The sequence below is a fragment of the Balaenoptera musculus genome, chromosome 20 (assembly GCF_009873245.2).
Source record: "Balaenoptera musculus isolate JJ_BM4_2016_0621 chromosome 20, mBalMus1.pri.v3, whole genome shotgun sequence".
Classification (NCBI taxonomy): Eukaryota; Metazoa; Chordata; class Mammalia; order Artiodactyla; family Balaenopteridae; genus Balaenoptera; species Balaenoptera musculus.
In genome coordinates this window covers 18,982,303-19,104,198 of record NC_045804.1, presented here as the reverse complement: position 1 = coordinate 19,104,198, position 121,896 = coordinate 18,982,303, and the positions used below count along the sequence as shown (strand labels likewise).

At 56.4% G+C, this 121,896-nt stretch overlaps 9 protein-coding genes and 1 long non-coding RNA gene across 26 annotated transcripts in view; 4 read left to right on the top strand and 6 right to left on the bottom strand.

Annotated features, from left to right (window-relative positions):
* Positions 1-691: 691 nt before the first annotated feature.
* GRB7 (growth factor receptor bound protein 7) lies at positions 692-10,694 on the bottom strand. Of its 2 annotated transcripts, XM_036835697.1 has the most exons (15): positions 10,281-10,694; positions 6,002-6,158; positions 5,734-5,887; positions 5,394-5,550; positions 5,146-5,267; positions 4,973-5,050; positions 4,546-4,683; positions 4,097-4,207; positions 3,795-3,893; positions 3,417-3,497; positions 3,188-3,304; positions 2,963-3,023; positions 2,744-2,831; positions 2,546-2,639; positions 1,804-2,324 (listed from the first exon to the last, which is right to left on the bottom strand). In XM_036835697.1, exons 1-15 carry the CDS (start codon positions 10,333-10,335, stop codon positions 2,178-2,180), a joined length of 1,659 nt encoding a protein of 552 aa, XP_036691592.1. In that variant the 5' UTR covers positions 10,336-10,694; the 3' UTR covers positions 1,804-2,177. The 2 variants fall into 2 exon arrangements, with proteins under 2 accessions (XP_036691591.1, XP_036691592.1); XM_036835696.1 differs by lacking the exons at positions 1,804-2,324; positions 10,281-10,694 and adding an exon at positions 692-1,512.
* LOC118886256 lies at positions 6,592-20,844 on the top strand. Its single transcript, XR_005017694.1, has 3 exons — positions 6,592-6,733; positions 8,009-8,013; positions 20,834-20,844. It is a non-coding gene; the product is annotated as an uncharacterized LOC118886256 (long non-coding RNA).
* On the top strand, positions 15,526-16,892 carry MIEN1 (migration and invasion enhancer 1). The gene is made up of 4 exons (XM_036835699.1): positions 15,526-15,661; positions 15,765-15,862; positions 16,277-16,353; positions 16,441-16,892. The coding sequence occupies exons 1-4, from the start codon at positions 15,573-15,575 to the stop codon at positions 16,522-16,524; spliced, it is 348 nt and encodes a 115-aa protein (XP_036691594.1). The 5' UTR covers positions 15,526-15,572; the 3' UTR covers positions 16,525-16,892.
* On the bottom strand, positions 16,998-40,028 carry ERBB2 (erb-b2 receptor tyrosine kinase 2). Of its 2 annotated transcripts, XM_036835694.1 has the most exons (27): positions 39,729-40,028; positions 33,510-33,661; positions 32,386-32,599; positions 31,487-31,621; positions 31,134-31,202; positions 30,836-30,951; positions 30,570-30,711; positions 29,569-29,688; positions 29,177-29,303; positions 27,116-27,189; positions 26,936-27,026; positions 26,497-26,696; positions 26,006-26,138; positions 25,829-25,919; positions 24,968-25,128; positions 23,407-23,454; positions 21,923-22,061; positions 21,718-21,840; positions 21,326-21,424; positions 20,858-21,043; positions 20,568-20,723; positions 20,376-20,451; positions 19,929-20,075; positions 19,450-19,547; positions 19,063-19,251; positions 18,525-18,777; positions 16,998-18,399 (listed from the first exon to the last, which is right to left on the bottom strand). In XM_036835694.1, exons 1-27 carry the CDS (start codon positions 39,799-39,801, stop codon positions 18,044-18,046), a joined length of 3,768 nt encoding a protein of 1,255 aa, XP_036691589.1. In that variant the 5' UTR covers positions 39,802-40,028; the 3' UTR covers positions 16,998-18,043. The 2 variants fall into 2 exon arrangements, with proteins under 2 accessions (XP_036691589.1, XP_036691590.1); XM_036835695.1 differs by lacking the exon at positions 31,487-31,621.
* An 8,810-nt stretch (positions 40,029-48,838) lies between these two features.
* PGAP3 (post-GPI attachment to proteins phospholipase 3) lies at positions 48,839-62,963 on the top strand. 4 transcript variants are annotated; one of them, XM_036838283.1, is made up of 8 exons: positions 48,839-49,092; positions 50,321-50,418; positions 51,218-51,370; positions 59,274-59,336; positions 60,005-60,066; positions 60,411-60,547; positions 60,821-61,025; positions 61,197-62,963. In XM_036838283.1, exons 1-8 carry the CDS (start codon positions 48,912-48,914, stop codon positions 61,258-61,260), a joined length of 963 nt encoding a protein of 320 aa, XP_036694178.1. In that variant the 5' UTR covers positions 48,839-48,911; the 3' UTR covers positions 61,261-62,963. The 4 variants fall into 4 exon arrangements, 3 of the variants coding, with proteins under 3 accessions (XP_036694178.1, XP_036694179.1, XP_036694180.1); XR_005018006.1 differs by lacking the exons at positions 59,274-59,336; positions 60,005-60,066; positions 60,411-60,547; positions 60,821-61,025; positions 61,197-62,963 and adding exons at positions 56,888-57,106; positions 57,514-57,592 and having other exon boundaries at positions 48,849-49,092; XM_036838284.1 differs by lacking the exons at positions 59,274-59,336; positions 60,005-60,066; positions 60,411-60,547; positions 60,821-61,025; positions 61,197-62,963 and adding an exon at positions 57,681-57,975 and having other exon boundaries at positions 48,849-49,092.
* A 595-nt stretch (positions 62,964-63,558) lies between these two features.
* Positions 63,559-66,762, bottom strand: PNMT (phenylethanolamine N-methyltransferase). Of its 2 annotated transcripts, none has more exons than XM_036837110.1 (3): positions 64,960-65,698; positions 64,210-64,417; positions 63,559-64,084 (listed from the first exon to the last, which is right to left on the bottom strand). In XM_036837110.1, exons 1-3 carry the CDS (start codon positions 65,159-65,161, stop codon positions 63,643-63,645), a joined length of 852 nt encoding a protein of 283 aa, XP_036693005.1. In that variant the 5' UTR covers positions 65,162-65,698; the 3' UTR covers positions 63,559-63,642. The 2 variants fall into 2 exon arrangements, with proteins under 2 accessions (XP_036693005.1, XP_036693006.1); XM_036837111.1 differs by lacking the exon at positions 64,960-65,698 and adding an exon at positions 66,495-66,762 and having other exon boundaries at positions 63,575-64,084.
* A 191-nt stretch (positions 66,763-66,953) lies between these two features.
* On the bottom strand, positions 66,954-68,206 carry LOC118886846 (titin-cap). The gene is made up of 2 exons (XM_036837153.1): positions 68,065-68,206; positions 66,954-67,807 (listed from the first exon to the last, which is right to left on the bottom strand). The coding sequence occupies exons 1-2, from the start codon at positions 68,172-68,174 to the stop codon at positions 67,414-67,416; spliced, it is 504 nt and encodes a 167-aa protein (XP_036693048.1). The 5' UTR covers positions 68,175-68,206; the 3' UTR covers positions 66,954-67,413.
* A 1,214-nt stretch (positions 68,207-69,420) lies between these two features.
* On the bottom strand, positions 69,421-92,238 carry STARD3 (StAR related lipid transfer domain containing 3). Of its 10 annotated transcripts, XM_036837145.1 has the most exons (16): positions 84,310-84,326; positions 82,625-82,733; positions 80,320-80,591; positions 77,336-77,413; positions 76,882-76,946; positions 76,692-76,745; positions 76,177-76,294; positions 75,875-75,973; positions 75,579-75,634; positions 75,120-75,212; positions 73,335-73,443; positions 73,073-73,168; positions 72,612-72,691; positions 72,418-72,522; positions 71,204-71,297; positions 69,421-70,679 (listed from the first exon to the last, which is right to left on the bottom strand). In XM_036837145.1, the coding sequence occupies exons 2-16, from the start codon at positions 82,722-82,724 to the stop codon at positions 70,650-70,652; spliced, it is 1,449 nt and encodes a 482-aa protein (XP_036693040.1). In that variant the 5' UTR covers positions 82,725-82,733; positions 84,310-84,326; the 3' UTR covers positions 69,421-70,649. The 10 variants fall into 10 exon arrangements, with proteins under 10 accessions (XP_036693040.1, XP_036693041.1, XP_036693043.1 ...); XM_036837146.1 differs by lacking the exon at positions 75,875-75,973 and having other exon boundaries at positions 69,421-70,754; positions 84,310-84,325; XM_036837148.1 differs by lacking the exon at positions 84,310-84,326 and having other exon boundaries at positions 76,869-76,946.
* Positions 92,239-92,708: 470 nt separating this feature from the next.
* Positions 92,709-101,554, bottom strand: PPP1R1B (protein phosphatase 1 regulatory inhibitor subunit 1B). Of its 2 annotated transcripts, XM_036838378.1 has the most exons (8): positions 101,283-101,554; positions 100,991-101,175; positions 99,268-99,328; positions 98,954-98,976; positions 98,420-98,498; positions 95,049-95,252; positions 93,599-93,718; positions 92,709-93,506 (listed from the first exon to the last, which is right to left on the bottom strand). In XM_036838378.1, exons 2-8 carry the CDS (start codon positions 101,069-101,071, stop codon positions 93,457-93,459), a joined length of 618 nt encoding a protein of 205 aa, XP_036694273.1. In that variant the 5' UTR covers positions 101,072-101,175; positions 101,283-101,554; the 3' UTR covers positions 92,709-93,456. The 2 variants fall into 2 exon arrangements, with proteins under 2 accessions (XP_036694273.1, XP_036694274.1); XM_036838379.1 differs by having other exon boundaries at positions 98,420-98,495; positions 100,991-101,551.
* Positions 101,555-119,657: 18,103 nt separating this feature from the next.
* Positions 119,658-121,896, top strand: part of NEUROD2 (neuronal differentiation 2) — a 4,155-nt gene continuing 1,916 nt past the window's right edge. Inside the window, exons 1-2 of the mRNA XM_036835456.1 lie at positions 119,658-119,886; positions 121,010-121,896. The exon at positions 121,010-121,896 is cut by the window's right edge and continues 1,916 nt beyond it. Coding sequence (XP_036691351.1) covers positions 121,015-121,896 — 882 coding nt within the window. The 5' untranslated portion in view covers positions 119,658-119,886; positions 121,010-121,014. The remainder of the gene's footprint in view (positions 119,887-121,009) is intronic.

The window sequence follows — 121,896 nt, the reverse complement described above, 5'->3', positions numbered from 1 at the left end:
CACGAGTGGCTGCTGGAGCTGCCAAGCCTGGCCCAAGGGCTAGCTGTAGTGGTTGGTCCTTCTCAAGGTCACCTCAGGACAACACCTCCCATCAGCCAGAGGGCTGCAGAGAAGGGAGGGGGCTCTCCAGGGGAGGACCCCCTACAGGCCACTTGGGAATTCCACCTGGAAGTCAGCCAGGCAGGGGGCAGGGGAACGGCCCAGGCCTGGCTCTCCCACTAACCGATTTGGGGCAGTTCTCAAGGAGGAGTCAGTTTCCTCACCTACAAAATGGGATCCCACCACCTCGTGCCCAACCAATCTCAAAGATTTGGGGAGAGATCCTACATTAAAATTTTTTAAATTATTCTAGATTTCCAAGCTTATACAAAATTAAAGAATAATGAATCGCATGTACCCATTACCCAGCTTCAATGTCAACTCATGGTCAACCTATAACTATACTCACACTCTCTCCCCTAACCTCTGGGTTATTTTAAAAACAAAGCTGAGACATCATTTCACCCATAAATACTTCAGAATGAATCTCTTAAACGTATAGACTTAAAAAAAAAAAAAAAACCCACAATACCACTATCACCCCTTAAAAAGTTAACCATAATTCCTTAATATTATCAAATATCTCATCAAATTTCCCCCAATTGCTCATAAATGCTTCTTACAGTTCTCTAGTTTGGATTTGAATCAAATAGGTCAACACATTACATCTGCTTGATAGATGTCTAAATTTCTTGAAACCTAGAGAGTTCCCATCTTTTCTCTTCTTGTAATTTTTTGTTGTTGAAGAAGAAACTGGGTTATCTGTTCTGTAGTTTCCCAATCTGGATTTTGGTAATTGTATCCCCATGTGTCATTTCACGTGTTCCTCTGTTCCTTTTATTTCCGATAAACTAGTCATTGGATTCAGGGAGCTTGATTTCTTGGCAAAAATAATACCCCATTGAGGTTCACATGTGTGGAGGGAGGGTCTATCTCTTTGTGATCTGAAGATTGAGCAGCAGTTCAGGTGTTACCAGTCTGATACTTTTCTTATAAAGCTCCCCCATCATGTAAGAGCTGAAACTATAAAACTCTTAGACAAAAACATAGACTGGTATGGGCAGTGGGCAGAAGCCAGACCCTGCAGGGTCTATCTGGGCTGAAGTGGAGGCATGGGGGAACAGGCAGAGTGATATTTTGGAAAGATCACTCTGGATGTTGAAGGACAGACTGGAGAGGGAAGCCGGACTCAGAGGGCTGAGTGCTGTGGGATTCCATTTATAGGACTTTCTGGAGGGCGTGGAACCAACTGTAAGGACAGGCAGCAGACCTGGGGTTGGGGAGGAGGGAGAGGGTTGACGGGGTGGGGGGTGGGGGGTGCGTCACAGGGACCTGTTGGAGGTAAGGTAACAGAGCCATTGTGTGCCTTGGTGGTGGCAGATCGTGCGTTTCTCAGGACTCCTTATCTCGCCAGGTAGCCCAGGACTTGCCAAGGACACGGATGCTGTCTGACTCATCTCCAGCTCCCAGGCCCTGTTAGAGTGACCTCCATAGCTTTAGATCCTGTCAGGAAACCTCACCTGGATGACAGTTCCCTGTCCATTCATTCATTTAACAAGCAATCCTTGGGCACCCACTATGGGCCAGGCTCCATGCTGGGCACCGGAAGCTCTCAGATGACCAAGAGGACCTCAAGAAACATCCAGGCTTGGCCAGCATGTGGCCTCGATCCATCCGACACATTCTCAAGGCCTTGACTGGTGCCCACCTCTCCTCTCTACTCCACCTAACCGTGCCTTGCCAGACAGAACTCACCCCTGTGAGTACCAAAAAATAATCTTTATTGTCACTAGTATAAAACAGAGATCAACTGGCCTCTCAGTCTGTACAAAGTGTGGAGTGTAAAGACCACCTGGGCTGCCCCCATTTCTCCCATAATGCCCTGCCCCAGAGCAGCGCCATGAAGGGGAGGTGCCCACCCAAGTGCCTTCCCTTAAGGAGAAGTTAAGGGTGGACCGGGCGGGGAGCACTTTCGGCCTGAGGGAGGCCAGGAGCAGAGTAGGAAACCGGAGTGGGGGAGCCCCCAGCCATTCATGATGACCCTGGCCCCACTTTCTGCCCCCTGTGAGTCCACCCTAGGAGCGGAGGTGGGTGGGCAGCCCAGAGTGCGCTGAGACGCAGGCCTGCCTGTGTGGTGGTCAGAGGGCCACGCGGGTGCAGCAGTGGCGCAGCAAGCAGGGCAGGATGCCGCGGTTCAGCTGGTGGAACTCCACAAGCTGCAGCAGGTCGGTGAAGCGAGTCTGGCCCTCGTCCATGCTGAAGTACAGGCGCCCCTCCTCCTCGCTCTGGGGTGTGGCCATAGGGGGTGGGAGGTCAGGGAGGGGCCCGGGGCCGAATGAGCTCCCTCCTGGGCCAGGGCTGAGGTCCTTACAGCTTGAGCAGGAGGAAGGAAAGAGCGGGAGACCCGAGGCACACTGGGGGCCAGGGTGGGGAGGGGGCCTGGTGAGGAGGACGGGTTGCTGGGAGTCCTGCATCTCCACTGCAGCAGGAACCTGGGACTACTCACCGGCAGGATGAGGTAATGTTTGACTTTCTGCACATGGCACAGCGAGAGGACAAAGCCCTGCGGGTTCCGCTGACTCTCTCGGACGAGGAACACGCTGCCAGCAGACAGGGCAATATTACCCGAGGACACACGGCTGCCACCTTGACCCAGGTCTCTCTTGTCCCCGGCGCTGCTGCCCTGCCCAGCCCTGCCCCTTACCCGTCTACCAGGCCCTGCTGCCCGATGAGCCGCTGGCTCTCCTCGCGGGAAATGCGTCCGTGGAACCAGGGCTGGGTGCGGTGGATGGCTGGGGTGAGGGAAGGCGGAGGGGCGGTCACTCCAGGGCGGGGACCCTCATTCTAACCCCCCCCCACCGTGAGGAATGCGCAGAGAAGCCATGGCAGTCCCCACCCCTGGGGACGGCGGGCCCTCACCCACCTGCACTGAGGCTCGTGCCCGAGCTCGGGGTGGGCAGGCTGAGACGGTGGTTCGTCTTCTTCTGCAGAGCAGTGGGGGACACGGGGGGTCAGGGCGTGGCTGGGGTATTACCAGCCCCTGAAGAATACAGAGACTCCTTCTGCAGCTGGGGGCCTCCCCTCTCCCCTCGCTTTCCTCTTCCCGCTCCATGGAAACCCACGTGGAGAGCAGGTCCCCAGTACAAACCCTCCAGGCCTGGGCCTCCTCCAGGGCGGCACTCAGAGCTTCCCGGGGGTTCTCGATGACACGCCCGGCGTGGCCAGAGAAGTCCATGGCCACCAGGGTGTTGTCTGAGACACTCCTCTGCAGATTGGACAGGATGGGGGGACGGGTCAAAACAGGACCCAAGTACCCTCGGCAAGGGGCCTGGGTGCCTCCCCCATCTCCCCACACTAACACCCCTGGGCACACTCACCAAGGGCGGGGAACCCACACAGGGTGGGCGCAGGTGGCGGCACAGGGCCTGCTGATAATTCTTATACAGCTGCACCCCATACTGGGGGGTGAAGAGAGAAAGAAGGCCGGAGGTCAAGCAGGTGCTGGGAGCTGGGCTGTGGGCCCCCCCCGACCCAGACCAGAGCTCCCCAAGAGCAGGGCTACATCTCTGCCCCTGGATAAGGGGCTTTCCTGAAGCCAGAGCTGAGACTCCAGCCTTGCACCAAGGATTCTGAGAGAGCAAGGTTGTGATGCCCCCTCATTCTGGAGACTTCCTGAGGGCAGAGCTATAACCCCTCCCTCACGCCAGGGATCCTCAGGGCTGGGCCAGCCCCCCAAGCCAGTGCCAGGACCTCACCTTGAAGAGGCGGAAGGCGGCTAACCAGCAGGTGCGGCTCTGTTCATCCTCACTGCAGAAGATGCGAAGCCCCTTGTGGCCATTTCGAAGCTTGTTTGGCTGCGGGGAGAGGAAACTGGCTGGTCCTATATCTGCCTTTAGGACCAGAGATCGTCTCCCATCTCCCGTCTCCCATCTCCGTGGGGCAGGGCAGGGTGCAGGGAGAGGAGTCTGGGGGTCCCAGAGGGAGCTTAGAAGCCCCAGGTAGGATCCTGGTGCCTGAGCAGCTCCTGCTCTCTCCCAGACCAGGCCAGGCTCTTCACCTTGATACAGAAGCCAAAGTCCGTGGGCATCCCGTAGAGCTTGCGGCCCTGGGTCACCACGTACACGTTGGACTCATTCACATCTGCTACATACTGCAGGTGCCTCGGATCCTGCACAGCACAAGTGAGCAAGACTTGGTAAAGGCAGACCCTATCCCCCATCACTGCCCTCCTAAGCCAGCTGGGGAGAATTCAGGCCCAGAGAGGAGCAGAGAAGTGCCCCAAGTCACACAGCACATAGAAGTAGAGTCAGGACTTGAACTCAGTTCACCTGCCTCTCCCACTGCTAACTCCTGAGGCAGGTAAGCTGGGAGGGAAAGAGGAGCAGCTGTGGGTTTCAGGGCCTAGAGGGTGAAAGGTCCAGGAGTTCCAACAGAGAAAGGGCAGCTCCTAGAAGGACCAGGGATGGGGTATCTGAGGGGCTGGGGCTGTCACCCTCAAGACCTCACCTTGGAGGTGCCCTTGGTGGAGTAATAGAGGCCAGACCGGCGTAGGAAGCAGAAGAAGCGTTTCCAAAGCTTGCGTCCTGACCCCCGTAGCTGCAGGAAGCCTTGGATCTCTGGGAAGCTGCCTGCATTCAAGAAGTTCTGAGGCCAGAGGAGAGCAGGGTGAGAGGCCTAGAGGTGGCCACACACACACACACACAGAGGCCTTCCCAGGACCTGCCTTTATGGCAGGAGGTGCTCCACATACATTTATTGTCTTCATTTAACAAAGAAACTGATGCTCAGGCAGAGAAAGTGACTTGTCCACAGTCACTTAGGGCTGCGCTGGGCTTTCCACCCCAAACAGGGAAGGCACAGGCTTAAGGGCCAAGAAGCACTGAGCATTCCTGCAGAGTCATGGATGTGCCGTGAAATGGGGGTGTCCCCTCACCTGGATGAGGTCTTCGTGGGATATGCCCGTGTGTGCGTCCAGACAGCTGGAGACCATCTTTTCTGGGAACAGGGAGTGCTGGGGGAGAAAGGAGCCAGGAGTCAGGGACTGAGGGTCCAGGGTGGGGATCAAGGTGTCCCGGTGCCCAGACCCCCCCCCTCACACACACTCACTGGGGTGCTCTTGAACAGCTCGTACTTGGCAAAGTTTTTCCGGAAGAGAAAGCGGCTGTCTCCGCCGATGGGCCAGGCAGCCTGCACTTCCGCCACCGACTCGTGGTCCTCCAAGACCCGCTCTAGGGTCAAGGGCAAAGAGCAGGGGTCAGTGGAGACCAACGAGGCCTCCCGGCTGGGCCACCGGCCTAGCCCAAGGTGTGAAGCATTGACTCCCGGGCCAGGCAGCCCCCTGCACCCCAACTCACCCAGTGCTAGGTGGGGGTGGCACTCCACCAGCCCCCAGTTCTCATCACTCAGGGCATGAGATCGCTGCACCAGCATCTCACACACGTAGCGAGCCGTGGCGCCCGCTGCCACCTCCACTGACCGGCAGGCCCCATCTTCGCTGTACACCTTTATGACCTGTGCCCCAGGAACGGCAGAAGACTCGGGGAAGGGCAAAGGATGGTTCTTTCCCATCCCCCGTCTGCTCTACCCTCAGGGATCCCTGACCAAATCCCCCCACCTCCTCCGAGGCGGCACTATATCCACCCCTGCCCCATAGCACCCCACGTTCCCTGCCTTCTCTTTCCCAGGACAACTCACATGGGGGCAGCTGGTGTCTCGAGGGAGCAGCCCCCTTGCACTGGAGGGCCCCCCAAGAATGGGGGTCTGTGAAGGAGGACTGCAGAGCTCGGGGAAGGGGTTGGGGATGGAGGGTAGAGAGGTTGACCGCAGCTCCTCCTGTCGAAGAAGTTTCCTGGGCGGTGTGGGGGGAAGGAGGGGGGAGTGAGGAGTTGACTTCAAGCTTCTGTGCGTTACCCCGGTGCTGACCACTGCCCCCCGGCCTCCCTCAGCCGTCACCCCATTTTACCTGCTGGTCGGAATGGGCAGAGGCTGGGACCTCTTCACCTCCCCAGACAGAAGAACATCGGGAGGCGGGGGAGTCCCAGGAGGGGTCCCAGGGGCCAGGTACAGGTCTTCTGAGGAGCTGCTGAGATGAGGTGGAGACAGACCCAGCTCCATGACATCTGAGGGAGAAGAGGGGGCTGACACAGCTGCTCTTGTGCCCCTGTCCTGGGGAGAGGGGCCAAGAGGACCCAGACCTCCCGACTTCACCCTGCTGTCAAGGTGACCCCGGAGTGTACACAGCACCTCCTTGCTCCCCCCTAACTGGCATTCCCTGGAGCCTTTGAGGAAGGGTAGATTGTGCCCATTTTACTCAAGGGGACACTGAGTTCCCGAGAAGGAAGCATGGTTGCCCCATCACAGGTGAGCCAGGGAGTGGAGCCCGGCGTCTGGGCTCCAAGTCCAGCGCTCTTCCTTAGGCCCAGGGTGCCCGGGGCAGAGCTGTGAGGCCCCCACCACAAGCCAGGCAGCAGCAACAGACTCCACAACCAAAGACGGTCTGGGGCTCAGGGTCTCGGTGTCACCCTTTCTGAACGTGGGGCACTCACTCCTCTGGGCTCTGCCCCAGGTTTTTCCAGTGCTTTGTTGTCAGAGCCTGTTGTGGCAACGCCTGCCCAAGTGCTGAGTGATGCACAGAAGGGGAGAAGGAGGTGCGGAAGGACAGGAACCAGGAGGGCAGGAGGCGGGCTCAGCTGCTGTGAGAGGGAGAAAGCCAGCCTGGGGACCCTGGCCCTAGCAGCCCCCAGACCTTGTGTGCCTTCCCCCGGCCCCTCCTCCTGCCTAACTTTCTTAAGGCCTCAATGCCGAGCTACTTCCTCTGAGAAGCCTTCCTGGATTTTCCACATTCCGACTGAAGGGCTCCCTCTCCGCACTGTGCTGGGGCCTCTGCGCCAATTACTGTGCACCTGTCTTATCCACCCACTGGTCTGAAGATGCCCGGCCACCCCAGGCAAGGCCAGGATCTTACCCATGTCTTATCACCCACAGGCACTACACAGGCATCCTGGACGAGTAAGGAGAGAAGAGATGGGGCAAAGAAGCCCACTAGCAGGTAGAGGCATTGCAGGCCCCTCCTCCACAGGAACCAAGACCCTTCTGGCTGGGCTGAGACCTGGGAGGACCTGGGAGGACCTGGGAGGACCTGGGAGGACTCACAGTTCAGCCCCCTGCTTGCTCTCCAGACACTGGGCCAGTGTTGTTAGGTGCCTAAGAAACCTGGGATTGACCTCCCCAGGATGAGGCAGGTCCCCAACCCTTAAGTGAGGGCATGAGGAGATTTTGGGGACAGGTGAGTCAGGGTGGGGTGGGACAGCACTGCCTGGGGCTCTCCATTCAACCTTGACTCATCTGCACAACTTCCTGGCTTAGGAGAAACACAAACAACCCTGCCTCTACCCACCCCCTCCACTCCCGCCCCCAACCTACTGGCCTGGGAGGAATGGGGGAGGGGCCAGGAACAGGATGGGGGAGGAGGAGTATGTGGGGGGGGGGCGCTGAGGCTCCTCTGACATCATCTCCTCCTCCCCACCCTTGGCCTAACTCCAACTCCTCCAGCACAGGTGGCACCTGCAATGGGCCCCAGTAGCCACCACCCAGCCCAGGAGCCCCCTCACCCAGGAGGGAGAGAAGAAAGGCCTGGCCTGGATTCAGAAGCCCATCTGGAGTTGAGCTGACCTCTCAGGGGTGCCCCTAGTGCACCCAAAGTAACCCAAAGAAACATGCAGCGCTCCTTCTCCTGTCTGGGGCCCAGCAGACTTTCATTCTGCTGCTGCTGCCCACACTTAGCACCCAGGACTCAGCTGGCCCATGGGGCTCATCCTCATCACCCCTGGGGGATGAGGGTCCTTCTAATTAATACACTCTCCTGGGTGTCCTGGCCAGAAGTGTACTCAGGAGCAGGAGTAGAAAGTCAAGACACACAAGAGGACAGACACAGACAGGCAGACAGGGAAAGGTCAGGAGAGAGAGCCAGGGAGGGTCCTGCCAGGAAGGGGAAGACACCCCCACCATCGAACATCAAGAGACACCAGCGCATCAACACTCCACTCGCACCCCTGTCTAACCTCTGGCAGACAGCCCTGGTGACTTCGTTCCGAGGAGGACTAGGGGAGGGGTTGCAGGAGCGACCTCCTCCAGGAAGCCAGAGACCAACAGTGGGGTGGTCTGGGACCCAGAGGGAAGAGGAATCTGGGCAGCATTTGGAAGGGAAGAGGGTAGATTTAAGTCAGACTAGAGTCTGGCCTCTGTGGGCAGGAAGGCTGACTCAAGATGGGTTTAGCCTTCAGATCCCTCCACCCTGCTCTCCAGACCCTTCTAAGGCAAGACAGGAATGGGGCAGTCGGGACCAAAGAGAAGAGGGAGCCGGAACGGGGTCCTAGCTGTCCCGCTTGGGCAGCCTCCACCCCCATCGCCAAGAGATCTAAAGCTTTCAAACTGGGGCCCTGGGAAGGTTATATTGAAGAAATCGACCCCCCAAATCAATCTGTCCCCTCATTACTGCGAATCCCAGCTGCGGCTTCCCCAGTAGCCTCTCGTGCCCTGGCGGCTCCGGCCCCACCCTCCTCCCCGTCCTCCAGGCCTTCAGCCTCCTTGTTTACTTCCTGAATCTTGCCCCACCTGGCTGGCCCCGAGGGCGGGTGGCAGGGCCCAGTGTATGAGGCTCGTAGAAAACAAGGCCACCTTCGGTACCTCCCAGGGTGGGGGGAGGGGCTGGAAGCGCCGGGAGGTGGCGGGAAGGCCCCGGCCTGGCCCAGGACCCCACGCCCCGCCCCCATCGGGTTTCAGTGTTGGGGGGAAAAGGCTTTACCCGTGGGGGAGCCCTTAGGGTGAGGGCCCAGGTGAGGAGGCGGGAAACCCCTAGATGACCCGGAGCTGCGGGGAGGGCCCCGGACCCTGAGGCCCCGCCCACTCCCTAACTAGGGAAAAAACGCCCAATGGGAGTCAGGGGGGCAGCTCTTTTAAAGTTTAATTTGGGAAGAATGCTAGAGTGTCTGCGGAGTTAATCATTAAAGGCTGCTAGCCTTCACGGGGGGCCTCCCCAGCAGGATATCAGGGGGAGAGGGGCGAGCAGAGTCCAGGACAGGCAGACCAAGAGGGGGCATTCTTGAGGGGCAGTGGGTTGCAAGGCCTGACAATGGCGGGCAGGTGCATTCTCCATCCCCAACGCGCCAGGGAGACCCAGACTCGGACCGGGTCTTTCCTCAGCCTACTCAGACAGACGAGGCAGCCCTCCCCGCCCCGCACGCACACACACACTCTCCCCAGGCCCCACCGAGCTGCAGATCCCCCAGCATCTAGCCCTCCAGCCTGCCGAGACCACTTCTTTCTGAAGCCAGAAGAGACCACCCCCCGCCCCCCGGGCCTGCCCCACACCCACCTTCCCACCCGAGGGCAGGGCCCTGTGTTCCTGAGTCAGGATACAATCCAGAGAGACGGAGCTCTAGCAATTAAGAGAATCCCTCTCCTTTACTGCCCTCCAAATTGGAGGGTGCCCCGCTGCCCCCGCGGAGACGTCTGTCTTTAATAAAGACTTGGGGGGAACTCAAACTGGGGTCAAGTCAGACAGAGCAAGGGAGAGACCTGGGGCAGCTCCCTCGGTACTCGGACTCCTCTCCTAGCTCTCTTTCTGGGAGTGTGGGGAGGAGCTAGTTTCAGCGGGAAAGCCGCGTCTCCAGGGGGAGAGAATCTGGTATCTTGCTTCCCCGGCCCCATCAGCTGGTTCGTGAGTGTGTTTGGGGTAGGGGAGGTTAGGGAGGGGGAGATGCGGAGAAGGACGAAGGAATAGGCAGAACAGGAAATGAGAATAGGGAAACACCGGGGGTAGATGGTGAGGAGGGGGCGGGATGGGAGACTGGAGAAAAAGAGAAAGCGAGGCCGCTAGAGCAACACAGCAGGAGGCCGAATCTTTTTCCATATTGATCCTGCATCTGCCGGTGCTTCCCGCCCCCAAGATGAAGTGTCCGCTCTGGTCCTTACCTGGACCCTGGGTGTTGGTACACCTGGCTGGGGCCACCGGTTTAGGGAGGGAGACTCCAAGCCCTTAATTACCTGTCCCCCTCCTGTCCCCGCCCTTGGCCTGACATCACTGAGGGGGGAAGGGGAGGGGGAGCCAGGCGGCCGCCCGTCCTGTCCACCTGGGCATCCGGCCAGCCAGCTCCTGGCCCTGAGACTGGCACAGCCTGGGGCCCTGGTGCGGCTGGCGGTGGGAGCAGGTTGTCGTCTGGGACCGATCTCGGTCCCCTTACCTGGAGGAGCCCCAGCAGGACACAGGGTTCGAAGTCCGGCTCTGTCTAGGAACATCAGATACCTGGACTTGATTTCAAATCCGCTCCCTCTTCTCTACAGGTGGTAGGAGGGTGTCCTGACTTTGGACGCAGAAGTGGGGCCAGGCTGAGCTTCTGTTGTCCAGGCTCCTGGCCCAAGGAAACAAATTATCCTGGGCAGGTGGGGGCGGGGCCTGAAGGAGGGGCAGGGGAGGAGGAAGCACAGGAGGAGGGGCGGGGACTCCCTGACACTCTATGCTGGCTGGGATTGTTTTTGTCCTTCTTAGCAGGTGCCAGGGGAGAGACAGTCGAACTGAACAGCCTCGAGAGCGAAGATCTAGGATCCTCAGGACCTGGGAGGGAGGGACTGGGGCCTGGAAAGTCAGGGGAAATGTCCCTGCCCTCTCTTCCCCATTCCCCTCCCCAAACCTGGTCTGTTCATTGGCCAATTTAGGGGGCCTGTCTGCTGCTCAGGGTCCTACCCCCTGGAGCAAAGGGCACTCTGTGAAAGAGAGAAGCCAGCCAGAGGGAGTCCAGCAACATAGCCTGCCCCTTGACCTCCAGCCACAGTCTGGCCACCCAGGCTGCACCCTGGCCCCTCAGAGGCACCCAGCATGTATCTTCCCTTCTAAGCAAGGTCCAGGGTCTCAGCGTCCCCTTCTAAAATCGAAGGGGTTAGGCAAGGTCTCATAGCGGGAGGAGTGATTTGGGGAAAGCTCTGGCCAGGTGCCAGGGGACTCCCTTAGCGCTCTCCTTCAGCACTAGGCAAACACAGGGGTGGAGAGAGGGCCTGGAAGGCTGAGATCAAAGGCAGCAGCCGCCTCCCAGCCCAAGTGGGTGACAGTGGGTTAACCAACAATTCATAGGGGTGATAAGAGGTCTGCCCTGGGGGACCAAGAAGGAGTGGCTCCAGGCTCAACTTTCTCCAAACTGGGTTTTCCTTGGAAAAACCAGTACAAGTGGACTAAGCAAAGATGTGGGGGAGGGGGCATGGTCACCCGGGCCACTGGACAGCTTGTGCAAAACACAGTAGACAACCCACTCAATCATTCCTTCATCCACTCAACTAATATTTGTTAAGTACCTAGTATATGCCAACCCCATGCTTGGCACTGGGGATACAGTGAGCAACAAAACAGACCCCACCCTTATCTTCATGCAGCCCAATCAGGGAGACTGGTGTTAATCAAAGAATCACACAAATAATAAGAAATGACAGGAGAGGGCTTCCCTGGTGGCGCAGTCGTTAAGAATCCGCCTTCCAATGCAGGAGACACGGGTTCGAGCCCTGGTCCGGGAAGATCCCACATGCCGTGGAGCAACTAAGCCCGTGTGCCACAACTACTGAGCCTGCACTCTAGAGCCCGGGAGCCACAACTACTGAGTCTGCGCTCTAGAGCCCACAAGCCACAACTACTGAGCCTGCGTGCCACAACTACTGAGCCTGCGTGCCACAACTACTGAGCCTGTGCTCTAGAGCCCACGAGCCACAACTACTGAAGCCCGTGCGCATAGAGCCCGTGCTCCGCAACAAGAGAAACCACCGCAATGAGAAGCCCACGCATAGCAACAAAGAGTAGCCCCCGCTCGCTGCAACTAGAGAAAGCCGGTGTGCACCAACGAAGACCCAACGCAGCCAAAAATAAATTAATTAATTAACTTAAAAAAAAGAAAGAAAGAAATGACAGGAGACAACTATGCTGGGAGAATGGCTTACCCAGGGAGTTAGGGAAGACTTCTCTGTAGAAGTGACAATTGAGCAGAGGGGAAGTTGTCTGGGGCAGAGTGGAGATTTGGATTGGTGGATGGGAAGTGGCGGGGGTGGGGGGGTGCACCTTTCATGATGATGGAACAAGTGCCAAAGACCTTGACTAAACGGGACAGAGCATGCGGAGGCAGAGTGGAGTGGAGAAGGAAGGAGAGGAGGCCACACAGGTGCAGCTGAGCAGGTGTGGAAAGTGTGGGGAAAGACTTTGTACTCAGCTCTGTTTCTCAAAGCGTGGCCTGTGACCACGGCCTCCAAATCTCCCTAGGCTTGTATAAAAAAAACAGATCCCTGGGCCCCTCCCCAACTACTGAATCTCGGTCTCTGGGGCCAAGACCCAGGAATGTGTGGTACTGACAAGCCCTCGGGTGGTTGTTCTGTAAACCGGGTTTAAGAGCCATCCATCCTGTCTGTCCAGACCAGCAGGAACTATGGGCAGAGGCCAGACCCTGCAGGGTCCATCTGGGCTGAAGTAGAGGCACAGAGGAGCAGGCAGATCTATATCTTGGAAAAATCACTCTGGATGTTGAAGGATAGGTTGGAGAGGGAAGCCAGACTCGGAGGGCTGAGGGCTATAGGATTCCATTTATATGACTTTCTGGAGGGGGCAGAATGCTAAGGACAGAAAGCAGATCTGGAGTTGGGGAGGAGGGAGAGGGGTTGACAGCAGAGGAGCTTATGAGGAGGTAATGGAGATGTGTGTATCTCGGTCATGGTGGCGGATGTACAACAGGACTCACAGCACTGTACACTCAAGAGGATGTGTATTACTGTGTATAAATGATACCTGAATTTCTTAAATAAAAAAAGAAACAACAACAAAAAAGAATAGATTTATAGATCAGTAGAACAGAATCAAGAGTCCAAGTAAAACCCCTTACATTTCTGGTCAATTGATTTTTTTTCCCTTAATATCAACTCTTTCTTTCTTTCTTTCTTTCTTTCTTTTTGGCTGTGTTGGGTCTTAGTTGCGGCACGCATGCTCTTCCTTGCGGAGCACGGGCTTCTCTCTAGTTGTGGCGTGCAGGCTCAGTTGCCCTGCAGCATGTGGGATCTTAGTTCCCCGACCAGGGATCGAACCCAAGTCCCCTGGTTTGGAAGGCGGATTCTTAACCATGGGACCACCAGGGAAGTCCCTGGTCAACTGATTTTTGACAAAGGTGCCAAGACAATTCAATGGGGAAAAGGATAGTCTTTTTGATAAATGGTTCTGGGACAACTGAATATCCACATGCCAAAAGATGTATTTAGATCCTTCCTTTATATGATGTACAAATGTTAACTCAAAATAGGCCATAGACCTAAATGTAAGAGCTAAAACTATAAAACTTCTAGAAGAAATTATGCGGGAAAATCTTCCTACCTAGGGTTAGGCAGAGATCTCACATGCAACAGCAAAAGCACAAATGACAAAAGAAAAAATTGATAAATTATACTTTACCAAAATTTTAAAATTGTGCACTTCAAAAGACACCATTAAGAAAATTAAAAAAAACAACAACAACAACAACTTGTGGAAGACTGGAGGAAAATAATTGCAAGTCGTATGTTTGATTAGGGACTTTGTATCCAGAATAGAGTTGACCCCTGAACAATACAGGGGTTAGGGGCACCGATGACCCCTGAGCAGTTGAAAATCTGAGTATAACTTTAGAGCCAGCCCTCCCTATCCAGTTTCCATCTACAGATTCAATCAACCTTGGATCAAATCCACATATAAGTGGACCCATGCAGTTCAAACCTGTGTTGTTCAAGGGCCAACTGTATATAAAGAACTCTTAAAAATCAACACTAAAGAGACAAACAATCCTATTAAAAATGAACAAAAAGGGACTTCCCTGGTGGCGCAGTGGTTAAGAATCCGCCTGCCAATGCAGGGGACACGGGTTCAAGCCCTGGTCCGGGAAGATCCCACATGCCGCAGAGCAACTAAGCCAGCGCACCACAACTACTGAGCCTGCGCTCTAGAGCCCGCGAGCCACAACTACTGAAGCCTGCGCGCCTAGAGCTCATGCTCCGCAAAAAGAGAAGCCAACGCACTGAGAAGTCCGCGCACGGCAATGAAGAGTTAAAAGAATGAAATTAGAACACTTCCTAACACCGTACACAAAAATAAACTCAAAATGGATTAAAAACCTAAATGTAAGGCCAGACACTATCAAACTCTTAGAGGAAAACATAGGCAGAACACTCTATGACATAAATCACAGCAAGATCCTTTTTGACCCACCTCCTAGAGAAACGGAAATAAAAACAAAAATAAACAAATGGGACCTAATGAAACTTAAAAGCTTTTGCACAGCAAAGGAAACCATAAACAAGACAAAAAGACAACCCTCAGAATGGGAGGAAATATTTGCAAACGAAGCAACTGACAAAGGATTAATCTCCAAAATATACAAGGAGCTCATGCAGCTCAATATCAAAAAAACAAACAACCCAATTAAAAAATGGGCAGAAGACCTAAATAGACATTTCTCCAAAGAAGATATACAGATTGCCAACAAACACATGAAAGGATGCTCAACATCACTAATCATTAGAGAAATGCAAATCAAAACCACAATGAGGTATCCCCTCACACCTGTCAGAATGGCCATCATCAAAAAATCTACAAACAATAAATGCTGGAGAGGGTGTGGAGAAAAGGGAACCCTCTTGCACTGTTGGTGGGAATGTAAATTAATACAGCCACTATGGAGAACAGTATGGAGGTTCCTTAAAAAACTAAAAATAGAACTACCATATGACCCAGCAATGCCACTACTGGGCATATACCCTGAGAAAACCATAATTCAAAAAGAGACATGTGGACTTCCCTGGTGGTTAAGAATCCGCCTGCCAATGCAGGAGACACGGGTTCGAGCCCTGGTCAGGGAAGATCCCACGTGCCGCGGAGCAACTAAGCCCGTGTGCCACAGCTACTGAGCCTGCACACCACAACTACTGAAGCCCATGCACCTAGAGCCCGTGCTCCACAACAGGAGAAGCCACCGCAATGAGAAGCCCACGTACCCCAACAAAGAGTAGCCCCCGCTCACCACAACTAGAGAAAGTCCACGCGCAGCAACGAAGACGCAACGCAGCCAAAATAATTAATTAATTAATTAATTAAAAATAAAATAAAATAAAATGCTATCAGCTAGTGAGAAATGGCAACTACTCCATACCATCACCCAACCCCAGGCCCTGGGTCCGCTTGCCCCACTTTCTCTTCCTTTTTTAAACTGGAAAGCGCTTTGCAGTCTAAGACATGTCATTAGATTAAATAAGACCGTGCAGTCCAGCGGACACTAGGTGCGGGGCAAGTCGGGCGCTGGGAACGCAGGCCAGGAGAGTTGGTCTGGACCCATCCTCCCAGCCCAGCTCTCCAGCTGGTGACAGTGTCAAAACAAAGCAGCAGCAGCCGCCTGAAGGGGGCGCCCGGATGTAACGCGCGGCCCCGCCCCGTCACGTGCCTGCGGCGTCGCGTCACACCCGGAAGCAGCTGCAGTGGGGAGCCGGCAGTAATGAGCGGGGAGACAGGGCCGGCGTCCGTAGCGCCCCCTCCCGGGGAGGTCGAACCGGGCAGTGGGGTCCGCATCGTGGTTGAGTACTGGTGAGGGGCTCCGGCCAGTGGGGGAATCCGGGCCGGAGGAGGGTGGGTCCACCGGAGGTACCGTCCCCGAAACCCAAGCGGACCTCAGGTATCTTCTCCCTAGTGAACCCTGCGGCTTCGAGGCGACCTACCTGGAGCTGGCGAGTGCCGTGAAGGAGCAGTATCCTGGCATCGAGATCGAGTCGCGCCTGGGGGGCACAGGTGAGGCCTCAGAACACCTGCTGAGTCAGTGTTCTAAATCCCAGCTCTACCACTTTCTAGCTCTGGCATTGGCTGTTTTATATAGTGTCCAGCAGTGTCTGGCACATAGTAAAATGTCCATGTAACTTGAGTGAGGGGGGGTTACAGATGAAGCCTGTTGGGAAAAACGGGTGAGACTGAAGTGTAGGGTTGGAGGGGAGGGAACCCTCTATTGAGTTACATAGCCAAGTTCAAAGGAAGGACACACAGGTGATGCCTCCCTATGTTCCTTTGGCTTGACCCAGGGTTAGGAAGCGGATGGGGCCCGTGAAGGACATGAAGGAGGAGCCTATGTTAAGTCTGAGTGTGGAGGGCCTCCCCTGACTTTTGCCTGTTCTCAGCATACAATTCATTCATCCGTTTATTTAATACCAGGGGCCTTTGAGATCGAAATCAATGGACAGCTGGTGTTCTCCAAGCTGGAGAATGGAGGCTTTCCTTATGAGAAAGATGTGAGTACTTGCAATGCTGGGAAGACCCCTGGTTCACCCTGCCCCTACAATGAACGCATCATCCCATTCCACATCTCTGCCCTCTAGCTCATTGAGGCCATCCGAAGAGCCAGTAACGGAGAACCCCTAGAAAAGATCACCAATAGCCGCCCTCCCTGCGTCATCCTGTGACTACACGTGATTCTGGGTTCCTGCTCTCTTCTGGGATCCAAGCCTTGGTCGCCCCTTTGGTTCTGCTGAGGGCTCCCTACTGCCTCTTTCACCGCACTTAGCTCCCTGTAGCTAAGAGACCCTGGCCTCCACTTTGCCCCTTTGGGTACCAGGAGGGTTCTGCGGTCTTAGGGGTGAAAGAGAAGACCCTCTCCATGGACATTTCTACAGCCACCTTATACCCCTTTCCCAGGATCAGTGCCCACAAAAACCTGCTCCCCTCTCCAGCTTAGCCATACCCGTCAGATGCTACCATAGTTCTAATTTATTTTCCACTAACCCCAGGCAATGTCAGCTATTGGCAATAAAGTGGCACTGCAAACACCAGTGCCCACTAGTGTGTGTTTTTATGTCCAGTTTGGGACTGTGGGAAGGGAGGAGAGGGAGACAGAGGCCAGCCCAACCTTTATACCACCAACGTGATCGTGCTGTCTGGGTGGGTTTTTTCTGGATAGCTACTTCTAATTCAACGATTTCCTTGCCAAGGCAAGGAAAATGAGTCACACAGTAGACACTGCCTCTTCTTTCCTCCATCCTTCCCCGACTACCCCTACCTACAGGGAGGAAATTACCCCATTCTGGTGGGTGGCCTTAGGAGTTTCTTTTTTTCTAAGCAAGAATGATCTGGTCATCAAAGGGCTCTCAGGTCAGAATCCCAACCAGTTTCCCCCCAACCCAAGAGCCAGGAAACTGGCAGTAGGCTCCCCATTCAAGCTTTCCGAAGATTCCTAGCCAGTCCCTCCAGGAAAGATGAACTGAATGTAGGTTAGGAGGTGAGCAGTAAAGGAATGGCTCAGAGCCACCCCAGACATAGGCTGGTGTCCAGCTGTTTTCCAAAATATATTTGCAAATGGAGAAAGTGGGTATGGAGAAGGGACATTCCTCCCGCAACCCCAGGGACTGCCCCCCCACCCCGCTTCCACAATACCCACTCTCCACCGAGTCCTTATTTCATCTTAAAAAAAATAATAAAATAAAACAACCAAAAAAACATAAGTAAAAACAAAACCAAAAAAGCACTCTGTACAGGGACCGGATCTGGGCGCTGCTGCTGTCCCCTTCTTCTTAGGGGCAGAGCTGGGTCTCAGGGAGTCTCTGCTCTGGTTCCTAGACACCCTCTTGGGGCCTCTTCCCCTCCTAGGCTCAGCTTCCCTGTCCTTCAGTGTCAGGTTCTGGAAGAAGTCAGGCTGGGCTGCTCCCTCAGGTAAGGAGACTGGCTGTGGCATCCAGTGGACCCTAGTGGCTGCGGCAGGGCTCCAGCATCAGTCCAGACTCCCCGGTGCCGCCCCCTCTTCCAGCCAGGCTGGGCGGCTCTCAGCCACCTGCGAGTTGGAAGAGGAAGGAAGACTGCTGGCATCGCAGGCTGCCCTGGCTGTGATCCAAGGGTCCTCTCCCTGCCTCGTCCCGACGCGGGCCAGAAGTCAGGCCTTCCACACTCCCTGAGGGGCCAGCAGGGCCTCAGCGGCCCGGGCCTTTTGGCTCATACTGGCATGTCCAGACCCAGGTACTCGGGGTTCTCTGCTGTAGGGGTCCCTTCAAAGGTGCTGGGTGGAGAGCCCCGCTCTGATGGGTCCTGGTCCCAGTAATAGAGGTTGTCAAAGGCTGGGCTGAAGGCCGGAGAAGGGTGGGACTGAGGGGCAGCCCTGCCCTGGGGTGCCAAGTACTCGGGGTTCTCCACGGCAGCCCCAAAGGCAAAAATGTCTTTGACAACCCCATTCTTCCCAGGGGAGAGAGTCTTGGGCCTTTCCAGAGTGGAACCGGCAGGTCGAGGAGGAGGCCGAGGACCTTCGAGGGGTGAAGGGGGCTGTGGCCGAACCTCTGGCTGGTTCACGTACTCTGAAAGGACAAGAGAAGGAGGCTTGTTAGGGGGAGGAGCCCGTGTGTTCTGGCTGCTGCCCCTGTGGGCTGAGCAGCCCCGATCCCCACCTCCCAGCCTCTCAGCTCGGGCCTGGACTCCATACCGGGCTGGGGGCTGCAGGTCAGGGGGGCAACGTAGCCATCGGTCTCGGGAGGAAGCGGTACTGTGGGGTCCTCGCTGTACCGCTGTAGAGGGCTGGAGTCATGTTGGGGGAGGTTCTGCAGCCCCTTGGCTGCCCCCATTCCCAAGTCGCCGTCAAACACGTCAGAGCCAGCGCCTTCGGAAGGTGCCAGTGGAGACCTGGGGGGCTCCTCCTCCGAGGGCGCCAGACCCAGCGTCAGCTCACCACCGCCACTCTGAGGACGAGAGAGAAGGCCATAATGGGGGTCATTCATGATGGAGACTCCACGGGAGGTGACAGGGTCACAGGAGATAAAAGAAAGTCGCCTTCGGGGTTTGACACAGTCACTGTGGCAAGAATGGGGTCACAGTTGGAAAGCAGTAGGAATCCTTCTTGGGGATAATGGGGTCTCCTCCCTGAGAGGTGATGGTTGGGGGACATTGGAGAAAGGGACTCTAGTCCACTGGGGTCGGGAGAAGTAACCAGACACACCCGCCACACTGTGACCGGGGGCACTGACCCTGGTGGATGTGCTGCGGTGCCTGCGGTGGGCTGTGCCCCCGGAACCCGGGGCAGGGTCTGGGCAGAAGAAGCCTTGCTGGGGTACCAGGTACTCCTCAGCATCCACCAGGTCCCCCATGTCGTCATCCTCCAGCAGTGAGCGGTAGAAGGTGCTGTCCAAGGGGCTGGTAGGGCCCAAGTCTTCATTCTGGGGAGGCGGGAGACAGAGCGTGGCAGCCTCTCCCCAGCCCAGCCTCCCGAGGGAGGCTCAGGGAGTGCCAGAGGTCTGACGAGTCAGGCAAGGGCTGGGCTTGGAAGCCTGGGACCCAGGAATCATCTCCCTTTCCTCCCTCTAAGGGAGAGTGATCTTAGCCATAGGCAGGGATGGCGTGGAAAGGCCCAGTACCTGGATGACCACAAAGCGCTGGGGGTCCCTGGCCATGCGGGAGAATTCGGCCACCAACTCCCTGAACCTCGGCCGACATTCAGAGTCAATCATCCAACCTGGGGGCGGGCAGGAGTCCAGCATCTCAGTTCTGGCTGCAGCCTGTGTGCAGAGCCCCTCACCCCCACCCCCGGCCTAGACAACCCCAGTTACTAGAGTCCAACGCCCTCAGGTGGTAGAGAAGAGGTACCAGACTCGGATCCTGAGAGAGAACCTTTGAGAATCTCTACTAGTTTCCCCTTTTTATTTTGCACATAAGTCTCTTTCTAGCTGGTCCTTGATAGCTCCTCTGGACTGGTACTGTAAAGGGAAGTGAGACCCTTTTGAGGCTGCATTAAACATATCATCCTGCTCTTGGCCCCTCCCATGCCCCTTGTAGGCCCCTCCACCCAGGACCTCCCACTCCTCCTCCAAGCAGCCGGCTCAGCTCAACCACGCACATTTGACCATGATCATGTAGACATCAATGGTGCAGATGGGAGGCTGGGGCAGCCGTTCCCCCTTCTCCAGCAGGTCAGGGATCTCCCGGGCTGGGATCCCATCGTAAGGTTTGGCCCCAAAAGTCATCAGCTCCCACACAGTCACACCTGGGGCAGAGATGGGGTTAAGAGGTGGGGGGACCAGAGGGAGCTTTAGTGTACTGAGCCCCAGAGGCTCTATCCAAGAGCCTGGCACCATGGGGGAAGGAGGGGAGGGATGCAGTGTCAAGGGCAGGAGATACCCAGTCTTTCCGCAGTCCCTGGCAGACTGAGGCACTGGCAGCCCCTTCCTTCCTTCATGCTAAAGTGTTCATTAATTCGCTCCATCCCAGCTCTCATCCTTCCACCCGCATCCCCCCCCAGGACCACGGCTCCGTGTCCACCCTTCCAACCCACCCCATCACGCACCATAGCTCCACACATCACTCTGGTGGGTGAACCGCCGGCGGAGAATGGACTCCAACGCCATCCACTTGATGGGCACCTGGGAGAGCAGAGAAGGAAGTGCTCCAACCAGGTGTGGTGGGGAGGTGGCCGTTCTGAGTTCTCCCAGGGGCCAGACCCCACTCCCCCTTGCTTCACTCTGCTCCCTCCTCTGACCTTGCCCCCATCTGCATGGTACTCTGTCTCGTCAATGTCCAGCAGCCGAGCCAGCCCAAAGTCTGTAATCTTGACGTGGTTGGGACTCTTGACCAGCACATTCCGGGCAGCCAGGTCCCTGTGCACGAGCCGCACGTCCTCCAAGTAGCTCATCCCCTGGGGTCAGAGGCATCTGTGTGGACCTCGCTCTGCCAGAACTCTCCCAGGAAACCTCCTCACCCTAGCTCTGAGTGGAGACAGAGGCTTGCTCCCAAGGGCGCCCGCAGAGCCCCGGCCCCCAAAGTGCATACCTTGGCAATCTGCACACACCAGTTCAGCAGGTCCTGGGAGCCCAGGCGCCCGCGGTGCTCCCGGACGTGGTCTAGGAGGCAGCCATAGGGCATAAGCTGTGTCACCAGCTGCACCGTGGATGTCAGGCAGATGCCCAGAAGGCGGGACACGTATGGGGACCCTACACCAGCCATCACATATGCTTCCTGGGAGCAAGGGTACACACTGAGAGGGTATGGGAAACCACTAGCCCCCAAACCACCACACACCCCTCCCGAGGGCTGAGCCGTGACTGGGGACCCTCACTCAATCCAACCCCATTCGTCACAAACCAGAACCATGGCCCACAGACTCAGGAGGTTAAGAGTAGAGATCTGGGGGATCACAAAGTGTCTCCTAAAACCCCAGTGAAGACAGAGCCCACAGCCCAGACCTGCAGCCAGGGGGTCCCCACTGTACTCCCAGCTGGAGAGGGTGGAAGGGCTTACGTCCAAGATTTCTTTGTTGGCTTTGGGGGATGTGTTTTCCCTCAACACTTTGATGGCCACTGGGATTTTCACATTTTCCCCATCGGGGATCCAGATGCCCTGGGCAGAGAGAGGAGCATGTGAGCAGGAAGAGGGTGGGCCAGATCCAACCTGCAGTCGTCCAAGGGGTCCCTGCTTGTGCTCTCAATCCCCTTCCCCACCCTTGGGCCAACCCCATTATTTAGCAACGACCTCACCATTTCAGCCCACTCCCTATCCCCTGATACAACTGCCCTACCCAACAGAACCGCCCCCAGCCCCTGGCTGTCTTCCTGACAGAACCCTCGTCCACGCCCACGCCCTGACCGCATCCTCTGGGACCGCCCACCCAGGACTTCGGCCCCACCCCTGACCTTGTAGACGGTGCCAAAAGCTCCGGATCCAAGCACCTTCACCTTCCTCAGCTCTGTCTCTTTCAGGATCCGCATCTGAGCCTGATTTGGCATCGCTCCGCTCGGTGTCAGGGGCTCCACCAGCTGGGGTGAGGGGGTGGTGCGTCAGTGCCGCGGGCTGGGCCGCAGACCCCAGGCCGCCCGAGAGGCCCTCAGACCGCCTCACCTCTGTCTCCTGCAGCAGCCTCCGCATCGTGTACTTCCGGATCTTCTGCCGCCTTCGCTTGATGAGGATGCCGAAGACCAGCCCCACGACAACGACCAGCAGAATGCCCACCACAGCGGCAATGATGGACGTCACAGGGCTGGGGGCAGGAGCCAGGGTCAGGGATTGGGGACCAGTCGGGGGCAGGAGGGATGAAGGGGTCCCATGGAGGGGCATGAAGGTCACTGGCGTTTGGGAAGGGAAGTTGGAAGGGTGACGTGCAGGTTCCCATCCTGTTTCACCTACTCAGAAACCTCCCTTGGCTCCTTACTGCCTCCAGAATGAAGTCCAGACTCCTTGCTGGGCATTCAAAGCCCTCTCCACCCACATCTCCAAATTGTCTATGCTCTTGCCCAGGGCTCTAGCCCAGGATTCTCAAACTTCCTGACAAAAATCACCAGGGAGCTTGTCAATGTGCAAGAGTCTGGAGCCCTACCCCGCAGAGATTCTGATTGTGGTATGAGGTGGGGAATGTGCACCCAGTGATTCTGATACTCTAGCCAAATTTTCCACCCATAGGTCATGATTTCCACACCTCCCAGCCTTTGTTAATTCTACATGGACCATCATTTCTGCATGAGGTCATCTTTCAAGACTCAGCTCATCCTGGGGTAGAAGGATCTCCTGGGTGCTGACCCTACATCATTGTCATCCTTGCCCCCTTCCCTTGCTTAGCCAAGGGCTGGCACATCACAGACCTCTAATGAACACTTGTGTCATGGACAGATGCTTACCTAGGACATACTCCAATCTGTTTTTCTCCCCAAAGCCCTTCCCCAGACACCCCACTGCCTAGAAATCAAGTCCGGTGATGGCAGTGATGGACATCACAGGGCTTGTGGCCTCATGGTGAGGGAGAGCCTATGCCCTCCAAGATCCTGCCCTAACCTGATTCAGACGTCACCCCTTACTCCTCTGAGCTTACTCAGTGGCCCACCACAGCAGAACCTTCAGCAAACACGTCCTAGATTGTCCTGACCCCTCTCACCATGCTGCCTGGTTGCTTTCCTCCTAATGCAAGTGACATACCTGCCCCTCTTTCAAGACCTGGCTCCCATGCCACCTCCTCCTTGAAGCCTCCCACTGCCCCCAGTTAAGAATTCATTGTCCCGTCCTCAGTGCTGCAGCTGTGCTCTCTTCTCAACGTGCCTTGAGTCCCAGGGAGTTGCAGGCTGCCTGTGTCCCTTAGGAGACCCCTGCCTACTCGAGGGTGGGGAGGTGCTGGGTGTCTTCGCCATCTTTTCCTGTTCCCTGCCCCCCAAGCATCCCGAGCAGGTCCTCCGTCCACTGGTTGAAGCTAACTGAAAGGAGGATCCTTAGGGGAAGAGTGGGCTGGGGAGGGACATGTGTCATGTCAGGAGACCCCCTCCCTGCAGCAGTGACCACTCAGGGGCCGGAGGGGGACTGAGGGGCAACATGGGATGCGTCCTGGGGACCAGGCTGACCTGGCTCTCTGCTCGGCGGGGCAGCCCTTGTCATCCAGGTCCACACAGCTGCAGAAGAGAGAGAGTCCTGTCAACAAGGCTGGGAACCACCTCTTGCACCCACTCAGCCTCACAATATCCCCAGAGGTGGGTGTAGCTGGGTTATGATCCCTATTTGACAAAGGCAGAAACTGGGCTCAAGGTCACCAGGGCTCTTTCTACCACCCCACAGGGGAGGCCTTCTCCAGTCTGCAAACCTGCATCCCCTGCACCTCCCTGTCTTGGGTGGGAAGTGGGGGGCACGCAGAGGAGCATCAAGTCCAAAAGCTTGGCTATCCCCTCTGTAGAGGATGCCAGGGTAGTAGTTGGCCACAAGCTCCACCAAGGACAGTTTGACAATACTGTGACCCAGCAGTTCCATCTCTCAGGATAGACCCTAAAAAGGCCAACACCTGTACACTAGGGGGCATGTACAAGATGCTCACTTGTACATGGAGCTCAAGTGCAATAAACTGCACCCCCCCCGCAAAAAAAAAAAGGAGACAAGTTCAATGAATATCCCTCGAACAGGGACATGGTTAAATAATACTACATCCATACTGCAGATTGAGCAGTTAAAAAAAAAAAAAGGAGGTAGGTTCACGTGCACTCACAAGACAGAACCTCCAAGATACATAAAGTGCCAGGACGGAGGGGAAGCAAAGTGCAGAACTATATGTAGAGTACAATCCTATTTACATTAAAAAACGCACACACATTAAAAACCAAAACTGATTATACGTGAGTCAGCTGAAATGGCTGAGAAATAGATGAGCTAGATGAAATTGCTGTTTCTTGATCATTTTTGACTTCCCAAAACAGCAATCTTCAACCTAACATAAATGTAAAATGCATTTATGTAAATGTGTAGAGCACACCAGAGTGATCTGGTGGTTCTCCCCAGGAAGGGGAGGGTGGGGGACTGGGTGGGTGGGGGAGTGGACGAAAGGGTGCTTCTGCTTTACAGTGTTTATACTTTGGTACTGCTGAAAATGTGTATCACAAGAATGTATGCCTGTATTCCATGTGTAATTAAAAAACAACTAAGTGAAAAACATAAAAAGAACAGGGCAGATCACTGTGTTAGGACATGGAAAAACATTGCAAGAAAAATTGCAATGCTGAGTGAGAAAAAGCAATTTCCAAAAAATATGTATGGTCTATGATCCCATTTTGGTAAAAAGAAGTATATACTAGACTGTGCACCAATAAAAACTGGAGAATAATAATAATAATAGATAAACATATACTTTATATGTTATAATAATAATACATATGTTAGTGTGTGCATAGATTAAAAAAACTGGAGGAAAAATATTGCAAGTTATTAACAGTGGGGTAGAATTGCTAATACTATTCACTTTCATGCTTTAATTAAAAAATTTTTAACAACGTGCTACTTTTGTGATCAGAAAAAAAAGATATGAAAGATTAAGGGTCTCAGGGTAAGCAAAGGCAGAGTTGTCCCACTTTTAGAATAAGAGCCCCAGAGAAGGTCCTGGAACGAAGCCTTTCTTTCCGTGGAAAAGGCCCTCAGACTCACGAGTGGGTGCAGTTGATGGGGCATGGCTGGCACATGCCTTCCTCATCTGGGAACTTCCAGATGGGCATGAAGGAGAGGTCAGGCTTCACACCACTGGGGCAGCGAGCCACGCAGAAGGGAGGATCCTTGTAGTGGGCGCAGGCCACACACTGGTCAGCCTCCTGGGAGGGGAGGAAGGGTTTGTGGGGGGCTGGCACCGACACCCCCAGGGCAGCAGGATCAGGCCCTTGGGCCCCCTTTGTGCTTCCCTCAGCCACTCAGCAGCACTGTTCACCTTGCTCCTGGGACAGCCCCAGACCTGCTGTGTCTGCTGCCCCTGTTCTGCACCCAGCTCCCCACCTTCAAAGCTTGATCCCCAGGCCTGGTGGGGTGGGGGGAGTGTATGACCTAAGGTATAACAGCAAGTAATAATAGTAACTAACTTGTGAAGACTTTTTCCTGTGCTCGGGCACTGTGCCAAACCCTATTTTGAGTTAATTCTCACTGCATCCCAATGGGGTAGGTAGTAGTATAACGTTCATTTTACGAATGAGCCAGTGCAAGTGGGGCCTGGATTTGAATCCAGGTCACCTGATGTCTAAGCCCCCAGGTCTAACCACCTTAGCACAGCCACGGCCAAGGGCACAGGCTTCCCTGAGCCCTTTGCGTGGTCTGAAGGGCCTCAGTGTCCGCAACTCTTGCCATCCCCAGCATCCCAGCCCCCTTCCACCCTCCTACCACCCCCTACCACCCTCCTACTGCTCAGGTCTGGGCTTGGAGCTCTCCCCAGGGGTATTTTACTGGACTTGGCCAGGTCCCTGGCAGCACCCCCAACCCTGCGCTGCTTCCCTCCACCCGGCTCTGAGCGCACCAGCACCTCACCGAGCCAAAGCAGGTCACTGAGCCATTCTGGGGCTGACACTCGGGGTGGCACGGCAGACAGTACCTGTCCTTCACGTACTCCCGGGGGAGCCTGAGGAGAGGACGGCCAGTGAAGGGGTCTGGAAGGAGCCTCTGTGCACCCCCCAGCCCGGCCACCCCCTCCTCTGCCCCGCATACCCCTGCAGTACTCGGCATTCTTCCACGCACTGCTGGCCCCGAAGGAACTGGCTGCAGTTGACGCACTGGGTGGGCCCTGGACCCCAGCAGTGCCCGTGGGCACACAGCGGGTAGCAGGCCAGGCCCTCGCCCACTGCAGTGAGGAGGAAGGGGTCAGAGGGGACTCTCAAGGGAGACTCCAGGTCCAAGGGAGCTGGGGGAAGAGTCTGTGGGCATGGCTCTGAGCTGGAGAGGTGGGGATAGGTGCCGCGCAAAGCAGGGAGAGAAAGAGTTCTGAGGTTCCAGGAACAGAGAGGAAAGGGAAGGGAGGGATGCCAAGGCAGCGTGGCAGGACCCTGCTAGAAGCCATGCCAAGAGGCCAGGCCAACCAGAGCTGTGTCAAGGATGGTGCACCAGGGACGGGCAGTGCACACGCACAAGTAAGTCCCAGACTGCTGCTGCCAGAGGCCCGTGGGCACGCCCGCGCAGCAGCGCTGGGCTCCCTGTCTTACCGCACTCGACCTCTGGCCGGTTGGCACTGTGGAGCAGGGCCTGGTGGGGGTTCCGGAAGAGCTGGTCCCAGGGCACCGTGTGTACAAAGCAGAGGCGGGCGTTGCGGTGGATGAGGGCCAGCCCACTGCCCAGTTCCCGCAGCGAACGCAGCCCCAGCCAGCGGATGCCCAGCCCTTGCAGGGTCAGCGAGTAGGCACCACTGTGGGAGGGGGAGTGCTCAAATGCAGGGGGGCAACGCACCACTGACCCTCCCCCCTCAGCGAGGGCTGCCCTCGCCTTCCTCCTGTCCCCAGCACACTCTGCAAACTCCCATGGGAATGCTGCTGCTGGAGTCCCTGGGGAATAAGAACCCCCATTCCCCCCCTACACACTCAGAGCTTCTCCCGGGCCTCCCGGGGCAGCTCCTCCCCCATCAGGCCTCCCTCCCCTGGTGCTCACTCATGCAGAACTCGTCCCCGGATTACTCGCAGATTCTGGAAGACGTGGAGGTCCGGCAGGCTGTCTGGCCACGCTGAGATGTACAGGTAACCTGCAGGCACAGGGTGAGGCTAGGCGTGTGGGGACAGGACGAAGACACCCCAGCCCCATCGAAGCAGGATTCAGAGAGACAGAGCTCACCTGTGATCTCCTCCAGAGACTCAAATACTCCGAGCTGCTCAGGCTGTAGCGGGGCAGTGTTGGAGGCTCGGTCCCTGGAAGCAGGATTAGGAGAGGGCCAAGAAGGGGGTGGGTACGACCTCCCTCCACAAGCTGGCCCTGCCATCCTCCCCCACCTCCCCTCCACTTAAACCCGTTGCTCATCGAGCCCGGCTGTTCCCATCCTGAACTTCAAAGCCCAGGCCCTGGTTTGGCAAATATCAAAACAATATTTATATCCTTTGATCTAGAAATTCTACTTCTAGGAGTGTGGCCTAGAGAGACACTGGCCCCTGTTCCCAAAGGCATGTGCAAGGGAGAACTGTTTGTTAGAGGGAAAATAAAAAACCTAAGGAAATTAAAAATTTTTAATTTTTTAAAATTTAAACTTAAAAATTTTAAAATTAATTACCTAAACACCCATCAGTAAATGGGGAGCTATTAAATATAATCCTGGTCTATCCAGACTACAGACGAAAAACTAACATTCAGGAGCATGTAGTATCTGCTGGGCACGGTTATAGGAGCTTTACAAATATTAACTCATTTAAACTTTATAACACCTTATGAGGGCGGGACTATTTTTGCCCCCATTTAACAGATGAGGAAACTGAGACCCAGCAAGAAGGTCACATGATTAGTAAGCGGTAGAAGCCAGGTCTCAAACCCAGGCAGCCTGGGCTCTTAGCTGCTGTTTGCTGCCACCTGTTCCACAGCTGTGGAAAGAACAAGGCAGCTGGACATGAACTAACTGTCATAACCAGCTCTCCAAAGCCAGGGGCAGACAATCTTCACAACAGGCTCCCATCTTAAATCAACCTTTCCCCCCAAATTACTAAAACTACATTTCTCTGTGCGTGTGTATCCATGTATGTATGAATGGTCTAGAAGAACACACACAAACTGTTAACAGCGGTCTCCTCTAGAAAGGGGAGTAAAGGTGGAGGAAGTGTTGAAGGGAATTTTCTCCTTTTTTAATACATATTTTTATTGAAGTATAATTCACATACAATAAATTGCAGATTTTTAGTGTGCAGTTTGATGAGTTTTGTCAAATGCATTCACTCACCTATCCACCACCCCAACTGATATACAGAACATTTCCATCACCCCAGAAATTTCCTTTGTGTCCCTTTCCAGGCCCTCACCCTGGTGCAATCACTGTTCTGATTCTCTCACCATGCAGTGGTTTTGCCTATTCTAGAGCAAAGGAAATCATACAGTGTGGACTCTCTCTTGTCTGACTTATTTCGCTTAATGTTTTTGAGACACATTCATGTTGTTTTATGTATCAGTAGGCCGTTTCTTTACTGCTGAGAATTTCACTGTATGGATATACCACCTTCTACAGTTGACCCTTGAACAACGCCTGGGTTACGGCACCAACCCCCCACAAAGTCGAAAATCCAAGTATAACTTTACAGTCAGCCCTCTGCATCCACGGTTCCAGATTCAAGCAACCCCGGATTGTGTAGTACTGCAGTACGGATTTACTGAAACAAGTTCACATTTAAGTGGACCTACGCAGTTCAAACCCGTGATGTCCAAGGGTCAGCTTTATTTATTCCTTCAGCTATTGATATATATTTGCATTATTTCCAGTTTGGGGCCATTATGAATAAAGCTACTATGAACTCAAAGAGAATTTTACTTTATCTGGATGGTATGACCTCCATACAAGTGCATGTTCATAGATAACATGTCATTTATGAGAAAAATCCCAGGAATTCCCTGGCAGTCCAGTGGTTAGGACTCCTCGCTTTCATTGTCAAGGGCCTGGGTTCAATCCCTGGTCAGTGAACTAAGATCCAGCAAGTCGAACGGCGCAGCCAAAGACAAACAAACAAACAAAAAACAAAAAGAAAAACTCCCCCCTCCAAAGTCCCTGCTGGTCTTTCACCTGCTTCCTTTGCATCCCTGGCCTCCCACCTCTGTCTCCCGCCATCCCCGAGAAATGCTTCCACTTCTGGGGCCTCAGGATTCAGTGACTGCCCTGATGCTGCCTCAGGCCATGTGCCCACCCTTAACTCTGAGTATCCTTACCCCTCAAAGCTCTCCGGCAGAAACGCCAGGCTCCCAAAGATCTTCTTGCAGCCAGCAAACTCCTGGATGTTGGCACTGGTGACCGCCCTCACCTCCCGCAGGTGTTCCATGCCCAGACCATAGCACACTGTGGGGAGGGGGACAGGGGGGCAACTCAGCCTCCACATGGAGCACCAGGAATTCAACCTCCTGGGTCCTCTCCACAGTCCCCTCCTGGGGCCGCATGTCCCCTCCCCACATTGGCAGAGACATGGGGGAGCTTGTGGGACTGCTCAGGGGAGGGCCAGGGGCAGAGTCAGTGGGAGAATAGGACTGGGTCCCAGGAGGGTCTGAGGGAGGGTGGCACAGCGGGCTAGGCCAGGCTGGGTGTGCAGGGGGCGGCCACTGGGTACCTCGGGCACAGGGCTTGCTGCATTTCTCACACCGCTGGGTTCCATCCTCAGCTGTCACCTCTTGGTTGTTCAGGGGACAAACCAGGGTGCAGGATCCCACGTCCGTAGACAGGTAGTTGTCTGAGGAGATCAAGATCGTCTGTCCACGTGCCCTGGCCTTTCAGCACCGCCCCCCGTCACCATGAGCTGTGTGACCACGCCCAGGTAGTACAATAAGAATGATATCAACCGATACCGAAATGCCCTTACACCATATCTGAGCCCTGGACACTCGTCCACTCCTCACGACAACCCTGTGCAACAGGCACTGTTAGATTCCCATTTTGCCAAAAAGGAAACCAAAGCACAGAGTTTTCTGTAAATTACTCAAGGTCCCTGTGCTAGTAAGTGGAGGAGCCAGGATGTGAACCCAAGTCATCTAGCTCTACACTTCGTACTCTCACCCACCATGAGGAGGGTACGACCAAGACCCAAGAGCCCACTGCTGTCTCCTGTGACAGGAGGAAAGAGGTCCCCAGGTCTGAGACCAGTCCCTAAATGCCCATCAGTAAACAGGGGAGCTAGTAAATAAAACTCTGATCTATCTAGACCATAGAGTAAACATCAACATTTAGGGGTGCTTAGGATTGGCTGGGCACAGTTATAAGAGCTTTGCAAATATTAACGCATTCAAACTTTATAACCACCTGGTGAGGAGGGGACTATATTGGCCCCCACTTAACAGATAAGGAAACCGAGACACAGCCAGAAGGTCACATGACTAGTAAGGGGCAGAGCCAGGTCTCAAACCCAGGCAGTCTGGCTTCTGTGCGTGGACTCTTAGCTGCTATTCTTTGCTGCCACCTGCTCCACTGTTGTTGAAAGAGCAAGGCAGCTCAATACGAACTGCCATGACCAGCTCTCCAAAGCCAGGGGCGGACAGTACTCACAACATGCGTCCATTTACATAAACCAAAGTCCCCAGCAAAACTACTAAAAGTACGTTTCTCCCCGGCACTCACAAGGACAGGCGGTCACGCAGCTGGCACCGAAGGTGTAACGGCCCTCGGGGTTGGGCATGGACTCGAAGGTGTCCGTGTTGTAGGTGACCAGAGCTGGGCAGTGCAGCTCACAGATGCCACTGTGGTTGAAGTGGAGGCAGGCCTGGGGGACAGGCAGCTGGTGGGCACTGGGCTGTTTTGCCCTGGTGTGCCGGAGGGTTAGGGCAGCACCAGGCGGGATGTCCCTCCCCTTGCACCCCGAGGGCTGGGGCGCCGGGGGCACGTACCAGACAGTCAGAGTGCTTGGGGCCCGTGCAGCCGGCAGCACACTGCTCGTGGCAGCAGTCGGTGGGCTGCGGGCCCTTACAGCGGGCACAGCCGCTGGCACAGACGGTTCCCGTCACTGTTGGGCAAAGGACAGGATGAGGGCTGGGCGGCAGCCTAGGCACCGGCCCTTCACCAGCATCACCTTCTGGGGAGACTTCCCGCCTCAGGGAAGATGCCGAGGCCCGGCACCCACCCACCATGTCACCTTTATTCCCACCCAGCCCCTGCCCCCAGATTCTGGGCCTCCCTATAACTCACAGCTCTGACAGTCCTTGGAACTTTCTCCCCAGCAGTGGGGAGCTTTACAAGCTGGAGAACAGGGTGGGCCTGGGGAGAGAAACAGAACGGCAGTGAGAGAGACAGAGACCAGGAGACAGAATGCACAATGAGGGAGAGACACAGGCAGGAGAAGAGGACTCCAAAACCGGAGGCACGATCTGGAAGCAGAGGGAGACAGGGCAGAGAACCACAGAGATGAAGAGACACAGAGAAAGAGGAAATGGGTGGTGTTAGTGCAGCAGCAGCGGGGGGGCGTGGAGTAAGCCAGGAGTTTGGGGTCGGTGGGCTGCGTGAGAAAGAGGCGGCTGCAGGCGGGGAGGAGCGTGGCTTACAGGCCCGTGAGCGGTTGGTGTCTATCAGCATGAGGGCCAGCTGGTTGTTCTTGTGGAAGATGTCCTTCCACAAAATCGTGTCCTGGTGGCAGAGCCGGGGGTTCCGCTGGATCAAGACCCCTCCCTTCAGGATCTCTGTGGGGCGGGCAATAATCAGGGGCTTCTTCCCCCATCTGTCATCTTCTGACCTCCCTTGGGGCCCGCCTGCCTTCTAAAAGGGGAGTGGGGCTCTTAAACACGCCCCAGGTTCCTCAGGGAGCAGAGAAGACTCCTTCAGCATCTTTTAGCCCTACCAACACCACCCCACACGTGAACAAACGGAGATCCGGGGCAGAGTGAGTTGTCCACGTCACTGTCTCCTCTCCTCCACCTCTACTCTGTGCACATTGCTTAGCAGTTAAAAGAGAGTGTGAAATCCAGCCTCACCACCACTAACTAGCTGTGTAACCTCAAGCAGGTCACTTAGCCTCTGTAAACCTCAGTTTTCTCATCTGTAAAACGAGAATAACACTGATGCTTCCCTTGCAAGATTATAGCATGACTGAAATGGGGTTATGCAGGTAAAGCACCTGGCACTCAGAGTCTGGGACAGTGTCGGCTCCAAGGCTGCCGCGTACAGTTACATAGGTTGTTCACTGTACATGTGCATTCAGCCAAGAAGTGGGCAAAAACCCAGCCTGCATCCTAACTATCAAGCTATGTGGGCTGGCACAAGCTGTGACTTCCTGGGAAGAAGGGAAATCTTTTTCGAATCCTCACAAGGGCGCCTCCCCTAGCTCCACTTGCATCCATCCGGAAGGGACCCCGGTTCTGATTCACACGAAGCATCCCCATGGCTAACAGGGGCCCCGGTCAGCTCTCAATAACCAGCAGAAAGTTTCAATGATAAGGATGACCACCTGTGAGGCTTCGCAGCTGCAGCTCCTGCAGCCCTCCCGGAGCAGCGCGTGCAGCAGGGGTGGCACTTTCCAGAAGGTCTCCATTGTCCAGCACGGCCAGGGCATAGTTGTCCTTAAACAGCTGGGTGCCTCGCACGATCCGCAGCCTCTGCAGGGGGACCTGGCTCACTTGGTTTTGAGCGATGAGCACGTAGCCCTGCACCTCCTGGATCTCCTGGGAGGGGACAGGGTAGGGTAGGGCTGAGGCAGGTCCAGGCCCTGGACCACTACCACCCACCCCCCCAAGGCCTCCTCAAGGTTACCCTGTGCTTGGGGATCTTGGGCAAGGCCCCCAGCCACTGAGCAGTCCTGCTCCCTCAGGCATAAAATGGAGATCAAGGCCACTCCCCACCTCCCCGAACCAGATTCTAGTACGATCAAGAAAGAAAATGGCGGGGGAACACTCTGTAAACTGTAAGCAAGCGCCCCACCCTCTCTGCATCTCAGTTTCTTCATCTGTAAAGGAAAGGCCTGGACGAGATGATGTTTGTGATTTGACAGACTAAGCATCACACCTGAGGCCCCGCTCCAGGGCACCATGGACACAACCCAGAGGCTGGTTTCCATTCTCTCTCCTGCTCCTGACCCTTTCCCATACATTTTCCATGTGATCTTCAAAATGGGCCCCCAGGGAGTTCAAGCATGTCTGTTGCTCCCAATATACAGATAGGGAAACTGAGATCCAGTGAAGCCAAGGGCCTAGACCACATTCACATGGCTTGTCAGTGGCAGAACTGGACGGGGAACCCGCCAGCCCTTTCATTACTCTGGGTAGGAGCGGGACAGTGGCTGGGGCAGTTGGACAACAAAAGGTGATCATGCTGGCAAGAGAGCAAAAAATTTAGCAGAGGAACGGGTGCATTCCACCCAGAGATGTCCGCGGCCAGCCACGTTGTAGAGAAGGAGTCAACTGGTCTTGCAGTAGGATGGATGGGGGTTAGACATCAGAAAGGACTTCCCAGTTGAGAAGCCACAACAAAAGAGGAAATACAGGGTGGGGAACACTCTTCTGCCACCCATCTGCAAGCAGAGGGCTCAGCCCAGCAGGAAGCAGGGCCTGGCTGGGTTTTGCCCATGGACCTCACCTGCAGGAAGGAGAGGCTGGCATTAGAGGGCAGGTAGGTGAGCTCCAGGTTACCCTGCACCACCTGACAGCCCTGGTAGAGGTGGCGGAGCATGTCCAGGTGGGTCTCGGGACTGGCCGGCAGCCGCAGCTTCATGTCTGTGCCGGTGCACACTGGCAGGAGAGAGAAGATGGGTCAGAGGGCACTGCCCAGTGAGCTTCGCCAACCTGGCCACCTCTGCCAACCTACTCCCCAGAGTCATGCCACCGCAGACAGCGAGAAAACACAACAGAAGGATCCCTCCTCCCGTGTCCCTTGTACCCACAGAACGTGCAACAGCAGAAGAAAGTTTGCAAATTTGGGAAGAGGAGGTCCATCAGGGGAGAAGCTCCCCTGACTTGGCCCATCCTGAGCATCCAGAGGGGGTCTCGCTGTGCCAGCCTTAGGGAGCTTGCCCGTTCGATCCAGGGTGTTGGCTGGCAAAGAATGCCTCCCTTTGTCCCAAAGGCACAACTCAGGGCCAACGGGTAAAAATCCCCCAAGAGAGGCGATGATGAATCATGAATCCTCTGGATACCCCCGACCCTCTCCCGAGCAAACAACGCCACCCACATGCCAACCTCCTGGCAAGGGATACCCACCCCCGCAATGCCACCCAGAAAGTGGGGAAGGAGGGTCAGCTGGAGTCGTAGCTGGGGCATGGGGACCACCAGGGGCCTGGTCACTGCAGGGACTTCTGGAATTCCCCCAGGCAGAGAAAGGGGGCATCAGATCCCAACTATGGGCATCCGGACCCGAGCTGCAGATGCTGAGCCAGAGTGCTGCCTACTCCAAAGGCTCCTACGTTGGTACCTCACCCTTGCCACCTCCTCAGGGCAAGACACCAGAACCAGCTGGCAGAATCTATGCCACGAAACTCCTGCCACAAGGGCATTACGTCAGCCCTGTGTACCTGCCTGGTGCCAACCGCCAGCCAAGGGGCATCAAGATGAACTGCCGCTCAGTCCACCTGGACCCCAGCCCAGTGTCCCTGAGACCAGAAGTACTCACTAAGCCCAGGGATACTAGAAGGGGTAAACTACCCCGGGTAAGGGGGCGCTCTGGGCAACAGCTGGCACCATGCCTGCCAGCAGTGGGGGAGATTAAAGTGCCCAGTTAAACCCGTTTTTCTGCTCTGGTGAGAAGATGAATCACCTGGCACATCTTGCCCAGGAGGGTGTGCCAGGGGGAGGTGGGTGGGGTGCACCCCCAGATCCACAGGTGCCTGAGCAGCCCTGAATTCCTGTTGGTCCCCACTCCACCTCCCACGGACTACGTGCAGATTCAGGGGGACAGCACAGTGGCTGACTTTGAGGTCTGACCCCAGGGCTCCCGCTCTCCCAGCAGCTTGGAGCCTAAGGTCAAATCCTGGAGGGTAATAAGAGATACCCCCTGCCTCCAGAAATCGGGCGAAAGGCTGGTGGGACAAGCCCCCAGGGTTCTGGCCTGGGCCAATGGCCACTAGCTGGCAGCCTCCCAGGAGCACCTAGAGTGGTCTCTGTTCCCACCCCTCTGGCCAGATAGGGAAGGAAGCAAAGAGGGAGGAAGGGGAGGACCCAGAAATAGAACTCAAGGGTCCCTCCCCCCAGACTCCCAAGAGAAACAGGAGCCGGGGATGGCAGGCCAGGCCCAAAATAACGCCCGCTGCCAGGACCTCCCCCAGCCTCAGCAGCTTCAGCTGCTTTGTAGGCACAGCTGTCTCCAGGCCTAGACCCCAAGGCCCTGGCCCAAGCCCGGGACAGGGCGGGCAGAGCTGGGGCAGGGGCCCGTCTCCACCCCCTGTGCCCTCTGCCGCCTCGAAGGGACACCAGCTGCAGTAGCCAGGCAATAGGAAAACAACAAGGGAACACTCGGCAGCCACTCTGGGTGGAGCCTCTCCCTCCAGAGGCTGGAACTACGACCTCGATTTTGCAAAGAAGGAAACTGAGGTTGCCAGGGGTCATTCTCCCAAGATCAGAAAGCTTGTGAGCAAGAGAGGGAGGATTTGAACTCGAGTCTGCCCCGACTTCAAATCCCACATGACTTCCACTAGGCCTAACTGCACACACACCCCTCTCCACACCCTGTTCAAAGGTAAATACACACCAGCTCTGTGGATGCCACTGATCCCATTATAGGCTTCGGGCAGGGCCGAGCGGCTGAGCTGGGCGGGAGGACCAGAAAGAGCAGTAGCCCTGCCCCACGAGTTTGTTTGTGTCCGTTTTTGAGTCTGATTCGGACTAAGTGTTTGCAACAGGTGGTAAAGTTGGGACCCTGAGACCTACTCCCAGGGAGCTGGAGGCTTGGGGGCTAATACCCTCCAACCTGACACCTCCTCTACCTCCACACCTCCCTCCCCCTCCCATCTCCTCACTCATCTCCCCCTCCCCAGTCCTCGCCATGTTCCCCATATCCACTCTGCCCCCCACTGATTTTCTGGGGCGGGGGTAGGAGGTCCTGTTCCACACAGGGGAGCGCTTTGTCTCCAGAGCACCTGTCCCTCAGGAGCCTCGACCTCCAGATCTCTGGGGCAGTCAGTGTGAGGCAGGACCAACCCGGAGCCAGGGACACAGTGAGCCCTGGATAAGTGTTTGCGGGATGAATGAATGAATGAATGAATAAATGAACTCAATCAAGAGTCTCCAAACCAAAAGGTACCAGTTGAGGTCACCATGACCAGCCTCTCTTCAGAGGCTGGTCACGGCCCCCATGTCCCTCTAGCTGGATGTCAGTGGTCAGGTCCCAGCTCTGGGGGGCTCTCAAGTGGGTTCTTTCTCCCCACCAGCCTTCAGCCCCAGCTGCCTCTCTTGCTCACCAGCATGAAAGCCAACACTTCCTTTGGTTTCCATGACACTACCTGCATCCCAAAGCTCACCTCCCCCAGACCCGTGGGGCCACAGCCCATTCCAGTGACACCAGGACTCACACCGCCACACATGCCTGGTGTATCAGACCAGGGCCGGGGCTCAGGTCATTAGGCCACAGCCTAGCTGGGCCGCTTACGGTGTGACCTTGATCAAGTCCCTGGATCTCGAGGCAGAGGCCAAATCAGATTCACCCTCTATGTTCCAGCAGTGCCTGTGACTTAGTAGGCAACTCAGTGAATATTTACTGACCTGACCTTGACTGTGAGGAAGGGATAATCCACAACTCTTCTCTCTGCATAGAAATTACACGAGAGTTAAATGAGGTAATGAATCAAGAAACAGTCTGTAAACGTGACGAGGCTTGGTAAACAAGCTGGGGGAACACAACATTGGCTATAATAATTCCTCCCACTCCTTAGAGAGCACGCACCCCTCACACCTATCTCCGGCTCTCTTCCCAGGGGGGTGGGGAGGAAGGTGGCCTACTAAGAGATGGGGGTGTCACCCCAGAGGGGCTTCCCACAGGGCAGGGAGGGGGATCTCTTTCCAGATCATCCCAGCACCCAGGGCCAGGCACAACCAGCCTGGCCCTACACCAGCTCCCCAGCCCCACACTGGTCCCTCCCTCACCCGTAGCCCTGTAGGTCCCACTGGCCTCTGGCCTGCTCCTGCCCTCAGTCCCCTGCCATGCCAGGAGGGCCCAAGAGGAAGGCAGACAGGGGCTGGTACAGGGAAGGAGAGGACTCCAAAGCCGAGAGGGAACCTGGTGGGGGTCGAGGAGCAGCTCACGCTCATTTTCTAAAGCCCAGATAAGGGAGGTCATTCACCTGAATAACAAAATAGCACCTCCACCCGAGTCTGGCCACCTGACTGCCGCTGAGGCTTTGCTTAACCCATTCCTGTCGAAGGGAGTAAGACTTTGATCAACTCTTAATGCCTCCTCATCAGAGTCTAAAAATGCCCTGGACATTATTGTGTCGCTGGGAAGCCTTGGCTAAATCACTTCGTTTCTCTGAACTTCAGTTTTCTCATCTGTGCACCTACTTCACAGGATTGTTGCAGAGATGAAATGAAACTGTAATGGATGAGAACCAGGCAAATAGGAAGCACGCTGTACTTTTCTAAAAGTTAAGGCAAGAGAAGTTCATATAGCCGGAGTCTGGGTAATTCCAAACCAAGAGAAAATTAACAGTGCTCTGTATTCGACTTTGTAATACAATGTATTTTCTCTTTCCGCATTTGATCCTGTCTTTCAATTATTTTTTTTTCTTGAATACTAAAATGAGGTTACTTTCCCTGACTATAGCAAAAAGAAGGAGGCTGTTGGGAGAATCATTCAGGAATTAAACTATGAGCTCTGCAAGATCTGTCTGCTGCACTTTACAAAACCCTGACCTCTAAGAAAAGAAAATCCCAACCCTCTGGGCCTTCCCCATCTCCCTTTCCCCCACATGCCTGCGCCAGCCCTCAGTCCTGGCATATACCGGGCGTGCTAGAGGCAGCTGAGTGGGGCTCTGCCATTTTAGCCATTCCCCTGCACAGCACACCCAACACCTCTCTCTGCACCCAGCACTGCAGGCCGAGGGGTGAGGAAGACCTGAGGAGCCCCCCGTCAACGGCGGGAGAACCGACCCCTCAGATCCCAGCACTGCAACAAGCCAGCCGCCCTCCACCTGCTCAACTCCCAGGCCCAGGTGAAGAGGGCAACGGCTCAGCCTGACAGCCCAGCCTCGCCTCGCCTCGCCTCGCCTCGCCTCGCCTCATGCTTCTCAGAAGGTCAGGGGTGAAGACGCCTGCCTGGGAAACAGGGAGGGGAAGGGGAGGCTCCTGGGAAGCCGCGCGGGGGCACCTCCCGCTATTTACAGCAGCTCTTGAGGGAGTTCCTTGAGAGGGCAGAGTTCAGCAGGGAGACTGCCGTTTGGCCACACAAAGCCCAGACACACAAACACACAGACCACACAACTCAAGAACACCCTAGTATAGACGTCCCTCAGATAACACAGCAGAGCTCTGACAGAGGGGGCCCTCGGGCAACACACAGACAGCCCGACACCCACCCCTTCTCCAGACTCCCTGATCCGTGAAGACCACCCACTACTCCTAGGACATTCTCATTCTGTCTTCTCCACAACCAGGCGATGTAGGGAGCAGTGTCCCCCCCAATGTTCAGGGTAGATGAATATAGTGATTTTGAAGCTGTGGTTGGGGGTTGCACTGCCTGGGGTCCAATCTGGGACCCACCAATTACTTGCTGCTACTTCACCTCTTGAAGCCCGGGTCTTCAAGCCTGGAAAATGGGCACACTAGTTAGGACTTCTCTTACAGGGTTGTTCCGAGGATGAAAGCAGGGAACCCAGACAAAACACGCACAGCACCTGGCACACAGTGTATTTCCAGTACGCGTTAGCTTTCACCGTTATCGCACCCAGACGGACAGATGGGGCAAGACACACACACTGCACCCACCCCAGCACCCTTCCCCATACACAGCACAAAGGAAAAGGCAGGACAACCCGGCCCTCGGCATACCCGCATCTGGCCCCGTTCCTTACCCTCCCCCTCTCTCCAAGTGCCCAGGAATCCCTCCCTCAGAACCCTCCCACTTTATGCCCCAGACCAGGAAGCCCACCGCCACCCCTCCGTGACCCACGCTCTCCAAGTCACAAAGCACAGAGTCCCCAAGTCGGCCCTAAAGAGACTTGTTCAAAACAAACGTCTCCCCCTTCCCCCACGCCAGTCTCCGGCGCGAGGCGACTCTGCCGTCGGACTGGCCATCCTCTGCTCCCCGGCTCTGGCTGGACAGGTTGCTTTCCCCACCTCCCCCCTCCACACCCCGATCCTGCCAGAAGCTGGAGTAACTCAACCCAGTCGGCCGAAAGGGGGCGGGGAGGGGGCCGGGCAGAAGGGACCCCCAGGAATCCAGCCCAGTCCAGTCTGGAGGCGGAGGCTGCCAACTGGAAAGGCTTTGAGAGAAGAGCTTGAGGGGGCTCAAGAAAGGGGAAAACACACACACACACACACACACACACACCCTGCAATACACCCTTTGAGGGAAACTTTCTGAACAATTTCAGAGACCTTTTTTGACAAGTTCCGGAACCGTCGCGGGGTCTGCAAAGCGCCAGTCCCTCGAATGGGACGTCTAGAGCCGCTCCGGTGTAATCGCCCCCCCTGTCCCACCTTCTCTGGCCCCTCCGAGCCCGAGGGCCGGCGGCTCTGAGCCCCCGGACTGTCCGAAACTTCGGGTCAGGAAGCTCCGATGGCCCCTCTGTTCCCGCCTGACCAGGGATTTAGACGGGGGTCCCAGGCTGCACCGGCCCGTCGCCGCTCCCTGCCCTCCCCACCCCAGACCCACCTTGGGTGCCCGCGGCTCCGGGGGGCAGGAGGGCGAGGAGGAGCCCCCAGCGGCACCAGGCCGCCAGCTCCATGGTGCTCACTGCGGCTCCGGCCCCATGGCTCCGGCTAGACCAGGCGGCGAGGGCGCCGGGCGGGCGAGGGGAGGGGGCCGGGCGCTCGCGCCGGAAAGAGCACCCAGCGCAGGGGCGGCCGGCGGCCTCGGGGGGTCTTCTCGGCTCTGTGGGCACGATGGAGGGGAATCTCAGCTCCACAACTTCATTCCTGTACTTCCTCAAGGCAGCCCTCCTCCTCCACCTCCTCCTCCTCCCGTGATTGGGAGCCAGCGCGCTCGCAGCTCGCCCCCCCCCCCCACCCCCTCCAACCGCATTCCAGCAAGTCCCTGGGAGTGGCAACTCCCAGCTTCACTTTCTCCCTCTCTCCGCGCAGGCCTGGGTGGCGTTGCTGCCAGCGCCCGGACTCCAGGGTTGCCCGCAGCAGTTCTCACCCGTTTCCATGGAGAACCCCCCCAAAGCAGAGGAGGGTGATGGCGCCCCTCCCCCGGCAGTCTGGGGCAAACGCTTTAGCCTGCCATTCTTAACTTTCTTTTAAGTCGCAGGTTTTATCTTAAACATTCCTGGCCGTTTGCATCCTACGCCATCCCATGCCTGTTTGTTTTAATATCCAATAATGGTTTTCCTACCACATCCTCAGGTAAAAATGTTAGTCAAGGAGGGAGATGTGTTGCGTTTAACCTGTGGCTTCCAGGACTCCCTGGCATACCTTCTCGAATCTTCTAGATATCTTTTCCAGTCTGAAAAGCATGCTTTTAAGGGGGTCTACAAGTTTGGGGAGAGAGTCAAATTGGAGAAACCTACATCTCAATCCTTCAAAGAACATCCTTGTTTCTTTACGGGGCACTCAGCACCCAATTCATCCAAGGTTCCTTCTCTGTCCCTTGCCTTTTATTATTCTGCTTAATTCCACCTCCCCACCCTGCATTCCACCTGGAGCCCCTGACCCAGTTACTAAGACCCGGTCAGGGGTCTCGTGGGGGTGGGGATGGAAGGAAGGCGTGTTTTTGTTGGAAATGCCAACAAAATATTGCACGAGATACACTTATCCTAACAAATTATTTGTTGCTTATCTGAAATTCAAATTTAACTGGGCATCCTTATTTTTATTTGCTAAATCTGGCAACTCTAGTTGGAATGCTCAGCCTTGAGCACGCCTGTGCTGGTCAAGAGGGGATCAGAGGCACCTACTGGGGGCTGCAGAATGAAGGACATTAGCATCTCTTAAACTGCTTCCTTATTCCTAGCGTGGTTCTAGGCAGGCACTTTCACAGTAGGGAACTTGAGAACACGGCACTCTGGGATCAGAATGACTTCGGTTCAAATCTCAACTCCGCCACGGGTTAGCTGTGTGACCTTACGCAAGCGACTGAGCCCTTCTGGGTCTCAGTTGGCTCACTTGTAAAATAGCATCTGGCACACTGTGCTAGGGGTTAAAGGAGATAATACTCCTGAAGCTCTAAGCACAGTACTTAGCACATACATAGTAATTGCTCGAAAAGTGGTCTCATGTTTAGTTATACGGGACAGATCCAGGTTTTGTGGGACCTGAAGCTTATGAAATTTGGGGGACTCTCTTTAAGAAAAAGAAAACAAAGTTATAAATACAAAATTAGACACATAAATGCAAATGAGGGGCCTGAAGCTTACCCCTCTTTAACACCATGGTAAGTCCACCTCTGGCTCTAATCAGTGATGATCAAACTGCAGGTCAGTATCCATTAGAAGGTTGGTTGTGAAACCAATTTCAATGATCAGGACAAGTCTTTCTTTCTTTTTTATTTTATTTATTTAGTTAGTTAGTTTTTGAGAAATAGAATGGAATAGAAGATTGACTACAGGTAAGTGGGGTAAGGGCATGTGTGTCCTGGGTGATGAGGTGCAATGGATTTATTCTTTGGATTACAGTCATGAATGTTCAAGAAATACTGCTGTGTATGGGGACACGGCGGCCCTTCAGGATGGGCATCAATATTCCTACCTTCTCTAGGGTTAGAGTTAGAGTTAGGATGAGGGTGAGGAGCAAGGAAACGGAGGCTCAAACACGTTAAGTAATTTGCCCAAGACATTCTCAGAGCTAATGAGGGAAAAGGTGAAGAGCCAGCAAAGCCAGCCCCTCACCCTCACCCCATCACCCAGCCCAGGACCTAGTCAAGGTGCTTCTCAGACGCGCAGCCTCTCAGCCCTTCAGGGAGAGGAGACGGGGCTCTGGCTCCAAGAGTCACTTGCTGGTCTCACACTGAAGGACTTGCACTGGGCACCCAAGCTTGAGGCTTCAAGAGACCATCAGGGTCTTAAGAGTCAGGATTAAAGATGTCCTGTCTCCCCCCGGGCCCCATGCTCCCTGCCATTGTGTTGGGAGGGCTTGTCCTGTCAGGAAAGCTGCTGTGATGGCATCCTTTCCTGAGTCCCCTACTCGGTGCCACCGTCTGTCCTAGAGCCACACCCCTCATCTCACTGAGTCCTCTGGCGGGGTGTTATCTTTCTCCATTTTGCAGAAGAGGAACCCTTGGATCCCGAGGTAACTGAGCCATGAGACTTTGGCTTTATTCATTTGGCTCCAGAGCCCGGAATCAAGGGTGCATGAACCCACCCTCCCTGCGGGTCCCTGCACAGGAGTCAGAAGGGGGTCCTCCAAGAAATCCGGGCAACTACTGGCCCCCCCCTCCACAAAGATCTCGCCTCCCCACCCCCTACTCCTGCCTTGGCCAGACAAGCCCACCCTCTCCCGCATCCCAGATCCCAGCAGGCAACTTGGTCTGGAGACAATGCTCAGTCCTAGATGGCTGCTTAGGGAGGGCGGAGCCAGTGGGAGTGGGGGCTGGAGTGGGGATGGGGGAGGAGCGGGGGTCAGAACTCACGCCCCTGGAGGAGGCTCCAGCGGGGCTGAGTTTCCTAAAGAGAATGAACCCATTCAGAGCCAGGAAGGAAGGGGAAAAAACCTTGTCTGGCATTTGACAAGCGGAGAGGAAGGGGGGCAGGGGTGGGAGCTGCTGATTCGCTTCTCCCCTCAACTGCCCCTCCAGCAGGGCCTGCCAGGACAGCCAAGGAAAGGGGATGTCTGAGGGACAAAGGCGGGGGTGGGGGGGGGTGCCCTCAGGAGGAGAAGGGAGGGGGCCAGGGGGACTGCCAGGGTTGCTGGAGGAGCCTAAAAGTTTGCCAGAAGGGTCCAGTGAGGGACCCTGAGAGACAGAGACAACTGCAGAGGAAAGGGGTGACTGCAGAACAGGGCAGCACACCAGAACTGCCTGAGATGGTCTTTGGGTGGCAGGTACTGGGTCTGCGGGCAGTGGAAGTGACTACCGGCACTGAAGAGGAAGGAAGGGGCTCTGGCTTAGGGAGGTGACCTCGAGGGGTCAGCAGGCTGGGGTCTGGAACCAGCGGCCTGTGAAATGCCAGTCAATCATTGACCAGCCCCTGAGACTGGGGGCACAGGAGGCCGTGTGTGTGTGTGTGTGTGTGTGTGTGTGTGTGTGTGTGTGTGTGTGCGTGTTGGCACCAGAGTCTCCTCCTCTCTACCTACCTCACCAGCCAGCCTGCGGTCAGAGGATTGAAAACAAACAGAAAAAGGGAGGAGATGCGGTCCACAGTCCGAGGTCCAGGCCACAAACTGCGGCCTACCCCACAAGGCCTCTAGTCTGGGGCATGGTTTGCTGGGGAAGTGTCTGTATTAATTAGTTAGTTGGAAGGAGTACCCTGAAAGTAGGCACAAGGCCTCTCTGGGGCCACAGGAGAGTAATCTAGAAGTTTCTGATAAGAAAATCTGTCCTTCCTAAAGGTGGCTTTTTCAGAACACTTGCAACCTAACCTCTGGGAGGCCCCTCTGTGGGCCCAGGATTAGCCCCAGTCCCCATGTTAGCAAAGGAGCAGAGCCCAAAGGGCACACCAGACACGTTAGACCCTGAGCATGCTGATTGCCTCCCTCAGCCCCTCACCCTCATCTCAGGAATGCAGGCCCAAGGCCTGCGTAGTTTGCCTTCCTCCCTCCCTAGGCCACTTGTGCTCTCGGCCTCACCTGGCTTTAATGCATGTGCATGAAGCACCCGTGCCGTCCATCTTGGCCTGTGCACACACAGCTGTCACAGTTTGTGATCCCGTGTCCTGTGCTGTCGGTGTGTTTGTGCTGCCTGCTCACCATGTGCCCTTACTTTATCTGGGGTCTGTCCTCAGACAGTAGCTGGGCCGTGTGGCCTTGAATAAGGCTTCACCTCGCCATCTGAAATATGAGAGAGTTGGACTGAATGGTCCCTGGTCACAGTGTTTTAGGATTTGGTGTGGGGGTCGTGACCCTTTCAACCCCTACACTTGTCCCTTGAAAGCCCCACTGAGTCATCTGTTTGGCAGATTCCAGATTCCTTGTTTCACAAGCACTGGGTCTTCCTGCTCCATTCAAGCCTTCAGGACCCCAAGCTCACCCCACTTGCTGCTGTAGATAGAGACCACTGGGGTGTGAATGAGGACACTCTTGCCTCTGGCTTTTGGTTTGGGTAAGAGGAGGCTAAGAAGCTTCCAGAAGCATAAAGCGAGGGCAATCATGAAATCCTGATGTGGGGGGACAATTCCAGTTTCAGATGAATTCATTCATGGAACCCACATTGTTGATGCCTCCCTTTCCTTGCCCTTTCCATCCAATCGTCTTTAAGATCTATCAATTCCCCTTCCAATACATCTAAGCTTTTCCCACCACCAGTCTAAGCCTCTGTCAGTTCTCTAGGCAAACGCGCTGGCCTTTGATCTTCACTCTACAGCTCTTGCCTGCTTTCAATCGCCTCCTTTTCCCCCACAATACCAAAGTAAATGTTTTACTATAATTCAAAAAGATACATGCACCCCATGTTCATAGCAGCACTGTTCACAATAACCAAGACATGGAAACAACCTAAATGTCCATCGACAGATGAATGGATAAAGAAGATGTGGTACATATATACAATGGAATACTACTCGGCCATAAAAAAGAACGAAATAATGCCATTTGCAGCGACATGGATGCAACTACAGATGATCATGCTAAGGGAAGTAAGTCAGAAAGAGAAAGACAAATACCATATGATATCACTTATATGTGGAATCTAAAATATGGCACAGATGAACCCATCTACAAAACAGAAACAGACTCACAGACATAGAGATCAGACTTGTGGTTGCCAAGGGGGAGGGGGAGGGAGAGGGATGGACGGGGAGTTTGGGGTTGGTAGATGCAAACTATTACATTTAGAATGGATAAACACCAAGGTCCTACTGTATAGCACAGGGAGCTATATTCAATACCCTGAGATAAACCATAATGGAAAAGAGTATTAAAAAAAGAATGTGTCTATGTGTATAACTGAGTCACTTTGCTGTACAGCAGAGATTGCCACAACACTGTAAATCAACTACACTTCAATTTAAAAATAAATAAATAAATAAATAAATATAATTTTTTAAAAAAGTAAATGTTTTAAACATAAATCAGATCATTTCATTCGCTTTGGTGCTAAAACACCTCCTAATGGTTTCCCATTGCCTAAACTCTTACCTGTGACCTGAGACCTTCTAGAATCTGGTCTCTGGCCTTTGCTTCAGTCTCACAGCCTTCCAGCCATGCAGCCTGCTTTTCTGTTTTTCAAAGATGCCAAACTTGTTCCTGCCTCAGGGCCTTTGCACTGGCTGTTCCCTCAGCTTAGAACAGTCTGCCCCCAGGTGTTAGCAGGGCTGGTTCCTTCTGGTCATGAGAGTTTCAGTTCAAATGTCACTTTCTCAAAAAGTCTCTGACCACCCAATCCAACGTAGCCTCCACCTACCTCCCCACTCCCTTGCCCTCCCTCCCTCACTTACATTATCAATTATATAACGCAATGCTTGTGACTACATGAAATTTTTTTTTTACATTTTCTCTTTCTTTTTAACTGATGACATACACAGACGGCACAAATTTTTCAAAGTACAAGAATAAAAAATGTCCCTCACTTCCCTGTCACCCAGACACACAATTCCCCTTCTCCCCAGAGGCAACAATTATTTCCACTTTCTTATATATCTTTCTAGATACAGTCTCTAAAATAACAAACATAATATATACTCTTATTTTTCCTCACATGAGGTGATGTGTAAACACACACACACACACACAAACACACATACCGTTCTTATACTTACCAAAAATATCATGAAGGCTTTGCTATGTCAGGACATTATAAATCTGTCCCATTCTTTTTTTTTTTTTTTTTTTGGCTATTGAAAATAATGAACAATGCTACCACGGACAGCTTTGTACTTACCCCATTTTGCACTTGTGTAGATATACCTAGAGATTGTGTAGATATACCTAGGAGAGAAATTGCTGGTTAGAGAGTCTATGTAAATTACCGGATTACAGGGTATGTATATTTTACACAGTGCTAAATGATCCTACATAGTGATCATACCAATGTGCTCTTACATTAGCAGTGAAATTATCTTAGTCTTTTATTTGGTACTCATTTATTGTCTGTCTCCCTCCTCTGACCATGAGAAGGATGGCACCTTGTTCATCACTCTTTCCCCAGAGACTTGCCCGTGGTAAACTGCAATACATATTTGATGAATTAGGAACCCTCATTGTAGACTATCCTCCAATTTTTATTCTAAGAATATGGTCAGTTTGCCTATGAGCCCTCAGCACACTATAATGTTTGCTTTGTCTTTCTCCTCCCTGGACTGGGAAGGATTTCTGATTCACCTATTTTTTTCCTAGTGCAATGGCTGACACCCAGTAGGGCTCAGTAAGCCTGAGTTGAAGGAATGAATCAATGACTTTGCAGGCTGTGACTCACATAAGAAACCAAATGCAAGTTAGGAAGCAGATTAAGCTGAGGGGGCTCTGTGGGGAAGGAAAGGAGGGTCTCTGTGCTGAAAAGTGGGGAGATGGAGAAGCCTGGTAATTGTGTAGGGCTCTTCTGGCAGGAAAAACTCTCAAGAGATGTCCCAGAGAAACAACACCTCATCTCCCACCAGGACAACATGACAGATGTCTCCACTGCCCTCTCCACCTTTAACATAGGATTGTTTTCTCCATCAGGTAGCCATGAGTTTTCAAGGACCTATGAAATGTTTGAGACATGAACAAATTTTCAATGTTAGCTCCAAAATACGATAAGAAAACTACAAAAAAATAATATTTATTAAATATGTACAAAATGTAACAATATGTCAACTATTTACAGCAACTCAATTCAACTATATATAGTTACTTATAAATTTTTTTAATGTGGGTGTTGCCACATTTTAGTATGTTTGATATAATATAGGATGAGTCTTCCAAAATTGGAACCTTAAAAGTTTTAAACGAGCTCTATTTCTACCTTGGTGTTCTCTCAAAGGGAGAATTCCTGCTTTGTCCGTATTTCATCCTCTTTAATCCTAAATTTCCTCATCTTTAAATGGGGATCCTCATAAAAAGGTTCATCCAAGCGTTACAGTAAGGACAAAATAAAATAATGTATTATAAAAGAACTGATCTATCACACAACATTGTAAATAAACTATACTTCAATTAAAAACTAAAAAATAAATTTTTAAGATTAAAAAAAAAAATGAACCGATCCATCAGATGCAAAGTAGTATTAGCACTCTATTGTTTTCCATCAGCTCCTGGAGGGCTGAGTGGTTGTTTTGTTCATTTCAGCTTCCCAATCAGTATCAACTGGGTGCCCAACTCCAGGGGACACTATTCATGTTATATTTAACTGGAAGAGACACCATTCACAGAAAATATAATGTGAATGAAGCACCCCTGAGCGCCATTCACAGAACATACAATGTGAATGGTGCCTCCTGGAGTTGTGCCTTGCCACCTTGGTGCTAGGGCTAAGTGCTCAGGAAATGTTTGCCAAACGAGTGAATGAATAGAATCCAATTTTACTTCAAGCTCATTCCACCTCCCAGGATAAAAAGTTGACCAGGGGTGAAGAGAGTGGAGAGGAGGAAAGGCAGTCATTAATCTACCCACACACTAATTATGCATCTAGCTACAAGGCGTCAATGCTCCAATGAGACAGGTGTGTGTGTTTGTGCTGGTGGTAGTGTGGGGAGGATGGGTGATACTAAAGCGAGTGTTCTCCTGTTCCCAAAGATCCTCCTGTTAATTTTTCTTGAAATAGGACACCTCTCCTATCTCAGCTTGGTCTGAATCACACTGGTGATTTGACAGCCCTGGTTTGGCACCCAAATTCTTACGGTGAATTACGTTGTTCATTTACTTAAAAAAACAACAAACACAAAAGCAAAAACAAAAACAAAACAAAAAAAACACAACGCGTTCTTAGCGAGCGCCTACCCTGAGGCAAATTCTGTACTAGTGCTGGTAGTAGAGTGGTAAACAAGACAAAGAGACCACTGTATGTTATAGCACCCTCCAGGTGTTATCACCCCCAGAAGTAGTGTTTTAAGTTGAGACTAAAAGAATCAGCAGGAGTGATAGCAAGAGTGATACAGACGAGGTAGAGCCACGGGGCTTGAGAGACATGACCCCTTGAGGGGAGTCTGGGGCAGACGAGTGAGGGAGACCAGTAGGCAGGGGCCAGATCGTGCAGGGCTTGTGGAGTTATGATTTTATCTTGAGGCAAGTGGGAGCCAGTAAAGAATTTTATGAAGGAGGATGACATGGTCAAATTTGAATTTTTGGAAATAGAGCATGGGCTGGAGGCGTATTAAGTAGAAGTAGGGGGATGTGTTAAGAGGCTACTGCGGCTGCCTCGGCGACAGATGATGATGTCTTTAACTAGGGTGGCGGTGCCAGTGGAGATGGAGATAAATGGACAGTTCTGGGTACATTAGGGAGTGGAAACTCGACAGGGCTGGGGACAGAAAACTAGCCCTACCTCAAATAAAGAGGCCCTGGAAAAGAAAGAAGACGGGTGTTGATAAAATACCACTTCATTTTGCTTCTTAACCCACCTGGTGTCTCCCCTCCCCTAACCCTGACGTCTGTTATATGCAGATAACACTACGGCGAGGGGCGGGGCAGGCGCCCAAAAAAATCCGGGAACTTTAATTTAAACTGGGGTGGACTTCAGCGGAGATTAGATGAAAGAACACAAGGCACTTCCGGTTACTCCGGATGTGAAGATTCCTAAGCTCCTCCGCCGGAGGAGGGCCAGGGTGAAGGGATGGCCGGGCGGACGGTGCGGCTGGTGCTGCTGGTTGGGGTAGCCGCGCTAGCAAGCGGCTCCCAGGGCGATCGCGAGCCGGTGTACCGCGACTGCGTGCTGCGGTGCGAGGAGCGGAACTGTTCTGGGGGCGCACTGAAGCACTTCCGCTCCCGCCAGCCAATCTACATGAGTCTAGCAGGTAAGCCCCACCCCGCGGTAGGCCCCGCCCATTGGACTTGCCCTGCCCCTTTCGCCCCCGAAGACCACTCTGCAATCTGTACCTTAGTTCCTCCCCCGGGTGCATTGTGAGTGTGAGTGAGTGGAGCCCCAGAGTGATTAGATAGTCCGTCAACCAGGAGCTTCATTTACTTTTTATTTAGTCAGTCAAATGGGCATTTACTACCTCCTGGGTACAAAGACCTGGAAGGACACTGAAATCAGACCAGGGTCCTGACTTCGGGGCTTACAGTCCCCAAGGGGACTTCAGCCTTCTCAAGTGCAAGGGAGAGGATGATTTGAGCCCCAGAGGACTCTTAGATTAAGTAATAGGGAGGAAGGAATCGTTTCTGGCTTTGAGGAGGTGGGGGCAGTGATTATCTTGGAACATTCTCGAGAGGAAGGACTTCTGGATGGATGCATTAAATTTAGGCCTGTGGCCATAGTGGGCACTTACTTTGTGGCAGGTGTCAAAATAGTTATTTTTCACAACAACCCTTTGAGGTCAATTCTCTTAACCTGATTTTTACAGATGGGGAGACTCAGAGAGGTTAAGTGTCCTGCCCAAAATCACACAGCCAGTAAGTGGTAAAGTGGAGTTTTTAGTTCTGGCCTGTTTGACTACACGTTTCTTCTCTTTACTATCCCTTTTCATACCAGACAGAAAGAACAGAGAGTGGAGGCCCTGGACAGATATGGACACATCCAGCAGCTTGGTTTACTCAGGGAGCAGGGTGCATGAAAAGGAGTAGTGGGAAATAAAGTTAGAAAGGCAATATGGGGCCTTAAAAGTCAGACTGAAGAATCTGGGCTTCATTTTCATAGACGGGGTGTAAAACGGCAAGGGTTTCTCCCTGGTGAGTGAGAGAAAATCCTGTGTTCAGGAAAGGCAAACATAAACCCAGGTATCCACAGATGAGTCCATCGGATGCCAAAGTCTCCATCTTGTGTGAAAGGAAAAGAGAAGAAACATCTCTACTTGCTCACTGTACACTCCTACCCCCTAAAACACACACACACATGCCTTTCCCTTATGTATATTTTACACCATCTCTCATCCATCCAAGCAGGAATCTAGAATTTTCCGATTTCTTCTGGTTCTCTCCAACCTGCAGGACCTCTTGGCCTGTGTTTGAGCTTGGGCCCCATTCAAGCTCTCTCTGTGCCTCCCCATGCTGGGGAGTTCACCAGGCCATATTTATCTGTTTCAGGATGGACCTGTCAGGATGACTGTAAGTATGAGTGTATGTGGGTCACCGTTGGCCTCTACCTCCAGGAAGGTCACAAAGTGCCTCAGTTCCATGGCAAGGTGAGTTGGAGGGTCAGGGTAGGTAGATGATGGGAGTAAGATGCCTCTAGTTGGACCACACTGTCCAAGCAGGCCAGGGTGTGGGGTGATGAGTGTGTGTTTGGGGCAGGTACCTGTTTTTCTCAAAATATGCTGGTTATCGTCAGATGGGGACAATGTGTCCTGCCTCTGGATTTGAGGTAACAGGATCTGGGAGGCTTTGGAGTCTCCTCAGGGAGTGGTCCTGGGCTGCTTAGGGTGGTTGAGATGCCCACCTTGCTACAAAGACAAATTCCCTGAGCATCCCCCTGGCACACTTTCTGTTGCTTCTTCAGTAGGAGTCTGGATTAAAATAATAATACCCCCTCAGATTGCCCAGCGAGTCACAGCTTGCTGATGCCTTTTGATCCAATATGATCTTGTTCTGGACTGTTGAGCTTGGCAAGAATTATTCTCCCCAGTTTGTCACAGAGTAAGCTGAGGCTCAGAGGGCTGTGGTTAGTGGTAGAGGAGGGATTAGGACCTGTGTCTTCTAGATGGCAGGTCTATGCTATTTCCACCAGGCCATACTGAGCCATCCACACTGCCCCGCCTGGTCTCCCCAGTGCTGTGAGTGCTGGCCAGGATAGAGGGATAACCCTCAGCCAGGGACTGCAGGGGAGCTCGTTGATCTGAAGAGGGACTGCCCCTGAGGCTTTGGCCAAGGTCCAGAGCTGAGGAGCGGCTGGGGGCCTGGTGATGCAGCAGGTCAAGCAGAGATAGGTTGGACCAACTGGGCGTTGCTTGCTCCTCAGGCCCCCTCCATGTGCTCCTTTTTCAGTGGCCCTTCTTCCGGTTCCTGTGCTTCCAAGAACCAGCTTCTGCTGTGGCCTCTTTCCTCAATGGCCTGGCCAGCCTGGTGATGCTCTGTCGTTACCGCACCTCCGTGCCAGCCTCATCCCCTATGTACCCCACCTGCGTGGCCTTCGCTTGGGTAGGTAACCTGGCAGGATTCCTGCTCGACACCCTCACCCAGCAACGAGGAACTCTTAGATCCCCATTATCACCCACCTAGCTTCCCCTCTGTTTTCCAGGGTTAGAGTTGCAGCTATGGGATGGTCGAGCCTGGGGAGAACAGGGAAGGTGCTGAATCAGGCCTTCCCTTTCTAGCAAAGTCCTAGGTCAGGCTGTTTGAGAGCGAGGGAGAGAGGAAAGAAACATTGTTCTTGCCGTGAAGCAGGAAGCTGCTAAAACACCCAGCAGGGCAGTTTACAAACACAGAAGGGAGGTGGGTGGTAGGGAGCATGCGGGGACCACAGGTCTTTCCAAGGACCCCTCTGCAAGGTTCAAAGCACTGTCAACCCCAGCTAAGGCCTGGAGGCAGTAGCAGCCACAGCACTCCATCTAGAGCTCAGTGTGGTCTTAGACCATCCCTGGAGAAGCGGAAATATGTTCCATCTGAGTATCCAGAGAGGGCTCTGAGCTTCACAGAACGGCTGGTCAGAAGAGCCAGCATCAAGAGCCTGGAGTTGTGTGAGAAGCAGGGACTGTGGTACAGAAAGGAACCACAGCAACCTTGGGGAGGGTGTGAGAGTAGGAGGTGGCAGTGGATGTCAAAGACCAGAGCCACCACTTTGAGCCTTGGGGAAACAGCCCACACTCACTCACCCTCCTGCCATCAAAGCAGCCACTTGTTCATGTACTGAGCACCTGCTATGTGCCAGGCACTTTGTTGGGTGCAGGAGATCCACAAGTGTATAAAAACAGACGGGTCCCTGCCCTCTGGTACTAATCACATAAGCACACAATGGAATATAAAAGGACAGCTATGAACAAGTGCAGTGGAGGATAGATGTGTGCTGTCGGGGTGTGTGGTGGGGTCTAGACCAGTACAGGGCAATCCAGGGGAGCCTTCCCTGAGGAAGGGGCGTGTGAGGTCAAATCAGAATGATGAGGGAATGTGCACTGACAGGACAGAGTGCAGGTTATATGAGGACCTGAAAGGCCAGGAGGCCGACCAGGCAGGAAGCTGGGAGGGGGGTGTGAGGCGGGTGGGCAGCAGGTGGAGCCTGGAGATGGATGGGGATGGAGAGCCTGGAAGGCTCAGTAACACTTTGGATCTCGACTGTCAAAGCCTCATGAAGCAATGAGGGTTGGAGAGAAGGGGCTTCGTGAATAGATTTGCTATTCTGGCTACTGTGTAGAGACCAGGTTGGAGCGGGCAGGAGTGGATGCGGGGCCTAGTTGGTAATTTTAGCATAGGGCACAGTAGCGAGACTAGAGAGGTGGCCCGGGTCTTGGGAAGGAAGGTATTAAAGAGAAGTATGTTTGAGCTATGTTTTGGAGGTGACATTAAAATTTTTTAAATGTATTTATTTTACAAACAACTACATAGCTGTTACTGTGTGCCAGGCACCATTCTAAGCATTTTATAAATATTAACCTTGTTAATACCATAACAAGCTTATGAGGTAGGTAGTATTATTGTCCCCAGTTTACAGATGAGGAAACCAAGGACTGGAAAGGTTAGGTAACCTGCCCCGGAGCCAGGGTTTGAATCTAGGCATCTGGCTCCAGAGTGTACAGTCTTAACCATCTTGGCTGTGTGGATAACCTAAGATGGGAAGAGAGGAATCAAGGATGACCCCTGCGCTTCTGCTTAGGAGACGGTGATAGAAACTGTGGATGCGATCACCGGGGGGAACTTGGTGAGAAGAGAAGGGGTCTAGGATGGAGCCTCGAGGAACCCCAAAACTTAATGGCTGAATAGAGGAGGACGAGCCAGCAACAGAGACAGAAGGGGTGGCCAGAGGGGTGGGTGGAAAATGAGGCCATCGTGTGGTTGGGGGAGCCCTGGGACAAGGACAGGCAGGAGAGAGTAGGCCGTTCTCCTGAACTCTGCTTCAGTCAAATAAGATGAGACTGAAGGCCGCCCCTAGATCTGGCGACCCTGAGATCTCTGAGGACCCTGGGGAGACTGATAGTGTTGGGGTGCCGGAAGTCCAGGCCAAACCTCACACTTGAGAGATGGGGACCGGAAGGAGGGCAGCAAGGAGGCTGTCGAGCCTCTGGGTAACGTTGCTCCTCCCTAACACTTTCCATTCAATAGATATTAATGATTTTTATCCGTTATGGAACACAGATTACGTGACGGGCATGGTTCTCAGTTCTGTACATACATTTTCTCACTTAATCCTCGTAATACCACTGTGAGCTTTGTGGAAGGCTCAGAGGGGGGAAAACCTGCCCCAAGTTAACAGCTAACAAGGTAGTGAATAGTGGAGACAGGCTGGCACCCAGGGCTGTCTGGCTGCAGGGCCTGAGCACCTAGTGCCTCTCTGGGCTGTCTCCACGTGCTGTGCGAAATGCTTATGGAGCATCTGCCGTGGGTGGAGAAAGGGGTTAGCACTTGTGGTGGCTGAAGCCCCTGCCCCAAGGAGCTAAGCCAAGTGGGAGGTCCAGGTCCTGCCAATCTGGGCGGCAGGATGGAGGCAGAGGTGAGGAGGGCTCAGGGAGAGAGCTTTGGGAGCTGTGAGGTGGGGAGATCGTATCGTCTGGGGGAGAAGTCTTTCAGGGAAGCCCAGAGAGGAGGAGAGGCTTCATCCGGGATTCGTAGGCCTGGTCAGGCTTAGACGTGTGCACGTGGCAGGAGAGGAGGTTAGATTCCAGCATTCCAGGCTGGGGGCACAGCAGGAGCAAAGGTGCAGAAGCTGGTCAGTGTGGGGCCTGGACAGGCAACCTTGGGAAGGTCAGCCTGACCACAGCGTGGCTGGGTGAAGGGGAGGTGAGGGGGGTAAGATGAAGCAGAGAGGGCCCCAAGTGCCAGGCTGAGGGGCAAGGACTCTTGTGTAAGCAAGGGCCTGGCATCAGCCCAGCCTGTCACAGGCAATGGGTGGGATAGAGCCACTACTTCCTGTTTTAGGCCTCACACAGAGAAGGGAATTTGGTCCTGGCAAAGAAAGCAGGAAGGGTGGGGAAACTGAGGACAGTACACCCGTCCCCTTTCCCTTGGGGTTCTTCCAGGGACACTGCTGCCTGGCCCACCGCTTTACTGCCCCCTCGCCCGTGCCCCTGTTAGCACAGGACAGCCCTGCCTGATCTCTCTGAACTAAACTCAGAGCCTCCTTGGGTAGACGTGCTGGTCTGAGGGTCCCAGCCTTTGTCTTCACGACATGTGCCAGAGGCCAGTGGTCACTTCAGAGCTCTTGCCTTGATCTCCCTGTTTCTTGGGTCTTTCATCTCACTGGCATCTGCCACTCAGCTTCCTTCTTGGTGAGGATCATACCTCACAGGTGTACCCTGCAGTCCAGCGTGACCAAGGACCCTTAGGGACTGATCAGGAGATGTTAGGTTGAGAGAGGACAGATACCTGGGGCCTGTGTCACAGGGCACCCTACGGGATGTGGTGTCCTGGGACATGGGACCCCCCTTCATGCCACCAGTAAGCCCTTTAGGGACAGAGTCTCAGTGCCCACACTTCCTTTGATGATGCAGTTTGGATCTTACACTTGATCTTTAGTCCTGTGTATGTTTGCAAGCACGAAGGATCCCAAGCTCTGTGGAGGGTGTGGCGTGGACTTTGTCCTGGGCTGGGTTTTCTGGAACAACTGGGGCTCCTGATTTCTGGTGGGGTGGGGTGGGAAGGCCCCCTCACCTGCTCCAGGTTAGATCTTGGGGAGGGGAGTGGGTCTCAGTCTTTTTCTCTGGGAATTCGCAGAGTTAATGAAGCTTTGGCACAAGAAGTCAACCCCCGCCTTGACATTTAGACCTGGACTTAGGCTGGGCAGCAGCCAGGCTTTGGAGGAGCCCACCAAAACTCTGCCCTCCACAGACCTTTGGCTTCGTGGAATCAGGGGCCTCTGCTCTCTGCCAAAGCTGCCAGGCCAGACCAGTGCTCTGCCCCTTCATCCAACAAGGAAAGGTCCTCAGGGGTGGAGGTGAGGCTGAGGGTGCCGGGAAATCCCAGACTGTCTCTGCAGGATGATTCAGGGAGGTGGGGACTAACTGTACCCTACCTCTGCTGAGGAAACTGAGAAGAGACAGGTTAAGGCTACAGCAGAATGGTGGCTAGACTTCAGGAAGGACTTCCCTACAGTCAGACAAGAGCCAGTGGAACAGGCAATGGCAAGAAATCAAGGGATCCTTTTTGATGGTGGAAAAGCCCCCCTTCTCTAGTCTCCATCCACTTCTTGCCCACTTCTTTCTCAGGAGTGAACTGGAGCCGGCTTGCCCTGCCTGAGGCCTCTGGGGGGGGCCAGGATGGCAGCAGGCGTCATATTTAACATTCTGCCTCCCCCACTTCTGAGACACCGAGCTATTTAAAGACCCACTTGTCCCCACCTCGGTGGTGTCAATGACAGCCCCGAGCACTGGGGCTTAGTACTGGGGTCGAATTCCTGACAGATCTGGCTCACTTGGCATCCAACCAGTTTCACGGCTGTGATATTTTTGTCTCAATTTTCCTATTTTCCAACAGACTGAAACAGCCTCCTGCTCTCCCTCCGCCCAGCCTTCCTCGTCCCCCACCAGTTCCACCCTCGTTGGCAACCTGCCCCGCCTCCCCCTTTCCTCAGTGTTTACGCAAAGTTCTTGGCGTCCATCACCCTCCTGGCCTGTCTGATTGACCAGTTATCCCCCCGGCCCCCCCATTCTACTCAGGCTTGGCCGAGGAGTCTGGGAGCAGCCGTACACTTGGGCTGTCCCTTCCTTCCACGGCCCTCTGTCCCTTCGCTTGAGTCTTGATGACAAACTCGAGTGAAGAGAAGTAGCATCTCTTCGGTGCATCCTGGTGGGGTAGTGGCTCAGGAGCAGGGAGGAGGGGCCTATTCCTACAGCTGAGGCGTCTGCGTTCTGGGATCAAGAGACCCTGGGGCCCCGTGGTTTGCCCTGGAACACTGTGACCTTTGCAGGGGGTGGGGGGTGTCAGGTGAAGGGAAGTGGTAGGGGGTCAGTCCCTGGACATGATGAAGGAAACTGACATTTCTGGGTTACCTAGCGTGTGCCAGGCCACAGCAACAGCCACCACTTACTGAATGGCTTCTTTGTGCCCCGTATTTTGCAGACATCGTCCTCACAACCCTCTTATGCAGTGGATGCTATTATTACCCCGTTTTGTAGGTGAGGCAGCTGAGGCTCAGAGAAGCTGTTATTTGCTCAAGATCACACAGCTGTTTAGGGGCCGAGGCAGAACTTGAACCCAGAGTCCATCTCCGTATGGAGGCTCCAGACATCCTGCCCCCAGCCTGGAACTATGGGATGAGCCTAGGCAGTTGTGGGGAGACCACCCCTTCTCGGCCTAGACCTCCCTGGCCGGCAGGGAGTATGGGAGGCAGACTTGGGCTCTTTGGCCTCAAGTCTGTGAAATGGTGTGAGGATCCCACACTGGTCAACTGGTCAAGGTGGGGAGAAGTAACTCCTAATGTTTAACCCTGTTCCTGGGCACTGCTCTGTACACTGTACTTGTATTGCTCATTAAATCCTTATCAATACTATGATTATTCCCATTTTACAGATGAGAAAACTGAGACACAGCAAGGCTAAATAACTTGCCCAAGGACACACAGGAAATGCAGAGGCAGGATTTGAACCCTGGCAGTCTGGCCCTAGGGCCTGCATTCTTAATGACACTATCTCCCAAATCTGTGGAGAGGGTCAGAAGAGGAGCCCCCCCATAATGGGACACTCCCCAGGGGAGAGGGGACTTTTCAGGGGTGCAGAGTCCAGGCTTCAGGTGGGTCTCTGTAAGTGGAAGGCCCCCTGGGGAGGCGGTTGGACAGGGGACCAAGCCACCCCCACCCCCATCCCATCCCTAGCCCTGTGCATGCCCCCCAACCTCCAGCCACCACTTAGCTCAGTCCTCCTGTCACCTCCCCCTTCCTGCCATGGGTGACAAGGAGGCCTGGCTGGCTGCCATTCCCTGCTGCCTTCCCCACCACCTCCCCCTCACGTTGGCTCCAGGGCCACTCTCTTCCCCAAGGATGTCCCTGTTCCTCGCCTGCCCAGGAGATCTGGCCCATGTGATCGCCTGGGCCCCGTCTCCAGCCCCGGGCCTGCTTCTCTCCCCACGCTGACCCTGAGTATCACAGACTCTGCAGAAGCAGAGTCTGAGAAACGACTCTGTCCTGTCGCGTTTTCCAGCCTCCGGACCATGCCTCCATTGCTGTCTCTGGGGAAAGGGTAGCACCAGGGATAGGACAGGATGGCTGTCCTCAGAGGAGGAAGCAGCCTGACCTGGACTGATCACCTGACATCAGGGCTGGAAAGGGGACAAAGGATCACTTTGACCAGCCCCTGATTTGTCCCAGGGGGAAGCTCGGTCCCAGAAGGACAAAGCCTGTGCCCAGGTCATGAGAAGCATAAGCAGCAAGAGTCAACCCTGGACCCGGGCCAGACAGGCTTACACCGGACTCCCTGAGCCTCCAGAGACTTCCAGCTTTGCAGTAGAGCCCAGGCCTCCACCCCATTGCCCTTCCCATTTCCTCATAAGCCCCCTCAAGCCTGCATTAGGGAACTCATCCTACCCTCTGACCTTCCTGCTGCATACCGGATGGAGAGTGGCTTTTTTTTTTTTTTAATACATTTATTTATTTTATTTATCTTTGGCTGTGTTGGGTCTTTGTTGCTGTGCGCAGCTTTCTCTAGCTGCGGCAAGCAGGGGCTATTCTTTGGTGCGGTGCGCGGGCTTCTCATTGCAGTGGCTTCTATTGTTGGGGAGCACAGGCTCTAGGCACCTGGGCTTCAGTAGTTGTGGCACACGGGCTCAGTAGTTGTGGCTCGCGGGCTCTAGAGCGCAGGCTCAGTAGTTGTGGCGCATGGGCTTAGTTGCTTGGTAGCATGTGGGATCTTCCTGGGCCAGGGCTCGAACCCGTGTCCCCTGCATTGGTAGGCAGATTCTTAACCACTGTGCCACCAGGGAAGCCCCTGGAGAGTGGCTTTTTACCCTGCTTCCTCTGTCCGCTGCCTGGCCAATTTTCCTGGTATACTGGACCCCACTGAGCAGCTCCTGGCCTTTACCCATCTCTGGCAGGCCTGTACCACCCTAGTGCATCCATCTCCACCTCCAGGGCATTCCAGGCCAGACCTTGGCCGTTTCTCCCTTTGACTGGTTTCCCAGCCCTCCAGTGTGTGTATCTCCACCCCAGCCCACCCTTCTTTCAGTACGTTGGGCTTCTGCTGTGGACACAGCAGTCCCTGAAAGAAATGCCAGCACCAACTCCCACGAGAGGTAGGCCTCATTTGCAAGATGATGTGTGCTCTCTCCTTGCAGTTAATTTCCAGGAGGAAGGCCTCCAGCGTTCCCTTGGGCCCTTGCCCACCACTGCCCCTCCAGCCCTGCTCCGGCGGCCCAGCTGGGAGGAGGCTGGGCTCCGTTGGCCAGGCTCCTCCTCAGAGACTTGGCCCCAGTGGGATCTACTTGATCTCCCTCCCTTGCTTGCTTGCTCTGGACACACCCCAAGCTGGCTCGAGCCCCTCCACCCCACCCACTTCATTCCCGCCCCCAGAGGCTGAGGTCACTGGCTCGCCTGGCCCGGGTGGGGCTGTCATGATCACCTGCCAGTTGGGGGAGGAGGTGAGGTTCCCCGGGGGCTGTTGTGTTAGCCACTGAGTAACCGGGGAACTTGACTGCTGGAACTGGTTCCCAGGCCAGGCCGGAACCTGTGGAGGCTGCAGCCCCCGTGGCCTTGGGGGTTCAGGGTGGTGGGAAGCTGAGCCTGAGGGACCCGGGCTGGGTGGGGGTGGAGGGGCCCGGGCTTGTCCAGTCCATGGGCTCCAGGGCCCAGGGGAAGCATGCTTCTCAGCTCTGTAGATCCCTTTCCCCAAAGTGAGATGGATGTGAGCCCTCTGGGGGGTCTTCCCCACCTTGGGGCACCACACTCACCAGCCACTTCCCTCCTCAGGTCTCCCTCAATGCTTGGTTCTGGTCCACAGTCTTCCACACCAGGGACACCGACCTCACAGAGGTGAGCGCCCTCCCACCCCCGTTTCTGCTGGAGACAGTCCCCGGAGGAGCCAGGAGAGGTGGGGCAGAGCTGGCTCTTCGTTCTCTCCTAGTCCTTGTACTGACTCGGTTTACGGAGCACTTGCTGTGCGCGGGGCGTTTTAAACCTATTAGTGCACTTGAGCCTCACTTGACCCTCGTGAGGCAGGTGTGATTATTGGCTCTTCTTAACCGATGCGGCAGCTGAGCCTTGGGCGGGGTGAAATCACTTGCCCGGCATCCTGCAGCCAGTGAAGGGGTGCAGTCCAGACTTGAGCCCACAGCTGCTGAACTCCAGACCACACTCTGAATTCTGCGCATGCGCGCACGTTCTGGAGTCTTGGCGGGCACCCTCTACCAATACCTCTAAAGCCTTGCTGCTGAGCACACTTTTTTTTTTAAATTGTATAATGTGAATACAAGAGTCAGTCTATTGAATTCAGGCATGAAACAGCGATAGGCAAAAGGAGCACGAGACATGTCTCCACCAGCCATAGGCCTAGGACTCCCACGTTAGACGCTGGCTGGGCCTCTGCCACCCCTCCTGCCCCCATCCCTAGTGGGTCCTCTCTGGAGCCTGCCCTCCATGAAGCCTGGTCTACCGCCTGTTGCCCACACACTGGTCCCTCATCCAGCTCTCCTTGTCCTCAGAAAATGGACTACTTCTGTGCCTCCACTGTCATCCTACACTCAGTCTATCTGTGCTGTGTCAGGTGAGCCCGCCTTGGCTGCTGTGCGAGCAAAATCAGGCCCTGGGGGCAGAGAGGGGTCGCCGGTCTCTCCCCTGGGGGTGCTGTCCCAGGGCTGTCATCTTGCACGGGCATACGCTCCAGACAGCTCTGGATAGGGACTCTGTGGTGGGATCAGGGGCCCTGGCTCTTTCCAAGGACCTTGGCAAAGGCCCCCAGGAATTGGAGGCCTGCCCTGCTAGCCTGTTTTGATGGGGGAGAGGGGCAGCGGCTCCCCCACACTGCTGCTGGCGTGAGGGGACGCTTCAGGGAATGCTGCTGCGGGGGTGGGTCACCCTACATCTGAGCAGCTCTGGGTGGCGGGGCAGGACCGTGGGGCTGCACCGCCCGGCCGTGGCCAGTGCCTTCCGGGCCCTCCTGCTGCTAATGCTGACGGCGCACGTCTCCTACCTGAGCCTCGTCCGCTTCGACTATGGCTACAACCTGGCGGCCAACGTGGCTATCGGTGAGGTGGGACAGGGTCTCTGGGGGGGCTGGACCATCTGCAGAGCTGCTGGTTTGGGGTGGAGGTGGGCATTGGTGCTGTTCCCAGAGAAGGAGCTTCTAGAGAGACCCTTAGGGGGAGGGAAGGGAAAAGAATTGGGGGTGGGAGAGGGGGGAGGTTGGGAGGAGCCCCTGAGGGGGGCCCTGGGGTCACAGAGCATGGGGGCTAGGAGAGACTTTGGGAGGAGAGAAGGAGGTCCGGGAATGAGCTCTCCCCGCCCCCACCCGCACCCAGGCCTGGTGAACGCGGCGTGGTGGCTGACCTGGTGCCTGCGGAATCGGCAGCGGCTGCCCCACGTGCGCAAGTGCATCGTGGTGGTCCTGCTGCTGCAGGGGCTGTCCCTGCTCGAGCTGCTAGACTTCCCGCCTCTCTTCTGGGTCCTGGATGCCCACGCCATCTGGCACATCAGCACCATCCCTGTTCACGTCCTCTTCTTCCGGTGGGTACTCCTCCCTGCCTAGTGCTCACCTCCTCCGTGCCCATCCTTGCCTGCTTCTTAGAGGCCTCTGTGCACTGGTCACCCACTGCCCGCTCGCCTGCACCACCCCACCCTGCCCCCAGGGGACGATCTCAGAGCTGTACCTCAGTGGGCTCCTCCCTTGGCCCACAGCTTTCTGGAAGATGACAGCCTCTACCTGCTGAAGGAATCAGAGGCCAAGTTCAAACTGGACTGAAGGCCCTGGAAGCGGATCTGCCCTCTTGGGGACCCTGTCCCTCCCTGCTGGCTCCCCTTCTTCCCCCCCCCACCCCCACCGCCACCCCAATCCTTGAGATGACTTTTTTTCCTTTTAGCGTCTTGAACCTGGACATGGAGGGTGTGGGACCAGAATCATGTAACCTGCCCACCCCCTTGCTCACCCCCACATGGCCCTCACAGGTCTTGGCGTCAGTTCAGACCTGGCCTCATAACATCTGGGGCTGGAAAATGGGCAACCCCTCTGGTCCCTGGAGCTGAACTGGGCTAGAACTGCGTTCTTAGCTCCACCGAGAGGAGGGCTGCTTCTCCCTCCCCATCAGCCTCCTCCTCCCATCCCCTCACTGCCTGGGTGGTTCCCAGAACCCTCCGTCTAGCTGGGAGACTAGGTACCACAGGCCTGTGGGGATATAGTGGGGTCCCCTTCTGTTACCCCCGTGCCCTCCTCCGGGGCACCACTAGGTGGCACTAGATGCTTGCTCTTTGGCTACCCAAGTTTCAAGGCAGGTCTCATTCTCCCCATGGGATCTAGAGGGACCAAGCTGTTGGGATTGGGATCTAGAGGGACCAAGCTGTTGGGATTGGGGAGCAGTGTCACCCAGACTATTGCCCCAGTCAGACCCCCAGGAGGCCTCACCACACTCCCTGTTCGGGGCCAGGACCCCAGAGAACCCAGGACAGGAATCCCTCTGGCCCCTGTGCTGCTGTTCTGGTTGGGAGCCCGCACGTGAGTGTGTAAGGGAGACCAAGTGTGTAGGTGATGGGATGGTGGACACGGGCCTGGGGTGTGTGGGATGCTGGGTGGGGCAGTGTGTGTGAGCATTGGCCTTGTGCAGTGTGGAAAGTGGGGGTGTATGTGAGTGGTTTTGAAGTGTGGTGTTGGGGGGCAGGCGGGTTAGTGTGGGTTAGGGGAACGTGCAGAGACTGAGTGGAAGTGCAGGGGAGTGTGAATGCCACGCAGTGGGGGGGAGAATCAAATCATGTCGACAGCCATTTACTGAGCACCAACCCTATACACAGCCCCAGGCCAGGCAGAAAGCCAGGGTGCCCCCAAGATCTGGCGGGGGTAAGGGTGTCCAGGCTGCATGTGTGTATATGTGTTCCTTTCTTTTGCCCTCCTCTTTACGAACCTCATGGGGCTTCTGCACAACCCAAGATCTCCCCCAGAATCAGCCCCTTGGGAGGCAGAGGGAGGAAGAAAAGTGGGGATCCTCCTTGCCTAGACATGGTTGGCCAGCCCCTACCCCAGTGCCCTGCCTGCTAAGCCCCTTTGCCACTGCCTGACCCAGGGGAGGGAGGGGGCAATCTGAGTGAGGAGGGGAGAAGGCTTTGGCTGGGTCTGGTTTCTGGTCTTCCCAGAGGCAGGCAGGGGCCGTGCTCTACCTACACCCTGGTAAAAGTGACCCCTGCCAGTTGCCAGCGGCCATAGCACATTCCTGCGCCACAAAGACAGAATGTGGAGCTCCAGAAACTCTCCATCCAAAGGTAGTCTCTGTGACTGGAGCAAGGAGTCTGGATTCTTGCTTTTTCTCTGCCCTCTTGCCTCTCCCTGTGGGTAAGGGCGCTGAGCTGGGACTCCAACCTCAGGGACTTGGGTGACCTGTAACTTCTTTTGATACTAAGAACTATTTTAAGGTAGGAGGGTGGCAAGGGACATTCTTAATAAACCAATTCTCAGACTCACCTACCCTTTTCCAGCTCATTTGTGTAAGTAGGGTGGGCTGGAGGCAACGGGCAGATGGCGTCTCTACCTAGGCCCATGGGAGTGGGGATGGCAAGGACCAGATTCAGGGCAACAGCAGATCTGGATGGAGCTCCGGTCCCGCTCGTAGTGGGGGCTGGGAGAGGGAGCTGGTGCCTCTTCTTCCCCTCTGACTTCCCTTGGCCTTTGTGCCTGGATTGTAGCACCAGCCCCTGCAAGCTCTCCTAATTATCCCCCTTCTCCTCCCCTTCTGGGCTCCACTAAGCTCCACTATTATTTATTTGTTCCTAACCTTTCTGAGCTTCACCTGCAAACAGGATAACAGGACCTGCTGCCGAGTGTGAGGACTGAGTGGGCCTAGCAGGTGCCTGGCACACAGCAGATGCTGAGTGAGTTTCCTCTGACCCTGGCTTTCCTTAGTTTGGGAAGAACGAGTGTACGGAAACCTACCTTCATGGAAGCTTGTGGGAAAAAGGCCAGGGTTGATGCCTCCCATACGCCCACAACACAAGAGAGAGCTCTGGGCCCTTGTTGCTTCCCAGGAGAGCCACAGACTGCACTTACACCAACCAGCATGGACTTATTTCTTTATTAGGTGCCACCTCAGATAACAGGGCATCTAGGCGGGGGAGGGCCGCCGGCACTGTGCGCACTGGGGCCTCACACCCCCACCTTCTTCCGGGCCCAGGCGAAGAAGATGCCCTTGACGTCATCTACGCCTGTCCGAAGGTGGGAAGGCATGATGTAGGTGCGCAGATCCCTCACCTCATAGCTGCTACGCACCAGGGCCTCCCTCACCTCCTCCTCACGCACTGGCACCACTGCCAGCCTGGCCTCCCCAGCCAGGTACCATGACTCCTCCAGGGCCCCGATGAGGAGGAGGTGCCCCCCAGGCCTCAGCAGTGTGGTGATGTGGTCCAGGGCCCGCTGGAAGCTGGCAAGGTCCGGACTCACAGCCTCTAGGCAGAAGGCGGAGACCAGGGCATCGGCAGGCAGGGGCGCCAGGCTCCCAGCGCCCAGGGGCTGGGGCTGGTGCACGTCGATGGGCAGGATCCGCTTCACCCTGGCTCGCAGCTGGCACTCCTTCTCTTGGCAGGATTCACTGTTTGACTCAGAAGGCAGAGTCAGGACCAGGGCTCTGGACTGCCCACACCCAGTTCTCTGTTGCCTCCCACCAGCCACTCCGTGGGAAACCCCCTGCCCAACCCTCATCCCCCCCGCCCTTACCCCTTGCCCTCGATGAGACAGACATGCCGGCTGTACACGCTCCAGTCGAAGGCCCCAGGCTCGTCTCGCAGCCAGAGCCCCAGCTCCTGGCGGTTCACCTCCAAGAAATCTGTCATGGTGATGTCGTCAAAGTGGGCGCAGGCGCTGAGCAGCTGGTATATAGTGGGGCCTGAACCAATGTCAATGAGGGTGCGTCCAGACACCTCACCTGGGTGGGGCAGAGGAAGCAGGTCCTGGTGCTAGGCCTGTGCCTGCAGCCCCCAGCCTCAGTCACAGCCTCCCTTACCTGCGGCTTCTTCCCCCTCTGTTCCTTCTCCCCCCTGGAAGTGTGTCTCTATCCGGGAAAAGCACTAGCTCTGGAGTTAGACTAACCAGGGTCTGAGTCCGGCTCCAACATCCGCTGACTTTTACCTGGGGAGATGAACTTAACCTCTCTGTGACTCAGGTTCCACGACTCTAAACTCTAGTCACCTACCAGTGAGGATGAAGTGGGGGAAGTCTCAGGTGCCTGGCAGCTTCTCTCCTCCGCCTTTGCCCCTCATTCTGCATTCCCCACCTCACGTCTCAGTTCTGAGTGTTCTCCCCTCCCGACCCTCTCTCCCCACGACTCTCTCCTCTCACTCTCACGTGAGGGACACTGCTCCTCTTCCTCTTCTGTTTTCACCTCTTAACTACCTATCCCCGTCTGGCTCTCGCGTGCGCGCCCCTTTGGCTCCCTGATGCCTTCTTGTCCTGTTTCCCCGCGCTCACCGGTGGCGAAGGTCTGCGCCAAGCAGCGCAGCTTCCAAGGCCCGACGCCGTCGGGGCTGCTCAGGTCCCCCCGAGGGGGCGCGTAGTTGTTGCGGAGGTAGGCGCGGGGCTCGAAGCGCTGGTAGGCCGAGGCGACTGCCGCCCGGCCCGGGTCTGGGTCGGGGCCCGCGCCCGCAGCGTGACTCATGTCCGTCCCGCTCATGCTGCTGCCGCGGCCGCCCTTGTCCCCCGCTCGCCTTTATCTGCGGCCGGACCCCCGCCCCGACCTCTCTGATGCGGGGGCGGCGGCTGAGCGATGAGCCGCCCGGGGCCACGCGCGCTGCGTTTCCCCTACCCCATCCATCTCCGTTACTGTCGGAGCAGCAGACACACGGGGGGAGCATCCGTCCCCGCCCCTGCTCCACAGTTGCTCCCGGCTGCCCTCCACCCTTTGCCTCACCTGCCCTGGTCCAAGGCCAGCTCCCGCGCCCTGCCCCTCAGCTTCGTACCCCCAGACTCCGTAGACCCCTGCGTCAGCCAGTCCCAGCTCCTCCCTGTAGCTCTTCTCCAGCTCCGGCAGCCATTCACCCCTTTTGCCTGGCACCCTTCCCTTCTTTTTGGCCAGGGTTCAAGCTAGCCCTTTCCCCCGTTCACAGCTCCCAGCGCCAGGGACATCTCTGGGACACCCTGTCCAACATCCACTCCCCTTTCTTAGTGAGGTCACCCCAACTCCCCTTCTCTGCCTCTCCTCTAGGCCTCTCTTTCGTCCCCGTCCTCCAGCGTTCCCCCCGCCCCCCGCCCCGACTCCAGAAAGGACAGTCCGTTCTGGCCTCCGCCACGGTCGCCCCGGGGCCCCAGAGCAGAGCTCCGGCCCCGCCCGTCAGATGGCAGCGACGATAGGGCAGGCGAGCCGGGATAAAGCACTTAGCAGACGGAACAGCCCGGGCCTCCCCTGCGGGCCCTGCAGGCTCCCAGCCGCGTATCTGGGGGCCGCCGAGGGCGGAAGGCTCGGGACGTTCCCGTCATGTCCGGGGCGAGGGACCCAGGTGAGGACGGAAGGGCGTGGGGCGCCTTCTCCAGGCTGCCAGGGGTACCAAGGGACGCGATCCGAGCCTTCGGGCGCCAAGGGATTAGGTGTGTCGCCTGGTCTGGAGTCTGACCCTTCTCATCTCCCAGCCCACACTCCAGCCCCCTCTGGGGGAGCAGGGCCAGGGCAGGCCTGCAGATTGCTTGGCACTCCAGGTACCAGGCTGTCAAGATGCCAGGGTCTCCCTTCCTATCCTCCCAAATGGGAAGTGGATTCTGCGGGGCCATCTCCATGGTCTTCCTGGAGTGGGACCCTCCTCTGGCTAAGTCTAGTGCCTCTCGGCCCTGGGTAGGCTACCAGCCCCTGGCCTCCTCTGTGCCACACCCTTACCCCCACCTTGTCCCAAAGGGGAAGTGTCTTCTTGTTGGGCCAGGCAGCCAGGTTGGGACATGAGTCACCACAACAGCTGCAGGGGTCACAGACAGGAACCTGACCCCCCCACACACACACCCTACCCCCAAGAACCCACCTTGGGCTCCCAGGGCAGGGAGGGTGGAACACCTGACCCCAGCCAAGGATTGATTCTGTCTGGATTCAGAACCAAGAGAGAGGTCAGCCTTGGGGTCACTGACCCCATCCACACCCTGAGGCACAGCTAAGGACAGTCCCGGTGCCAGCCCCTTCCGTATTCTTCGTGAGGTCATTTAAACAAACCCTGGATGCCAACTGGCCTCCTGGGCACTGCCCAGTGCCAGGGGACTGGACACAGAGGCCAGGACTTCAGAGCAGAGTCAGGGGGACTGGACGGACAGCCACCCTGTTTATAGCTCTGTCCCTGCAACCCTCCCCCCCACCCCCGGGAGCATGGGGTGACCCACTAGCTCTGCCATATTTAGCTCAGATGCAGGGCCTGTTCCCAGAAGTGAGCATGGGGGGGACACCAACGGGTGGGCCCCTCAACCACCAGGAAAGAGACGAAACTCTGGCATGTGATTGAGCATTTATTGCAGCGCTAACAGAGGGTGCCGGGGTCTCCACCTTGCTTCTGCCCTCTTCACGTGCCCCTCCCTCCGGTCTTCTCCAGGCCTCCTTCCCTGAGCATTCCAGATCCCCTTATGCTTTTTCTTCATCCTTCTCTGAAGCTGAAATCTGGACTGGGGTCACTCCTCTCAGGGACCTCTTACCCTCACCAGCATTTTCTGCCTTTCCTCCTGGGGGTACTCGGCTGTGCTGGCCCCCAGCTCTCCACCCTTAGTGCCCACCGTCTTTGCTCCCTCCCTGTGGGAACTCAGGAGACCCAGGCATCCTGGCCTCTGGCTCCCACCTCCCCTAGCCCCCAACTCTGGGCAAACTACAAAGCTTCCATGGCCAACAGCTCCCCTCCGTGGTCCTAGCCAGGAAGGGCCCAGCCCAGGGCAGGCACTGTGGAGCCCAAGTCACTGGCCCTCTCAGCCTCTCTGTGCTTCCTGGGACATGGAGCGAGACAGAGTGCGACACTGGGCGCCGAGCTTGCTGACAGGCACCACAGGGGGCAGCTGCTTGGTGATCTCGGCCACGTCCTGGCGGTCCACACACTGGCCACCCAGGGCTGCTTCCAGTGCCAGCAGCTCCCGCAGCTGGACGGGGGTGTCCTTGCGCTCCTCCTTGGTGGCGCCCACCTTGGCAGGGGTGAAGATGGGCAGCGGCAGCATCCGCTGGTAGGGCAGCTGGTACTCCTGCAGCCCGCGGCCCAGGATGCCCATCCGCATCACCAGCCAGGGGGAACGCTGCACCAGCGCCTGGCACTGCCCCTGCTGGTGGTAGGTCTCCCGCCACTGGGCATCCTCCTCATGCAGGGAGCAACTGGGAAGGAGAGGGGAAGGGGACACTGAACTCCTGAGAGCTGTTGCCCTCCAGTCACACGCTGAGTGGCAGGGCCCCCCTAGGACTGCCAGGATCTGGGGTGCTGGAGGGGTGACTCCACTTTGCTCCCCCCAGCGGGAACTCTCCTGGCCCCCACCCCCCGAAACTTCTCCTGGGCTTTGTGCTCCAGCCTCATAAGGCTCAGGAAGGGTGCTCTAGGGGAGGGGAGGAGGGACGCCCAGCTGGCCAGCACTCACCCCTCCTCAGGCCGCGTGGACAGTGTCAGATCCTTCCACTCAGCCCAGAAGGCCTCTCGGCACTCACAGTTCTCCTCGGACACCTGGCAGCTCAGCTCTGAAGTGGCCATGATGACCGCTCACTCGCTCTGGGCTCTGTTCCTCCCAGGCCCTTTAAATAGCCCCCTCCTCCCCCTCCTCCCCCTCCTCCAGGGGCTATTTTCAGGCCCTCTGGCGTCAGATGCTATAAGCAGAGCCAAGACTCACTGCTGGGGGACTCTGGGCCCAGGGCGGGGCTTGGGGTACCTGGACTCTGGCTGCCCCCAGGTCAGAGGTCAGCTTCTGAAGAGCTCAAGATGCTCCCGTGGGGGCGGGGGTCCTCAGCGCGACAACTCCCGGTGTCTGACACTCCTCAGACACCGTCTGGGACCAGGCACGTGCCCAGCCTCGTGCCACCTTGGCACTTGCCCTCTGCCCCACCCCTTCCCCTAACCAGGGAGGACAGCGGCTTGTCTGTAAACAGAGCAGGAACAGCAGGAACCAGGCCCCCTCTGGGCTCTGTACCAGGCCATCGTGTCCTTCCCCACTGCCTGGGCTCAAGGGCATATCCCCTGACCATCCCCTCAACAAGAAGGGACAGTGCCGCCACGTCCTCGGGCATCCGCACCTGAAGGCCTGGCCCCCGACCACCACCTCACCAGCAGGGGCGACGGAAGTTAATTCCACACGTGGGATCCTGGACGCCAACCTTTGCCAGGTGTTTTCCTTTCCCGTCGGGCCAGTAGGGTGGGGGGAGCAGATGTGGGAGGTGGCCCCAGCTCTACCCCAACGCCTCAGGTGGGGTGAGACGGGAATCCAGGGGCTCCAGGGAGTGGCAGCCAGATCTGGCTCTAGCCCCAAAGCAGCCATAAATAGGCTATGTGACTATGGGTCAGCTTCTAGCCCTCTCTGGGCCTCATTTTGCCCCCTTTCTGTTCACAATGGCCTTACCAGAAGAGTTCTGGGTCCTGCCAGCTCCAGGGTGCCACTGGGCAGGACCTGGCTCTCATCCCCAGGGAGCAGGCCAGTAGGAGGGCTGCCAGGACAGTCCAGCACCGAGAGCAGCGGCACGTGCTGCTGGAAGCTGGCACACAGGGTGGAGGGCATGGGGGAGGAGGAATGAGGGCGTCACTGAGCGGACAAAGCAAAGGGCACCAAGAGAGGCAGGGACAGGAGCTGAGATGAGAACCTAGCGGTAAGGCCCTGGGCACCCACCTGGGGCAGAACTGCATCCTCTTGATTACTGAGCACTACACCTGATTCTTGGTATCTGTTAACCTTACAAAAGCTTTTATAAAGTAGGAAATGGAGGCTCAGAGAGGTAGATTTGCCCAGGGTCGCACACCTAGCCAGGACCAAGAGGAGACCCCGCCCCCACCCCTGGCTCTAAGCAAGTCAGCTCCTCGGGAAGCCTGAAGGCAGGGAGGGAGGAGGGCAGGTTTTCCAGTGGCCCCAGTGTGATGGGGCAGAGACGGGAGGTTAAGTGGAGCCCAGAGGCCGGGATCCCGGAGGTGCATCAGTGACCTGGAAGGCCAGTCTCCACGTCCAGGCTCCCCCCAGACCCCAGCCTTGGGACCCCAGGGGCAACCAAGGCCTGCTGTGGGTACTGCCAGGTCTCTCCCTACCTCCCTCCTCCCAATCCTGGGCTGGAGACCTTAACCTGACCTTCCCTCACAGGAGACCCGACAGGGAGGCGGGGAATTTTTCTCTGACCAGTCATCTGCCCAGCTGAACCATTCAAGAAAGTTGGGGGGGGGGGTTCCAGGAACTGGGTCTCCACTGGCTCCATCCTGGCTCTGAGAGGCTCTGAGAGGCTGTGTGATGCGGTTGGTGGCTGCAGCAGTGGTTCCTTCCCCGCCTCCACGGTGCTGCCCTTCTCTTCCCTCAAGAGGCCAGGCTGGAAGGACTGCTTTTTTTTTTTTTTTTTTTTTTTTGAGTTCATGTTTTTAATTGGCTCAAATTACAAAGGTCCCCAAGGAGGCCCTGGGCGGGGGGAGGCAACCTGGAGAGAACCTGGGAGAGGCAGGCTCCCTGCCAGCACCCACCACTCCCACCTGCCACCTACATCCCAAGTGCAAGTGGACAAAGGTCCCAGACCCTTTAAATAGTCCTAAAACACCATGATGAGAGAGCAGGTGGATGAAGGGGCTCCTGCGCCTTCACACTGGTGACAAGGCTGCCCTGACTTCTGTCCTGCCCAGGGTCCTCCCCCACCAAGTCCGAGGTTCCCATTCCAGACCCCGGCCTGGCCAGGTGGGGACAGCGGATCTCCTCTTCCGGGAGGCAGGGACACCATGTAAACGTCGGCAGGACGGACCCCACTGGCCTCAGCAGCAGAGTCAGATGCTTGAGCTCTCGACCTGCCCACGGCCAGGGCTCCCAGGCACAGTGAAGCACGTGGAGGGTGGCAGCTTGGGGCTGAGGGCCTGCTGTGGGAGGAAGCTCCTTCCTCCCCACTGTTTGAGGCCAGGTCCTCTGTGGGCAGCGGGAAGCCCAAACGGCCCGTCCTCTGGCTCTGGAGGCCATGGCGACAGGACCCCGGCCCGCAGGGTGGTGAGGGGGCATGCTCATGCCCGTGCACCCAGCTCTCCGATGCGCTGCCGCAGATGAAAGGCAAATTCAAACATGGTGGCTGCGAGGCTCTGGTGGATGAGGTACCGGGGCAGGCGGCCCTGGGGGAGGCGAGAAGTTCCAGGAAGGCTTGCCCTGGGCAGGGGCTCCCCGTCAACAACTGGCACCAGCAGGGGCTGCTCTGGGCCAGAACACAGGTGCAGCTCTGGAATGCAGCCTAGGCCGCCCTCCCCCCTCCCCCCTGGCAGGAAGAACATGCCGTGCCCGGGGCTTGGCGTGAGTCACACAGACAGACCCGGGAGGGGCTGGGCTGGCAGCCAGCCACCCTTCCTGGGGGCCTCGGGAGTCAGAGGTAAAAAGGGGAGGCACAGGCCCTCCGGCAACTCAGGGTGAGAAGACCATCTGGACCTTGCCCCCAGTTTTAGAGTAAGAAAGGAGGCGGAGAGTCGGGGAGGCTCTGAGTAGCGCAGGGAGCGCCCAAGGTCACACAGCAGAGTCCCCTCCACTCCACAGAGCCTGCCCCGCAGCCCCGCAGCCCCGGCATGCCCACCTTGAGATCTGCATTAAGGATCCAGATGAAGGTGCAGACTCCAGGGTTACTGGCTGACTTGAGCACGATGAAGCCCCCAGGACCATTCTCTCCCCTGAGGAGAGAGGCACCAGTGGGGGACCTTGGAGCCAGGCAGAACCCCTGACTCCCCCCCCGCCGCCCCATTCTTGGCCCACCCTGGACTGGGGTGGGAGCTGCTGGTCCAGCAACCCCCTCGCTGCCTGAGCAGGGACCAGGACGGGTGTCCCAGAGGCCACAGCGTACAGCCCTCCACCCCCACCTGCCATGTGACGCTCGAATCCTCCTACAACCGCCTGCCGATGTTTGCACACCCCCAGCGGCAGGGAAGCCCCAGCTCACCACCTTCCCAGCCCTCATCTAGTCGGTCCAGGGATTCTAGGTCCGCTCTAGTCGTGAGGGGGTGGGCTGGGCGGGCACTTCTCACCAGGGCCCAGCTCTGGGAGCAGCGCAGTGCCACTGGGCTCCAGGAGGGGGCGCCTTCTCAGGAGGCGTCGGGCCTGAGCTGTATGGTGCACACCCCATCTCCATTTAATTCGCCTACAGCTCCCCTGACTCCATATAAGGAAGCTGGCACCCAGAGGGGAAATGAGCTTGCCCATCACCCAGCAAGTCTGCGGTGGTGGCGAGACCAGAGCCCCAAGCTGACACTCAAAGAACAGTGCTCTCTGAGGAACCCCAGGACAGAAGGGGAAGAGTGGGGTATCTGGGAGGAGGTCACTTGTAGGGCTAGGATTAGACAGCAGGGGAACTGGAGGAGGCCGTGGAACAGGCAGCAGGAAGACTAAGGCCTCTTCCTCTGGAGGTACTTCCAAGCACTGCGGGAGAAAGGCAAGGCCGTGGGACAGGCAGAAGGGGATGAAAGGGACCCGAGTCTCCTCAGGCAGGAAGTTGATGCTTCAGAACACAGAGCCTCCTGCTCAGGTCCCCCAGACCAGTGCAACCTCATGGCTCCCAGCCCCCTTCCCGGGCTGGTCCCTATTTATCCCCATTCACGGTCTATCCTGGAGCTGCCCTCCAGCCTGGTGGTGGGTCCAGCCTCCAGCAGATAAGCAGGATTAGGGGCAGCGGGACTGGGGGCAGGAAAGCAGCCTTGGCAGGAGAAAGTGCCCAGCTGTACACACCGACCCTGCCCTGTCCCCACAGCTACCAGGGGAGGGGCCGGCGCGGATGACCCCAGGCAAGGCTCAGCTCACCTGACATATTTGTGTGTCGGGGGCTTGGCGCAGTGGGTGGTGGCAATGCCCGATGACAGGTATCGGTCTCTGCGCCGCTCGATGCGTCGGACGTTCACGAAGTCCCTGGAGGGGGTAGGGTTAGGTCAGGGGGTGCCGAGAAGGTCCAAGGACAGGCGGCCTGGCTGAGAGGAGGGAGCTCGGGGGGCACTCACCTGGGGGAGACCACACCACCCGCGGCCCCCGAAGACACATCGTAGGAGATGAGGGTGTTGTCTTCTACTCGCTGCAGGATCTGTGGGCGTCAGGGCAGACGTGAGGTGTAGCCACCCCAGGAAAACCCCAGGGAAGGGTCCCAGCATCTCAGGAAAGCCCCAGGCCAGCCTGCTCTCCGCTCAGGTCCCTTAATTAAGAGCCATTCCCATTCATGGGCACTGGCTGGGCCAGGCGCTCTGAGCATTTCCTCTTTCCATCTTCCCCACCCTTTCCAGGAGGCACTAGTACCACCATCCCCATTTTACAGATGGGGAAGCTGAGGCACAGAGCAGTCCAATGACGTGAACTGGGTCCCCTGGGGGTCACTGGTCATGCTGGGGTACAACTGCGCCCTCATCTGCCATGTTGCTCTGCCTCTGCCCTGAGGGGTGGCCAGGCCTGGCCCCCTGGCTCGGCTCACCTGGCAGGCTGTCACCGTCTTGTTCCACAGCACCATCCTCTCGGGCTGCAGGATCACCTCCTGGTACACCAGCTCCGCGGGGCAGGGCAGGAAGGTCTGGAGCAGGGCGGGCAGAGGGCTGGGTGGTGCCAGATGTACTCGGGCACACCAGCCCTTCCCTCCTGGTTGGGAGAAACCTGCCAGAGGGTCCCCCTACCCCCGGGCTCTTTCCTGGAGTCCCAGGCAGAGCAGGAGGCTCCAGAACACCTCTTCCCTCACTCACCTTCAGGATGAAGGTCTTGCCATGAAAGGGAACCTCGATGGTGTACACAGTGTCCCCATATTCCTGTGGCAGGGACAGAAGGGTGGCAGGGAGGTGGGCAGAGGGGAGCCTGGGGGGCAGGAATGGGTGACAGGCAGGGCAGGTTTTTAACAGCTCAGGGTAGAAAACTCCAGGAGTTTCGGGATATCTGAGCAGCCATTAAAAAACAGTGGTTCTGGGACCTCCCTGGTGGCGCAGTGGTTAAGAATCCGCCTGCCAATGCAGGGGACACGGGTTTGATCCCTAGTCCGGGAAGATCCCACATGCTGCAGAGCCACTAAGCCTGCGAGCCACAACTGAGCCCACATGTCACAACTACTGAAGCCCACACGCCCACACGCCTAGGGCCCATGCTCCACAACAACAGAAGCCACCGCAATGAGAAGCCCATGCACTGCGATGAAGAGTAGCCCCCGCTCGCCGCAACTAGAGAGGCTGCGCAAAGCTATCTACAAAGACCCAACGCAGCCAAAAAATAAAAAAGTGTTTCTGCCTCCTTGCCTCCTTCACTGTTGGTGGGAATGTAAGTTGGTGCAGCCACTATGGAAAACAGTATGGAGATTCGTCAGAAAACTAAAATTAGAATTACCATATGATCCAGCAATCCCACTCCTGGGAATATACCTGCACAAAACTATAATTCAAAAAGATACATGCACCCCTATGTTCATAGCAGCACTGTTCACAATAGCCAAGACATGGAAACAACCTAAATGCCCATCAACAGATGAATGGATAAAGAAGATGTGGTACATATATACAATGGAATACTACTCGGCCATAAAAAAGAACGAAATAATGCCATTTGCAGCGACATGGATGCAACTAGAGATTATCATATAAGTGAAGTAAGTCAGAAAGAGAAAGACAACTACCATATGATATCACTTGTGTGTGGAATCTAAAATATGGCACGGATGAACCTATCTACGAAACAGAAACAGACTCACAGACATAGAGAACAGACTTATGGTTGCCAAGGGGGGTAGGGGGAGGGAGAGGGATGGACGGGGAGTTTGGGGTTGGTAGATGCAAACTATTACATTTAGAATGGATAAACACCAAGGTCCTACTGTATAGCACAGGGAGCTATAGTCAATATCCTGAGATAAACCATAATGGAAAAGAATATAAAAAAAAAAATGTGCATATGTGTATAACTGAGTCACCTTGTTGTACAGCAGAAATTAACACAACATTGTAAATCAACTACACTTCAATAAAAAAAACCAAAACAGTGGTTCCAACAAATGTTCTGCAATGAGGAGAGAAAGGCTTTTGATATCAAGTTTAAAGGCAGGAGCACAGCTGTGGCTGCAGCCACGAAGGACCGTGTCTCCAGGCCAACAAGGGCTGCCAGAGGAACTGGCCAGAGAAAGGGATGAGGATGTTTTCCCTCTGTTTTCCAAGTTCTCTGCCATCTTTTTAGATAATACTGTTTTGACCATGAAACAAAACACCAGACACAGGGCCAAAGCCTGGCTTCCCCTTCAAAGCTGGAGCCGAGGGAGCAGAGCAGCAGGGGGTGGGGGTGGGGTGGGGTGCGGGGAAGCAGGGGGAGGGGCGGTGGAAATGTCCAATGCAGCCCAACCAAGTGGCTGACCCCAGGGCTCAGCCCCCTCTCCTGGGGCAGGAATATGGTTCCAACCCATGCAATCTTTGGGCTTATTTCTCAGGCCTCAGAAAAGGGAGGGAAAACTCCCCACAGGAAAACTTTCAGGATCAGGTGGGAGACAGGTTTCTTACATTATTCTTCTCAAACTTCCAGTTCTCCTCCTGGGCCAAGATCTGGTCCACCACCGCCATAGCCTCCTTCCCCTGGAGGATGTACTCCCGTTCCTGGCCAGGGATGGGAGGCAGGAGGGGTCAGCCTGGGGTCTGTACCCCACCTGCTCTTTCTGCACCGGGCTGGGTGGGAAGCCTGACTCAGCCAGATGTCCAGACGCCGGGTCTGGGCTGGTCTCCCGGGCCCTGCGGGCTTCCTGGGACCAGGTGCCGTGGCTGCGGCTGCTACCCCCGGGCCCCAGGCAGGAAGCAGACCAGTGGGCCTGACCGACAGTGGGGCAGACACCCGGATGGACACGGACTGGCATTCAGGCTGCCTAAGGTCTACCCTCCACTGCGAAGCCCCTGCCCACCCGGCTGAGCGCAGCACGGGCCCCTCCTCCAGGGTGCCCACCCGGGGCGGGGTAGGCAGCCAGATACCTGGGCAGAGAAGCCTTTCTTCCCAACAACTTCTTCATCTGATTCATTGTCAGACCCTGCAGAAAACAAGCAGAGGACAATGGGAAGAGGTGGAGAGAGCGGGGGGAGGTCGGGGTACAAGTGCAACGGTGTGGCAGTATGAAAGCGGGTGTGGCAGTATGAAAGCGGGTGTGGCAGTATGAAAGCGGGTGTGGCAGAGGGCTGTTCGCTTTCCCCGGGGAGCTGACACGAACAGAAAGAGCAGACCCAGCCAATGCCCCTCCCCGAAGGCAGTTCCCCCACCCACCAGCCCGCACCTGCAAAGGATTCTGGGGGTGAATAGAACTGGCCCTCGGACAGGGCGCCGGAGAAGAGCAAGGGTCCTCGGGCGACAGCAGCCTGGGCAGCAAGATACCCTGGGGGAGCAGACGTGGGCAGCCATCGCCCCAGACCAAGGACAATCATGCCCCAGCAGCCTGGGGTCCCCCGGCCCAGGCTCACCCTAAGGCTCCTAGAGGCAGAGCTGACAAGAGAGCTCAGAACCGGCTCTCATGCCCGAAACTCTCCTCTCCCGGGTGGGGGTGACCCTCACTGCACCCCCTCACCCCCCAGCACTCACATCGCTCCTCCTCAGCCTCCTGGGGTAGGACTTTGAAGTCAAGGAACCAGGTCTCCAACCAGGCGAGGACGAAGGAGACGATAGGGAGCAAGTAGCCGAAGGCCCCTTTGCTGAGCAGCTGTGGAGGGAGGGGGCTGAGCTCCATGGCAGGGAGTCGCCTCAAACCCAGAGCCCCACCCTGGGGCTACCAACTCTGGCCTACACCCCACTCCTGGTACCAGCTGTGGGGACCCTCTGTGGCACATGCCTTTGAGATGGATGGATTAATGAGTTCTGCAGCAGGATAAACTAAGGTTAGGCTGGAGGAGGAACTTTCATCCTTGGGGTTGCAGCAGGGCAAGTGGGGAAAGCCAGTGAAGATGATCCCTTAGAAACCTCAAAGGACAGGATTCCCCCTCACCCCAACCCTGACAACAGGGTCAGACACCCAAAATCAGAGGAGTGGTCCCTTCTTGGGAGAAGCCCATCCCTCAGGCCAGATGCCCACCAGACCAGCCAGACCCTGAGCCACTGACCTCAGAGAGGATGACCTTGACAATGAGGAATGCACTGGACACCAGCGTGGTGACCTGCCCAGGGGAGGGAAGGAGGAAGAGAGCGAACACAGAGGTTGGGAAGTGAGTCCTCCTCCATCCCATCTCTTGCACCAGCCCCACCAGGGCCCGAGAGCTGCCAGGAAAGTGGCATCTTACCGCAATCACCCACCAGTGCCGGAGCCGCAGCACAGCATAGCCCAGGAGCAGTCCGGAGAAGCGGAAGAAGGCCAGGACCTGGTGTGGGGGGCCGGGGAACCATCACGGGCAAGCCAACGGCCCTACCCCTGCTGAAGGCGGGCCTCCGCCTCCAGTCCTGCTCCCTGAGGCTCCCTCCACATGGTGTACACACCCCAGGAGAGAATGGCCGAGGCCAAGTCAGCGTTTCTTTGGGGATGATCTGGATGTGACCTTCTTGGACAGGGGTCTCTTGTCTTCCCCTCCCACTTGGGGCTCTCTGAAGGTGGGGCCTCATTTAGGAACCCGTTTGAACACTGAGGGTTCCCTGAAGATAGGAGCAAGTCTCCCTGACCAGATTAGGATGTGTGTTGCGAGAAGAAGAGAATCCAGCGAAAGAGACACGCTCTTATGCCCTCTCTGTCCCCAGGATCTCCAAGGCCACTCACAAAGATGTCAAAGAAGGAAGTTTTAAAGCTGTAGTGGATGATCTCCTGCTCCAGGTTCCTCTGGATGCCTGTGTTGGTCTGGAAGAGAGAGATGTGGATAGCCCTGCAAGCAGAGCCAAGTCCCCAGGGCTGCCCCTTGTTCTCCCAGAGGGGGAGGGGGCGGGAGGGGGAGAAGGTAGAACCGGGAGGGAAGAGAGGCTGTAAATGCTCAGCTACCACCCAAGAAGCCCCTGAGGCACCAGGGGAGCTCAGCCAGGGACCTGAGACCCCAGCACTATCACTGTTTCTCTAAGGATCCAGGCAGCCCAGACAGGCGGGGCTAAGCTGTGCCTCAGACACTCGCGGGCACACTGCCCAGGAAGAGGCAGGCCTGGAGGGCCTTGGGGCTGTGCAGGAGAGGCGATGAGCCCTATGCAGGTAAGTAGGGCTGGCACACAGGGTGCTGGGAGCATGCCTCTCACATAATTTCATCTCCCTCCCACCACTGCGGTGCTCTATCTTCCCAGCCAAGCATCCATCTGGGGTGATGGGGGCCAGGGGTGGACAGTGGTGTCAGACAGAGCCCCAGGTGGCAAATCAATTGATTAGGTTTGTGCTTAATGGGCAAAATCCATCATGCTGCTAGAGAGGATGGCATTCAGAGTGAGCAGACTGGTCCTTGCCCCTGCCCCTGCCACCCACACATTTTCAATGGGACCCCTGAGACCCTGGCTGGGGAGTGAGGGGTCCGGATGGACACTGAGAGCTAGAGCAGCCTGATGCTTCAGGAGGAATGGGGTGGCAGGCTTACGCCTCTACAGGTGGGGCGCCAGCCCCCGGAGAAGAGGGGCACAAGGGGACTCTCAGGAATGGGGCCTGGGAGCCCTGAAGGGGAAGACCCTTCACACCTAGACCGGGGCTTCTGATCTCCGGCAGATGATATGAATTGGGGCAGTGGGGGTTGGGGGGCTGGTTAAAGATACAGATGTTCAGACACTGGGTCTGAATCTCAGCCTGAGCTGAGCACCTAGAATGGTTATAAAACTCCCAGGTGATTCTGATGCTCGGGGCAGGAGCCAGCAATCTGGACAGCCCCTCACTAAACTTCGAGCCCCTGGCACATCCCCACTGAATGCCTCAACCTCAAGACCGCTCTGAGCCCTGTGGAGTCTGACACCTTGCTGCCCCTGGCCTGACACCCCACTCTGCCCCAGCTCGGTGCGCCTCTTACTCCTGACTGCTCCCTCTTGGGCTCCACGGCCCCTCCCACCCCTAACAGCCCCTGTCCCTCAAGCTCTGTCTTCCACCATTTTTCTCTTTACAGAGAACTCTCCCTCTGCCTGGGTACCCGCCTGCCCACTGCGTGAGGACTCAGGACAGTGGAGTTCCAGGCCCTGCTTTGCCAGGGGCTACGAGACCTTGGCACAGGTCTTATAACCCGGCCAGGGTCATTGCATCCAGTGGGCAACACACAGTCTGTTAGATAATTAAAAATATATATGCTCCAAAATATGAAAATAAGATGACAGAACTGAAAATTAATAAAATTTCAATTAAGCGTCTACCGAGTGAAACATTATGTTGATTCTATGAACTATTAAATCCAGCACTCTGAAACTTTTCATCACATTTGAAAACAATTTGGTTAGATTTTCGCACTTTGCAAGAATTCCCAAGTCTGCATGATGACTACTAAGCTATTACAGCCAATACAGCCAGAGAGTTTCAAAAGTAAAATTATCAAAAATTTTTTTCAGCTCTTTTCTAGCAAGAAAATACATATACTGAATGAAGGATGTGGGTGAATGTTAGTGCCTGCTTTGATGCTGCACGGGACCTTCAAAAGCAAGAATGTCTAAGACCTCGGAAGCTCTTCGAGCGGCCCTGAACCTTGCTGGGCCTCAGCTCTCTCATCGCTAAGATGGTCCCGAAGGCCCCGTGGCTGTGGCTCCTTCTCGCTGAAGGTGCCAGCTCATCCCTGTGCACAAAGGACAGCCACCCTCAGAGCCCTGCCTTGCTTTCCAGCTCAACATGCCTGGAATCAAACTTACCCTCTTCACCCCTAAACCAGCCCCTTCTCCAAATTCATTTCTAGCACCAGTCATTCTCCTGACACCTGAGCTGGCGATCTGGAGGAAGGGCACCTGCCATCCAGAACTCTGACCCACTTTGTACAAGGAGAACAGGGGGTCTCAAAGAGGCTGAGTCCCTTGCTGAGGTCACACAGTTACTACAGAGGAGAAGCTGGCACGGGACCAAGCCTGGGATGCCCTGTTCCACGGCTCCTGTCTCTGTGTCAGGTCTCTGCCCTGTTAGCACCCGGGGATTAGGCCCCACCACCAGCTGGCCAAGCACTGCACAGGGGGAGAAGGGGGCAGACTCTGCCCCAACAGGCAGCTCCGCCTCCAGACTGCTAGGTGGCATCTCACCAAACCCAAGAGGCCAAACTGGGGGGCACTGGAAGAATGCCCCAAGTGGGGAAGGAGAGCTGGGCGCCACTGGGAACGGGGAGTTTTTACTGGTTGCTCCCCACTGTACCCTCTGCTTTTAGCACAGTATCTGGGACACAGCAGGGGCTCAAAAATGTTTGTTGAATGAATGAATTGAGTCAGAGAGTAATGTAGAGCAGAAAGAAGACAAAGGTTTCAATAGCTCAACCAGAGTCCTCTGGGCTCCCTCCTCCTTTCTCAAGAGTGTCCACTGGGAGGCAGTATGGCGCAGAGGTCAAGAGTGTGAGCTCTGGAGCCAGAGAGTCTGGGTTCAAACCCTGCCGCCTTCACATACTTGCTGAGAGACTTCAGATAAACGACTCAGCCTCTCTGAGTTTCTTTCTCTGGAAGATGAGAACAGCTATTCTTATCATCTCACTCTTCCTTTTACCTGGAAATCAACAGCCCCCCCACCAACCCCGGCCAGAGGCAACCCTCCCATTCGGCAGATGGAGTAACTGAGGCCCAGGCAACCCCCACAGTGCGGCGTGTGCCTCCAGCCTTGGCCCCACTCACGTTCAGCTCAATGATCCAGAGCAGGGAGATGAAAAGCAGGTCGAAGGTGACAAAGAGGCAGAAGGTGCGGCGGACGTCGGAGATGGCCCGGCGCTTCTCGCGAGGCGGCGGGAGGAAACGCGAGGAGAGGCTCTGGCTGTGGGACAGCGACGAGCCGAGGGAGGCCACGGCTGGCAGGCTGCGCTCCAGGTCACAGACCGGCTCCCTGGACAGCTTGCTCATCCTGGCGGCCCCCACCTCCAGGCAGAGAGGGCCGGGCCTCAGCGGCACGGCTGCGGGAAGACGGGGCGGCTGGCTCAGGTCCTGCGTGTCAGGGTCCTGGAGGTCCCGGTCACCTCCCTCGTCCCTTCCCACGCAGCCCCCGGGGACCCTGTTTGCTCCCAAACACATCTGCCCCTCAGCCCCAGCCTAACCGGGTGGCCCAGGGCCCTCTCTGCCTAATCTCCCACTGTGGCCTGACTTTCAGGCTGGAGGCGTCTGGGCATCCCTCTCTGCTCCTGTCCTGCTTCTACACCCGCCATCCCCGGTAAAGTCCTGCAGCCCCACGGTCACCCCTGGAGGCCTCTGGGATCCTCCCCGATGTCTGGGGGTACAGCCTGCTCCTGCCAAGCGCTGCCCTGTGGTTCAGCCTCTGGGCCTGTCAACAGCCTCTGGGCCTGCCCCCACCCCCAGGAGAAGTCAGTCCCAAGCTCTGTTCTTTGTTTTCCAAGCACAAAGCCACATTCCCTCCCAGCAGCCAGCCCTACCCTCCCACCCGCTAATCCATGGCGACTGGGAGGGACTTCCTAGAGCAGAGTGCTCTGTGCTGGGGGCGGGATGGCGGGATGACATCTTCATCTCCAGCTACGTCCCCACCACTGCCACCTCGGGCCCACCCAGCACGGCTCTCTCCCAGCGCGCCAACTTGCTCCTAATGGACGCGTCTCCAGCCTTCCTCTCCCCCGGCAGCAACCACTTCTCCACACGACAGCCAGAGAAAGCTTTTCAGAACATGAATCAGATCCTGCCATTTCCCGCTTACAACCCTTCAAGGGCGCCCCACTGGTCTGAGGATAACAGCACCCTCCTCGTGATGCCCTCACAGGACGTGGCTTTGCCTGGCTCCTCTTACCACTCCTCTCACAAGGCACGGGCCCCGTCTCACTACGACGGCCACCCGGGGCCTTCTAGGTCCCTACACGTGGCAGCCCGGTCCTGCCTCGGGGGCCTTAGACCCAGCTCTCCGGGCTGGGTGGAATGTTCTCCCCAGTCCTTTCAACGGGCAGCACCAAAGCCCTCTCCTCAGAGCCTCCCGCCCTCCTGTCCCCAGTCCCAGTTAACTTACGGGGCTTTACCTTCTTCAGTGAACTCTCACCATCTGAAACCATCTTACTGATTGTTCTGCAAACTCCACGGTGCAGGCCTTTATCTGACTTGGTCCCTGTTGTCTCCTAGGACCTAGCACAATACTGGCACTTAACAGGTGCTGAATAATTGACTGTTGAATAAATGGCTGACCCAGAGGGTCTCCTGGCCCTCAGCTCCACGCTACATGGTAGAGAGGACCAGGGCAAACCCAGCCGCTACCCAAGGTTCGCCCAGAGCTCCAGTGCCCACAGAACGCTGTGCCCACGGGCGTGTTTCATGCCCACACAGGGCAGGATGGTTCCTCCTATTCTTCAGATAAGACAGCCAAGGCTCCGAGAGGGTGAATGGACTTACCCATCCCTTACCTGCCTGTGCAATCATGAGGCTGAAATCCTCATGAACCCTAGAGACAAAAGGGGCCCTGGAGCACTCCCTCCCTGCCATGCAGGCCCCAGGCCTAAGGTCTCTGCTCTGCCAATTTGCTGGCGGGGGCCCTCAGAGACCCTGTCCCCTGCGCGGGGGAAGGAAAGGTTTAGTCTAGAGCCAGAGAAGAGCTGATGCAGTGTAGTGGGGCCTGAGTCTCTGGTACCCCATCAAGAGTCTCCCTGAGTATTCTCACACGCCAGCACCAGGGGGCAGGTTTGGGGGCCAGTGGAAGGGGAGCCCTAGATCTTTGTGCTTGATCCTGGGAAGGCAAGATCTAACTAGTCTCCCCTCCAGATTCGCCGTCCCCTCCATACCTTTGCTATGTCTGCTACCTTCCACGCCCCACTCCATCTACTAAGTCCAAAACAAGCCCCCCCCCCATATGTGGCCAGCAGGGGGCTCTGAGCAAGCCGGCTCACCCACCCCTCTGCCTCTGTGCCAGTGGACCCAGAGCTGACTGTTCTCAGCACAGGCACCAGCCCAAGGCCATCCCCCCACTACCACACTCTTGGGAGCCCCGTGACAAGCTCACCTGGAGGGTACTGAAGGAAGGCTGGGCCCAGCTCTGGAAGGTGGCAGTCAGAGGAGGGGATGTGACAGGCCGCAGGCAATGGGACCCCCCCAACGTCCATCAGCTGGACCTGGTGCCAGACTACGCACTCAGCGCATCCCTCACCGAGACAGGGCCGCAGCCCCAGGGCGGGTGACATGTGCTTGTCTCTAATAGCCCTCTTGTCTCCTGCCAGACCTGTCTCCATCTCTCCTCCCCCTTTCTGTCTCTCTCACAAGCTACCTCTCTACCTTTCTTTAGAAGTGTCTCTGTACCCTCTCCCACGTCCATCTTTATTTCGCCCCCTCTCTGGGTCTTCCTCTCCATCTCTCTCCCATCTGTGAGTCTCTCTCCACCCCCATCAGATCAGTCTCTCTCATGTTTCTCTCTCTCTCTCCTCTTTTCTACCTGCCTTCCCCCTCTCCCTCTTCCCTATCTCATGGCAGGGCGCTGTGACTTCCGCACTCCCAGTCTGCTCCCGGGTCTGTCTGGCTTTCCCCCTCCCTCTCTGGGGACAGGACTTGGATGGCAACAGCTTGGGTGTGAGACACACTCAGAGTGGCAATAGCACTGACACTGACACACCCAGATATCCCTGTGGAAGCGAGAGACAGACGGGGGCTGAGAGCAGAGGTGCTGGGGGAGCCCGGGCGAGCTGCGGACGCAGGGGTGCGAGGGAGCCGACCCCGGGAGCTCTGAAGCAGGGGTGGGGGCGGCTGGCCAAGAGGCAGAGAGAGAAGGGTTCTACGTTACCCTCCCCCAGGAAAGAAACTCCGGGTCCAAATAAGCAAGAGCTGGTAGAGTAGAATGGGCACTGGTCAGGAGTTAAGACCTGAGCCCCAGTTTGAGGGCAGCCACTAACCCTGAATAACTTTGGGCAAGTCCTTCTTAGCAAACCTCCGTTTCTCTACGTGGGAAAAAGGTCCATGGTTTAACTTAAAACGAAACAGCAACAAGAAAACCTTACTTAGAATCTCAATATACGGGAATTCCCTGGTGGTCCAGTGGTTAGGACTCTGTGCTTTCACTGCCGAGGGCCTGGGCTCAATCCCTGGGCGCAGCCAAAAAAAAGAACCTCAATATGGAAAACAGATGAAAGCAGGACTGTATGGGACCCGCCACAAGACGCGGCCACAGAGAGCCCCACCGGTCAGCCTTTCCTCAGACTCCATCCACGGCCACCCCTGGCCTCCGCCCGCCGCCCCCGCCCTCCTGACGGGGTGGGGGGAGCAGGAAGGAGTGTCAGGAGGCTGGAGGCGGCAGGGCTGCCACCCAGCCCCCTGGGAGCAGCGCCCCCTGCCAAGCCCACCACCTGCTGTCACCGGCCCTTCCCAAGCGCCTTCAGAGGCGTCAGGAGTGGAGCAGCCCAGGTGGCGTGAAGGAGTCCGCCCGGGCTGGCTGCAGACTTGACACTTGATGTGTTTGCAGAAGCTGAGCCGCTGAGGCTTGGGGAGAGTGGCGGGGAGGGAGGGGAAACTGGAGGATTTATCATCCTCGGTCTGAAGGGAAAGGGGTGGGGAGGAGTGGGCAAGGCAGGTCTCTGGGCCCAGGGAAAGCTCAGGGGGCAAAGGGGAGGGGTGGGCCCTCACACCCCCTCCCAGGCCTTCTCTTACTCGCCCCAGGAAACACTAGCCCGAGCGCAGCAGGAGCTTTGGGTGGGTCCCGACCTGGCAGACAGCAGCAGGCAGCTGGTACCGTGCAAAGAGAACCGGACCCTGCGGCCAGGGCTCAAGTCTCAGTCTGCCCTCACCAGCCGTGCGACCCGGGGCAAAGAGAACCGTTCTGAGACTCGGTTTCTTCAGCTGCATTAAATAAAGGGAACGATAATATACTTAATGCCATAGAACTGTCCACTTGAAAATGGCTGAAACGGTAAATGTTACGCTGTGTATGCTTTACCACAATAAAAAAGGCAGCAATAATTGCCACCGCCTCAGGCTGGCATTTATGTACGTGTCGGGAGAAGGATGGCAGGTGCTTGGTCGGTAGGGGTGGAAATGGAACCAGCAGCTGGCAAGGCCGTCCAGGTGAGAGGGAGATTAAGTGGGGTGCGGGAGGGGGCGGGGCTTACACACTACAGTAGTAAAATCACCCCCAAAGGCCTGAGTTCAAATCTGAGCTCCACAGTTCACCCGCCTGGTGACCCAGAGCAAGCTGTCCAAGCCTTCAGCCCAGGTTCCCTCATCTTGCGCACTAAGGGCCCAGCTACTGCAGCTCCAGGCAAATGTGTCTCCCCAGGGAGGGGCTGGGGCGGGAGGTGGGGGCTGCCCTGGCTCCCGGCTCAGGCTCTGGAGCGGGGGGCCTGGGACTGATCTCTGATACTACCCCTTCCCACTGGTGCCTGCTCCCCCCACCGCCGCCTCCCCCAGGGTCCAATTTCCACGGTTCTTAGGTGGCAGGGGCACAGACAGGGTCCTTCCCAGGCCTCAGTCACACCCCAGGCCAGAAGCTCCAGCCATATCTCGGCAGCTCCCGGCCGGCGTTTCCTGGCCAAGGCAAGTCTGCAATGTGAGCGATGTTCCTCCGTCCCTCACTCAGCAAGCCTCCAAGGCTGCACCTGGAGACCGGGGATACCTGTATTGAGCCTGGGCCACCTGGCGGATCTGAGGAGACAGCGGTGCGTGGGGAGCGCGTAGGACAGCAGCTGGCACCACAGAGTAAGCGCGCCATAGACGGTAACCACGGCTGCCAGGCCACCACGGCTCCCTCTGAGGTCCTCTCACCCTCTCCTCTGCCCAGTTTCCCACAGAGCGCTGGGCCAAGCCGCACAAGTTCCAGCTAGTGTTCCCTCCACCAGCTGTGCTCTGTGACCCCGAGGGGACGGAACAAGTCTCACCTATATCCAGAAATGATTCTCACTTTGGAGCGGTGCGGCTCCTCCAAACCCTCTCCCCAGGCTGAGGGGACAGGAGACACGGGCTCAAAACACATCCCCCACGCTGCACTGCTCAGGAAATGCTGGCACTAGCCACGGGGGCTTCCCTGAGGGGTCCCTAACTCAGCACAAGTCAGGAGGAATCGGTGAAGCCAAGAAAGGACTGGATGTCAAGCCAGGAGAAGATTCAAACCCTGGATTCCCACCTTACTAGTCACTGAACCTCTCTGTGCCTCAGTTTTCTCCCTGTAAAATGGGGGTAACAGTAGTACCTACTTATTGGAGGTATTATAAGGATTAAGTGATTTATTACACATAATGGCCCCAAACAGTCCCTGATGCAGAGTGATCGCTGCGGAAGGGTGAGCTAACATGACACCCCTGCCTCTTCTTTGGCGGAAACACAGCCTCGAGCTCTGACTGCCTCTGGAAGACGGCTTCAGGCCAGGGCTGGGGTTGCTCTGGATCAAGCCCCTGTTAATGCCCAGGTTAATGGAGAATCCACAGTGGGGCAGGAGGCAGAGGCTCTGCATGCAGAAGAGGTTGGCCTTGGCCTGTGTCCTGCTGCTGGCCGGCCTGGGCGGAAGCTGGCTCGGGGACGGAGGACAGCAGACCGAACAGGCCTGCACACCATCCACAAGAAACAAATCTGGGCTGGCAGTGGCCCACGCTGGCCCCCTGCAGACATCCTCTCCTTTACTCACTGCGCCCGCTACCAGGAGTTGTGGAGATGAGGAGACTGAAGCTCGGAGAGGCCTGCCCACAGCCCCCCAGCCTGGATGGGGCAGAGCTGACCCCATGGGCACGTGGGCTTCCCTCAGTGCTGGGCTGGGACCCGGTGAACCCAAATGTGGCTGCCTCCTGTGCTGGCTGGGGAGCGAGGTGTCAAAAGACCCCAAAGAGCTTAACAGCCACCCAGGCAGGGCCTGTGGAGAGCCCAGTGCCCTCCGCTCCACATCCGAACGATCAACAAATCCTTCAAAATCCAGCCAGTAGCTGCCACTGCTCACCACTACCATCGCCCTGCCCGAGCCACATCTCTCACCTGCTACCGCTTCCTGACCGCCTCCTCGTCCTCGTCCCAAGTCTATTCTCAACGCAGCAGTCAGAGGGATCCCAGTAAAAGTCAGACCACACCTCCCAATGCCCCAAACCTCCAACAGCTTCCAGCTGCCCCAGAGTAAAGGCCCAAGTCCCCACCCTGGCCTGTAAGCCTCCTCTCCCCCCGGCCTCCTCCCCTGGAACCCTCTGCTGCTCCAGCCACACCAGCTCCTCACTGTTCCCTGGACACATCAAGCATGTTCCCACCCCTGGACCCTTGTGCCTGCTGTCCTGTCTGTTCCTCCCCTAGGTCTCTGCAATGTCCCCTCCCTCCATTCTGGTCACTCTGGTCCCTTTGGAGAGGCCTTCCCTGAACACCCTATTTAGCTCCACCCTCCACCCCCTCACCCTGCTTTATTCTTCTTCACAGCACACATCCCCCCAGACATATTATATGTTTGCTGGGCTGTTTGCTGCCTGCCTTCTTCCACTGGAGCAGGGACTCCCATGCTCTGTCACTGCTGCGAGCCCAGTTCCCAGAACGGTACCAGGCTCACAGTAAATACTCACGAAATGTGCTGAACGACTATTTCCACCCTCTCCTGCAGCATCACATGCACAGGTGCACGTTCCCGCCCAGCCCTGGAGGAGCGGCCCCACCTGTCCAGCCTCTCCTGGAGCTGGACTCCACCCTCTCTTGGTGTTTCGTGCTGCCCAGAGCCCCAGCACCTCCTCTACCAACGGGCAAGGGGGACTAGTTTCCTGGGCACCCTCAGGCAGGGTGGCAGCTCCCTCCTCTTCCCTGAGCCCCAACTCACAGAGAGAAGACTGGGTGAGGAGTTAAATCCCTCAGATAGCAAGGGTCCCCAGCACTCTTCTCTTGCTGGGGGGTTGATACCCCTCCCCCAATACTCTCCAGATCACTGGCTGCTCCCAGGACACACCATGGCCAGCTGGTCTCCCTTCTGTGCCTTCAGTCCCTCTGCTTCCCCATTCTGGAATGACCTCCTCCCCCTGGGGGGAACTCCAACTCTTCAGAGACCAGTTCACAAGTCACCTCCTGGGCAAACCTCACCCTCAGCCTCAGGCTTCCCCAAGCCCAGGTCTCGGGACTCTGCCTCAGCAATTCCCTCCCAACACGCTAGACTTGAGCCTCAAAGTCATCTCTCCTTAAGCCCTTGAGGCCCAGTCACGGTGTCTGGCCATACATGGTATGTATCTAGTAGGTTCACTGGCCTGTGGATCTGTAATGCCTACCCTGGAACAAGGGAAAGGGTGTGAGTTTGGGGGTTGGTCAGCAGACCTGGAGTTGAAAGCCCAAGGCCATTCTTTATTAGGCTTTGTGCCCTTGACCAAATCACTGAGTCTCTCACCTGTAAAATGGGAATGGTAGAGTGCCCACTTCACAGAACTACTGAAAGGATTAGAAATAACACCTGCAATGTGCCTGTGTTTAAATAACAGTAGCTATTACTACTATTAGGGGCCACAGTGTCAGAGGCAGGGCCCTGGGCCGGGCATGTGTAGCATGGCACTCTGCCCAAACTGAGGGTCCATCAGTACTGCTAGGTGGTAGGATGGGCCCTGACCTCAGGGAGCTGCTCACCCAGGATGGTACACATTAGGCTCTCCTGTAGTTCAGGGCTCAGTGGCCCATGCCATCAGCCTCGACACAGTTGGCTTACTGGCACCTACTCTGCCCCATCCAGAGGGCTTGGGAAGTTCCCTGGAGAAGTAGGAATTTAAGGAGAGGAGGACACGGCAGCAGTGACAAATAAGATATCAAAGCCCAAGCCAGGCTCTGTTTCTCCCTTCCTGCTGGGGAAGTAGAAAGGGTACAGTCAAGCCAAGAAACCATATTCATCACTGTACACTCCATACGCCTCCCCAGCCCAGAAGGCTCTGACGGTACAGTTTACTGGAAAATCCTAACAAACTGAGATCTACTCAGCCCTCCAGTTCCCTCTACATGCCAGGCCCTGTTAATGTCGGAGATGCCCCCTGCTCTGTGATTCTCTGACCCCTGGCCTACTCAACGGCTGGTGAGTCAGGCCCCACCCGACCCCTTGGTGCTGTTGGATAAAAATGGAGGCTAATGAGGTCAAGTTCTCAAGGTCAGTCTGGAAAGAGCCAGTGATCTTCCAGGGCGATCTCAGTCCTGTCAGCCTACTTGAGGGAAGGGCTCTGCAGGGGTGGGGGTGATTCAGCATAGACTCCTCCCAGAACCAGCTCTGACCAGACAAAAGCCAGGATCAGCCTCTTCCCAGGCAGGAAAAGTTCAGAGGGACACACAACGGGCCAGATGGGATGCCTTCCTTGTCCCTTATCCCACTGATGTGGCAGCTGCCCCTTTGAGGGCTGGGAGCCTGAGGCAGTTTCTGGGAGACAGCTGTGGACCTGGAGTCAGAAGATGGTTCCTTAAGTTCCTGCTGAGACACCTCCCAAGTCTCAGCTTCCTTGTCTGTAAAATGGGGCCAACCATCTCTACCGTTCAATGCAATAAGTGTGAGCTGTCAAACGTACAGGACTTTTGGTCTCACCCATGACCCCCTCCTCCAAACAAGTCTAGGTGTGGGAGAGCTCAGTTTACCGCAGCACGAGAACTGAGAGCGTACGGCGTGCCAGACACTGTGCTGGTCCCTGGGGATATTCAGGGGCTCCGGGTCTGGTGAGGGAGGCTGACAGATAAATGTACAGTGCCATGCTGTGATCAGCACTTTCAGGGAGGAACGAACAAAGGACCGTGGGCTCCCAGAGAAGGGAGCATCTGACCCAGGCTAGAGTGGGTGAGGTCAGGAAAGCCACAGGGAGGAGAAGCCATTTGACTCAGGCCTCCACATCTACCAGCTGGAGGCAAGGAAGATGGGCATTCCAGGCACTAACAAAAGCCCAGATTCAGGTTTAAAGCACAGGCCCAGCCCACAGGCATGCATGCTGACCCTACCCCAGGGACCTGTCCCCAAACACGGGTACCAGGCCTCCAGACCTCCCCAGGGCATGGTCCCTGCAGGGGACACTTCTTCATGGGGACACTTCTTCATGGCCAGGTGAGGAAAGGAATCCCCAGCCTTGGCAGCAGAGACTGCCTCTGCCCTCCTGCCCACTTCAGCCCCCTCCCCTGCAAGAGCTCTCTATTCAGAGGAGCCAGCTCTCCATTCTCTGAGCCCACCTTGGTCTCTACCTCCCTCTGGTAAACTCATTCTCTCGCTCTAAGGCCCCTAACTAATTGTCAGTTCCTCTGGAAAGCCATCCTTGGCCTTTTTCTTGCTTGGGTTCCCAGAGCTCTGTGCACATTCCTCTAGAATTAATGCTTGCCATGTAACATTTATCCATTTCCAGATTCATTTCTTGAGCAGAAATGACAAAGAGTCATTGAGAAATGACAAAGAGTCATATTCATTGACAAAGACTCAGGCTCTGGGGCTCTGGGACAGAATGAGAAGTAAGCCACGTCAACTGTCCTCAAGCACTTGATAAAATTAAAAGTTATACCCACTGCCCTATATTATTCTCATGTAAACAGTAATAGCTAACACTTATTTATTGAGTACTCATGTGCTCTCTGTTTAAGCCCTAAACATACACTATTTCATTTAATACTCACGATAACTGTCAGGTAGGCACATTACTGTCTCCATTTGACAAATGAGGAAACCGAGGCAGTGACTTCATCAAGATCACAAAACAGTATCGGAACGCAGGAAGTCTGATTCAGGAGTCTGTATTGTCAATCATCATGCTATTACGGACGGGTGCTGCAGGGACTCAGATGGGGCAATATTTAGCCTTGGGGGTGGTGGGGGGAAGGTGATCCAGAGGTGATACTGCCTGAGCAGAGCACTGAAGGACAAGCAGAAGGTAGCCCAGCAGGTAAGAGGAGGAGGGGCTTTCAGGCAATGGGGCTGGTGCATGCAAAGGCATGGAGACACAAAAGGTGTGGACAAGCGCATGCTGCAATGCCATATTATTGGACCTTAGGGTACACATAGGGTAGGGAAGAGGTCAGGTCATTGAGAGCTCTGTAAATTGTGCTAAAGATTCAGTCTTTCCCATAGGCAGTGGGAATGGGAAACCATCAAAGGGTTTTAAGCAAGGAAGTGACATTATGAGATGCGTTTCTAAAGGATCCTAAGAGGCACTTCCCTGGTGGCGCAGTGGTTAAGAATTCGTCTGCCAATGCAGGGGACACGGGTTTGATCCCTGGTCCGGGAAGATCCCACATGCTGTGGAGGAGCTAAGCCGGTGCGCCACAACTACTGAGCCTGCGCTCTAGAGCCCACGCGCCTAGAGCCGGTGCTCCGCAACAAGAGAAGCCACCGCAATGAGAAGCCCTCGTACCACAACGAAGAGTAGCCCCCACTCGCCGCAACTAGAGAAGGCCCGCGTGCAGCAACGAAGACCTAACGCAGCCATAAATTAATTAATTAATTAATTTTAAAAAAAATAAAAGGATCACAAGAGTTACAGTTTGGAGGCTGGGTTGCAGGCAGCCATGATTGGAAGTTGCTGGGAAGTCACTGCAGTCATCCTGGTGAGAAACATCTCAACAAGGGTGGTAACAAAAGAGTTAGAGGCACAGGACCAGGTGTGAAGCATGTTCAGGTCACCTCTTAGATATGGGAATTGAGAAAGAAGAGGAAGTATAATTCTCAGGTTTCTGGCTGGGATGGGGTGGTAGAGAAAGAATGAATCTGCAGGGGAAAAGAGCAGCAGTTCAAGTTCAGACGGAGTGAGTGGCAGCTGAAGTGGAGCTGTACACCTGGTAGCTGGATGGCCAAGTCTGCGGCTCCAGGGAGGGGCACTCCGCTGAAGATGTAGATCTGGGCGCGTTTCGGGTGTTTAGGTGGTGTAAAGCTGAAGCCATGAGAGTTGACGAGACCACCCAAATTCAGTGTACAGAGTAAGGGACTGGGCAAGAGAGGAGAATGTGAAACGGTACTTCAACAGTCAGAGAAGTAGGAAGAAAATAAGCGGATGCTGACGCGGAGGAAGCCAAAAAAGGGGGAGAGAGGCACGTATCAACTACTTCAATTACGAGTTAGTATGCACCTCTAAGAACTCAAGAAAGATATTAAAGGGCCCTTTTGATGTCAATTAGGAAGTCATTCACTGCCATTTCCAAAGGAAGTTGAGGGAGACCGGACGACAGTGAGACGCAGACCTACAGTAACTTGTAGATATTTTCCTTCTCATTCTCAGGCCCTGACTCCGCCCTATATCCAACTCCTGCCCTTTAATACCCAGATACCGCCCCCTCGCTTCTCCGCTCACAAAGAAGAGGTAGGCTTTGGAGGGCGATCCGGGACGCCCTTCCCGGGCTCTCTCGAGTGGGCGGGGCCGCGGACGGTCAGCGCCCGAGACCCTCGAACCCGGCGCGGGGTGGAGCAAGGCCAAGCAGAGGAAGGGGGCGGAACCTGGGGCGCAGGGGGTGTGGGAAGGGTCGGACGGAACCATGAACGGACACCGGCTAGAGAGGCGGGATCTGCTGGCAAGACGTAGCCCTCGTACCACCACCCGGTCCCACTGACCTCTCGCAGACCCACCTGCTGCATGTCAGCCACGGCCCCAGTTCTTCTTAGCCCCAGCCGCAGCCGGGCTCCGCGGCCCCAGGAGCGCCTCCGAGAGGAAGGGGATCTCCCGGCGGCGCCACTTCCGCCACTGAGTCCGCCCCCGAGAGCGAACGTGCGTAGGACTGCAGCCCCGCCCCCAAGCCCTCGGGCCCCGCCCACAAGGGGCGGAAGTGGGGGCTGCAGCTAAAGTTAGGCCTGAAAGGATCTTCCTAACGGTAGGGGAGTTGGAAAGAAGCCCAGGGGCATCATCCTTATTGGGCCACATAGGCCTGGCACTGTGGAGAAAAAAGGGGATCTTCCTGAGGGGAGGCCCGTGGGGCTGGGGGACAGGCCCTTTGGAGGAATCCAGTTACTCTTGAAGGACTCCTCTTTCCCCCTCTGCCTCTTTCAGCCATCCCCAGCAGGATCTAGAACTCCTGTGGTCCTTCCCAAGAGGGCTCGGAGCTTGTCAGCAGTCAAGGCTCCAAACTAGAGGACTGGACACTAGGGTCGAGGACCTGACCCTTGGATGACCACCACAGGGTAACAGGGAAACCTGTTACCTCCTCCCTCTCCTTTCCCCTGAAAGAGAAGTCTCAGCAGTTATTTACAAAGATTTATTACAGCATGGGAGCGGTTCAGTCCTGGAGTCAGGAAGAAGGGAAGGGGGCAGAGCAGCTGGAGGACAAGGAGAGCCTGGCTCCCCCACCATGTTGCCCCCCTAAGGACTTATACTAGGCGGCATTCCTGGCATCAAAGCACAAACAAAAATGCAACAAAGCAGCCTCTGCCAGTGCATCTTCCAGGCACCCAGGCTGGGGAGCAGTTGATAAGGGGAAGATTCCAAAATGTTGAGGCTGGGAAAGGATGCCTGAATCCTGGGGCCTGGTAGAAGCCAGTGAGAGGGGTGGTGACTTGGAATTCCCCAGGGGATGGAGAAGGATCTATGGGCACTTAAAGTTCTCAGTACCCTCTTTCCCCAGATCTTAGGGTCCTGCCCTGTGGGTTTCCTGTGCCCAGGGGAGAGGATTCTGGGGAGTAGACTTGTGAAGGATGAACCTTTGTCCCCCATTTACTGGATTTCCCAATCAAGCTCTCTCACATCCCACCACCCACTGGTGAATGGGGGAATGACTGGCAGGGGTAGGCATCAGGCAGCAGTGCCCAGGGACTCGGGCATCAGCCAAAGGTGGGCAGACAAGCAAACACAGACCAGCCCTAGTCTTCTAAGTCAGAAGCCGCAGCCCTAGCAAGTGAGGGGAAGGGTACAAAGTAGGGTGGGGACAGAGTGGGTTTCTACGGAACAGCAATGCCCTTGCCACTTCTTCTGGGAGATGCAGGGCTGGTGCCTATGTGCCAGGTTCAGGGTGAGCAGGGCGCTGTGGCTCCTCCCCAGGTTCTGTAAGGCAAGCAGATGGACTTAGGGTCTGGCCACGCCCACCAAGATCCCAGCCCCGCCTCCCCAGCCCCTCCCCCCCCCCCAAACCTCACCATTTAATGCCGGATCTTCCACTTGGTCCTCAGAGCTTCCGTCTCTCTGGGGCTCATCCAGAGGAGGCGGGCGCTCCCAGGGACCCTCCAGACCTTGGCCACAAGTAGTCTTCTGCCCAGCTGTGGACAGGAAAGAAGGGATAAAAGCACAGGCTCTGAGTATCCATCTGGCTGTCCTGGAACAGGAGCCAAGTCTCTCAGCTGGCTGTGGCTAAGCTTCCTGAGGGTATCATGGTATAGTGGAGAGAGCACTGGACTAAGACAGCTCTTGCAATGACTAGCCATATGACTTAGATAGGTCCGTTGTTACCCTCTTTGAAGGGATGGTAAGAGGGAAGTTGTGTAGACTGCCTTAAATAAGATAATAGTTAATACCCTGCAGCCAGCGCCGGCACCGGAGCTGCTCCAAGATTGGTGGCAATTGATATTGCTCCTTGGTCATCTTGTCGTTTGACCCACTGCCCTGCTGCTTTCCTAAGGGAGCAGTCTCCTCTCACCTCCTCTTCACCTGTTCTTGGGGGGGTCCCGTGGGAGCTGACTCACCTCTTCCAGCTGGAGCTTTTGCTCCCATGGCCGATGCCCCCGCTGCCAAGGCAGAGAGGAGGCCCACGCCATTTTTGGGGGGTGCAAAGGGATGGACACTTCAAGCAGGAGTGGTTGGCTATTTTTCATCCCCATAAATAATGGCACCAGAACGTTTAAGGTGCACTGGGAGGGATAGATGTGGCTGGCCTGGGCCTAGAAAAACAGTCCTGGGAGGGCTGAGATCTTCCTGCCTAGGAATTCTCTGGGCCTTGGGACTCCCTGTGGAGATTTTGGGATTTGGCGTCTCTAGCTCTGAGGCCTTCTGTGTAGGTTTCAAGCCCCTCCCTGGCCCCTCTCTTCCCAGGCAGCTGCGGTTGGAGCTGCAGCCAATGCAGTTGGTTCTTGAATCCTACATTCTCCATCTAGACACTAGAGGGCACCCTCTCACCTCCAGCCTAGGAAATAAAAAAGGGGAAAAGAGCCACAGGTTCCTGGAGAGGACTTATCAACCAGCCCTGTGCCTCCCAGCAGAGACCACATCCTGTGTTCAGAAATGCAGGCGATGGGGGCACTGGATACTCTTAGTCCACTATCCCCCATCTCCTTGCACGTCCCAACTGCCGTGGATGGAAAGTCCTTTCTTGGGTCTAGCCTCAAACCTCAGGTGGCCTTGCCTTAATTCTTAGGGAAGAGAGGAATTATTAGAGGAAACCTGATTGGGAGAAGGACTGAGTCAAGGATGGGAACAGCCCAGGTGTCAGGTAAGGCTGAGTGCAAGGCATCCTGTGGGATGAGAGAGTGGGGAGGGAGGCCCTTTACATGTGTGAGAAACTGTGAACCGGGAGGGGGTGTTCCAGGACACTCAAGGGGGATCCCACCTTATCTGTGGGGGTGGAACCCAGGCTTCACAGCCCGTTCAGCTTACCAGACCCCCTGCTGCCCTTCAGGATTTCAGCCTGGCTGTCCTCCTCCTCCTCCTCTTCTTCGTCATCCTCCTCCTCCTCCTCTTCTTCCTCTCTTGGGTAGCCCAGCTCCCGCAGCTCCCCCAGCTCATCCTCCTCCTCTGAGGCCTGGTTCTCACCCACGTTGCTGATGGACTGCAGGTGAGACTCAGCAATGCGCTGCACAGCTGGCACAGGGGGACCGGGAAGGCAGGGGTCAGCCAGGCCCAAGAAGCGGGAGAGGCATGTGGCCCAGTCCCCAGCCTCCTTCCTGTGGGCCTGGGGCAGAGCTAATCCCCCACAGGGGTCTAGTTCAAAAGCTAAAAGCTGCAGGTCAGCCTGCTGGGGGCCAGACCAGGGCAGAAGCAGCAGGGGGTAGACTCTTGATCATGTTTGGCTCTTAAGCTGTCCAAAGATGCTGCTCCCCCAGAGGCTGGCACCAGGCAGCTCCTGCCAAGCCGGACAAGACCAGGCGGGTACAGCAGCAGCTTAACATTCCCTGGCTCGGGAGCTTGTCCACCAGCTACAGCCCCTGGAGAAGGCACAGGGCCTGTGGGCCAGGCCCTGGGGGATTTGTCCCTTTCAATTTCTAGGGGAGTGCCCAGCCTGCTTAGGGCTCACTGCTCACCCCGATCCTGCCCACCACCCCATGCTGGGCTTGGTCCCCACTCCCTGGCACTGCCCCATTATAGATGCTACCCCACACACCTCTGCCCCAGGCTCTAAGAGGTAGGAACAGTTCTGAGGCTAAGGACATAATAGTCTGCAGCCAGTGAAGTCCGTGCCTGGGGATGCGGCATGCCCAGACGCAGCCCCCACAATCTTGACCCACATCCCTAAGCTTCAACTCCCTCTGCGGTGACCTAGAAAGCAGCGAACACCACCCACCCCCCCAACGCCACCAAGGCCTGCTGGGATAGGACCTAGCAAGGGAACAGTGTGGGCAGCTGGGAGAAGTTTTCCAAAAGATGGAAGGGAATAAGGGTTAGGAGAAAGGGGCCAGGGCTGGGGGACTCTGGGAGAATGGCAGGGGTTGAGGGGACCCTGGGAGGAGTGGCTAGGACAGAGGCAGCAGGGAGGCCAGGAGCTGGTGGGATTTTAGAGCATTTGGGTCACTAAACTCAAGGCCCAGAGACCAGATGCCTAAGAGCTGGGACCTGCAGTTGCTGCAGCTACTCCTTTCTCCGCAGCAGGCCCCCCTCCCCTCAGAAAAGCCAAAGGGGGCAGATCCAGGCTGGAAACCTCCAGTGGAGGGAGCAGGGCACCGCTCTCCTGCCAACTCAGGACAGGCACAGAGGGTGCATTGTGCCTGCCTGCTGCCCTGCCTTGCCCCGAGCTCCACCGGTGCCTCCTGCTGCTGGCTCGGGCAAGCTACCCAGGCAAATAAAGCGCAATAAATTACCCGCCCTGTCCTTGGGGACACGGCAAAGCTTCACCTTGAACCACGTGTGAGAGTTCGGCCTTGGAGAAGAACCCCCCTCAAGCCAAGACTCAATGTCCACCCTTCCTTGGGGGCCCTGAGCTTCTCCCCCTACAAGTCCCCACCCTGCCAGATGCTTTCCCTGCCCAGAAAGGAGCCAAAGCCTATAACACAGTGCCCTGCAGGTTCAGAAGGTCCTCTGAGCGTTGGGGGAGGGAGGAGGAAGGAGAGGAGGTGGCAGCTCTCGCAGCCATCGAGGAGGAGTTCAGTTCTTCAGTTCGTGAGCCACAGTGTCAACAATAGGTGTGCACAGCCCTGTGCTGGCGCCCCGTGAGCCTCCCGCGTGCCTCGCCTGCCTCGTGCGTGCCTCGCAGGGCTCTGGCATCTCTGGGTTCCCCCTCATCCTCCCAACTTCTCCTAATCCCTCTGTCTCCAGCTCTGGGAACCTGAGTTCCCCCCACCCAAGTGTCCCTTTTCAAGCTCCAAGGTCTCCAGCACAGCCCCCGCACCCCTCTCCTGGCCCCTTTCCACCGCCCTGCCTCTCCCCATTCAGACCCTCCTTAAGTTGCAGCCCAAAGGGGCCACGGGGGTGGGGGCACATTTCTGGCCATCTTTTTCACCCCAGCCCTCTGCCCCTTGCTCACAATCAGAGTCCAAGGGTAGTTCTTCCCTCTCACACGCACTGCCCCCAACCAGCCCCAGGATGGGGAGGAGGAGAGATTTTTTCCATATTCTCTCCTGAGAAGATGCCACCTCTTCCCTCATGCCTGCTTCGGGGGCTGGCCTTCCCCACATCCCTACCGGTAGGAAGTCCTTCCAAAAGCTGAACCCACTGCCCGCTTGCTGTCCCTGCATCGTCCTGTCCTTGAGGAAGAGAAAGGGCGCCTGCCCTTCTCTCCTCTCCCCCAGTCTCTCTGCTCCCAACCTTGGCGGGCAGGCTGACAGGTGCACCTGTTGACCTTGGCCAGTTACTGGGAACTCATTAAAACCCACCCTGGAGGGAGGCTCTCTGCACACCCTTCTGGTTCCCTCCCTCCCAGCCTCCATGGGAGGAGGGGCTGGCCAGGCAGGAGAGCCTCAGGTGGGAGCTGAGGTGGGGTGTAGGAAGCATCCTAAGGCTTAGTTAGGAAGAGACCCTCCCCACACCCCCGCCTGTCCCCCTTCTCCTCCAGGTGTATCTCCCCCAGCTCCCCTGGAAGCCAAGTCTCCAGGCCGGCCCTGAAGACCCCTGTGATTTCACACCTGCTTCCCTTTGCACACCTTCCTCCCTCTCCCTGGAATGCCCTCCATGCCTGGCCTGCCTGTGGAATTCTTATTCATCCTTCCCATCCAAGCTTAAACACCCTCTCCTCTGTAACTCTCCCTGACCCTTTGAGGTGAAGGGCCCCAGGAGGGCTGAGGCCAAATCTTACTCTTATTTTTGCCCAGCGCCCACCAGGGGGGCCTGGCATACACTAGGTGTTTGATAAGTGAGTGCTATAGGAATGACTTGCCTTTTGGTATAGAAAGGAAAAGCAGGAACAGAAGCATCAGTGTGCAGACCTGTGCAAATGGCACGGGAATGGGAGAGGAGAGCAAGGGGTGCAGCCCAAAGAAGGTGCCCTTCGGGGAGGAGGAGGGGGAGGTGGTTCAGTGCTTGCTTGCAAAGGAGGTGCAGAGCTGAGTCTCTTTATGTTGACGCCTACTTGTTATGTACCTCTTTTCTTTCAACCCCACAACCTGATTTTAAGACCCATGCCACCCTTTTCAGCCTCTGGGCTCCTTCTTTTTACAAGGCCAAGTTAAGAAAGAATTAGTCTCTACGTAGGGATTGGGGTGGGTACACAAGACTATCCCTCCCCACCAACAAAAGCTCAACATGTCACACACACACCCAATGTCAGCCCAGTGGCAGGGCTCAAGGGGACAGCCCAACTGATGGGTGGGGGACAGTACCTTTCAGCGAGGGGGGTGTGTAGGCACAGGGGTTGGCTCTCTTCGACTTGAGGTGGTGCCCCTCTCCTGAGGCTCTCTGCTGGGGAAGTGCCAGGTTAAATGGGCTTACAGAGGCCCCTTTCCTTCACCCTCCCTCCATTCCATCCCACCAAGGCAACCCGGGCAGACTGGTCTAGCCTCTGTTCTCAGGTCCAGGCCCAGGCACTGCTGCCCCTCGGGTCCTGCACCTCCTGCACTGAGGCTGAGGCTAACTGGCGGCTTTGGGAGGGGCTCCATAGCCATGGCCTCAGAGCTCAGAGCAGGACCCTGGCTTCTGGAGGCCCAGCCTGAGTCTGAGCAGAGGAAAGACAAGGGCAGAGGAAAGACAAGGGCAGGGTGCTGGTGGCACCCTGGCACCAGGCACTCTCACTGAGGTGCCAATTGATATGCTAATGTCCTCCTGGGTGGCACGCTGTGTAGCTGGAAGAAGTAATCCCTCCACCCCATCACAAAGGGCCCTGGCATCCCTCCTTCCAGCTGCCCCTGGAAACTCACCTGGTGGGATGAGGCGTCCTCCTCTGAGGGAGGCCACCAGTGAACCGAGCCAGGAAGAGAAGAGGGAGAGAGAGGAGAGAGAGAGAAGAGAGACAGAATCTGAATTACTTTCCCCAAAGGCTCAGTCTCTGTGCCCTTTCCCTCCTGGTGTTGGGAGGTGCCTGGTCAATAAATGAACCCAATGGAGCTGTGCTCCCAGACCTTAACCCCCCCATCTTCTGCTCAGTCTCCTACTCATGGGACTTTGGCAGGGGCCTCAAGAAGGCATCAGGGTTAGGATGGGGCCAGGACTAGGGGGCAGGGTAGGGGCCCACCTGGCGAGGAGTGCTCTGAGAGCCGGAACAGCATGGCAGGGGTTGGTCTCCTGCGCCGGATCTAAGAAGACAGAGAAAGAGATGGGGAGGAGGGGGTGCAGGACAGACACCTGCAGCCCACTCCCCACCCCCTACCCAGGCAGCAGGGAACAAACAATGCTTTGGAGTCCCCAGGGAACCTTTGAATCAAAGACTGTCAGAGCTGTAAGGAACTCCATAGCTCACCCAACCCCCTCATTTTACCAAGGTGAAAACCCAAAGCTCAGAGAGGTTCAGCAAAGAGCTCAAAGTCACACAGCATGCCAAGGCAGGGAAGGGACAAGAAAAATGCATCACTGGCTCCCAGCTGACGCCCATCCCACTCCATGGCTACTCCAGAACTGCCACCTCCCTTTCTGTCTTCCCCTACCAAGGCCCTTCCTCTCTCATTTTTGAAGACATCAGACCTCAGGACCTGAAGCTGGCTGTGGAAGATGCCCCATGGGCCATGGCACCCACATGGCCCTGCCTATCTAAGGTCAGCTCAAGGGCTCCAGGGAAAGTGGATCCAGTTGCAGAGGGAGGCTGAGCCTGGTACTGCAGGCACCTCCAACCTCACACTGAGGCTCAGGTGTGGGTCTGACCCGCAGACCCACAGGGGCCTGGGTGTTGTCTCTGGGGGCCTGGCTCTGGGTCCCTCTAGCAGTATTTCTCAGGCTGCAGAACTCTTCACCCAGTCCTCATAAAAAACAAAAAGTTGCCATCCTTGGTACATGAGCCAAGCTGAACCGGGGGGGTGGGGGACGCACTGAGCACTCCTAGTGACTCACCCCCCTTCCCCCCAGCTTGGCAATCAGACCAACTGTCAGTTAATTAGGTCCCCTCTGAGCTCCAGGGAAATGTACAAAGAGAACCAGGTGAATTAAGCTGAAACTGCCACCTCCCTCTGCCAAGCTCCCAACACTGCCCTCCAGACCAAAAGCTGCTTGGGCCGGGGACCCAACCTGCCCCCATGGCCGCCTAGCTCTCCCCGAAATGACTTGGCTCCACTCTCACTGCGCTGTGGGGTGCCAGCTGCATCTCAGCAACAAGTGAATGGCTAGGTTGCGGGTGGGGGGCAGAACCCTCTTCTCTCCCTCCATCACATCTCACCCCCCCCCCCACCTCAAGCCCTTGAAGGCCTCCAGTCCCCAGAAAGGCTGTCCAGAGAACTCAGTTGTCTGTGGGAGGACTTCTGGCTTCTGTGATGACTGGTCATCACCCCCCCCCGCCCCCCATGTTGCCATGTTGTGGCTCTGTCTAGAGGTCAGAACAAGGTTCTGGCGACCCCAGCCCAGGCACGCAGGGTGGAACTAGAGAGAAAGCCAGAGCGTGGGGCAGCTGGGCGGAGGCCTGCTCTGTGTCATAGGTCAGTGTACCATGTTTCTCACATCTGAGCGGCACCAGTGGTCCGCGTGGAAGTTTAGGGAACGAGGACACTGTGCAGGGTCCAGAGGACCGTCTGCCCTCCCCGGGGCCGCCCGGGATTCTCCCGCCCCGGGATGAGGACCGAGGCCCCGGGGAAAAAGTTGCACGAGTCTGCAGCGAACTTCACGCGCTGCCCCGCGTCCCCGCCGCGTCCGAGGCGGGCCCGGGACTACTTCGCCCCCGTCTCCCAGGCCACTTCAGACCCCGGAGCGCAGAGGAGCCCGGGTGCTTAGCTGGGGTGGGGGGCGCCGCCGGGGCTGGGGCGCAGCCCCCTTACCATCTCCACCTGGCGGGGGTCGAGCTGGCTGGGGGGCGCGGGCACGGAGAACTGGATCTTCTTGCGGTCCTTGGGGTCCATGGCGGGCGGGTGGTCGGTGGGCGGGGCGCGCGCCGCGGGGTCCGGGGCTGGGGTCCGGGGCTGCGGTCCAGGCGCGCTGCTCAGGGCGCCGCGGCGACAGCGGACTGAGTGCGGCGGGGAGGAGCAGGAGGGCTGTTCACGCACAGATAAAAATACCGCGCCGGCGAGGGGAGGGGGCGCGGGGGCGGGGGGCGGCCGCCTGCTCGCCTACCCCGCCGGGCTCCGGGGCTCGACCGTGCCTCGGTGCCTTCGCGCCCGCACCCCGGGCTCCCCGGCTCGCGGGTCTGGGTCCCTGTCTCTCCCCTCCTTCCCTCGCTCTCTCTCAGTGTCGCTCCGCCCTTCCTCTATCTCCCTTGCTCCCTCTCCGCATGTCTGTCTCTGTCGCTGCCTCGCTCCGGCTCTACGGGTCTCACCCTCCGGCCCCAGCCTTGGGGTGCCCAGCCCGTGCCCTCAGCCTGGGCCTGGCGCCCGGGAGCTTGGTGGGAGGACTCAGGAGACAGGGGCCAATGAGCGCCGAGGAGCGTGTTCTCCCGGGGCCGGGAGGAGGGCGGGGAGTGTGAGCCGGGACCCGGGGAGCGGGCTGGGGGCCCCCTGCCGTCTCCCCAGAACTTGAAGCTGCATTATTGATGGAGTCCAGCAGGGAGGATAATGCGGGCAGACCGAGGGGAGAGCGGCAGCGGGGACTCTGGCTTTAACCCCTTCCTGGCGTGGGTACTTGGAGTTTCACGGGGAGGCCGTGAGGTCGTGGAGAGAATACCACCAGCCTGCCACGCTGTGAATGGGGGTGTCCTAGAAAGCGAGTGAGCGTGGAGCGGGTTGTGCGTGGGAGGACACGTGTCAGTCATCATGGCAGGGAGTGTGTGAAAGTGAGTGCCAGGGGCCCTGTAGTGCCTATAGCTAGGGAGTGTGTGTGGGGGGGGGAGGGGGGGTGTGGTGGTGTGTGGGGGTTGGTGGGGGAGGGGGGGGGTGTCGGTGTGGTGAGAGTGGTGCGGTATGTGTCTATGTGAGTGTGTGTCAGAGTGTCAAGGATGCGGGCTGTGAGTGGCAGGGTGTGGGAAGACTGTGTGTGTGCGGGGGGAGGGGGTGAGGTGGGGGAGGATGTCAGAGGCTGTCAAGGTGATGGGCAGGCTGTGCCAGCTTGGGGGTGGGGTACTGTATCCACAGCTCCAGCCTGTACAGTAGAAGGGGATGAGGCTGTGATCCTGGGAGCACTCCCGTGGGGGGCGGGGAATGTGTCCCTGCCGTGAAATATCCTGGATTCAAGTGCCTCCCCAGGTCTAACATGGGGGAGACAGAGCCAGCCCCGGGGAGATAGAGTTGGGGGTGATGGGGGCCAGCCTGTACCAGTACACGTGCCATCACGTGTGTGAGTTTGGTGCAGGAATAGAGCAGGGGGGAGAGGTGTGTGTGTGCTCGTTTCTGAGGTGTGAACCTCTCTCTCTCTGCAGAGGCGTTTGTGTGTGTCTCTGGAGGGGAGAAAGGGGAGGAGATGGCCCTGTGGTTTGGAGTGTCCCTGTTTATCTGTCCAGGTCCCAGGTATCTTTGTAGGAACCGGTGTTTCCCTCTGCGGGCATAGAGGCGAGGGACTGAATGCCCCTCTGCAGTGACGAGAGGGTGTGTGTGTAGACGTGTACATAGGCATGTGTCTTCCTGGGGCTCTGTTTGTGCTGGCTCTCTTCTCTCCTGGTCACCCTCGGGCCTGGAACAGTCAGGCGTCCCCCTCCCCCCACCCAGCAACTTTTCCACTCCCAGCCCCAGTGTGCTGGGTCCTTGGCAGAGCAAGAAGGAGCAAGAGGCCAGAGGAGTCTTGTGAAAATGGAGTCAGGGGCACAATGCAGTGCCCCAGAGTCAGCACCCACTCTGGGAGTGAGAAGAGGGTAGCAGGAGGGCAGAGGTTTGCCCATGGGCACTGGAAGCCCTGGCTGCTCAGCGCCACTCCCCCCAACCCCCAGGCCTGGCTCAAGTCCCGCTGTGTTTGTTGACTTTTATGCTTATGGGGAAACAGCCAGATGCCAGGTTGCTGGCCCAGGGGTGTGGGCATCTCTGGCAGCCCTTGGCTTGGCCCAGACCCCTCCTTCAGCTGGGTTACGGTGGGGGGTGGTAACGACTAGTTTGGCAGTGCACATGAGAAGGTCCTGGGAGTCGGAAGGGGCACAGGAAAGGCATGGCTCAGGCAGTAACCTGAGTGGCCACTGGGCTAAGGTGAGGCTGAAAGGCCTGTGGCTTCCAGTGCTGGGGAGGTGGGAAGGTCCTGGTTGGGAGGAAGGGGACAGAGGACAGCTGGATGGGTAATGAGAGGACAGGGACAAGGAGGCATCACTACCAGTGGAACCTCAGAGCCCATCCGAGCTGAGAGGGCCTTGGGGAACACAGCGGCTCAGGCTCCTTTGACCAGGGAGGCTTGTTCATAGAGGTTCTGCCAAAAGGTTTGGAGCTCTGGGTGGCCCTGAATCAGGAAAAATTCCCCTGACCCAGGCTGGGGCAGCTGGGAACGGAGACTCTCCTCTCTTGGCTAAGCTTGGAAAGATGGGGTGGTTCAGGGATAGAGGGGAGGTCTTTGCCCTCTTCCCCCAACCTTTGCCCAGGCACCCACAGCTCTGGCTGCTAAACCCTGGAGCCAAGAGGGACGGGGGAACCTCGCTGACAGAGGAACAGTCACAAGGGACAGACAGGAAGGAGGAGGAAGGGAAGGAAGGATGACAGAGACAGGAGGTGAGAGAGAGAGAGGAGGGGGAGGTAGGAAACATCGGAAAGAAAGAGCGAGAAAACACATGTGAGAGATGGAGAGACAAAGGGGGAGAGAGAAAGCCTCACGACAGAGAGAGGCAGGAGACAGAGATGGAGAGAGAGTAAAAATAGCTCAGCATTAAGATAATTGCAGCTCACAGCTCTGCCCTCCGTTAGGAATTAAATGAGGTTTTATTACTTTGATTTTTCTCTCCTGGATCCTACGCGACTTCTCAAGAACTTGGGGAAAAGTTTTTCAGGTGGGCGGCCAGGTGGCGGGGGCTGCGTGGGTGACAGAGGAGGAAGGGGGGGCAGGGGGGAGGTGTGGGCAGGGGCAAGGAGTGGGGAGGGGCTGGTGAGGATGGGGGAGCCCAGCAGGGGCTGGGGGAGGTGGCCAGCTTCAGGCACATCCCAGAGGGGCTGAGAAGCAAAGGGCCAGGGTGACCTCCATTTTCTTGACTTAGAATTAATCATATGCAAATGAGATGTAAAAATAATATGCCACTCCTCGATTATTATTCTTGAGTAGAACACAGGCGTTTGGGTCCAAGGAACAAATTCAAGACCTTGTTTGACTTAACTCCATTGAACTATGGGTCTTTCTGCTTGGACTGACAAAGTTTGTCATAGGGTGTCTATTAATGTATAGTAGGTCTGAGCACACTATTTTGAGCACACTGTTTCTCCTCACTCGTTGCCTCTTGCCTTCACATTGTCCGGCATACAGGAGGCACTACATTCACCTTCTCTGGAAGTGTGAAGCCTTTGTTCTCTTTTGGGGAGGTGGGGAAAGAGTTCAATCGTGAATTTTCCCTCCTTTCTTTCAAGCAAGATATAGTCTAGTGGACAACATAAACTACAGAGTTGGACCGACCTGGGTAGAAATCTTAGATCTATAACTTACTGTGTGACCTTAGACAAATTCTTAGCCTCACCGTGCCTCAGTTTCCTCGTGTCTCAAAGCCCACCTTACATGGTACCTGTGACGATTCGAAAAACTGAAACTAATGAAGTCCCCAGCCCAGTGCAGGGCTCCCCGGTCAGTATTCAATGAAGGTTCCAGCTTCTCTAGAGCGCTAGGAGTGCAGTTCCGAAAATAGCCAGAAGGTGGCGGAGTCGGCCAGTGTTTGGGCTGCTGCGCTGCTGGCACTGCGGGTCTGTAGCTGGGCATCACACCCCTGACCTTGGCACCACGGAGCTGAGTCAAGCTGGCTGTGTTGGCATGTGACAGCTGGAAGGGAGGCCCCCGGAAGCCGCTGGAAGCAACCTTAGAGAAGCCAGGGAGCATTAGCTGGGCACTCTGGGGCATCTTTCCCTGCCGCTGCTGGGGGGGGGCGGGCGGGGGGCGGGATGGAGAGCGGGAGGGAGAGGTTGGGGATTCCAAGGCCCGCCTCTGGGAAAATCCGTGGACACCGAGAGGAGAGGGCAAAGGCACCCTCAGTAGGGACACTGGTGACACCAGGACAGGTGGGCAATCATCTGAGACACTCATTGACACACATTCATTCATTCATCCATCATCCAACCCTTTGCCCTTCAGTAAATCACATTGGGTGCTTTTTTAAAAATCAACTCTATTGAGTTAGGAGTTTATATACAATAAATGTACCAAGTTTAAATATAAATTTCTATGAAACATTTCCATACAACATGTGACCACTATCATACAGATACAGAACATTCTCATTACCCCAAATGTTCTTTGGCCCCATGCAAGTCATCTCCCCTCCCCCCTCACTGGGTGTATCATAACTCTTAGCACACTATTTTGAGACACATCCTACCCACTATCTGTCTTTGCATCATCACCTGCCTGCCATTAGTGCCCGGAGTACAGTAGCACTACATGCTGTAGAGGGGATGGATTGAGGAATGAATGAATAGATAAATACATGAGTCATAGAAATCGGCAACGCGTGACGTATATGGAGCATTTACTCTGTGCTGGGCACGGGGCTAGGCCTTTTATATGTATTGTCGCATTTAATCCTCATTAGATTCACTCCGTTTTACAGATGGGGTAAATGAGGCTCCGAACTTCTGCCCAGAACCTGGGTTCAAAGGCAGACCGTCTGACTTCAGAGTTCTCACTCATACTGCTGCCTTTAATACATTCATGATGGGCAAGTACAAGATCGCTTGCATACACTGAACTGGGCTTCTCTCTTGCTCAGAATTGGAGCGGGTCTCTCTCTCTCTCAGCCCAGTTTGGACCAACCTGGGTGGGAAGCAAAAATCAATGTGCGGAGGCTGCCCTCTGGTGGCAGACATGAGTACAGCGGTATCTGTTCCCTCTGGCGCCCCCAGGTGGGATGCTGTTGAGAAGAATGAGCAAGCCGGCAGCCCACAGCGGGGGCAGCCTCAGCCCCGGGCACCTGGAGACCCCCTGCTCTGGCCACTGCCTGGTGCCCCCCGAGGTGCCAGCTGAGGCTGCCCCCGAAGAACGCCAGCTGCCGGAGCCTGCCGCCTCCCACCCCCTCCACCAGCCTCACACACACTCCAATCCCGGTCCAGTCGGCTGCTTCCATTCCCTGAAGAAGAGGCCCTAAAGTTAAAACAGCTGTTAATTTATAAACCAATTTTTCCGTGACTGCTTAATAAATCGCCAGCAGCTGCTCTGCCCCCCCTCCTGCCCAGGCACCCGGCCCCGAGGGCTGCATGGAGAAGCTCAGAGCCGCCAGCCTGCCCCTCCTGCCTCCTTCCCCCAACTCCCCAACTTGCCCCCAATCTCCCAGGAACTGGACATATGTGGGGGAAACCCCAATGAAACCCAGCTTCTCTGGGCTTCAGTGGAGTGGAGAGGGGAGGATGATTTTTCTGCAGCCCAAAGGCCATCCCTCCCAACGCCCTAAAACCCCCAACCCAGGACTCCCAGACCCAGAGGGTAGGTGTCAAAGGTATTCTTAGTTCTGGGGGAGATGAGGTGTTCAGATTCCCTAGAGAAGTTCCCCTGAGCAACTGGGAGGCAAAGGGACCCTGGACTCATCCCTGAGCGCACTGGAATCTCAATTCCCATATCAGGGTGGTCCCCCTGACAGATGCTAACAGACTCACTGACCCTGCTGTTCTCTCAAGGGGGAGGCTGGGAGGCGGCAAGGAATGCTGGGATAGCATCCCCACTCTGGGAAGATGCCCACACACACTCATCCCCAGGATAGTGAGAGGAGGGGTCTGGGCCTCCAGAACATTCACTTTGCCCAACTTCCACTAGCATATAAAAGGCACCATGGAAATCCACGCGGGGTGGGGGTCTTGTGAATGGCAGACATGAGACATGTTCTTTGCATCTGCAAGTTCCAAAGGCACCCAGGATGAAAGGCCTGCTGCTACTGTGTTCCCTGGCTCTGCTGGGCAAGAGTCAATCCAGCCAGGCTGGACTTCCCTAGTGGCACAGTGGTTGAGAATCTGCCTGCCAATGCAGGGGACACGGGTTCGAGCCCTGGTCTGGGAAGATCCCACATGCCGTGGAGCAACTGGGCCCGTGAGCCACAACTACTGAGCCTGCGCGTCTGGAGCTGTGCTCCGCAACAAGAGAGGTCGCAATAGTGAGAGGCCCGCGCACCGCGATGAAGAGTGGCCCCCGCTTGCCACAACTAGAGAAAGCCCTCGCACAGAAACGAAGACCCAACACAGCCAAAAATAAATAAATTAATTAATAAATTAAAAAAAAAAAAAAAAAAGAATCCGCCTGCAATGCAGGGGACACGGGTTCGATACCTGGTCCGGGAAGATCCTACATGCCGCGGAGCAAGTAAGCCCGTGTGCCACAACTGCTGAACCTGCACTCTAGAGCCAGCGAGCCATAACTACTGAGCCCGCGAGCCACAACTACTGAAGCCCACGCGCCTAGAGCCCGTGCTCCGCAACAAGAGAAGCCACCATAATGAGAAGCCCTCGCACCAAAACGAAGAGTAGCCCCCGCTCACCGCAACTAGAGAAAGCCCGCGTGCAGCGATGAAGACCCAATGCAGCCAAAAATAAGTAAATAATTTATTTATTTTTAAAGAAAAATCCAGCTATGCCCCTGTAGACACAAGGAGCTCAGTAGGAAACGGGGAACAGTGTGGTAAAGCACACCAGGTCAGAAGTTCAAATCCCGGTCTCCCACCTACTAGCTGTGTGACCTTGGGCAAGTAACTTAACTTCTCTTTCCTTCCTCGGTGACTCCATTTATAAAATAGGGATAATAATTACAGAACTGTTGTGGAAATTAGACAAGCTGAGGCACAGGAAGTGCCTGGCACATCGTAGGTGCTTACGGTAATGTGACAGTATTATCTTTCTTATCCCCCTGCTGGAAAGAGCAGAGACTGGATCTCCTAGCTCCCCACAAGTAGCAAATCTTGGGGTGGGGTTGCTCAGGAGATTTCCACGGGTGGGGGCAGGTAAGTGTTCTGGGGACAAAACTGAGAAAAAACCAACCTGGATTTCTGAGTTATATGGTTCTGACTGGGTTCTCTCACTCTGGGCCCTTCTGTTCCCTCCCATTCCTCCACCCCCCAACCTCCTCCTGACTCAGGTAGCCATGGCCTTTCCCCAGCCTGCTTCTTGGAAAAGAAGGAAAAGCTTCCACGTGACTCCATCTCCTGGGAGCCCCACCTCTCAAGAAGCAAGTTCTCCCCACAGTCTGTCTAACTGAATTCCCTTCCATTTCTTCTCTTGTTCTATTAGCTGTCATGACCCTTTCCTGCCCCACCCCCAGAGACCTGCTGGCCTCTGCTGTCACGCAGGCCGCAGGCCGGGAGTGAGCCTGACTCTGCTACATCCTCCCTGTGTGCCCAGAGCAACTTAGTCAACCTCTCTGAGCCTTGGGTTCCCCAGCTCTAGAATGGGGAGAATCCCAGAACCTACCTCCTGGGTTGTCATGAGGGTTGAAAGAGACACTGTCCATGAAGTTCTTATCCTTAGCACAGGGCCTGGCTCTCAGCAGGTGCTGAGGACATAGTGGCGGAGAGAGAGGTGGCAGAGTGTGGTGGAAAGAACCCGGATGCCAGAACTGGACTGTCTTGGTTCAAATCCCACTCCACTCCTCGCAGCCGAGTGACCTTGAGCAGGTTGCTTAACTGTCCAGTGCCCGTGTTTCTCCATCCATAAAAGGGCCTGTGATAGAGCCTCCGTCACTGGGGGGTTGTCAGCCACCTAGAATTCTCAGAACAGGTCTCCGGCTAAATAAATGTTCCCCCGAATTAACAGTATTGTGAGTTGCTGTTACTATTATGGGCCCACTAGAGAACTGACCCCCTTTAGGCCTTGCCCCACTAGGGGCTTGTTGATGGCAGAAGGTTGCAGGGTGAGCAGAACCAGACTGGAGACCCTAGTATTGGGGTTCCTAGCTCAGGACAGGCCCGCAGGCTCCACTTCCTCAGTGTTCCCACCTCTGACATCCCCCTAGACCCTGGCTTGGGCTCAGTCAGGAGGCACAACCCTCTACCTCGCTGAGTCAATGCTCCTGCAAACTCTCCAGCCCCCTCCCTATGCTTAGGTCCTGACTACCTCCTAGAAGAAGAAAACCGGGTCCCGGGGGCCCACTCAAGCCTAGGACTGCTCTGCCAGGGTGCCAGCTGGTGCCCACGGAGGCGGTGCTGCAGTTTGATCATGTGGAAAGGGAAAGCTTGGAGGTACCCCCAGCCGTGGTGGCCCCCGCCAGAGACGAGACTGGGGCACCCAGGACATCCTGGAGGCTTCCTTCGCCTGGGGACAGGCTGGGGTGAGAGCTAAGCTTGTCTTGTCTGGTGCCTCAGTTTACTCAGCCATCCTGGAGATGGAGTCTTCATTTCTGTCTCCCTGGGGCCCCAAAGGCCTTGGCATTGGTCTCTCGCAGCTCCTTGCCCTCTTTCCTTTCTTAAAGAAACCGAGCTCAGCCTCCTCCTCCCGGCCCGGATTCTCTCCTTAGAAGCCACCCAGGAGGACCCTTAGCCCGGAAGGGGAGGGGAAGAGCCAACCCCGTGCTGGAGATCGCCTCTGCAGGACGTGGGGCTGCACCTCCAAGCCCGCCCAGGGCCGGGGTCACCCCGCGCTCCGCGCCCCTGTCCCTTCCCGCCGCCACTGGCCCTTTAAGAGCCTCTCCGCGCGCCGCCGTCCCGGATCAGCCAGAGAGACCATTAAAATTTTATGCAGAATGAAAATGGGCCAGGTCTCCAGCTTCCTCGCTCCCATCCAATGATTTATTACTCGCAAATACCACAGAACTAATTAGTATAGTAATTAATTAATACGCATTTGCATATTTGCATGTGCAATTAGTGCAGTGGAGTGATTACTGGGAGAATGAGGGGCCCTGGATTGTCAGATGTGAGGGGGAAGTGGCCTGGAAAAGAGTTAGTGGGAATGAACTTTGCAGGGAGCGCGAAGGCCGGGAGGGAGGGGGAGGCGAGCGGGGCGAGGCCGGGGGCGCCGGGGCGCTGGGCCACCTCGCGGGGCGCGGAGCGGCCGCGCGGGGCAGCGAGGGTTCCGGGCCGACCCGCGGCCACCGGACGCCGGTCGGGGTCGTGACCCGGACGCCCCCGCCACGCCCGCGGCCCCGCCCCGCCCCCGCCGCGTGGCACAGCTCCAAGAGAGCGCCTGATTGTTATGCATTGTGTTTCTTGTTGCGAGCGGAGCCTGGCGGAATGGGGCTGGCACAAGCTGTTTCCCTGCCACGCGGCGGTGGCACCTTAAAGGGGCAGCGTCCTCTTCCCGCCGCCGCCCGGCCGCCCCCGCCCCCGCCAACCCCACCCCCCCAACCCCAGTTGGACCCCCTTCCGGGAGGCCACGGGCGGCCCGAGCCGGGCTAGAGGCCAGAGGGCGCGCGCCGAGGCCGCCCAGGAGGTGGCGCGGCCCCAGGGGGCGCGGGGCACGTGCCGAGGGAGCCTGGCAGGCAGGAAGGCAGGCTTCGAGCCGGGACCCAGCGGCCGGGGCGCTCCAGGCCCTCTGCCCGGCACGCGGCGGGGGTGATGAGGAGAGAGCCGGGAGAAAACCAGGGTGAGAAGGACAAGGAGAAAGAGTGGCAGGGGCCCACTGGGTGCCAGGTGCTTCTTCATAGGACACCGCTTTGCTTCCAATCTTCACAAAGATTCTGTGAGGCAGGGCTCCTTATTCCCATTTTACAGACCGAAAAACAGAATGGGTGGCCGGCGGCTAGTGATCAAGTAGTAAAGCTGGGTTTCCAGCAGGTCGGTCCATCCTCAAGTGCTCAACGTGGAGCCAAGGGCCAGAGGAAAGAGTGACATTTCCTCAGGGGGCATCAGGGAGGACTTCCCGGTGAAGGAAGCACCTCACTGAGCTTGCAAGGGCGAGAAAGGCACCTCCTGAAGGAGCTGAGGGAAGAGGGATACAGGGTGGAGAAAACCCATGTTTGATGTGACTGCCCCTTTCCCTGTGTAGAGAGACCCCCCCCCCACCTACCATGAGTAGAACTGCAGAGACCCAGGCCAGGGCACTGACTCCCATTACGTGGGGGCCTGGATAACAGGCAAACCCTTGGCCCCAGATCCTCCCAGGGTGCCCTCCTTTCCCTCTCTATTGTAGAGTCTGCTGGTCCCACAGTGTGGAGATAACCCAGGTTTCACAGAAAGGAACACTGTTTGTAAAAGTGAGTAAGAGATTGGACTCAGAGTAAGGCAGAGCTTGGTTCAAATCCAGGCTCTGCCACTTACCAGCCATGTGACCTTGACACAGCAACATTAAAAAAAAAAAAATTTATTTATTTTTGGCTGCGTTGGGTCATCGTTGCTGGCTGTGGGCTTTCTCCAGTTGCGGAGAGCAGGGGCTACTCTTAGTAGTGGCGCGTGGGCTTCTCATTGCGGTGGCTTCTCTTGTTGCCGAGCACAGGCTCTAGGCGCATGGGTTCAGTAGTTGTGGCTCACGGGCTTAGTTGCTCCGTGGCATATGGGAATCTTCCCGGGCCAGGGTTCGAACCCGTGTCCCCTGCATTGGCAGGCAGATTCTTAACCACTGTGCCACCAGGGAAGTCCGACACAGCAACCTTAACCTCAACCTCTCTGTGCTTCAGCATCTAGTCTTTAAGTGGAGGTAACAGTGATCCCACATCCGAGGTCATGGTGAGAATGAAATAAGATTGTGTGTGTGAAGCCAGGGCCTGGCACAGATAACACTGCCGCTGTCATTATTTCACTATTATGGATTACAAAACATTAAAGTATTACAGAGAGCTCTGAGGCCCCAGGGACAGGAGGACCCCAAAGCGGTAACCAGGGTCCTAGTTTCTAGTCCCAGCTCTGTCACCACTTATTGTGTGAAACAAGGCATGTTGCTTCCCCTCTCTGTGCTGTGGTTTCCTTATCTGTAAGGTGGGGCATTGGGCCATGAGGCTCCTACCCCTAGACTGTTCCCTTCCCTCCCCATGCCCCCCTGACCCCACAGGGTACTGAACCAGGGAAGTAAGGGCTAAGTCTCATTCACACTGTCTTGGGCTCCAGTCTCCCAGGGGCTAAGCCAAGAGGTCTCTGGTTAAATTGTGACCTTCTGCCCTGGCTTTGCCCTGCATGCACACCCCTGCCCCCACCCCATGCACAGCCCTTTAAGGCTGTCCTCCTGTGAGTACCAGCACCACTGCAGCTGTGGGTCCTCTGTGCCCACTGCCAGCCTCAGGTGCCCCATGCACTGTTACTGGGCTCAAGGGAGGCATCAGAGAACTGTCCGGTACCAGGTACCCAGAAGTCCCCAGCCCAGATCCTTGATTCTGATTTCCAGGGGAGGAAATCAGGACATGCCCAAGTCATGGGCAAGTTCAAAGCAGAGCCTGCCTGGAGGAAAGAAACCTGGGATGCACACCCGTCCTGTGCTCTTCCCACTGCCCTGCACTGCCCCATCAGGCGCCCACTATCTGCCATCGATCAGGACTTAACGACTCCAAGTGCACTTCATAATCACTGTCCTTTTGGTCCTCCCATCAGTGCTGAGAGAGACAGCAGGTGGACAAGTGGCACTAGCCCCATTTTACAGATGAGGAAGCAGAAGGTTACATGATTTGACCAAGGCTGAGACCCTGCTAAGTCTGGTGTTCTTTTGACCAGCTCGAGCTCCCTCTTCCACTGACTGCCCTCCTCTGCAGACCCGTGGAGGGGCAGGGGCAGGACATCCCAACTGCTCACTTGGAAAACTGACAAGAAAGGCAGAACAAAGATGCAGTGATGAACAGAGCTTCAGGAACAAAGTTTTGTCTTTAATTCTTTCTTTCTTTCTTTATTTTTGGCTGTGTTGGCTCTTCGTTGCTGCACGCGGGCTTTCTCTAGTTGCGGCAGGTGGGGGCTACTCTTCGTTGCGGTGCGTGGGCTTCTCATTGCAATATTTTCTCTTGCTGCGGAGCACAGGCTCTAGGCACGCGGCCTTCAGTAGTTGTGGCACGTGGGCTCTAGAGCGCAGGCTCAGTAGTTGTGGCGCAGGGGCTTAGTTGCTCCGCGGCGTGTGGGATCTTCCCGGACCAGGGCTCGAACATGTGTCCCCTGCATTGGCAGGCAGATTCTTAACCACTGCGCCATCAGGGAAGTCCCAAAGTTTTTTTGTTTTTGTTTTTGTTTTTTTGTTTTTTTTTTTAAGTTGATCAGGGCCCTGAGGCAAAACCAGCCATACCTGGATGGGGCAGTTGCTGAGGCAGCACTTCCACATTTGTTAGCTCGTTTGATGCTTAGCAGGCATCTTATTGTAATTATCACGCCCATTTTACAGAGGGGAAGGCTGACGTTCCATGTCACTGCGGGGATTGGTAGGGAGGCTGAGGGGAAAGGAGGAGGAGCTTCCCCTAGGCAGGTGTCCTGCCCTGGCTGCAGCCTTCAGTTTCTGGGCAGTGGCAGGACGGACCTTTGTCACCACGACCACTTATTGAGGATATTGTATGTGCCAGGCTCTGGGACCAGTTCCTGCCTTCCAGGTGGGAGAGACTCATGAGGCAAAGGTCATGGCCTGTGCCTCCATAGAGGTGTGCAGAAGGCATTAGGGAAGTCTGGGGAGGGGCATCTAACCCAGAGAGACTTCCTGGAGGAGGTGTTGCTTAGGCTTAAAAGGTGAAGAAAGTGGAGAGGGTGCTCCAAGCAGAGGGGACAGCCTGAGCAAGGGCTCATAGGCATGAGGCTCGTGAAAGCTGAAGGAGTTTAGAGTGGCTGAGGGGCAGAGTTCAAGGCAGGGACAAGCGTCGAGAGAGAGCTGCGTAGCAGCCAGAGCAGGGTGTCCCTAAGGAGCATGGCCTGATCCTAGGGCTGATGGGGAGCCACTGTAGGTGCCTGAGTAGGGGAATGTCACGTTCAGATTTGACTTTTCAACAGGATGAACAGCCTCGGTCCTATGCGGGAAGCCAGAGGAGCAAGGGCCTGTGGGAAGTCAGAGCTTCCCAGGGGAAGAGAGCCTGGGCCAGGTCCATAAGACAGCAGGGTTGAGATATTGGGGGGTGGCTTTGGGGAGTAGCGTCAGCAAAGAAGAAATGGCAGTGGGAGTGGGACTCAGCTGTGTCCCTGGACCTCATCTCCCCTCCCCTCAGGGAGTTGCCTTTACCCCGTGCAGGGAAGGTGTGGGGTAGGGAGAGGAAGGAGAGGGGCTCTGAGCCGGCTGAGAGGTGTGCGGTCCAAGAAGGGGGTCTACAGCTGGGCAGGAACCACCCTGGAAGGGGAGGCATTTTGGGCCTCATGTGGCCTCAGAATCTGAGCTTGGTGCCCAGGGAATGGGGGTCGGGCACTCCCAGGCTCAGCCTCCATGCCCTGAGCCCTCTCTCTGAAAGCTACTTTGAGGGGAACCTGTGACCCCCGCATCCCAAGTCCTCCTCCCCACACTGAAATTTGTGCAAAAGGCAGGAGGGGAGTCTGGGGGCTCAGGGATTGACCCGGGGCCTTGGACCTGACTGCTTTGGAAGAGTCTCTGGAGAAAGGCTCCAGTACCCCAAACCCGATAAATCAGCCAGGCATTAACGCAAGGAGCATTTATCGAGCACCAACTCTATACAACTATGTGAAGCCCCGGACTACTGAGATATAAGGTAAGTAGTCACCACAGTCAAGTCAGGGAGACATGGGTAAATGGTTTCTCCTAACAGAGGGTGGTAAGTACTGAAGCTGCCTGGGGAGATCAGGGAAGGCTGCCAGGAGGAGATGTCCAACCAGGAACCCTCTTGGTGAGGAATGAGAATGAGTTTGATGAAAAAAAGGACTCAGAGGCCAGAGCCTGTCACGGAAGGAGCTCTTTTCAGAAGAACAGGGCTCAGAAGCCAGAAGTCAAAGGTTATGGGGCACAGGTCACTGTACTTTTGGAGCAAAGGACCAATCCCAAGGGTGCTGGCTTTGCTGGAGGACTAGTGGGTCTCCTCCATCGGCCTTTGTCCCAGGTTAGGGGGCTGTGCAGCAGGGGTCTGGCCCAGGACTCTCAGCTCATGACTGGAGCTGCAGGCATGTGCCCACCTATCTTTGCGTGTGGCGCCTAGGCCCAGAGCGAGAGCCCAGGGCGCAGGCAAAGGAAGTCGAAGAGAATCCTGGTAGTGAGCTCTGGAGGTCAGGCCAGGAGGTCAGCACAGAGGAGGCGGGCTACACCTCACTGGTCCTCCCCCTCCCCCTCCCCAGTGGCACCACAAGGCACGCAGCCGCATATCACCCGTGCCAGCCCTCACCTCCCGGCAACGTCGCCGCATTCTCAGCCACGCCATCTGGCGTGCCCGCCGCTCCCCAGAACACTGCAGCGGGTGGGGGGAGGGGGCAGCGGGGCAGGTGCCCACCCCAGAGCCAGGAAGAAGCGGCAGGTCCCCTCCCCCAACGTCCTTTTGGACTTGAGGTGGGCAGGGGGCTGGGGAAGAGGGCGGCAGGTGCTCTGATACTTCAGGAGGAAGCTTCGAGCATCCGAATTGCTGGAAGAGTCGCCGTCTGGGCAGCGCCAGCCTGCCCCCTCCCCTCCCTCCTTCCCCGCAGCACAGCCGATGCGGGGAGCACCGGGGGCCCTCGGAGGATCCCCACATTCCTGCCCTTCCCCTCAAATCAGAGGTGGGGGCGAGCAGAGCAGACCGCCCCCTCCTCGCCCTGCTCCTGCCCTCGTTCTTCACCCGCCTGCCCACCCCAGCCGGGGAGGCCCCGGGAGACGGAGACAGAGGGCCGCGGCCGGGGAATGGACGCCTGGGTTCTCACCCACCTGCTCCTCGTGGTCTGGCACTTTGGTGGGAAAGGAGATCTCCTTCTCCGGCACAAGTGCCCCCACCAGTCTTATTTGGAGCATGGTGCTGGTGGTGGTGGTGGCGTCTGGCTAGGTGTCCTTTTTGGGTGTCAGAATGGAACGCGGGTTTACAGATTTGTGTGTGTGTGTGTGTGTGTGGTTTTTTTTTTTTTTTTTTTGGTTTTTGGTTCTGTTTTGGGGTTTTTTTGGTGAGAGCAGTTTTATAGAACATTCTCCTGTCCTCTGAGCAAGATTACCTAGACTGCTCAGGAATGACCTATCCCTTCCCTCTCTCTCCCCTCTACACCCCCAATGCTCCCCCCAGGACCTCCGCCTGCACAAAATGGCCGCCACCCCTCTGAGGCAGCCATTTTAGGTGCCCAGACTGTGGCCTCCCCTGGGATGGGGCTATGTCTCCATGGGAACCTCAGACCCTCAGCTCCCAGCTCCCTGGATGGGAGTGGGCAGCAGAAATGGGAGTCTTCCCGACCTGGCTGAGGTGCCCAGCCTTCCCCTTTCCCTCTCAGAGACCCAGAGGGGACCAGGCCCCTCACCAACTCCCTTCCCCCAATGCCAGGGGGAGGAACAGATGGCATCTCTGGGTGTCCTTCTCCTTCCGTCTCCTTCCTTCCATTTCTGGCTCTTTCTGTCTCTCCATCACTGCATCTCTGCATCTCTGGATGCACAGAGCGGAGCACAGACGTCCCTGTATGTTCATGCTTGTGCATGTGTATGTGGACACGTGTGTGTTATACCTCTTTCAAGCCCATGTCTAAGGCGGGCCCATCCCACACCTCCCTCTGTTCCAATTTTCCCCTGTTTTTTTTTTTTTTTTTTTTAATTGTATCTTCTAAAAAAAAGTTGAAATGTGTCGAGTGAGAAAAACTTGTTCCATTTTTCTGAAGGAAGAAAAGACAGGGGCAGCAAACAGACTGAGAGGGCTGAAGTGCTCCATACCCCAAGGTATAGCCCCCTGACCCCTCAGGCCTCTTTCTCCGGGAGTCTGAAAGGAGCTGAGGTCATTCCTGACAGGAGTAAGGGAGGGATGGAAGAGCCTCTGAAGGGCTCGCCTGTGCTGAGGAGGTCTGCCTCCTGCCTGGAGCAGAAAGCAGAGCTGGTAGGGGCCTGTGAGGCTTAACCCAGGCCCCAGTGTCCAAAGGAGAGGGCAGGGGTATCTTTCGACCCCAAGGAAGCATTAATTCACTTACTCATCCATTCATTCACCCATTAATTCAACAAAAACTCAGTTCTCATGTAGACAAAGCATTCTGAATGGGTATGTGCAAGAAATTAATAGCGTAAAGCATGTTACAGTTTACAAAGTGCTTTAATAAAAAGGAGAGTGGGCATTTATTGAAGGCGCACTCTATTGCTAGCCCTGTGCTAAACCCAATACATGTACTATCCCATTTATACTAACAACAACCCTATGAGGTGTAGCATAATTGTCCCCATTTTACAGATGGGAAAATCAAGACTGAGAGCCGTTATGTAACTTGCTCAAGGCATTCAGCATTCTTTAAAGCTGGTAAGTAGGGTGGCCAGGAATCAGAGCCCAAAGCATGTGCATGTAATCAAAATACCATGTGACTGGGGGGCTCAAGAAGGGCCATGTGTCAGGATTGAAGACCCCCACCCTCTGTAAAGGGACAGGAAAGCCTTTGAGGCTGTGCCCAAACATGGACAGAGGCCTGGCCAGCACCCCTGAGTCTCTGCCCCACCTGAGGCCTATCCTTTGGCCCCTCTCTCTGCCTGCCCAGAGTGCCCCAGACCATGGGTGGGAGCCTACCTTCCCAGAACCAGGATGTATGAGTGGAGGAAAACTTATCATTGGTTTCTCATCCTTGGAGACCCCTGAGGCAGACTGTGTGACTGTAGAAGGAGCACTGGGCTGAGAGTCAAGTCCCTGGATTCTAGACCAAGTTCTGCTCTCCACTGTGTGGTCCTGGGCAAGTCAGTTCCCCTCTATGGGCCTCTGTAGGAGGAAGGTTTGAGGTGCCTTTTGGTACCTGGTCCTGGCTCACGCAGTGCCAGCCCCCCTTCTCCAAGGCCTCCTTGGCCATCATGCGTACCTCTGTTTAGAACCTAATTCATTCTACCAGGCATCAAATCAGTGTCTTACCAGCCCGAGACCCCTTCTGGAGATCCTAGAACCTCCAGAACAGAAAACTGTTCCTGTCCAGATTGAGGGTGAAACCCCCATCTTTGCACCAACCAGTGCTTAGCACGTGGTTGCCACCAAAGTGCATGTGGTTAAAGTATAATTGAAGTTGTCTAAGCATATGGAAGCTGGAGGGTGGGGAGGGATAGGAAACGTGGGTCTGAAACACACGAATGCCTGAATAAAGGTGTAGAAACGTGTAGACAAGGGTCTCTCTACACCTGGTTGTGATTACCTGCTTACACACATGAATCTATTGGAGTAGGGGTGTGTATCCATTTTCTGCACCACAGAGTGAGGAACACGTGTGTGTGTGTGTGTGTGTGTGTGTGTGTGTGTCTAAAGCTACCTCCCTCAACTCGTGCCATTTGCATCTGTGTCTGGCCCAGGGAGAGGGTTGAAAGGTGAGCTGTAAGGTAAAACAGCAACTTCCTACCTTCCTTATCAAGACACCTGTCTGACCTACCTCCCCCTGGTCACTCTCAAGACTGCTGGAGTTGGCTTCAGTACTTGCAGTATTTTTTTGCAGGGGGAGGAGAATGCTTGAGCCTCTTCCAGGAACTTTAGGCAATTCCCAGCTCAGCCCCCTCCTCCCTCAAATAAGCTAGTCAGAGGCCAGGAGACAAAGCCACTGGTGGGATGGTCACTTGTCTAGCAGGGGGAAAGTATGTTGGGCAGGGAAGGGGGGGAGAGGAGGGAGAAGTTTCTGGGTTAGGAATCCAGACTGAGCCCTCTCTCACACCCCCAGATGGTGGGTGCATTGGCTCATCCCAAGGGTTCCTTTCCATTCCCATCCAAACCTACATATACCCCTAAACACCCAAGGAAATCTTTCCCATCAGCTGACGCCACTGATATACACACATGTCCCCACAGACACACACACGCCCATGCAAAGGCACAGACATCCAGGCAAGTCTTTCCTTTCCTCTGTCTTTCCCTTGGTTTGAATTGCGTTCAGCCACATATGTTGTGTGTGCATGAGGGTGGGTGGGGGAGGGGCAGACAGGGATGAGGGATGGCACGGTGCCAACATCTACCTATGGGGCTTAGGCCAGGAACGCCCCCCACGCCCACCCTGGGAGGGGGCCTCAGCTGTCCCTTTGTGACCGAGGGGATTCTCCTGGGGGTCGGGGAGAGGGTGGAGGCAAACATAGAGGTCCCTCCTCCAGAGCCGAGGGTCTGGTCCCTGACCCACCTTTGGGGGCCTGCAAGGGAGGAAATGGACAGAACAGGGCCCTGGAGGGAGCATAGAATTGGGGACATCAAAACCCCCCAAGTTCCAGCCTTACCACCCCATTGTTCCCTTGTGGGGGACTCTATATCCAAGGGGGGGGGCAACTCCTCCTACCTCCCTCTCAATCCCTGCTTTCCCTGCGTTGGGCGGGGAGGGGAGGGAGGCAGAGATATTTATTTATTTCCTTTATTTATTTAATTTTTTTTTTTTTTTTTTTTTTTTTGGAGTAGAGAGTGACAGATGGCGGCGGGTCCCGGGGGAGCCGGCTCTCCCCCAATGCAGACGCATGCCAATCACCGTCTCTCATGTGATAGCTGCTGCCCGTGACGTGCCAAGCCCATATGGCCTGGCATAGAGGCTGGTACCCCGCCTGGTAGAGATGCCACACTCGCTCCGCGGTTCGCATGGCGCTCTGAAGACGCCGGCGCCTGCCGCCTTGAGGAGCCGCTGCCCCCGCTCCCTGAAGATGGGGGAACAATGAAATAAGCGAGAAGATTCCTCTTCTCCCCCCTCTCTCTCTTGCCCCCCTCCCCCCCCTCCCCTCCCCTCTCCCCTTGACTCCTCTCCGAGGTAAGTTGTCCGAAAGGCAGCTAGATCTGACCCGCCGCTTGGGGGGTGGGGGGCAGCTTCTTTGGCCGACAGGAGGGTCCCTAAATCCCCCCTTCCCGGGACGATGCCCCCTCATGGGGTGGGCATCGGAGGCGCCCAGGGTTCCCTCTCCCCTAGGGGCTGCAGCTCAGTGGGCTGAGGAGGGAGGCGTCTCTGCCTGCGATGGGCTTGGGGAGGAGGGGGAAAGCAGGGTCATGGGGGGGCGTGAAGAGGCTGAGGTGGGAACCCCCCCCCCACGGTTGTCCCGGAGGAACCTTCGACCTTTCCCCACCACCGAAAAAAAAAGAGAGAGAGAAGCAAACAAACAAATTTGGATTTTTTCCCATCAATCCCGAAATACAACGAGATCTGGAGAGCCGTGTGGGAGGGAGGCAGTTTAAAGGGGGGAAGGGGGTCCCTGACCGCAGGGGAGACGGACGGGGCTCGCTTCTCTCAGTCTCCTCCCCACGCCCGGCTTTCTCAGTCCTCGCCGCCCCGAGCCGGCTCCGGGAGCTGGGGACGCCCGGCTGGAGGAGACGATCCTCCCGCCTCTGGAACTGGGGCTGCGGGGGTGGGGGCCGAGCCGAGGGCGGCGCGCGGCCAAGTTGCAAATTGGATTAGGGAGTGTGGGGGTGAGAGCCACGGGAGGGCGGGGGAGCCGGGCGGCGGGGCCCGGGCCGCCGGAGCCGCCGAGCGGGGCAGCTGCCCCACCGCGGCCGCCCAGCCTTCCTCCACCGCCGGGAGAGAAGAGGCTTCCTGGCGATCGCGCCGCCTCCCCCGGCGAAAGATCTGCTCCCTAAAGCCCCTGTTCTGTCCCCGACCACACCCGGAGAGGACCGGCGCGGGGAGCGGCCCCTCGTTCAGGCGAGGGGTGGAGCCGGGGCCCAGCGCCGGAGAAAGGGCCTGTGCCGAGACCCCGGGCGGGCGGCGGGGCTGGGCTGGGCTGGCTCGGGGTGGGGCAAGCGGAGGAGGTGGGCACCCAGGGCCCCCCGGGCGGGAACCCGCACCGGACTCGGGGGTGGAGGCGGGTTACGGGGGTCGGGATGACCCCAGCGTTCCCCTAACTCTGTGCTCTCTCCTCTTCCCGCCCGCCGGGCGCCCTCAGGCACCATGCTGACCCGCCTGTTCAGCGAGCCCGGTCTCCTCTCGGACGTGCCCAAGTTCGCCAGCTGGGGCGACGGCGACGACGACGAGCCGAGAAGCGACAAGGGCGAGGCGCCGCCGCCACCTCCGCCTCCGCCGGGGCCCGGGGCTCCGGGGCCCGCCCGGGCCGCCAAGCCCGTCCCTCTCCGTGCTGACGAGGTGCCGGAGGCCGCGCTGGCCGAGGTCAAGGAGGAAGGCGAGCTGGGGGTCGAGGAGGAGGAGGAAGAGGAGGAAGAGGAAGGGCTGGACGAGGCAGAGGGCGAGCGGCCCAAGAAGCGCGGGCCCAAGAAGCGCAAGATGACCAAGGCGCGCCTGGAGCGCTCCAAGCTGCGGCGGCAGAAGGCGAACGCGCGGGAGCGCAACCGCATGCACGACCTGAACGCGGCGCTGGACAACCTGCGGAAGGTGGTGCCCTGCTACTCCAAGACACAGAAGCTGTCCAAGATCGAGACGCTGCGCCTCGCCAAGAACTACATCTGGGCGCTCTCTGAGATTCTGCGCTCGGGCAAGCGACCCGACCTGGTGTCCTACGTGCAGACGCTGTGCAAGGGCCTGTCGCAGCCCACCACCAACCTGGTGGCCGGCTGCCTGCAGCTCAACTCGCGCAACTTCCTCACTGAGCAGGGCGCCGACGGCACGGGCCGCTTCCACGGCTCCGGCGGCCCATTCGCCATGCACCCCTACCCGTACCCGTGCTCGCGCCTGGCGGGCGCACAGTGCCAGGCGGCGGGCGGCCTGGGCAGCGGCGCGGCGCACGCCCTGCGGACCCACGGCTACTGCGCCGCCTACGAGACGCTGTACGCGGCGGCTGGCGGCGGCGGTGCGAGCCCGGACTACAACAGCTCCGAG

Excerpts from the sequence above, each read along its gene's own strand:
- MIEN1 (XM_036835699.1), top strand. The coding sequence starts at position 15,573 with ATGAGCGGGGAGACAGGGCCGGCGTCCGTAGCGCCCCCTCCCGGGGAG. Across the intron at positions 15,662-15,764 it reads CGCATCGTGGTTGAGTACTG|TGAACCCTGCGGCTTCGAGG; the intron begins GTGAGGGGCTCC and ends TCTTCTCCCTAG. Across the intron at positions 15,863-16,276 it reads GTCGCGCCTGGGGGGCACAG|GGGCCTTTGAGATCGAAATC; the intron begins GTGAGGCCTCAG and ends ATTTAATACCAG.
- ERBB2 (XM_036835694.1), bottom strand. The coding sequence starts at position 39,801 with ATGGAGCTGGCGGCCTGGTGCCGCTGGGGGCTCCTCCTCGCCCTCCTG. Across the intron at positions 30,712-30,835 it reads CCAAGCACTCTGACTGTCTG|GCCTGCCTCCACTTCAACCA; the intron begins GTACGTGCCCCC and ends CCTGTCCCCCAG. Across the intron at positions 19,548-19,928 it reads CTACATGATCATGGTCAAAT|GTTGGATGATTGACTCTGAA; the intron begins GTGCGTGGTTGA and ends GCCCGCCCCCAG.
- PPP1R1B (XM_036838378.1), bottom strand. The coding sequence starts at position 101,071 with ATGGACCCCAAGGACCGCAAGAAGATCCAGTTCTCCGTGCCCGCGCCC. Across the intron at positions 98,499-98,953 it reads AGGACGCCTCATCCCACCAG|CAGAGAGCCTCAGGAGAGGG; the intron begins GTGAGTTTCCAG and ends GCACTTCCCCAG. Across the intron at positions 93,719-95,048 it reads GAAGGGCAGCAGGGGGTCTG|CTGGGCAGAAGACTACTTGT; the intron begins GTAAGCTGAACG and ends TCCTGTCCACAG.
- STARD3 (XM_036837143.1), bottom strand. The coding sequence starts at position 82,724 with ATGGACGTTGGGGGGGTCCCATTGCCTGCGGCCTGTCACATCCCCTCC. Across the intron at positions 75,974-76,176 it reads GGAGGCTGAGGAGGAGCGAT|GGTATCTTGCTGCCCAGGCT; the intron begins GTGAGTGCTGGG and ends CTGCTCCCCCAG. Across the intron at positions 72,692-73,072 it reads AGACGGTGACAGCCTGCCAG|ATCCTGCAGCGAGTAGAAGA; the intron begins GTGAGCCGAGCC and ends TGACGCCCACAG.
- PNMT (XM_036837110.1), bottom strand. The coding sequence starts at position 65,161 with ATGAGCGGGACGGACATGAGTCACGCTGCGGGCGCGGGCCCCGACCCA. Across the intron at positions 64,418-64,959 it reads GGCGCAGACCTTCGCCACCG|GTGAGGTGTCTGGACGCACC; the intron begins GTGAGCGCGGGG and ends TGCCCCACCCAG. Across the intron at positions 64,085-64,209 it reads TGTCTCATCGAGGGCAAGGG|TGAATCCTGCCAAGAGAAGG; the intron begins GTAAGGGCGGGG and ends TGAGTCAAACAG.
- GRB7 (XM_036835697.1), bottom strand. The coding sequence starts at position 10,335 with ATGTTCCTAGACAGAGCCGGACTTCGAACCCTGTGTCCTGCTGGGGCT. Across the intron at positions 3,305-3,416 it reads GTGTGGGTTCCCCGCCCTTG|AGGAGTGTCTCAGACAACAC; the intron begins GTGAGTGTGCCC and ends TCCAATCTGCAG. Across the intron at positions 2,640-2,743 it reads CAGCAGGGCCTGGTAGACGG|CGTGTTCCTCGTCCGAGAGA; the intron begins GTAAGGGGCAGG and ends GTCTGCTGGCAG.
- LOC118886846 (XM_036837153.1), bottom strand. The coding sequence starts at position 68,174 with ATGGCCACTTCAGAGCTGAGCTGCCAGGTGTCCGAGGAGAACTGTGAG. Across the intron at positions 67,808-68,064 it reads TCCACGCGGCCTGAGGAGGG|TTGCTCCCTGCATGAGGAGG; the intron begins GTGAGTGCTGGC and ends TCTCCTTCCCAG.
- PGAP3 (XM_036838283.1), top strand. The coding sequence starts at position 48,912 with ATGGCCGGGCGGACGGTGCGGCTGGTGCTGCTGGTTGGGGTAGCCGCG. Across the intron at positions 60,548-60,820 it reads GGCGGCCAACGTGGCTATCG|GCCTGGTGAACGCGGCGTGG; the intron begins GTGAGGTGGGAC and ends ACCCGCACCCAG. Across the intron at positions 61,026-61,196 it reads GTTCACGTCCTCTTCTTCCG|CTTTCTGGAAGATGACAGCC; the intron begins GTGGGTACTCCT and ends CTTGGCCCACAG.